This window comes from Bombyx mori, chromosome 5 (genome assembly GCF_030269925.1).
Source record: "Bombyx mori chromosome 5, ASM3026992v2".
Classification (NCBI taxonomy): Eukaryota; Metazoa; Arthropoda; class Insecta; order Lepidoptera; family Bombycidae; genus Bombyx; species Bombyx mori.
The window spans coordinates 4115673-4245032 of NC_085111.1; the positions used below are offsets into that span (position 1 = coordinate 4115673).

The following is a 129360-nucleotide window of genomic DNA, read 5'->3' on the forward strand; positions in this document are numbered from 1 at the left end:
TAGGTACCTCAAGCACCGGTCACAGTTCTCGTCGAATCCGTTACTTGCGACGAAGGGCTCGGCGAGTAAATTAACCCAAAGCTCCGTAAGCTCACCTACTAGTTAAGGTTACGCTGAAGTGGTCTTTCAAGACCATGAGCTTAGGTAGGAAAAAAATCACAATTGCGTAAGACAGGCCTTCATAAGGTCAATAGTACTGTTAAAATCTTGGAGTGATGACCATCTACAGCACTCCTAAGTTGGTATTTGGCAAGCGTATATTATATTCATACATATATGATTACATATAAATTAGATTAAATATAAATGGTGTTTAGTTGTAAGATTAGAATTTATATAGTTTAAGTTCACTGTTTGTCTTCCTAATAAAATAAAATAAAAAAATAAAAATAAAATAGTTTACTGGTCAAAGATCGGTTGGATTACGCATTGAATGATGAAAGTATGCACAAAGAGTATGAATTGTTTTTTTTCCGTAATTAATCGTTGGTAGCCTATAGGTCTATTTCAACTACGCGTGGACGGGTAGATGAGCTCACGGGCTCAAGCTGCGAGAATTGCTAACATCAGCCTTAGCAAGAGCAGTAGTCCACCGGATCGGAATCGCGACCCACTTAGAAGACCGGCAAGAAATTCGTTGGGTTGTGTCAATGGCCTAGGCTGAACTCCTAACTCTTCGTCTCAATTGACGAGTTGATGATTGAGAAAGCCAAATGAGACTTCAATCTATTGTATAAATGAAAGTGAGATCTTCACGTTACCTAAATACACGTTACTTAAATAAATTCCGCATTCGCATTTAATCAACGAAAATCGATGCAAATCTGATACAAATTGAACGAAAACAAAAGTCCACCAACGCGCCGTGGTGACAATAATACCGCAACTGCAATAAAGGAAAACCTAAAAACAAATCTCAAAATCCCGCCGACAACCAACCGGACACGCCCCGGAAATTATTTAGCCTTCAAACATTCCTTTTAGACCATTAACGACCTTGCTGCTTCAGAATAAGCCGCAATTTAATATCGTGAAAACTCCAGTTGTAGTTCTCTTACTTTTAAAAATCTCTTTATACGATGTCATGGAATTTTACGAAGCGTAATAGCTAGTGTATTGTCCCGTTCATTGATATAGCTGCGTCTCTTTCAACGGTCAGCTCATTCAATCCGACTTTCCTATAATCCAATGCTAGACTGGTCAGGATTTGTCTGAAGCTTTGCTGTCTGAAATATTGTGGAAAATATCATACGTTCGCTTCTTAAGGATTATGTCAAATTGCCAAGTTCAACGTAGAATGGCGATTAAGTTTTTGTTCTGATTTTGAGGCTTTGTTGTAGAGCCTTCGAAGAAAATTAGATACGTTTTTCTAATGCTATTAGCGGTTCAACCAATCGACTTCGAATTGATACATTAAAGACATAAATGAATAATGTAAGACGTCTCGTGTATTGATTTAGAACTATGAAACTATATCGGGATATTTTATACGTACTTTTATTGCAAACGGATGAACGAACTCATGGGCCATCTGGTGTTAATATCGGAGTCCATAGACTGCAACGCGAATGTGGCCAGCCATATTGTAACAAGAGGTCGAGGTTTCAACTTTATTGAAGCGGCTTCAAAAAGGGATGCATGATTGTTTCGCGGCTGAAGTAGACAGGTTTGCGGTAATTATCCGTGCATACTTACAATACAGTACACTAGCATATTCAGAGAACGCCACTGCCTATTCTCCGAGAATATCCTATGAAATTTTCTGGACATCCTCAGGAAGAAATGTGTTGGTGAGATTCTAGGCCGATACTACATACCCAAGACCTAGGTTTTCCTTTCATATTCAACTCCGAAGTCTTATATAAGTAAATAATTGAATGGGATATTTCACATTTTCATATTCATACCAAGCCTTTAGGTATTAATTTATTAATGGAAATCCCAGAATTACTGCATCTTAAACTTTTATATTCAATCTTTTTAAGCGAAACTTAAGCGAGCTAAGAGAATTTTAATAAACTTGCTATTTATTCCAAACCACAAGAAAGATAATAAGGAATGATCAAACTGATTTTGATTTATTCTCAAGAATACATTGTAGACACACAAACATCTTCATTCTGCACAGCTTTCAAAATCCTTACCCGAGAAATTTTTACTTATGATTTTTTGAAAAATAATTGGTAAAAAAACTGAAAGACATTGCACGGACCAATGAGGGTTTCATAGATATATACATATTACATACATATACATTTCATACATGTTAAGATAATAATGAAATACGACATAGTTTAGACATCAAGTCTTAAGATGATAGTATTGCCAAGATGACTTGGGCTCCGGTACCCATTTCCTATTTATTTCAATAAATGTTACTGGGAATCTGTTTCTTGTTATAAACTAAAACCTTTACCTCGAAAATATTCGCTAAAAAAATAGATTTGTAAAAATTCCCAATTATGATTTATTTGAGTACGTCAACTACTCTACTGGCAAAATGTTCAATTCATCTCACAAGCAACGTTAAGTTCTAAGAAAACTAGAAACGTTTGAACAAATCATTTTCAATGTCTCAGTAGACATTCTGTATGAATTGTGTTATTTCTTGGAACGTAGACGTTATTATGCAAACAATCCAAAGATAACAAGAACATTAAGAAAACAGTATTTGTGTTTTTATTCGTCTTTATTTTTCGTTCATGATATTAGATTGTGCGCGATCCTTAAGTATAATTTACCGAGCGTGATATTAGGCGTTACTTGGAATCCTAGTGCAGTCGACGTCTGTTAGCCAGTCCTATTGGACCTCTGCTCTTTCTGAAGTTTACTTCGGCACGTGGTTCAGAAATTAATTGCCATACCAACTATAGTTATCGCGACAATCGTACATTCTGGTTTAAATGACATAACTATGGCTACAAAAACAACTCCGCCTCCATGTCCCTGGATGAATGGCGTCATTCACATGTAGGTTTTTCAACTGAACTCCAGCTGGGTTGTAGTATAATTTTGGGCTCGCGGTCTACTCTCAACATCTGCAGATCGTCAAGGCCCAGATACCTTGTGTGCCCTCTAAGCCCGGACACCTTGTATGAAGTTCGGTCTCCTGGCCGGAAAAAAAAACTATCGTAGCTTAAATAATAAGACGTCCGGTGTATTTGGATCAAGCGATGCGACTGTGCAGATATTTTTTTAGCCTAAGAAAATATCATGTGCTAATTCAGAGATGCTCTTGTACAATTTCTTACTTCTCTTCTAATGCAGTTATGCGTTCTGATTTAGTGTATGAAGCAGTTGTATACAACTTAAAGCTTTCACCTCATAGTGGACGACCGCATTTACTTTTCGATTTCTTTTTTAGAAAATAATTCAAAATAATGACATCATATTTTGGAATCAAGATATCGCTATACCGCCGAATTAGAGTGTATTTAAATCACCGAGAAGAATCAGTCAGATACATCAAAGTTAATGTCCAATATACCGACTTTAACATGAAAATCATTAGGCTGTCATAAAGTCGGGCTTCTAAAAAAACTACGTCAATTCTTTTGTTAAATTAGTTCTAAAAAGTATATTCTCGGGAATGTGAATAATTTCTTGACTTCGGATCTTACGGGAGTGGGTCACGTACAAGTTTTATTAAGTTCTCGGCTCTGTTGCATGTGGAAACTTAAAAATCATCGCTGAACTTCCTTTTCTTTTATAAGGTAAGGCTTTGGATGTAGGCCTTAGATAAATGACATACTGAAATTACATATTCCAATGACAAAAGTAAGTCATCGAATACTTAATGACCAATTTTAAGAGAAGAAAAAAAAACCTGAATTTTTCTAATGATTTTTTATTATTTAAATTTTATTATAGATAAGTTTATAATTTTCAAATTTAATTTGGTGTTCCAAGGGCTTATTGAGAAATATAGAATTTTAACGTAACATAACAATTTACTATGTATCTCACATGAATTTGTCGTCTTGTGAATTTCTATCATTAATCAGAGGTTTTGAATTTCACATGATTAAAAATTATTATTTTTGTCTCGGGCTGGGCATATCATTGTATTTGCATTACACTGTAAGCTCTTCTGTTCCTGGAATATATCTATTTAAAAAAATAATAATAAACATTTGCAATTCATACGCAGTAGTAAAATGGAGAAGTATTCCACTAATTTACGCAGGCTGTGTTTGCCTCTTTTTAGCGTAATATATTTTTTTTAATCACACTGGTGCTAAAGAGGTTTTCATTTCAAAAATTAAGGCATGTCTTTTATGTCAATTAATATGTACGTAAATTTTATAATGCCAATGGATTAGTTTATTTTAAATATAAAAAATAAAGTCAGTAAAAAAGGTAGGAATTTTTAAATATTTATTTATTATCCAAATCTTCGTGTTTGCCAATTCCACTCATCCCACTGCTTGAGTAATCATTATCACCCTCGCCCCTCCATAGATTATAGGGCCCGAAAGTGTTGCAGCCTTAATTTTTAAATAGGTCGGTTTTTTTATTAATATAATCTAAATTCATATTTAATTTACCTCGACCGGTACTCAACTTTTCAAGAAAATTACATAGGTGTGTATGGTTCATTAAAACAAACATATTAATAGTTTTCTTAGGCAAAAAATTCATAAAAAAAAGAAGATAACATTTTTTTTTGTTGCTATCCATATTTTTTTATCGAACTTTGACAGCTCAAGGTTATTGACGTGTGCATTCTTATTTGAAACGCACTATATCGTTGTTAAGTTTCTCTGTTATCAGTTCTAAACTGTCTGGGCATTTAAGCTGACACGCGCTTTGCAAAGAAGCCAGGTCCATAGCTACGACATATTTTCTTCGCATTAATTTCGTCGATTACTTAGGTTCCCTGTAGATCACCTATCCCTCATAGCTTAAAGTCTTTTCGCGCTGGAGTTTTTGCTACAGTCAATTTGGTGGAATCAGGTGGCTGGAAATGCCCCTAAATAAATATATCTATGTATAAGTATATAAAAATGAATTGCTGTTCGTTAGTCTCGCTAAAACTCGAGAACGGCTGGACCGATTTCGCTAATTTTGGTCTTGAATTATTTGTGGAAGTCCAGAGAAGGTTTAAAAGTTAAACAAATATGAAAATGCTCGGAATTAAATAAAAATAACAATTTTGGTTTTCCTTTGATGTGTCCCCCGTCGGACGGATTCCTTTTGTTTGTTTTAAGTTTATTTTATATAAAAGTTTAGGTCTTTTATTTATCGATTGAGGCACTACGACGTCTGCCAGGTCAGCTAGTACATAATAATATTATTTTTAACTAATAACATCTAGGCTTTAGTACTACACACCGGTTTTAGTTTGTTTTTAATTGCTGTTTAACTACAATCAAAAGTTATACAAACTGTAAAGTAAACGATCCGATACTATTAATAAAACAGACTTGGAACCGAAACGTAAACGTGTTAATAATCATGGGTGATCGTTCCATTGTTCTAACATGCAATTCTCACGCCCCTAATTAGTTATAAAACATAGGTACTCACGAAATAATAGCTGTTGTTGTTAAACACGGTCATGCGAGGATTAATTTATTACCGGGCTCAAGTTACGGGACCCTATAAATAATAAGCACCCTTGTCAAAAAGGATTAGAACAGAGTAAAGACGGAGCGTTCTTAACGTTTGCTTATTTCATGACTACGCTAGAATATAATTAGCCAAAAAAAGGAATAACAGTGAGTACTTGTTACTTCGCTTAATTTCTATTATGAGCACCAATGCTGAGTTTTGTTATTCGACTTCTGCCACAAAGCTATCGAACAACTCTTCTGTTTAAAAGGTCAAAAGGATTACAGTTGATTAAAAACAGCTAAGACTTAAAAAACAAATCTCCTCTGATGATAACAGTACAGATAGGCAGTGCGTCTATATATTTAAGCTATTGAAAATGAGTCTCTGTAATAGCAATTGTCTACTATTGTATACGGTTGTATATTTTGTCTGTATCTAAAGGCAGAAGATTTCAAAGTCCCTGGTACTAATCGGTTACTAGACTATAAATACAAGTATAAATGTAACTGGTGGTGAGTCACCATATAAATTGTAGTGTTACGACAACGTTTTTTTCTATTTATAACTAAAATGGTGGATTTTACAGTGTTTTTTGTTTATTTTTTCTTGTTGTCCAGACGAAAATATGGCCTGATGGCGAATGGTTATCATCGCTCATTGATAATCGTCAATAATTCCGGAGGTATAGACAAGCCTCTGACTAATGCTGAGTACTCTTCGTACATGTCGTTTGAGGAAAGACATGTCATAGGGCTCAGAAAACACCGAAAAGGAATTGGAATTTCATTCCAAATTCGGATGGTACGAAGCAGAAAATATCATTTTTTTTTATTGCTTAGATGGATGGACGATATCACAGCCCACCTGATGTTAAGTGGTTACTGGAGCCCATAGACATCTACAACGTAAATGCGCCACCCACCTCGAGATATAAGTTCTAAGGTCTCAGTATAGTTACAACGGCTACCCCACCCTTCGAACCGAAACACATTACTGCTTCACGGCGGAAATAGGCGGGGTGGTGGTACCTACCCGCGCGGACTCCCAAGAGGTCCTACCACCAGTGAATATCTCTGGAAACGGTCTGTGAAGTGGGCAAACTTTGCTCCAGTTGTGGGCAGTGCAATGTAAAAACGAGATGATGGCATAGCCTCAAGCAATTCCTCATAGCACTATGATATGTATGTTGCAATCAAGACGTGATTGCTGCAGCTGATACGTGATAAGGGACGCAAGCGCCGTCTGCCGGCGTGGGTCAACTATTCACCGGCCGAGCGGAGCACACGACCAACACTTATCGTGGGGCAGCTAGAGTGGTCGATATTGAACGATCGCGTGTTCCTTATACGTACCCACCTAAAAGTTGTATAGGGTATCTTGTGGAATCATTAAACCTATAATGTAACCGAGTAAACTACTACTGTATTTCGTTTCTCTGACATTACCCAATAACGCCCACAGAAAGAAGATTAAGCATCATGGAAACAACCCTGCCGACGCTATGTATATGTATGGAATATGGAATTGATCTGCAATTAAAATAGTTGAATCCACCTTAAAAATAAAATAAAATGTAAACATTAAAACAATTTGCTACAATAAAATCTATTCACTTATCTTTGAGAGCAACGGGTATTTTTTTGATGCGTATAATTGCAGGGGTCGGGTTAAGAGTTAATTTGGATACAAGCCAAATTCTCTTTTATACGGCCAATAAAAGTGGAAATAAAAATCTGAATCTCCGTACTAAGCCTGACTGGGAATAGAGTTGTTTTTGTACGAAAACACTTTTAAATTGAAGATAGAATAGGGTGCCTTCTTTGTGAAATCCATTGTGTATTTATGTTATTTTTGTAAGTGAAACGAAGTGTGAATAAATGAAAAAAATAATAACTGTTATAATAAATGAGTTATGTCGTATTTTCTCAGAATCGTGTCTATATTGGGAACAAGCAGTTGTTTCAGTATTATTAGTTTTTTTTTTTCATCTTTTGAAATGGGAATGGAATTACATTTTTTTATTGCTTAGATGGGTGGAAGGGCTCACAGCCCACCTGGTGTTAATTGGTTACTGGAGCCCATAGACATCTACAACGTAAATGCGCCACTCATATTGAGATATAAGTTCTAAGGTCTCAAGTATAGTTACCTATCATCGATTACTTCCAAATTCATAGATTCTACCGGGTTCTATTCCCGATTCTATTGGGTGTGTATTTACTTGAGGAAAAAAAAAACTCCCATTGTTTTAGTTCCGGTAGATCACTCATTATGAATGCTCAGACAACGATCTTCTATAAGTAATCATAACTCGCCGATACGGGTGATTTGCTGAAATTACTAAAACATTGTTCATCACACTGTTGTACAAACAGTCAGTTATAAATCAATCAAACTTGTACTACGCTCTGTCAATATATCAATATTTATGTTACACGAGGAGAGCGGGAAAGATCATAATTTAAACAAAATTAGATTGGAAATTTCTAGAAAACTGTTTTAAGATACGATAGCTATTGATTTTGTTATTTCATACAGTCCAGTAAATTGTAACCACACTACAAGCTCGCAGAGATTGGTATTTTTTAACGCATACCAATTTCTTCTATAAATTGGGAGGAATCATCAGTATTCGAATCGATATGTTTTTTGGTTTAGTCTTAAGATGTCTCGCGAAATTGGTGTTATGATTATCTGGCCCAATTGACAGCAAGAGAAACGTCAGTTTGACAGTAATAAAACAAAACATGTGTGATGCACGCGCAATAGAAGTACTTAATAACTTAAAAATTATTCCATATCGTTTCCTTGGAGATCATGTCTTTTTCTATGGTTGTCTCTGTTTAGTGTCACTTTTTCGTTTCATCGAGTTTCAAATCACGACAGCGCTAACCGGTTTTCACTTCAAAGTGTGTTTGTTACTGGTTTAGTGCAGGGGTTCACAAACTTATTTTGTCTACTGCCTTCTTTGAGAATACATTATTTTTTAGCGCCCCCACTCTTTCACCTACTTATAACCACTATAGCGAGAGCTCAGTCGGTCAATGTAATTTAATCTAGGAGGAAATCGCCTCCCGAGCCTCTACACAACGCCTCTATTATTTCTTGGTCTTTCACCGCCCCCTTTTTCGCCTGAAGCGCCCACAAGGGGGCGTTATCGCCCACTTTGGGAAAGGCTGGTCTAGTGTTTAATAGCTGTAGTCAATATCTTTATCAAGGCGCTCAGTATCTGGGTCTATCTGTTATATATGGAGTGCTTTGGTCTCGTATATATATTTCCAGCGTCAATAGGGAAAAGTCTTTGCCAGCGGCTTGTATGTGCAACGTTTGTCATGCTATTCGGCGAAATCAGATATGCACTATCAAAAATGTCATTGTTTTTACAACAATCAATAAAATCGCTTTAGCGTGTAACTTGTGCCACAAAATGTAGCGTCACGCGTCCAGTAATCCTAGCATGGTGCGACAGCCATCGAAGGGATTAGTACCATCCTATGGTATCTCATAACACTAAATGCAGATCAACCATCTCTATAGTTAGTAATGTGAACAATCAAATATTCCTAATATTGTTATTTATCATGTTAAACTTTTACACAAAAGAAACAAACGCAATCATTGTATTTTACGAGTATTTTTGGAACGAAGTTCCTTACGGCAGGCTTGGAGGGAATAGGGATTTTGCTGCGCGACCGAACTGAAAAAAATGTGATAGTAAAACCGTAAGAAAAAATCCGTGGAAAAAAGTGCGTGGAATAAAACCGTTAAATGAGACGTGCGCAGGCGCGACAGTCGCATACACAAGCGAGTAGTGTATAATACCTTTCTCTTTCTCCTTCTTTCTTTTCGTTCTCTAATCCCTTCTCTCTCTATTTTTTAGTAATTATTTCTATTTCTATGTAATTTTATGTTGTCAACCAAAAATAAAAAGATATATTTTGTTATTTTAATTGATAATTTGAATTACTATTTTTTTTATTTTACGTAATTTACTATTTCCTAAAGTACTGAATTTCCTAAATACTTTCCCGTACTTAAATAAAAACTAATCAGCAAAATTTAAGAGAAAAACCAAGAAAACCTACATAAAATTGAGCACCAATTTTTTTTTTTGCAATTTGTGTCGATTCTACATTAGCCGAAGGAACTTCGTTCCTACCTGGTGTCCCACGACACCACATTTTATTTTGTCTCTATTGATAGTGATAATAATCTATTAGCTTTTTTACAATACATATTGTAGTATAAGTATGTGATATGGGCAGACCGGTCTCAGAGGATATTCAGTTTCTAAGCGTGTGGACACACCATTGGAACAGTATAGTCCATGTAACATGACACCGAAGTCTTAACTGGATTTTATACATAATTATCCCTACGGGCACTACTGAAGGAAAACGGAAGTTAGGAAAGAAGTTAAATTAAGAATGATATCACTAAAATTGATGACAAGGAAATTGAAGTGTCTCTTCATTACTGAGTATTAGAATATCGTAGACTAAAGATATTTGTAGCCGTGAACAATAACACAGAGTGTAGTCGTAGCCTCGTAGCAGCACTGCTACGAAAACGTAGCTGATACGTAAAAACATATTATTTGAAGTGATTTTTTTATTACCCTTGTAAGCAGACGTACATACGGCCCACCTGATGGTGAGTGGTTACCGTCGCTCATGAATTTCAGCAGGGGCAGAGCCAAGCTGCTGCCTACCTTTAAGTAATTTCCACAAGCCTCGTTTGAAGAAGGACATGTCATAGCGCTCGGAAAACACCGTGGAGGGGAGTTCATTCCAAAGCCGGTTGATACGTGGCAAAAATATTTCTGGAAACGCACTGTGGATGAACGCAGTGGCTCCAGGTAGCATGGATGAACTCTACTCCGGTGGCGGGCGGTGCGATGGTAAAAACGAGATGATGGAATCATTTCAAACAAATAAATTGAATTCTAATATCAAAAGCGAATAGTCTTGTATTTGAAACTTCAGTAAAATTCCATGAACAGTTTTTAAAAGACAAAAGATAATAATTGTTCGAAACTCAAACGAATTTTAAATTTCAAGCATTCTAAACTAAAAGTCGTAGCGCCGAGTGTATAATGTATGGTAATGTAGTTTTTGTCTCTGGCACGTTGATTTAAACTCCATTTTTATGAGTTTAGCTGCTGCACTACTTTACGGTGCACTAATGAGATTCTTCGCCGACATTAAAATTAGTTTTGCTCTTCTATATATTATTATAACGGGTACTAATCGTGTTATTATGCTATTTACGACAGTTTTTTGTTGTTGCAAATAGCATAGTATAACTATAACGCTAAATTTAATTACATTCACTGCTGGACCTCTTGGGAGTCCGCATGGGTAGGTATCATCACCCTGCCTATTTCTGCCGTGAAGCAGTAATGTGTTTCGGTTTGAAGGGTGGGGCAGCCGTTGTAACTATACTGAGACCTTAGAACTTATATCTCAAGGTGGGTGGCGCATTTGCGTTGTATATGTCTATGGGCTCCAGTAACCACTTAACACTAGGTGGGCTGTGAGCTCGTCCACCCATCTAAGCAATAAAAAAAAACATTATTTTAAAAGGTAAGCGGCCCATCTATTGCAAGCTGATCGCTCTTAAACAAAAAGAAAAGCCTAGTTATTTTATTTTTAATTCGATAGATGCGTGACCTCACACATGGCGCGTCTGGTGGTCATGTGATAACGGACGCTCACATCACCGCGTGAAGCTTAGAGTTGGAGCCATGAACTTCAACTTTAAGTTTCGAAGCGACTCGCGTGTTCTTTATTGATTAATTCAAATTAAAAAAATACAATCACAGTCAAGACAGATTTGGGTGATTTTTTCATGGGACTGGGAGTTGATGAGTCAGTGAGTGAGTCAATGTTATGCTTATGTTGTGCCTATACTCAGTGAAGGTGCTAATAACGTGTTGTTAGCATTGATTTTACTTCTCAATCATTCGTATATTTTATTTATTTTAGTCGGATAGGTAATCTGTTTTCCTGACGTTAAATATTTACTGGGGCCTATAGATATTACATTCTATATACCGGCATTTATCTAAGAATACGTCAAGTCTCAATTTCCAACTCTTACAATTGAAAAGCAGTTACACTTAGTAACAGATGTCTTATTCTTCAAATTGAATCACAGTACTGCCTCTTGATATAAACTTATATGGTGATTGATTGGTGATGGTCGCACGTCTTACGACCAGCAATTACGCATTGACACAATATCGATTGTTTCAAAAATGTGACCAAGAAAACTATAAAGGATTCGAAATTTTGTAAGTAATAGAACTATATTGAGATTAAAGCGTATAAGTTGTTTTAAATGTATTTAATTTTTTTTTGTGACTTATTCATTACAAGCTCCTAAAATACAGGATTTTTAAATGAAAAGCCATTTTTCGATTTCAGAAAACACTAAAGTATTATTTTCTGGAACGTTCGCAACTTAAATGACGCTTATGAACATAAAGCATTTTAATTTATGCCACTAATGAAGACGTTCCCGTCTAGGCATTGAGGGAAGACAACGCGAAGCAATTTCCGGTTTTTAGTTTCAAAAGAGCGGCAGTCGCTTGGCTTCCTTTGCCACAGCGGGTGGATACCATTGGTCACTAGGCGATTTAAGTTTCATAAATTTCAGTTCATAAATTTCTTTAATTCGCGCATTTTATTTATTACTATACAGCTAATTTAAAAATTAGTTAGTAACAAGTTTTTTTTTTTATTGCTTAGATGGGTGGACGAGCTCACAGCCCACGTGGTGTTAAGTGGTTACTGGAGCCCATAGATATCCACAACGTAAATGCGCCACCCACCTTGAGATATTATAAGTTCTAAGGTCTCAAGTATAGTTACAACGGCTGCCCCACCCTTCAAACCGAAACGCATTACTGCTTCACGGCAGAAATAGGCAGGGCGGTGATACCCACCCGCGCGGACTCACAAGAGGTCCTACCGCCAGTAAGGTTAAAAGTAAAGTTCAAGAAGACGAAAACTTATGGCCCATTCATTACTATGTAGCTACTGCCATAGATGTCATCACGTGAATGTCACCGCGTGTCTAGATATTCAGAGATTAAGTTTTAAATGTAAATTATAATGACCGTCCCACTCTTCGAACTAGAGCACATTCCTGCTCTGCAGCAGAAACCGGCATAGACGATAGTACCAGTATTTATACTGTTACACCGGTAAGAGTAACGTCATCTATCGCCAAATAGTCGAACTAATATCGAAGGATCAAGTAGCGCCTAGAACGCTCGAGAAGTACAACGCCATCTATTGACAGATAGCAGAAACCACTACTAGAGATGTGTGGAATATTCTCGATAATTCTAGGGATGAGGTATAGGCTATAAAAGCGTTGTAGGGATGGCACGCAATCAGTCAGTAATCGGAGCTACTCGAAGCGAAACAGCGAACGGATCACCTGAAGCGAAGCGGAACAAGCGAATTGAAAGTTTAAATGTGTTTGTTCGGTGTTTTAAAGTATTTGTGAAGTGCTTAAGTATTCTAAGCGTTAAATACAGTTTTAAGTTGTACTCCGGTAGAATTTTTATTTATCCCGAGCCCCAGCGCGTAACAATACAAATTATATTTTGCGTGTTTAATTCGACTTAAATTTTTTAATTCTTTCTTCTTATTTCTTCTTAATGTGTTGTGAGCTCGAATTCCTATAGACTGGTATTTCCGTTTTAGAATTGGGAATTCGATCTCATCTCTAGTCGATTTCTCCGATCTCATGTCAAATCTTCGACCTTTAAAGATCGAGTAAAAAAAAACCTTAGTCGAAATATATAATTAATAATATGTATCGAGAAAACTCGTGGTATCCCCCTTGAAGCAGTTTGACAAACTCGGATGAGCGCGGGATTGGTTCCGCTGTTTAGTTCCAGGATTTCACCTCATCCCGGCCCTCGTTTCCGTAGATTATGTAATTGCCTTGCAGAAGTTGTCGATTCAAAACTTACTAGCGCCCGGTATCTTGTTTCCAGTGAACTGTCATTAGTACTAGTACGTGCTACGTTATGTTCGATACCGCAGATCAAGTTAACTGGTAACCGCTGGCGTAGAGACAAGACTATATGGATGCTCGTTTAAATTCTACCAGTCATAAACACTCGGATATATTGTGTAGCTTTTTTTATTACTTAGATTGGTAGACGAGCTCACAGCCCACCTGGTGTTAAGTGGTTACTGGAGCCCATAGACGTCGACCACGTAAATTCGCCACCCACCTTGAGATATAAGTTCTAAGATCTCAGTATAGTGACAACGGCTGCCTTACCCTTCAGACCGAAACTTGCTGTTCGTTAGTCTCGCTAAAACTCGAGAACGGCTGGACCGATTTAGCTAATTTTGGTCTTGAATTATTTGTGGAAGTCCAGAGAAAGTTTAAAAGATAGATAATTAAGAAAATGCTCGGAATTAAAAAAAAATAACAATTTTGTTTTTGATGCACTTTGATGTGGCTCCCGTCGGATGGGTTTCTTTTGTTTGTTTTAAGTTTATTTTATACAAAAGTTTAGGTCTTTTATTTATCGATTGAGGCACTACGAAGTCTGCCGGGTCAGCTAGTATTAAATAAAAATAGCAATTCGAATAAAATCAATGTCAACTGAATCCCTTTACAATACGTATGCCTTGAAGCGTTTCGGATTTATTAAAATCCGAGAGACTCCGTCTAGCACCCTTGTATCGACAATGCCCTAGGGCCATCGATTTCCTTTCACAAATTGAAAATGGAAACAAAGACACCGGTAATGTTCTGATTATTAGGATAATCTTTTTTTTGAGCACTAAGGAATGTAGGAACTTTTTTTGTGTTAATAATAAAATATTTATTTGCAGTTTTGTGTACTGTGAGCGTTCTTCTGATCTGATGCGAATGTCGATTGAAAACACTTTGTTTACACGATTGTTTGAGGTAATTAAACTATATATTTTATGTATGTTAGGGAACCGACTAAAATTCCCTTTTTCCTAATCCACGCCATCTAACGGCTTTATGAAGAATTGTAACGCGCCTCCTAGCGGGCGAAGAAAAAAAAAGGAGTCGACGTTTTCGCGACGCGCGCGCAACATTAAAAAAGGCTATTTAATTCAAAAGTACGGTTTTTCGCAAATTTTACTATTCAACTTGTGCGTGTGTCCGTGTGTCTTAAACTTCAGCATCCAGAATAGTGCCCCGGGGACAGAAGACCACAAACAATATCAAGCAAGCATTTGTGAATACCTTCCCCCTTTTTAGTCGGTTTAGTTTTCTGGGGAATTCAAATTTAAGTCAACAAACCTTGTTTATACAACAATGTAGTTAAAATGCTTTCAAAATCCTAAATCTTAACATGAAACTAGATTAGTTGCGTTCAATATGCAATTCAAAAGTAAACTTACATTAAAGTAATGTGCCAATCTAGCGCAAATATAGTACGTCACTTCACGGTACTTAAATTATCTTATGGGAAAATTCATACCGACCCGTTGCTTTGTTCCTATGCCAAAGTATCTTAGTATCAAAGTATATAAGTATCGTTTTTCAATAAACACACTCTTGCCGTAATAATATTGTAACAATGGTGAGATAATATAAATATTATGTACTTGACACACAAAAAAAAAAATCGATAGTTAGAGACTCAATTTTATTTCACCCTAATTTAATATACCATTGACAATAATCGGAGACAAAATAATGTTTATTTTCGTATCAACAATGGCCTAACAAAAAAGAAATTGGGCTGCAATTCCACGTACTTTTAAATTATTAATTAAAACTTTTTTGCGACATCGCATAAAGCAATTTCATTAAGGATAATTATTTGTTCGTTTCCATTAAATATTATAATTAGAACCAATTACGAAGTCGAAAAAAAAAAAATCAATTGCCAAAAACGTTTTCTAAAAAGAGCTGACCGAAATTTGATTCGCCGAATAAAATTACCATTATTAAATATATTATAATATACATTTTTTTTAATATAAACGCGTCGCGGTATTCGCAGCGAATTGTATCTAAAATTTCATTAAATCGAAAGTAAATGAAATGAAAGCGAATTTTACAGTTGAAAAAATTTCAAAAGAACCCGCCTCCGAATACTCGATATTGCGTTAAAAGAGACCGCATAATAAAATTGAATTTTTGTGTAAACGTAAACAGTGGACTTTGTCATTTATACGTCTGACTAAATCAGTCTTCTATTGTACTACAGTCACGTTTTAATTTTAGTGTCTTTAGAAGACGAATGCTATCCGCCTGATGGTGATTAGTCATATACAATATAATATAAAATATTAAGTGGTAAGCAGCGACTTGGCTCTGCCCCTGGCATTGCTGAAGTCCATGGGCGACGGTAACCACTCACCATCAGGTGGGCCGTATGCTTGTCTACAAGGGAATAAAAAAAAATTGTGGTCATTTTAAAGCCACATGCTAAGTGGCAATAAAGATCACTGTGACTACGCGTACTGGTTCACTCTTCGATATGATCATATCATTTTTAGATTACACTCATTTGCCAAACCAGCACGGCACTAGAATTAGAAAGAAAAACTTTCATTATGTGCCAACAACTATGTTGAGTGCAGAATTGTTAATAATAGTCATAATCCAAACCGAAAAGTTCTAAAACATCTATCTATAATATTCTATAATATTCTATCTGGAATTAAGAATATAACATTTTATTGGTGAAAACTTGAAAACGTTATTAGAAAAATAACATGTTGAAATATGTTTAAACTTTGAAGTTTAATCAATAAAATTGATAAGTATCCTAAGTTGAAAGTTTACGTGGCGTCGCCGCTTTAAGAGTGTATTTGGTCGTTGTAAAATCTTTCTAGTTTCGACTGGAATCACTTCGGGCGCAATAAAATCATTCAAGCGCTTCGGCCAAGATGAGAATTTTCATCATAAACCGTTTTTATTCTTGTTCCGTAAATGAAAATTAATATACTTTTATAGTATTTTTTACACTAGCGTAAATTGATGATACATTTTTACTTTATCGCCGTAGCTTAGAAGGCTAGACAAAGCGTTGAGTAGGTGTTGAAACTGGCACACACAACAATGTACCTTCAAAACAAAATGATGTTTTAAATTCTAAAGCTTGCGATAGTAAGACTGCTTCCCGGTAGGACGAGATAAGGTGGAGACAAATCAATGCCATTATACTCGTATATAATGGCGAATATCTAACCTTCCAGGTCTGTTTTTATCAACGCATAATCACTTAAGTTAATTTAAGTCACCAGGCCTCAACCATGCAGCATCAAACTATAGAAGATGATTATAAATCTCGGGATAGAATCGCTTCCACGACATAGGCATCATAGAGGCGTTCGCATGTGGGTCCCTCCCGAGTCGATATGGACATCACTGGGATGATTTAAGGGTCCACTAAAAGATTCACAGTCTCGACTAGAGCGTTTGGCGTGAGTTGTCACCCGGGACAGCACCCGGAAAAGCTAAGAAAGGCGGCAGCGATCATCACCCCAAAGATTTTTTTTTATCATTGCAGTATTACTGGTGTCCCGAAGGCCTTTCCAGTTTCATCAGGACAGGTGGGCGAGCAAAGGCTCAGCCAGGAGGGGTGGGATTTGCTAACAACTGCCCGAGCGCCTCCGAAGGAGACCTAACAACTCAAGAGCAACTGCTTCGCGAATGAATCTACTACCGGATCGGAACCGCGACCCGCTGAGAAGATCCGGCGAGGAACTCAGCGGGCTGATGCATGGGTTAGGTTGCACGTCGACCTCTTTGTCGAGCCCCAAAGATGCCATACTAATTGAGTCCAAGGGAACATGGAGACGTTAGCTATCTGACAGCCCGTTCGGTCACACAGATGATGTCGCTTGTATTCCGGTAGACACGGCTCGACAAGAACCAGCCTGTCATATTGGAATGCAATTCACCACAAGATGATGGCTTTGATACCAAATTCAAGCTAAAATACTCTATATAGCTGAAAAGGCCTCTGTCTGTAATATTTATCTTAAGAAAAAAAATATGTTAATATTTTATTTCAAAAGGTTCAACACTTATCTCGTTATACTCTCGTTACATTCTCCTTCCCTCTCGAGATATAAGTAGAAAAAAAAAAGTTTGAAAACAAACTTCTGTCCGACGTCAGCAAAGGCTTATCCCTACATTAGCATACGAAAAGTCTACGGAAAAATACTTTGTAAAATACATCACGTGTTGTGGTTTTTAACATATTTCTTGGCAGATTTTTTTTTTGTTGAGCGATCACTAGTGTTCATAGAGATGAGTATGAAACTATTTTTATTAATTTGGTTCGAAATGCTGACCATGATCGCAAGAATAAACTTAATTTAAATTTTCTTTACTGATTACTTCCGTTATCACGTTATCAACGGCTATCACTGATTGTGATACCGTGACTGTATATTGTCTGGAGATTTTTTTTTTTTTTTTTTTTTTTTTTTATTGCCTTTGTAGGCAGACGAGCATACGGCCCACCTGATGGTAAGTGGTCACCGTCGCTCATGGACGTCAGCAATGCCAGGGGCAGAGCCAAGCCGCTGCCTACCATAAAGTACTCTCCGCAAGCCTCGTTTGAAGAAGGTTCCAGTGCTACCATAAGCCCCCATGGTAAAACCAACTAAGATGAGGGTAGTCAAATTTTTCGACGCCCAATATTCTTTTAGTCTATTTTCGTATGATCGGGTAACTTACACTAACGCTGACTTAATGGAAAAGTCTAAAAAAATAGTAAATAAAATTTCCCTTGCGGGATTTCTCCATTATGATCGTGTTACGAATCACCAACGGATTTGAAAACACGTCTTAATTGGGTTTTCGTTTTAACAGCACCCTGTATATCATATTATTATATCTTCTTCCTGTCCATCTGAATGATATCGATTCTTATATAGAAGATTACTTCTATATCAAAATGTAAAATATGTATAAATAAATAATATTTCTGAATTAAAATTATTAATAGTAAATTTTTGTGTATGTATCCTCTTCTCCCATTCATATGTCGTGTTCTCGCATTAAAACTGTATTATCTCAAAACTTAATAATTTCACAGGAGAGTGTTTTAAAGGTTTAACATATAATATTTTTAATACTAATCATATTAATCGTTTGCAACATTTATTTTTTATTGTTTACCAGTTACATTATCTGTCTTTTAAAGTAAGATAAAATTATGTATTAATTTTGTTAATAGTAGTCAAAAAATAGGCAAACTAAAAAACTAAAACTAAACTACGCTCTTTTGACAGTATTTATGAGAAAAATACTGGTGATACCAAATGATTCTGCATATTAATTAAATTTCGAATATTTTTGGATTTTTTTTTATTGCCCTTGTAGGCAGACGAGCATACGGCCCACCTGATGGTGAGTGGTTACCGTCGCCCATGGACTTCAGCAATGCCAGGGGCAGAGCCAAGCCGCTGCCTACCAGTACACTTTTAATGCGAAAAGACGATGTAATTTTCATAAGTTGTTTTTGGTAATAGGATGAACATTCTGTGGTTTCTTTTGGTTTTGTTTAAGGGCTCAGCGAGTCTCATGGATTTAGGTAACGCTAAGGAGCACCATTGAAGTACGAACTATTCGATAAATGGCGTGTCAATCTCTTCATTACATAGAGATAGTGCGAACAGGACACAGTCAAGTATGACTGAGACTTTCTAGTTTGAGCTTTTATTTGTCTCATAGTGTCATTCCTTTTGGTAGGCCACCATTTCCACTATAAGTGAACACTGCGCGGAAAAAGGAGGGTGCTAAGTCAGGATATTATAGGGCTGTTAGGACTATTTTTGTTCTGGATCTTACCTGGCAAACAAAATAACCTACAGCAGTTAATATTCGATTTCGCGCTTTATATTCCCAATTTTTTGCTTGTAACATTTTCTCGGTATGAATGTAGAATGTCAATGTGAATAAGACTTGTTTATGCTTGAATAATTTTATCACAACTTAAATGATTATTTTAAGTGCAGCTTCGAATTATAATTTTAAACAAAATAAATAAATGTCGATTGAAGAATTAAAGCAGAAACTTCCGTTTTAAGACTCGGCTCGTTATTTGTAAATTATTATTTCAATGAATGTTATAAAATGGAAATGCTTCCAAATTGTTTGCTCCGGAATTACGGAAATGAATAATTAAAATTCTGAAGTTTAATTTCAAACAACTTACTTAACTTTGAGAGTTCTATATTTAGGATGCTGTCGGCATTCATTTATTAAAATGATTAATTAGATTGCCGTTTTTATTGCGACTGTGTGTCATGTGTTTGCGCCTTTAACAGATTTAATCGTTCTTCGTTCGAGGCTGATAATTTGATTCGTTGATTTAAAATTCGGAACAGATTTATTGAATATTAAATATGAATCATAAAAGGTCAAACGATTGAATAGCGTAAAAAAAACAGAAATCAATGAGCACGAAAATTGTAAAGAATTCAAAAAGTCCTATATTAAAAAATGAAAAAAATGAAAGTCGTAATTGAATCGTAACAGTAGCCTATTTACATATATGTGCAACTCGCGATTATTTTTTTTTTGTTTTAAGTGGTTACTGGAGCCCGTAGACATCTACAATGTAAATGCGCCACCCACCTTGAGATATAAGTTCTAAGGCCTCAGTATAGTTACAACGGCTACCGCACCCTTCAAACCGAAACACATTACTGCTTCACGGCAGAAATAGGCGGGGTGGTGGTACCTACCCGTGCGGACTCACAAGAGGTCCTACCACCAGTGATTACGCAAATTATAATTTTGCGGGTTTGATTTTTATTACACGATGTTATTCCTTCACCGTGGAAGTCAATTGTGAAGTACGTATTTCATTAGAAAAATTGGTACCCGCCTGCGGGATTCGAACACGGGATTCGATCATAGAAAATACTTCCAGGAATCTGTTAAAACCAAACTCATTGTTCGACGTAATTTGGTTACACAACAAAATATATTTTTTCAAACATTTCCTCAATAAAGAACTAGAAAAAATAAGGTATTTACCGACAAACGGGAACACAGTGTCATTTTGCCGTCTCCGGAAGTAGTTACGGACGTCACGGCTGCCGGTTCCGGTGACGTAAATATACAGCCTTCAAGGCTGTTGGTTTTAATAAATTACGACGTCGGCTGGGGGAATAATTTTTTGAGTTCCTAGGGCCGTGGTTGACGTGTTAAAAGTATTGCAATTTAGTTTTAAAATGTTGTTGACAATTATCATGTATATTAAGTTGGAGTGGATTGCCTTTTGACTTGCATTGGTTTTGTTAACTAAACGCAAAATTTTCTTTTTTGAGGTGAATTCATGTTTTTTTTAACCTTTTTTACAATACTAGATTGCTTTTTTACTAGTCAGTTTTTATTTGCGTGAAATCGAAATTAAAGTTTTGAAAAATAAGGCATAAAATTTTAAGCAAATCTTTACACTTTTGAACTGTAAGAACGCGATTTGAAATATTATTCTAGTCATATGCAAAACTTTGGGGGTTCATTGTTTTTTCACTTTTTCAATCTAAGGTTTTAATTTATAAATGCAGCTGTTAAATTAATGTTAATCAATTAGTTAATAATGCTGACAATATTAGAAGCAGTCCAAGGTGTTACATTTTTATTTACTTCGAAAAACAAACTTGCGTCGTTGGAATGAATTTCAAACAAGGAAATCGTAGAGTTCTTACTTGAAGAAATTTCAAAGTACCAATCGAGTGTTGAGATTACCGTGGAAGTGCAACATAGACAGGCGAATACCGTCCCTAACTGTCCTGATTGTAGTCTGCTTTTCGCTTAAAAAGTTGAATGCAGTTTGGTCCTTAAGATTCTGACGTTCAGTTTCTTGGTAAATATCATTATCAAGGGTCCACAACATTGGAATCCGCTCGCGGTATAAGATGGCTTGTCGGCTAATATTGCATTTTACTGAAGCACAACAGTACTAAGTGTAATAAGACAGATTAGCGGACAGCTTTAATTTTAGAATTTGAAAGATGGGTCGAAAGTGCTTCCTTTGAGCTATCTTACTTAATTACATTCGGAGTAAAATAAGTTCAATTCTTAGATTAATATTAAATATAGAAACTACCCTATTGCTTTTACTGGTAGCCTTTTTGGAATTTAGTGTATTTTATCTAGTGTAGAGTCGACTTAGAATAACACCACCCCTCACCACCTAAGCGATGTTAAAAGCAACTATAAAAGCCTTTATAAAGCGTTTCTAGGAGACTTCAGAGCGTTCTCTGATTATTTAATTATACCAGCGTATTGCTATCTCCGAGCGCATATATTGGTGGTAGGATAGGACGCATGGTTAAGTATCACTACCATCCTGCCCATCTCTGCGAAACAGTAATGGATTCGAATGAGTCATCGATCTTAATGTGGGTTTCACGTTATGATGTCTACGGACTCCACGGTTAGTCACTTTAAATAATTCTAACATAATTCTATCGTCCATTTTTGGAGAAAATATTTACGTCTTATTTGCTACAACAATTGTCCCAATGAAACTAGATAGTGTGGAGTGTGGAAATTAGATAACGTGTAAGAGAGCGGTGGTATATTGTATCTGCTTACAATATTCTTAGGAATCAAGGAGCTTAGTTGGAAAATGTATGAGGATACTACCCCCATGGGATACTATCCCTAGTAGCCACAAATTGAGATAGAAAAGGTGTATATTAAAGATGTAATGACTGTTGGATTTTCAATGTTTAAGGCTTACTGGCCAAATTGTTGTTCCTGTTTTTAATTCCACTTCGATCCCAGTATTTAAATGTGCAGCCAATGTAACGTCTTCAATGTAAACAGATCCCTAGTGCGATATTTGAAACGAAGAAATCGACTGTGATTTGGAATCAAAACCGGATCCCGTGATGAAAGTAGGTCATCATTAGACACGGCGATCTATTTTGGCAAATTGGGTTTTATAACTGACCCTTTGTTTCCGAGCCAAGTCTATGAATGCAATGGGCTGTATGTAAAATGAGATATGAATAAGAAAAGATAAAGCGAATTTCTTATATCGCGCTAGTCTTTTTGTTCGACCTACGCGATGGTCCTAATGTACACGGAACATGCATATGCAAGATTATCTTGTTGAATTGTTATCTCCGAAAATGAGGTTTTTGACGGATTACTTTTTTCTGATATAGCTATGTATTCGGTGGTAATGGATACGTTTGATTTTGAAAATGATCAAAAGCAAAATAATAAGAAATATCAAAACTTTTCCCTCTTACTTTTCATTGGATTTGACGCTTACGTTTGATTCGAAGACAAAGCCCGTTCTGCAGTGTATATATTGTTAGTGGAATAGAATTAAAAATTACGAATCAAGGGCTTCTCGCAGTATTTCTTTCAATGTGGCTTCAAGTCTGCTCTTAAATTGACGAAAAACTCTAATAGGTAAGAAAGAAGGACTTCTTCGAAACAAGTTTGAAAAATATCCTAGATCAGCCCCTTACAGTGATTATGATCATCACTAACTGTTACCAACTACGAAGTGAACAATATGCTCGTCTGATTTCATGAGTAAAAATAATGAAATAAATTTACAAAATAAACAGGCGCAGTGGAATTAAACTTTGATATATTAACTTCTGACCGCAAAAACTAAATAAGAATCTGCCAAACAATGCGCCCACTGAAAATCGATCCACACAATGCTATCAAGTACAAGGGGGCAAAATCAAACAGTGCACATTACTGCATTAAGTTGTCAATGTATAGAATGACAGTACAAACAAGGTACCCTCAGGAGAGAATATTAAGGGGAATGCACGTGATTCATCAAACCATCCTTGATGTGACGTCACCGATGGCATTTAGGGGAGAGACAAGCAAGATGTTATAACATATCATCGATTTACTATCGTTTACTTGGATAGTGTCTTACGTTTTATTTAAATAACATTTTCAAATGAGATTCAAGAAGAATTGAAGTTAATAGTAAAAGATGCAATGTGCATTGTCAATGCATCGATAAAAAGAATTTTGGAGGAAACGACAAAATATAGATCTTCCATTTTGCGAGTAAGATTGCACGGACTAACAGTCCGAGTGACAGCCAACAAGAAATATGTTTTTTTTTTTTTTTTTTCCGTTTGAATCTAAAATCGAAAACATCATAAACATTTAAGTAACACTGGAATCTTTGGTCGGGTGCGTGTTTTCAGCAAACAATTTTGTTTCAACTTTGAGCTCAATCTGCAAAAGTATAAATACATCATTTACTTATAATAGAAGAAGAATTCATTGTTTTTCAAACAGGAATGCTTTAAAATGCAAGTCACCACAGTGGAATGCTTTCACGCGATATTTTCAAAGAAACACAGTTTTAAAAGCATTTACTTGAAAGGTTTCCGCACCGCATTCAATGGCTGCTCAAACGATTAATAGCTTTAAAGATATTTTGTTATAAAATGAAAAGTTATAAATCTCTTCCACGATCCTAATTTACTGTGAACAATGAACAACTGAAAAAGAGGAAAGGGATTTGCTAAATACTATATAATTTGTATGTATATACAGATAGCCAGCTCATTGCTTACTATACTTACTATTAAGTATATACTTGAGTATACTAAGAGACGTCCACTGCTGCATATACAATAAAAAGTTTTCAAGCTTTGCCACAAATGTGACCTTCAAATTTAAGCAAGTGTTAACATAGTTAAACACTGAAATTCTATTTGGTTTTTTAAAGTAAATACTACAAGAATTGCCTCGTAAAATTAAAATTTAATATTTATCAAATGCTTGATTTTTATTTCGTAGTAAGAAAAAATTGTCAATAGGTAGTGCTCAATTTTTGATGCATTTTCAATACATCACCAACCAGTTACATAAAGTAGATAAAGACAAAACATATGTATCGTTTTGGCCTATTTATTCATTTCTATGTTTAATGTCAATGAAAAAGCTTTTGTATTATCAAAATAAAAAAATAATAAGAATTTTATTAGTACTCTTTCTAAAAAAACTTTAGGGGAAGTGTCAACGATTACTGGCACAGAATAAAAAAAATCGTTTTCCGATTTAAGAGAACTTTCCATTTTGAGAACCTTGTGTTAACTAACGTTAACGGCAGGCAGACGCTTGGATCTGCCCCTGGCATTGCTGACGTCCATGGGCGACGGTAAACTATCACCACCAGGTAAGCCGTACGCTCGTCTGCCTACAAGGCCAATAAAAAAAAACGATAATCATTATTAAAATTTACAGCCTTTTTTTTATAACTTCATAGACAAAAGCTATTAAAAATATCGTTAGTGATATAGATAAATTAATAAATTCACATCGCAGCAGACATCGCAACTAGTGATAGATTAAAAAATTCACATCAGAACAGACCGATTAGAAGAAATTAAAAGTTTCAAATTAGATCTAATATCTTCAACGCTGCCTGCTCACCAAATGTACTAGCTGAAATTTAAGGGAAATGGGACAATCTAAGGCAAGCACTCCGTGTTCATCTAAAGCATTAAATTGTCATTAAGTAAATGCTCGAGACCCCGAACCGAAGGAATTGCTTAATTAGATCCCACCGTAACTGCGACCATGGTGTAATTGAGATGTATTGTGTTTACCGAACACACTCTTTAAATCTCTAACGCGGTAATTAAAAGAGGAACTTAGACTATGACTAAACACACTTTTACGGTTGTTTATTTATTCATTGTTTAGATGCGTAAACGCGCTTACAACGCACCTGGTACCAAGTACCTTGAAACATTAGGCTTAAGTCTCAATTGTATTGGACAAGGGCTTCAGTCTTCAAGCTGATCCATGTGGGGTCAGAATACGCCCTACTACACATATTACTAGTACACATTAGTATTAGTATTATGGATTCGCGAAATCTCTTCATACGCGTCTTTCTGGATCAGTCCATAACTTAACTTAGTCCAGTAACTTAAGTTAGTGACACAAAAAGGCTGCAAAGTAATCAATTTTTATTCTCTTCAAATCGATTCTAGCATAAACGTATTAAAGGCAGTGAGTTCGTCAATTTTCCCGAAATAATCTTTGTAACTCTCAGTGGATTGCCATTTGGGATTTCTGTGTAATCGTTAAAATTAAGTCAGCCCCCGTGGCACCGTTGAGACGTGAAAAGCCGTGAACCCGAAAACATCAAAGCTTTGATCTCGAAGCGACAAATCAAGCAATGAGTTAATTAAACATAAATTTGACAACGCTCCCATTCAAACTTGTTTACTATTGGAACTATTTGGAACAAGGCCACGTTTCATTACCACTTCCTTGTAATTTTAAATGAAATACATAAATTCGTTGAAATAGCTTCTGCGATTCTCTGTAGTGCGAATGACAATTGTAAAATTATCAACTTATGGAGCGGCGTCGGTATTCCCCGTCGAGGCGATTCGCCCGGTTTCCCGTCGAGGCGATTCGCCCGGTCCTTGTGGATTGGGTGAATCGTGACAGAGGACGCCTCACTTTCCGGCTTACGCAGGTGCTCACTGGGCATGGTTGTTTCGGTGAGTTCCTGCACCGGATCACAGCCGAGCCGACGGCAGAGTGCCACCATTGTGGTTGCGACTTGGACACGGCAGAGCATACGCTCGTCGCCTGCCCCGCATGGGAGGGGTGGCGCCGTGTCCTCGTCGCAAAAATAGGAACCGACTTGTCGTTGCCGAGTGTTGTGGCATCGATGCTCGGCGACGACGAGTCGTGGAAGGCGATGCTCGACTTCTGCGAGTGCACCATCTCGCAGAAGGAGGCGGCGGGGCGCGTGAGAGACGCACAATCCCGCCGCCGTCGAGCGGGGGCCAGGGAGGCGGATCTCGCCCAAGCCCTGGCCCTCTAAGTGTTTCGGGTCCCCCTCACATGTCGGTCTGGGGACCGGCGAGGGGGGCCTAAGAAGACGACGTGCAAGCTGCTCTGCACGCGTTTTACGCAAGAGCATCCGGGTGATGGAAGGCCGGCTATCCTCGACCCACGCTGGTTCTGGCCCAGCGGGGTATTCCGTAGGGTAACCCACTCTAACCGGCGCCATCTAGGCGGGCTTCGGACAGTCTGCCGACCGAGAGGGCTGGTGGTCGTGGCGCCGACGACCGCCAGTCCGGCGTCCCGAGGGGGAGGGTGATGGGAGAGATGTGCTCCGCACTAAACGCTTCACTTTCCCCCCTTTGCCTTGTCATGAGTTCTGTCTCATGCGAGGTTTGGACGTTGGTTGTTGAGCGACAGGAGGTTTTAGTCAGTTCGACTCTGACATACCCCGCCCAGTATCCCCAGAAAAGGGCGGAAGTCCGGCGATTTCCTCCTGACAAAAAAAAAAAAAAAAAAAAAAATGGAGCGGCAGCGACCACGAGCATACAATTAAGCAATACAGATAAGCAACGGCTTTGAGCAGGTGAGTTAGTCGGGTTTTCGATTCCCGAATTTTTTAGACTAGACCACGAAATAAACTAAACAAAAGCATTTAAAGATCACCGTGGTTGTTGTTTTTCACATCTTTTAAGACAAAAATAAGAACTAAAAAATTGTTTGTTAACGAAGCACTGTATTTTTGCGTGTGCTCCCGTTTTTGTTCATTAACTTATTCAACTAAAGCTTAAAGCATTGCGTGCAAGCGAACTAGCGTCCTTAATTAAGCATTGTTTTCAAAGTACGAAAGATTGCGGTGTCACGTTATATGAACATCATCGGTTGTAGAAATTATCACGTAAAATTCTAGCTATTTTAATTCTAAGGTATAGTAGTCGCTGGTGGCTTGGATGCTTTATGAGTTTCACTGGCTGGATGTACGAACTTAAGGGCTAAGCCGGGAAAGGCACCTAGTTGTTCAGAACATGTGGTACGATGCATTGTAAGGCTACCCGAGGAAATGTCACTGTCCTACCTATTCCTGCAATCATTCTCTCTGGTTTGAAAAACACTTAGGTCACGACAAAAAAACAGTTTTGTCAATAAAGATTCACTATTAATTTTATTTATTAGGAGGCTTCCATTCAAAACATGTAATGTTTTTTTTTACATTTTGACGATTTTAACAAAGTAAAGATTTATGTATATTGTAATCGGGTCCACGGTGTTATAGGATTGGTATTGTTCTGTATCAAAATATAGATATTCGTTGCCGTCTAGTATTTTAGTATTTTACACACTACTTTACTGTCTATAATTTTTTAGCTAATTATGATTATTATTATAATTATAATCACCCATTATCGAACACTGTGGAGGAAAGTCAAATGTGCTCGCGATCTTCAGCAGTGAGGGAACGATGAAGAAGAGAATATTTACATTTTTATTTAAACAAAAAATTCAAATAAAATATATATTATTTTTTGGTAGGCAGCAACTTGGCTGTGCCTCTGAAATTGCCAACGTCCATGACCGACGGTAACCATTTGCCTTCAGGTGGCCGGTATGCTCGTCTGCTTACAAAGGCAATTAAAAAAACAAAGCCAGTCTGTCTTATGTCTGGTACTACCATTATTAATACAAATAACTCTTAATTGAAATACTAATTCCAAGTGCTACCATTGCGGTCTTATAGCTACATAGATCCCTTCAAGGCCAAAAACATCCTTGAGTATAATGTTTTTGTGGTCACCTCATGATGTGTATAGTTTTTCATACAATTATTTACCTGCTACTACTACTACGTGTTAATATAAACAGCTAACACACTCTAAATGAAATAAGAAGGTTCTAAGCGGTCTATTCTCGAGGTGCAGATATAATCAAAGGGGCGTTTTAGCATTGTATCGAAGGGTACGGAAGAGAATGGGCTCGATCAGTGCGTTCGAGAGATAAATAGTTTCATTACGGCCGGCTTTTGGTCTTCCACGAGACTTAGTGTAGTATACGTGAAGTTCTCAGATACTTCTCACGAGTAAGACCGATTTAATGAGTCAATTGTAGTCGTAATTTTGGGTAATTATGTAAAGAATTGAGCCGTGCTTCGCAGAATCTACCACCGGATCAGAAACGCGACTCACTGAGAAGATCCGGCGAGAAACTCAGTGGGCTGTGTCTGAGGGTTAATTTACTCGTCGAGCCCTTCGTCGCAAGCGACGGGTTCGACGAGAACGGTGACCGGTGCTTGAAGTACCTAAAAGCACCGTTAGTGGATCGGGAGGATCCGAAATGACGTGTTTTGGGCGACGTCGACTGCTTTCCATTCTTTCCGCAGGATCGGGAATGTAGTTACCGGCGGCCACGATGAGAGGGTTTTCGTGTCGTGCCGCTTTATCGAAGTGGCGCATCGACGCCGACTTTACATACTTACTGATGGACTCTAAGTCCAGCTCGTCATGGAGGTCGATCTTCCTGACGAACCACGGGGCTCCGACGGCTATCCTGCAAAAACAGGATTGAATGATTTGGAATGATTTTAAGTGAGTGCGGGCCGCGTGAGCGAACACTACATTTGCATAGGTCATGACGGGGCGTATGCAAGTTCTGTAGAGTGTCACCTTATTTCTAAGGGAACTTTTTCCTTCGCCTGCATATCATCGGGTACAATCTAGGAACGATACCTACTCAGTACTCGTAGTAAAATACAAAATCGCTTGCGCTCGGTCGCAGCGACTAGTCGAGCCACGATCTGACGGCGAACGCACGCGCAATTCCATTCAACTCGGCCGCCACGTCTCAATATCATGCGATCTTATTTTTTAGTTTTATTTCTGTGCAACCCAAAATTTCTGTTTTTATTGGTCTTAACATTTAAATAAACTATTGTGAAGTGAAAATACTTTAATTCGAACTATAAAGAACTTGTGAACTTCAGTAACTTAAGATTTTCCCTTAAAAATATATTATTATGTAGATTTTTTTCATATACTTCTACCGCCTAAGGTCGGAACATACCAGACGGAGTCATTATTTTCCCAACAGATGGCAGCACAATCGATTACAACCCGCGTCCTGGAGAGCGGTGCAATTTGCGATTCATTCGGCCGTAAAATCTATTGAAATGAATAAAACTATCTTAGGATCGAACACTTGAATGGCTACGTTTCCCGTTTCGCGTGGAGCATTGGCCGTTTTCGTGTTTACACTTCGCAAAACAGGAACTTTGATTCGATCAAATAAATATCTTTAGAAAAAAATATTATAATAGAGAGAGAGAGAGAGAGAATACACTTTATTGCACACCAAAACACAATTTACATTCAAAAAACAGTCAGAAAGCAGATACATTTTTTCAATAGGCGGTCTTATCGCTAAAAGCGATATCTTCCAGACAACCGTTTAATTTACAGAAATTCTGGAAGATATAAAAATAAAGCAGGTATGTTGCGGTGTACCACAGACAATACATTATTATAGAAAATATATACATACAATAAACAAATATATACTGTTTACATTTTATAATAAGTGAAGTCGTCGTGGCCTAACGGATAAGACGTCTGTCCGGTGCATTCGTGTTAAAGCGATGCACCGGTGTTCGAATTCGAGGCGGGTACCAATTTTTCTAATGAAATACGTACTCAACAAATGTTCACGATTGGCTTCCACGGTAAAGGAATAACATCGTGTAATAAAAATCAAACCCGCAAAATTATAATTTGCGTAATTACTGGTGGTAGGACCTCTTGTGAGTCCGCGCGGGTAGGTACCACCACCCTGGCTATTTCTGCCGTGAAGCAGTAATGCGTTTCGCGTAGGGCAGCCGTTGTAACTATACTTGAGACCTTAGAACTTATATCTCAAGATGGGTGGCGCATTTACGTTGTAGATGTCTATGGGCTCCAGTAACCACTTAACACCAGGTGGGCTGTGAGCTCGTCCACCCATCTAAGCAATAAAAAAAAAATCTACTAATATACATACTTACATACAATACATACTAATGTACTTACATACAAATAATAAATCAACAGTATGGAAACCTCCCGATCCACTAACGGTGCTTTTAGGTACTTCAAGCACCGGTCACCGTTCTCGTCGAACCCGTCGCTTGCGACGAAGGGCTCGACGAGTAAATTAACTTTCAGACACAGCCCACTGAGTTTCTCGCCGGATCTTCTCAGTGGGTCGCGTTTCCGATCCGGTGGTAGATTCTGCGAAGCACGGCTCTTGCAAGGGTTCGTGTTAGCAACATCGTCAGGTTTGAGCCCCGTGAGCTCACCTACTAAAGTTAGGGTTACGCTGACATAGCCGCTAGGGCTATCAGCTTAGGTAGGAAAAAAAAAAAGTATGGAAATGATAAATGTTAATGATGCAAACAAACAGCACTAAGCAGATAAGTAGTGTTCCTTCACCATTCTTTTAAAACAGAATCATATAACATTTAGATATAAGAAAAATGCAAGACGTATGTTAAGCTTTGAGGTTTACGAATGCTCTGTCTGATATATTTACAAAACAAAAACGTGACTGTACTCATGTTATTGTCCTTGGGCATCAGTTACTATCCGTATTAGTTTATCTTCTCCACAAGGCCATAATATAAATTATGCGAATCCAGATTTCTTTGGTGCCACATGCCATGTCGATTTAGAAAGCACTCATAACCTTGACTGATAGTGGTTTGACTGTCCTCTTGAACTTCGATGACTGTTTTATAAGAACTATTTGTATAGGGCAATATGCTACCCTGATATCAAACACAAAAAAGTGGAAGTTTTTTATTTGATTTCCCAAGCTTGTGATGTCTGGCTCCGCTAACCGCATTAACTTCAGCGGTCTAAAAGCTCGTCTTCTGATCTAAAGCAATAAAAAGCTCTTCTCAGGAACGCTAGACCAGATAAGCCTATAAACATTTCTGTGTGCATATTTTTGTGTAAGCTGACTAACCCTTAACGGCCTTCTAAGGGGATCTAGTGCAATAAAAAACTTATTTTAATAAACGTAGTTTAATCTATAATAAATAAATATTAGTTTAAAAAAACTATAAAAATACGTTTTTATAGAAAATCCAACTAAACAATATAAAATAAATTTGAATTAAAAATAGTGTAAGAAAAAATTATTTTATTGTAAAAAAGCGTGGGGTGCAGTAGTTATAAATATTTTATGAACAGATATGAGTAGAAGGGTTATTTTGATTATATTCTGAAAAGCACCCCACGCTTTTTTTACAATATAATAATTTTTCCTTACACTATTTTTATTTTTATTATGAATATAATTAAAAATTTAATTTTATTAAATTATAAAAATTATACAAATTTATTAAAATTTATTTTCTATTTTTTAGTTGGATTTTCCATAAAAACGCATTTTTATAGTTTTTTTAAACTATTATTTACTTTTCATTTTTTTGTTGAGTTTCAATTTCTTCAAAAAAAAATTCAATTTTTTTAGAATTTGAATTGTCATCGGTCTTTAATAAGTATACCAAATTTCGAGTTAATCCGAAGTTTTGAAAGGGGTCAAAATCATGTTCAAAGATTCCGTTACATACATACGTCTGAAGCTAATAAAAGCGTTGGTATTAAAATAGTAACATGAGCGAAAGAGACAAATCACATTCCTAGCGATTGAGCTGATCCAAAGCAAACCAGAGTGCTTATAGTATTGCTACCTTACAAAATAGTTCTTTTATTGACTACCTATGTGCCGGTAGCGTCGTGTGGCTATTCTGGCTTCACCCTGATCGGTAGGCATGCACACGGAGGTCTGCCTGAAAAAGTTTCCAAGCACCTGCCCTAACAAAAGCAGTGCTCCGCTGTATCTACCACCGGATCAGAATCGCGAGCCACTGAGGTGATGTATGTATATGATAAACCATGATCGCAATTGTAACTGCATTGCATTCCCAACCCGTTCATTATCAAATTAAAAACCAATCACAGACACCTTTCAAAAAGCCAGCCACTAATACGGTGAGCTGTTACCGTGATCAGATCCCATTAGAGGCGTGGTTACACCGTTTGCGATTTCAAAAATATATGATTTATATGGTACGAGTAGTTCAGAATTTTGAGTTTTGTTTCTATTGTCAAATCGTCAATTTATTTGAAGCGAAGACCAAATCTTCATTCAGAAATATGTGGAAGGATTGAATCGAATGCAAGCTAAAATTTAAAATGCCTTGACGTCTTATACCTCAAAGTGACATTATGAGGCGTCAGGATAAGTATTTCTGAGAGGTTTTTAGAGGTCACTAATTTTTTTACCATCGACGATGTTAGTTTTAGGTTACCTATACATAAACGAAAAAGCTGTTCAATATTATACTTAATAGTAAGCCTGAATTTTTTTTTTGTGTTGATTATCTTTTTGTGTTGGTAATGCTTATTTACTAACCAGTTCTTAAGCGGTTTCTAAAAATGACATGGTATTTATGTGTTTACACATATTTAAGTACTGTTGATACTAAAACGAAAATTGCTCTAATCCAAGAAATCATTTTATTGACCCGAATAAAATTTGGTAATTAAACGCTTTCACTGTCACCCCACCTTTAATCCTAATTGGATAGAACGGACCCGGGAGGCGAGAGGTAGTCTACACACGTAATTGAAACGTCGACATTGCCTATGTATTGTATACGCAACATTGTCCACTAAATACACTGTGTCGTGTCCATACGTTCAATCCAAGTTGATATTCTAATTAAATCAGTTTCCGAAATGCTAGACGTACTCTCTGCTCTGTTTGTATTCAATACTGTGTTTATTTGGTCAAATAATACCACCAATAAGATACGGTACTTTCACTTAACACGTTCACTGCGCCATTATTATCAAAGAACTTTCAGCTGGTGCTTTGGAGACCTAAAAGATCTCGAAACTTACCCACCCTTTGGTGCGTTTGAGACCTAATCAGTCTCCTAAAGATACAGTTTTGAAAATAATTTATATCTTCCAAAAAAACAATGACATATACTTTGAAGTTTTTGTGGATGAAAGATAGCCTATTGATTTATATTTTGCTAGGTTCGCACGCAGTTATGACATTTGAATAATCTATAAATACCAAAAAAAAATTTGATATCGATTGTATCTCGTACCGCAACCGAAGATAGTTCAATATGTGTAGTAAGTAGTGATGGGAATAAAATAATATCTCAGTTGTCGATTGAAATAGTTTTATTAATTATGCAAAGTGTTTTTCATTAAAACATGTAAGCACATTGATTGCTTGCATTGCGCGCATATGGTAAGAATTCGTTTAGTTTTTTTTAGAAGCGTCAGTGCTGTTTAATGTGCATCGTAATTTTTCGTAACAACCCACACAACGTCTTTTTTTGTCACCACGTTGGAAAATATGATCAGTACATCTTCCTTCGGGGAATCCTGTAAATTTGAACATTTTCCAAAATTTTTATTTTACTGGACGATGCAGCAGTATAATCCGGCTTTGATTTTTTGTTAGAAATCTCACCAAAATAAATAGAATTTTTTACACTTTTTTCTTTTAAAAGAACTCATTGTTTATCAAAAATAATCAACACGTAGGTATATACGCGAGTGTTATTTCCAAAACGTGCGCGCAAGCTCCCACGTCGATGCTAGGACAACACTAAAACGAGTCACGCAGCGTCCGCGCCGCCCACCCTCCCTCTCTTGCGTCTACGAGGCGTACGATTCCACGAGTACCGACATATCTCCTAACGCAAGGAATGAATATAATTACAGTACTGTGCGTTAGGGACCTAATCCATCTCTAATTTCTTTTTTAATGCCCTTGAATTCAGCTTTAAGTAGGAAGCAAATATGTATATTTGTCATACTCATACTTAAAGAACTTTACACGTTAGATCCTCCCGCAAGGAGTGAAACAACACGATTATATTCAACGCACAACACAAAAGTCCTGCAAGAGATCTGATAGATCTCGTAATGCAGCGAACGTGTTAAAAATTAAAAGGCTGTTTTGAATTTCGACCTTGTGTTAATCATTCCAAATCCTTCAAGACCAGACTAAGCTATAATACCAGGAAACATAAATAGACAACCATTGGTGATTATAAATTGGTAGGTATTATAAAGTAAATAAAACAATATGACTATAGTTGCAATCTATCAATACAACAATTTAAAATCACCTTTTTAAATACTTAAAGTTATTTATTTATTTATTGCCTTTGTAGACAGATAGAGGTAGAGGCCCGACACGTTGGACTGACCAGATCCGCACTACTGTCGAAACCACAGTTTACGATGCTCTACACTCGACGGCAGATAGGAGCAAATGGCGCTTAAAAATTTACAGGTGACCTCTTGTGAGTCCACACGGACTACCACCTTACCTATTTCTGCCGTGAAGCAGTAATGCGTTTCGGCTTGAAGGGTGGGGTCGCAGCTGTAACTATACTGAGAACATAGGACTTATATCTCAAGGTGGGTGGCGCATTTACGTTGTAGATGTCTATGGGCTCCAGTAACCACTTAACACCAGGAGGGCTGTGAGCTCGTCCACCCATCTAAGCAATAAAAAAAGGAAAAATCCAGAATAAACTCTTGTTGCGACTAGGTAGTCACGACCCTCAGTATTGAGGAATCCGAATCGAGAAGCAAAATTAGAAAGGTAATCATTCAATCTATCTAATGGTGAGTGGTTACCGTTGCTGATAGAATTCGACAATGCTAACGACACGCCAAATCTCTACCGGCCACTCGCTTCGAACTGCTTTTGTTTTGTCATCTTGCTGATGTAGCCCCATATATTAAGGATACAGCTTTTGCTTTCATCCATCGTACGTATCTTATGTCATGTGTAATTATTCAGTCTTTCAAACTTTGATGAATCTGTCATTCCTCGTCGCATCACTTAATTTAGTTTCGGTTGTTTCCTGTTTCCCATTAACTCTAGAGACCGCTTAATCGCTCAGTGACACAACTCTGTAAGTACACTAAAGTTCGCTCATGACATCGGAACATGATTAAGAAAGTTATTTAGATAGACTGTAGATATATAATAACTATAGTAACTTTCTGAATGGCCTTTGAATTTTGATCTCTAAATGGACTGTCTTGTTTGAAAAAATGGGGTTTAGAAGCAAACAGATACCCCAGTTCTGCACTTTCTTTGATGTTTTAGAATCATGCTCTGATTGAACTATATGCAAAAAGCCTGGTCTTAATAAATTTTATAGGTAGATACGTCGTTATAATATTAAGCGGTTTCTAAAGGCTATGGGTGCCGTAACATGAATGCCTTCGTTCAACTTGAGTTAAGTTTTAAGTGCTAATTACATGGGAATAATAGTGATCCGTCAAACCTAAATGCTTAATTGCATCAAGGTTAAAATAGATTTGACGTAGGATGTTAATCAGTACCTAGTGATATTGATGTAGGTACTCAAGATACGAAATATAGAGAAAATTTTGACTGTTCTAATATCATATATATGTATATGTATATGTTCTAATATCATAATTATGAAATAGGTTGAAAAATAAGGTAAGGATGTTGGTGTACTAGTAGTGTAAGAACCATATTTCGGGAAATAGTGGTCTGTAAGCAATGATAGGGTTCTCTCTTTTTTTCCCTGCCTAAGCTGATAGAGCCTTGAGAGGCTATTTCAGCGTAACTTTAACTAGTAGGTGACATGGGGCTCAAACCTGACGACATTGCTAACCCTAGCGAGAGCCGTGAATTCGCAGAATCTACCACCGGATCGGAAACGAGACCCTCTGAGAATATCTGGCGAGAAACTCAGTGGGCAGTGTCTGTGGGTTAATTTACTCGTCGAGCCCTTCGTCGCAAGCGACGTGTTCGACGAGAACGGTGACCGGTGCTTGAGGTACCTAAAAGCACCTTTAGTGGATCGGGAGGATCCGAAATGACGTGTAGGGTTCTCGAGGAATAGCCGAAAATTCTATTTTTATTCAAAGTTTCCTTTGTCTTATAACTTATATTTGTAATTAACGGTACCTATAATTAAAGCATAAACATAGCTAACCATTTGAAATTCATGAAATTTCACTTCACCATAATAATTATGCTGTATCTTAATAAACACTATTCTCAGAAAAATATGTAATGTATGAAAAACTACCAATAAAGCCATTCATTTGACATTAAAATCGTTTGTCAAACGAAATTCCCATTGGATTTAATTTGTCGCGTATTTACATAATAAATGAACGCCTCCGCCTCGGAGCCGGTGTAATCTGGTTTAATGCGGCTTAAACCGGTTTTATCCATCATTGAGAGAGACTTGATTCTCGATCGGGACACAATTTGCATGTTATTTCGTGTTAATACCTTAGTGGTTGTCTTTAGTAATTTGTTAATAGCATCCTTTGCATAATTTCAGTGCGTTACCTTTAGATATTTCAAAGATTACAGCACAACTTAATTTACAATGTCATTATGGATTCAGCAACGTATCAATAGTTGTCGTAAAATACAGACGAATACTTGATTTAATTATTTTTAAATTATTGAAATATCCCACTCTTATGTTTATTTTTATATTGGCAACGGGACATAGCGACTGAACATTTCGAAATAAAAATTTTCGTTGATTTTTCAGTATTTATGATAATGTCAATCATTTGCGTATCCTGATATCCTAAATTTCCCTATCTTTTCTAATTGTTGTTTTAAGGTGGGACATAGATTATAGAAACAATAATTTATTTTTATGTTGTTATTAAAATGTGATGATAGCTTAATAATAGGACCGGTCTTTGTGGTAAGGCTTGGGGGAGGCCTATGTCCAGCAGTGGACGTCCATGGGCTGACAAGCAGAAGAAGAAGAAGATAGCTTAACAGTAACTGTAGAAGTCATAACGATTTCATCTTTGGTCTTGTCTACATTTAATAAAAAAAAAAAAACTCAAATCTAAACTCACGAAGAAAACTAAATACATTTTCTAGGCAAAGTTTTGAATACCGGCTCTTTCAGCCGGCAAAGACTTAGCACTTGGTTTTCTACAATTTACACAGAAACTTCATTACGACTTAATAATCTGTGGACTTAATATTCTTTTTGTAACTCTTTTACAAAGCGACTAGGGTCACTTTAAGGAGTAAAATGCTTTAGTGAATTTCATAATTTTATTATTATTTTTCATCTACTGCGAATTGCGTTTCTTTTCTGTATATTGTCGTGAAAATATTTGATGAGCTTTGCTGATGGTAAGATTTTTTTTTTTTATTGCTAGATGAGTGGACGAGCTCACAGCCCACCTGGTGTTAAGTGGTTACTGGAGCCCATAGACATTTACGACTTAAATGCGCCACCCACCTTGAGATATAAGTTCTAAGGTCTCAAGTATAGTTACAACGGCTGCCCCACCCTTCAAACAGAAACGCATTACTGCTTCACGGCAGAAATAGGCAGGGTGGTGGTACCCACCCGCGCGGACTCACAAGAGGTCCTACCACCAGTAATATTTGTAACATAAATGCATTAAAATAGAGCTATGGAAAGTAGGATGTCTATTTTTATCTTAAACCAAATTTCTCTATCCTTAAATATTTCAAATAACAAAATAACACTGAACAATCGTTCTTGCCTATTGATATATTACACATTTCTCATCATCATAGTAACAGTTCCCCATTAGAGTCTTATAGGGAAAACCATTATCAATTTCTAAATCCCGAAATATTTATGCCATAAATAATTTGTATGCAATGATAAATATATTTATTTTTCACACTTTCTAAATATAAAGCTTTAAATGTAACCTATTTATAAAAATAAATTTCACCATAAATCAAATATTTATGCCACAAATAATTTGTATGCAATGATAAATATATTTATTTTGCACACTTTCTAAATATAAAGCTTTAAATGTAACCTATTTATAAAAATAAATTTCACCATAAATCAAATATTTATGCCACAAATAATTTGTATGCAATGATAAATATATTTATTTTGCACACTTTCTAAATACATATAAAGCTTTAAATGTAACCTATTTATAAAAATAAATTTCACCATAAATATCCAAGTATTTCCACTGCTTAGTTCCATAGAATAGGCAATTATCGTCATTGAATGTGATGACCCTTTATTTATTTAAAAACAATACTTATGTTTCATTATTCTTAGAGAAAACAACATCACGTATTGTTATGACTGATAGAAGTAATCCAATTAAAACATGTATATACTACTTACTTTACAGTGAGAAAAGGGAATGAAGATATTTCCAAAATGTTTATTTGCTAGTAGATGCTGATGTTACAATAACAGACTAAAGCAAAACCACAACTCTTCTAGTACATCAAACAATGGAATCATTCTGATAATAGGCTTCATGGGCCGCTTCAAGGCAATATTAGCCTTAGCTAGTAGAACATAGAGCTCATTTTCGAATGATTACTCAATAATTGTGTTGTTTACGAGAAACTTGGTTAAAGTTTAATTGAATCGGGGTTACGGGGAGAGGGACTCGATTGCGAATTAACGATTAAGTTATGGGGACACTCCTTGTTTACATGTCAGAGTTTAATTATCAGATTTTACAACTCGAGACTTTTGTATAAAGTCTGCAACTATGTTCTCGCTGTTTGTCAATAGATGGCTGTAATAATAAGTACATATCGGTTTTGATAGATCTAAAGCAGTGCGAACCAAGCTTAACTGCATGGTAAACAAAACGATACCTTAGTGTTTTTGTTATTGCGTGATGGTTTTTTTGCTTGCGTGAAAAAGTCTGATTCTGTATTAATTAAGTTTCGTTTACACGGAAGTGTTGCTTCTCTTCTTTCATTCGAAGAAAATTACGGCTAAAGTCTCTCGAGACATTTAAAAATTTTACTTACTTTAAGCCAAATTTAACCTTCGAATTTTAGTTTGATTTATATTTTTGTTAACTGCAATATCAATTGCAATGCTAGAAACGTACTGAATCGAAGTTTCTAGACTCAGAATTGATATTCACTGGCAATTATCAATTATTTTTGTAGAATACTTGATAATATAGAAGTTATTGTTAAAAATGAAATCCCGAAAAAATATGTTGGCTGAGAGAAGATTAGTATTTAGAGGATGTAAGTCTTAGGTGTGGTTCACCGCTTTTCGAAATTTTGGAGGCTATGTACGATATCTACATGATTATGACTAAACACTTCTTGAATTTTAACCTGTGGCTAGTCAAATATAGTTCTTAACACTTATATCCCAAATTTTAAACTAATTCTTTTCGGTAGGTTTAGGTTATAATACGAAAATAAGAAAGCCCCCTTCCTTCAGAAAAATAAAACAATAAAATTCATCTTGACGATGTTCAAGCACCCGATAAATTACCATTTGGGGTACATCGGGTAAGTCGAGAACGTTGGGTATCAAATATCAATTCCGAAACGGTTGTAGACATAGCAACGTTTGATCTTACATTGTAGGGAGTTCGCAAGACGGGGGCCAGGAAATGGTATATTTTAACAAATCAAAACTGTACCATTTAATGTCATGTCGTTCCAATAATTATGTATTAATCGGTACTCCCTAAGAATAGCCCTCAAATCCAAATGCATGACTGCTTTGCGGCAGAAAGAAGCAGGATGGGGCAATTCCCCCGCATGGGCTTTCAGTTCCCTCCTTTTTTTTCCCCTACCTAAGCTGGTAGCCTTGAGAGGCTATTTCAGCGTAACCTTAACTAGTAGATGAGCTCACGGGGCTCAAACCTGAAGACGTTGCTAACACGAACCCTAGTAAGAGCCGTGCTTCGCAGAATCTACCACTGGATCACAAACGCGACCCACTGAGTTGATCCGGCGAGAAACCCACTGAGTTGATCCGGCGAGAAACCCACTGAGTTGATCCGGCGAGAAACTCAGTGGGTTGCGTCTGTGGGTTAATTTACTCGTCGAGCCCTTCGTCGCAAGCGATGGGTTCGACGAGAACGATGACCGGTGCTTGGAGTACCTAAAACCACCGTTAGTGGATCGGGAGAATCCGAAATGAGTTCCCTCCACTACCAGTAATAAGTACGGAAATTGATAAACCTAACTTGTTCCGGGAACAGAATTTGGTGCTATCAGAGATCACACAGACGTTGATTTATAAAATGTTATTACAATACAATTCTGTTTTAATACATTATATGAATTTAAAATATCAATTTGATTTTATGGCCACACATTTAAAGCTATGGTTGTTCCTTGTTTTCGTCTTTCTTCTTGGTAACGCATCGATTACTCGAGCCTTGAATGTTATGTAAGGTGTGTTCTATCGTTTGTCGTTTGCTTTAAAGAGTTGACGCTATTGAGTTCCTCGCCCTTAGTAGGTCGCGATTCCAATTCGGGAGTAGATTTTGTGAAACACTGCTTGTAATGAGTTGCCAACAAACAGTGTTTAACTGTCTCTAATGTTAAAGAATAAAATATGATTTTTATGCTGTTGCAAAAATCTAAAAGCAGTCACTTTTTGAAGTGAAAACTGCGTTAGCCGCGTTAAGCATGTTTTGGTAGGTGGTTGTTTTAGTAAAAGTGGTTGTATATTAATTGTTATTTCGATTGAATTTTATTTATATTTTGTCATGATTTTTTACAGCACGTAATGTATTTGGTTAATAAATAAGCCATATAAACTTGTATATAACTGTTGCTCGGAGTGTCAATAGATATGAATGCCAAATTAATGTTGACCACTTAAATTTAAAAATTACGTAATTTCATATTTGAATACTGAAATTCTAAGTTGTAAGTTTTCACTTCTATCAGCAGTCCCTATCGCTGGTAATTTTTGAAGTGTTTAGTCGCGTTGAGCACTTTTTGGTAGAGAATCTTATGGGTTCGCGTCACCGACATGCGTAATAGCAGTATACTGTAGCTATACAGGTGACCTACAGTACAACATTAGCACTATGTATATATTTACATGTAAAATTGAAATGATTTAGTAAAAAGTGATTGTATATTAATGTTATTTTTGCTGTATCTATTTGTTAAATATATCCCCAAGTAAATTAGAAACTTGCTACTAATAGGATGTAAGGTAAGAGGATGTAACAAAACACATTCTTAAATTGACGACATTCATCAAATATATTGAATAAATATGACAACTTATCAATGTCAGAATTCGATGACTACTTCGCAGAAAACTAAATTTTACAACGTCACTAAGATTCTATGCCCTATAAATTAATTTCACACATTCGTTATCCGAAATCCATACAAAAATTCTCACAAACACACAACAGAAATACAGTCACACAGCACATTAATATTCATTAGTCGTTTCTTTATCATGTTTATGTATGTATTTATTATTTGTAGGTTTCCTTTTTTGTATAGGTTTAAATGTATTTATTTATTTATTTAATGGATCACCAACAAATGAAACCCTGGCTTAAACATAGGGTACAAAAATATCAAAACATGACATGTGCTCACTTAATTATAGGTAATCACAGCTAACATCTAGTTCTAGTACCATATGATTATAAAATGAATTAAATCTTAATAGTGTAAAAGGATGAACGAGCTCATTGTCCATCTGATTTAAAATGTGAATGCTCTTTACCCCCTCCCACATCTAAACACACACATACAATTGCAAAACAATAAACGAAAACATAATGCACTCACTGCACTATTAAAAGCTGAAAAAACAGTCCCAATACCCCGGACCACGGAGCCACCAGTTACAAATTAAGTTTATTGAGCGAAAAAGCTGCATTTTACATTTGCGTATTTTTTTTTTGTACTCGGACTTCGTAGCGTATCATAAATTCGAGTATCGAGTGTATAAACCGACGCGGCCGCTGTCGTAAAATGCACATTGCACGTTTTTTTTACGCTCAAATTGTGTTTTACGCTCAAGTGTGGCAGGACGAGGTACGCGTTGGACATCGGTCGGTGGGACTAGTTGAATTAACAAGTTTTTATTTTTATGGTTGAAGGATTACTAGTGGCCCGGAGGCCTTTCCAGTTTCACCAGGACAGGTGGCAAAGGCTCAGCCAGAAGGGGTGGGATTTGCTAACAGCTACCCGAGCGCCTCCGAAGGAGACCTAACAGCTCAAGAGCAGCTGCTTCGCAAATGAATCTACTACCGGATCAGAATCGCGACTCGCTGAGAAGATTCGGCGAGAAACTCAGCTGATGTATGGGTTAGGTTGCACGTCGACCTCTTTGTCGTGTTCGACGAGTACGGTTACCAAATTAAACAAACGAATTAACAAGTGTCACACGACTGTATGTTTCGGTTCATACAAATCCTGCAACATCGATGGCTTAGTGTGATTTCTCTACATTCTTTCTTTTTATTAAATAACATGAAGTTTTCGTGGAAAGACATTAAGCTCTTTGTCAGCGTATCATTGTTTTTTAAACGCATATTTATTAAAATATCGCAGCTATCCAAATAATATTGAGATGAATAACATTCGGAATTAAAACATATAGTATTTTGTATGTACTATGGGTTTTAGACAAAGTTATGGTTCACGTAATGAATTTGAATTGTTCTTCTTATTCAATTAACAAATATATATTAACAAAAACATTTTAAATAAACCTAAGTTTAGTGAAAAAAAGAATCAATGCAAACGGAAATTTGAAAAATAAATACGTGTTATATATAGATTTTCGGAATTTCTTTAAATAAAATGAAACAGAATCTTTTCCCTGATAAATAACTGTTATATGAAAGTTAACAAGAACTAAGAACGAACGTTGAAGTGATAAATGTTCGACGTAGCAGCTATTAGATGGTAACCAGAATTGATGTGTCGGCCAACGCTCTTGAAGTCATAAATTTCACCACCCTGTACCTTCACTCGGAACGAATCTTGGACGTGATGGTTCGGTTTTCAAAGAATTGTTTGTGTGGCTGCTTGTGTGTTCTGTGTTATAATTTTTGTTTATAATGCGATTAATGAATGGCCGTTAGAGAATCGATGTAGACATAATTACAACATTATTTACGAAATTAATCTACAGTGTGTTCATTTCTGATTCTTAAAATAATTTACAGATTTGGTTAATTGAATCATATCGACGCTTGAAACGCAAACGTGACTAAGCGACAATGCGCGAACTTTACAGTAGACTAATTTAATGTTGAAATACCTGAAAACAAAATTTATTTTAACGAATCTAGCTGTAATAGAATTTAGCTAGTAGCTGTAGGATTGAAATAATTTATATAGACCTAGAAATATATATTTTTTGCGCATCGAATATAGTTATTGCCTATCATTTATGTGAAAGTGAAATGTGAAGTATTCCAAATAGTTAAAGATTATAAAATAATACAATAAAAGTACAGTAACAGCAAAAGTAATTTAAACAAAATATTGCAACGGATCTTTGCCAAGTGGCATGAATAAATTTTATTAGTTGTTTATGTAAACATTTTCTTTAAATACAATTTTTTTTTGTAAATGTTGATATTCCATTTTCTACAAAGCAAGTTGTTTCCACTCAGCTCTACTAAAGCTACTCTGGCTTTCACAATGGGCTAAACTAGGGCAAACAGAACAAAAAATTGAAACTGTGGGTAAAGTACAATTCAAAATTTAAAAGCACAAAGAAACTAAAAGCTCCACGTGTTGCCTTTGAGAGGCACTATCCGACTGCGAGTAGGCCGGAACCTACACTTTAAAGCTCTGCTCTCTTTTATATCCGGTGGGCTTTCAGCCCAAAATAATGGCTAGTGAATTTTTTATTACAATTTTTCTCAAATTTTCAGTTTAAATAAAAACAGTGCAAAGTTCTGTTATCGCGAATTTTCTTCTATCGATTCCCCAATGGCAACGTAGCTTGTGATATCACTAGTACAGTGTCAATGACCCATAAAAAGTAGATGAGTTGGCAAAAACCAAACCAACCCTACAAGCTTTGTTAGAGGTTCTTTTATCTAATCCTCTGTCTTTGCTAACGTAAATTCAACCTTAAAACCATCACGTCACAGTTAAAATTTTAGTTCGGTAGACATTTGCGATACACCTTTTTGGTGTTTAAGTGACGATGTTGTTAAATACACGTGCTGCCAGGTGAGACCGGTATCTATATATATTTTTATAAGAATTACGTTTTATTACGATATCTCGAATGTAATGAAGAGCAATAAATCCGAAACTTGGTTATGTGATGTATGGGACGCAATCAAGCGACCCGAGTTTGTCAGAATTCTAGGCCACTTGCCAAAGTTTTCGTTCTCATCTTTTTCATTTTTGCTTTTTTCATTTCGTGTGTGCCAAATATTTATTGGTATACAATTTGTTTGTTTTTGTTTTTGGGTTAATCGACGCTGATGTTAGTACAGTATGATAATATTAGTTTATTTCACAATACCTTCCAATATTCTATAAATTTTTGGCGTCACTTTTCATAGAAATCACGTCCACAAAAAAAAGATAAACTGTAGATCCGATTATAAGATATTGATACATAGAAATAACAAGTAAAACAAAAGTAAATAAAAATGTAAGTGAAACAATAAAATATTTAACCAAAAAAAAAAACTGACCATATTAAAAAGTAAACTAGAATGCGAAATAATATTTTCTTTTTAATTATACGTAATTCATTTGATCATTTGATTTCAAAAAATTTTGTTGTCTCATTATTTTCGTTTTATTTTGTGGCGGAAATTTCAAATTCCTATTATCATTACGTATCACAATTAACATTACAATTATGACGCATCTAACGCCATTTAATATGCTGATCCTTATTTGGCACTGAAAATAACTAATATTTACTAAATAAAACTCAAATTATTAAATTACAACATTTAAAAGACAATGTAAATGCAGCCGAGGGATGTGAATACGAAGTTTTGAAATTATTCAAGTTCCTAAGCTAAGAATCTAATAAAATCTATAATGTCTTGATATGTCCCACAAATATATAATATAAGTTTAAAAGTCTGATGATAAAACGGCATTTTATCGACTGACCTCATAAAAGTTACGGCTTGTGGACGCATAAACACAGTTCATAACGTGAACTTATGGGTTTTAGTTTCCCACGAATTACCGAGTTTGTCCATTTTACGATATCTTTACGATTAGAGCTTGGGAATTGTTTTCTGTTAGCACAATGTCCGGTGTTACTAATTTCGTTACTGTTGTGGTCGTGCGATAATTCTTCAATACCTATATGATTGCTTAGCGCTATTTTTACATGTGTAGTTTAATAGTCAGACAATAGGTGCCAGTTCTTATTCAGGCAAGTGCCGATATTTATTAACAATAATGCGCCCACCTAAGAATAATCTTACATATTATTGTGAAGGAAAAGAATCTGGAAACTGACATTTTTCAGACGCTTTCACCGCTTCATACGTTTTTTTTTTTATTGCCCTTGTAGGCAGACGAGCATACGGCCCACCTGATGGTGAGTGGTTACCGTCGCCCATGGAATTCAGCAATGCCAGGGGCAGAGCCAAGCCGCTGCCTACCGTTTAATACTCTCCACAAGCCTCGTTTGAAGAAGGACATGTCATAGCGCTCGGGAAACACCGTGGAGGGGAGCTCATTCCATAGCCGGATGGTACGTGGTTTGCTAGGTTTTGTTGCTATAATGTTTGCAATTGGGCCTTTTTTTTTATTGCTTAGATGTGTGGACGAGCTCACAGCCCACCTGGTGTTAAGTGGTTACTGGAGCCCATAGACATCTACAACGTAAATGCGCCACACACCTTGAGATATAGTTCTATGGTCTCAGTATAGTCACAACGGCTGGCCCACCCTTCAAACCGAAACGCATTACTGCTTCACGGCAGAAATAGGCGGGGCGGAGGTACCTACCCGTGCGGACTCACAAGAGGTCCTACCACCAGTAATAATTATATATAATTGTTTAATATTATGCCTTATAATTGTTTAACTAATCAAGTGACTACACTAACCATTTTTATCACAGGTTCTCCGGAACTGATAGTTGTTTGCGATCACGTTTTGTATCTAGCGATTATTCGTTTTTTGTTTTGAGTCTATAAACAGTAAATAAATAGATTATATTAAAGCGATGACACGAAAAAAAAAAAAGCAACTCAATTATTCGGAAACTCTACAGTGAGCCAATCAAAATAATCGCATTAACGATTCAGTCGTCGATATCACAAACGAAAAATGGTTTTGTCTGCATTAATTCAATTAACATCAATCCAAATTGGAAACGCAAGGGCGTTTGGTTGTGTTGTGTTAAAATTTTACATCCTTTTGTCTCCCGCTCGAATCCGTTTTTACGGGTGACATGCTTTTAATTATAGCATTCACGTTGTAGTGTTTGCTTGATTTTGCATTGTGTCAAAAGACTATTACAGTTATTTTATTTAAGGTTATATTTTTGAAAGCTATGTCACTTTTTCACGCACTTTTTTCGCTTAATAGAAGAATTTTAAATAGTTGACCGTTGATGGGCAGACGAATCCTTCATGATTAAGCAGGTCGGTAGTATCGGTAGACCGTGAGTTTGTCAAACAAACTAAGCTTTATAGCCTTATAGTTTGTCAAACAAACTAAGCCATAAAACTGAATAGCTTATGAAATAAGCTTAATAAATAAATAATAAAACTTTATAGCTTATGATACGAACATTATGGGCTTATGAGTCACTCAGCTGATCAGTAACTGAAATAAAATTAAAGTTTTTTGTAAACTTACCATTGATACTTTTATCTGTATCGCTTGTATCTGTCTATCTATATATGTTACGATTCATTTTAAAATTATATTAAAAACGTATTTTCGCACATATCAAGGACATGAAATTTCACTTCTTTAACCTCTCCAGTGTTTGTCTTTATCAAGATCACCAAGATAAAAAATGTTAGGTCGGTTTGTCATCCAAATGAGTTTTAGTTGCTTTTAAACTACACTAGTGACTTATCTTCCTGTGTAATTAAATAAATCTGAGAATTCTATAACTTGATTATACGTACACGATTATATTCCTTCAGCATGGAAAGTTACGAGAACGTGGAAGCCGTGCTTGATGTAGCAAGCATGTTCTTCTGAGTCAATCGCCTAAGCGTCAATAAAAGGGTATCTAAAAATCTTCACAAAACTCCATTTTCCTCGAGTCACTTTTAAGGGTCGACCCTTGAAGCGTTGAGGTGAAAATAATAGCTGTATCAAAGCGGAATTTGTCAAAAACACGACTCTGCGTGCACTTCCGTCAATTCTCTCCAATTAATAACTTGAAACCATCCTTGTCGCTCTTGGTTTTATGTTAATTAAACTGTCCCTCTCGTGTCCCCTTGTTTGAGGAGCCCCGTCGAGATAGAATATTGCCACTTTGTGGCGCCGCCTCCCGCGGGCTGTTTATATGAAGAGGCGAAATTGCAATATTTTCTAAAGTCAACGCAAGAAAATATTGGAAAAATTTTAAAGTTTTATGAAGAACCTGAAACATTGTTCAAACAAAACGGCTAGAAGGTAACAAGTTTTATAATTAAAAATCCTGGCCAAAGAATGTTTAACGTTTATCGAGTTTCTTTATAATGTCGTTTGAGGAATGTAGAAGTGAAGATTCAGCGCTGATACTTAATAGTTACTGTGTATAAAACAAACCCATTCTCATTAAACTGGCTGATATTTTTTTTTATTGCCCTTGTAGGCAGACGAACACACGGCCCACCTGATGGTGAGTGGTTACCGTCGCCCATGGACCTCAGTAATGCCAGGGACAGAGCCAAGCCGCTGCCTACTGAATTTTGGGCCTGAGAGTTCGTTCATAGCTGGATCTACTTCTAAGTTTTAATCGATTCAAATCCGGAAAAGTGGGAAAACAAAGAAAGAATATTATGTATTGGCGACAAACTATGGTTTAAAAGGAATTGTTTTTTTAACATACTGTAAGTTTATTAATTATTATTTTGCGATTTTTATCATATATCCCCGCTATCATTAAACCTAGTTAGTATCTGTATCGGTCAGTTCCCAAAGGCGTGACAATTGTATGTAGTTTAGGGTTTTTAGGTGATCAGGTTTTTTTTGTGACACCTACGCGCGAGTACTCATAAGACGTCCTACCACCATTTTTAATTGTGTATGATTGTGTATAATGTCCTCGATTATTATTGTAAGTAATGTGACTTTATCATCAAGTCTAATGAAATATAATCGTAAGAGCTAAATCAATTTAGGCGTATCTCGAGTATTCATATGTCAATCAAAGAACAATATACTCTTAAATGGATACCTAAAAAGTTTAGTATAAACGAGGGTAAGTTATTGAGTGATAAATATTCGGTCACAAAGGTATTGTGGGAGGACATTAAGTGTACTAATTTATATCCCGTGACCCACATCCTGAAAGTTTTCGGATGTGTTTATGGTTTAAGCTTACTTTCTATTTAATTTGATTGTGTTTGGGAGGTTTTTATTGTTTCGCACCGTATTCACACGTGCAAGTTGGTTACTATTTTGATACGAAACGAACTTAATGAATAAACAGCTTTACTACGAAGAGGGACCAATACGTCATCCAGTGATTGCAGCCCGGCATTGATAAATTTATCATTATGCCGCATCATAACAACAATTTTTTTATGTTGCAAGCCAGATTTTCTATTTTATTTACTTGTTGTTATTTATTGTGTAGAATTGTAGCTTATGATGTGTATTGTGTGCCTAATAAATAAATAAAATAAAAATTATCATCAGATTTACCAAAAACTAAATTCACTTTTATAAAATTTTTACTTCTAAATACTTTAGAAGTTTACTTACTTATCATTAGCATATCACGGCTAGACAAAGAGTGATGTTTCAAAAGGCAGAGATAAGGTCTCGTGTACAATATTACCTATGAATATGTATGTAGACTTATTTTTCACCGTTGTATCACCTGTCATAGGAGCAAAGTTAGCCCTTAGAAGCAGCTAAGGTAAATAAATTATATTTCCCTTTTTTTTCAACACATGCCCGAGTCTACTCTGGATTAAGCTCGGTTGTTAATCAATAGACTAACACAGAATACGAAAAAAAACATACTTTTTCTTATCATAGGCAATACATAAAATATGTAGCTTATTCCCTTCGATTCTAATAGATTCGAATCGATATTAGGGTTAACAGCGTCGGAATTTCTACACTAATCAGACTTATTAAAATTTTACCTGGGTTCTGACTATTATTAATATTCATTACACTTTCCATATGAATTCATTGAGATTCCTATCAAGCCACTGGAATAAAAACGTTGTCTTGCTAAACTGTCATTTTGTCGTTTCGTTGCTTCTGCTTTTTTTTTTTCATTAATATATACTTTATGTTTAGTTAGATGAAAACGTGTTTGTGAGAGGTAAATAAAATGAAAAACCTTTGTAAAATAATTTTATAGTATTTTTTTTTTCTTAAAATGTTATTGAAGCAATATCATTTACATACATCCATTTAAAAATAAAACAATTACTTACGTACATTTACCAAAATGTTTTACACACGTCTAAACATTAAATATACAATCACATTCGTCTGGCACTCAACGTCACAATAACATTGTAACTTACTACAAAATTCCGTACCTTATATTAAACAAAACATAGACAATTTTCGCGAAATCTTATAATATATTGAAGTGCATTTATAAGTACTTAATTCAAAGTTAATTAGTATACCAGTATTATCATTTTATATACGACTTAATCTCTACCTCATAATTAATTGGGTGAATAGACATAAAATTCTAAATTTTCTTTGAACGAATGGATCTTGTCGATGAGAATTAAATGTATTCAGTTTAAAAACAAAAAGAACTACAAAAATTCAATTAACACTTTAAGCTGATTCGAAAAGGTGCAAAGTATTGAATCAAAATTCTTTCGAATTATGCATTATAATGCCTAGCTAGAAACACCCTGTTTGATCCATTACGCTTTACAAATTACATAGCATGTAATATTTTTTTTTATTAAAACAAATAACTACTACTTGAAGGATCTAGAAACAGGGTAAGTAAGCGCACATTCTAGAAATTAGGGTTTCAATTAATTCAGCATAACCTAATAAAATATTATCTATCTCATCACTAAAGATATACCATATTGGCCAAATTTCCTACTTAGTGTTACATTTTTAACGAAAAAATAAAACATGTACTAATCACACTGGGATCTAACTACTAAACTAATGAATAATTGTTATTTAATAGACATTTAATTTTTCGCATATACCTATTTGCTTTTAAATTAGGACTTTAAGGAATTTGTATAGGGAGTCAACATTCTTACGTCTAGTTTTGGTATAAATTCAAATGTAAAAATAAATATCATACCAATAAGGTCGTAAATATCTTGTGAGTAAGCAAATAATTGAATAACAGATTAAAGTATTGCACGGAATTAATCACAGAATCATTAAAATGTTCATAAATTATTATTGATAATAATTAGTAAACGGAAAACAAAAACTCAACGTCTAACTTCCATCAAGCTTATATACAAATTCTTCAAAGCCTATTTGATATAGATCATGACTAAACTACTGTTTTGGTGTTAATCCTTCAGCCGGCCTGGACGGACTTTATGTCCTCAGGAAATATATTCTAAACTTAGAGCTATAATTTAATATTTAAGTAAATTCATAGGCATACCTAGACGATATAATTTTATTTAAAGGTAACTTTGACACGCATATTTTATTTTAAAATTAAACGAAAAGCTTATTTGATTAAATTTAATAAATATTTATTTAGTTATAATTAATAAGTACAATACATTACAAAATATATATGAATAAGTTTTAATAACTGTGAGTCTTCGTTAAATACTCTTAATTCGAAATAAACATTGAATATTATCCACTGCAAAACAGTGTGCTTCAAAATTATCTACATTTAATAATAATATGTATGTATTTATTCATATACTTACCATTTCTATTTGAATCTCAAATTCCTTTCGCATCGGCCTTATTTCTGTATTTACAGGTAAAATATTTTATTCGTAAAAATACAATTCATCTGTAACCTAAATCTCTTATTAGGCTCTAATTGTTCAGTCCAAACAAATAACTAATTTTTTTAAATAAAATTTATTTATTCAAGATATTATTCACGATTTTGGACACAAATGCACGGAAATGGAAATATTCATCAATAAATCTTATTTGGAATAATAATCATTCTTTTGAAATTTAACATTTTGTATGTACATTGCGTTCGGATTATCTCTTTTATTTCTGAAATTAAATTGATACATAATGAGTAAGTTATAAATTATTCAATGTTTATAACAGCCATAACATAAATACAATGCTTCGTAGTAGTATAATTTTAGTCATTACTATGAAATGACCAATTATATTGATATCAATGATAATCATCGAAAATGTAAACCTAATCACGACAATAAATTATTAAAATACTACAAGAATAATATCTACCTATTCATTTTATTTTACCTTATCAACTGTAAATGTTATCATAATTAATTTAATTTTAATAGTCACTTTTATTACTCTATACAAAACTAAATTCATATTAAATTAAAAATCTAAAAACAAACTTTTGACTTTGGTGTCTTGTCGTTGACCAGGAGGCACAATGGCTTAATCAGAAATAAGAAAGAAATAAACAATAAGGAAGTTAGGAAAGAAGTGATTTTAGATTCAGATTACTCAATTTAATTGTAAATTTAAGAAAAGTGACGAGATCTTATCATAGCTTAAATATTGTTCATAATGAACATTTTACCGTTAATATTTATATTATTGAAATGTAATATAGAATGAAGAGACATATTAAGAAGATTACAATTTTATATATAAGTGCTTAACGCTTGCCTGAAGTCGTGAAGTGCAGCTAGCAGTTGAGGAGCAGTTGGTCGTGTTGAAGGCGGAGTCGTCCAACACCAAGACATAAGTCCATACCTGAAAGAATATTGTAATCAACAGAGGAAATTGGAAATTAATTATTCAAGTCTGCTTGTAGGACCTCTAGTGAGTCCGCACAGGTAGGTACCACCACGGAATAGATAAATAAGGTTGGAATGGTAATGTAGGCGGGGCAAGCGTGCCACAGTTATGATCGTACAAACATAACTCGACCGATTCTTTCATTCACCGCGTTTAGTGCGCTTCGGACTACTTGGCGAACAGATCTCCGCTTTATAGTGCCGTGTTGTGCAATTATAACTTGTAAAACAAAAAATCAGACCTCAAGTATAGAGCGAGGAGGTATATCTTTTGATCGGTAAGTCGAAATTACCATTTAATTACAATATTATTTGTCTAAAACATAAAAATATACTGAGCATTATGAAATTCCAAACATTAACAATATTATTGCAGCAAGTTATAAATAGCATACATTGCGCCATGTGTACTCGCCCAATGAACGCAATGACCAAGTCAGCTTCCAATGTACTACATGCATTGCGTTCTCTACACTTCAATCTTTGAAATTTCGGCCTTTGCCCTGATTGGCCGTGCAGTTTGTCGATAGTGAGGTGACCATGTGGTGAAATAAAATCATCGACAGAATTCTCGACTATATTTACATTTGACATGGATAATTTTTGCATTATTTTATATTTAATTAATGATACCTAGTATATTCTTAGTGAGACATATTTTGAGTAAAATAAATATGTATTATTATTATTGAATTATTATCATTGAATTAAAGTGAAGGTATAATATAAAGGGACATGTAGACCTCTAATTTACGGGTATTTACTTTATTGTCTAAGACGTATTAAAATCTAAGTAAAATGCTATTTGACTTATGCAGTAAATTAAAAATTTTAGGTTTCCTAAAGAACCTAACGCCGGGGAACAATGGATTGACGTGACAGGTAGAGGAAACTGGAGACAAAGACGAGTACTATTTGCTCTAAACATTTTACTGAAAATGATTTTATCATAAAAAAAATCAGAATACACTTAGTTTTGAAAAATTCATTCGCAATTAATAGCAAGCGCCAACTGCTTAACAAATACGTTTTATTCCAGCGACAGTGACTATTTGTAATTAATAAAAGTAAAATAGTTTTTTTTTTCAATATTTATTTCATGTTTCATTTTCTCCATTCATTCATCAGATAATTTATCGATAAAGAATATCGATTTTATCAAGCACTAGCGTGTACGAACATTTTTATTGCCTTTTTGCGTGTGTGAGTGTGTATGCCTACGGGTGTTTTGTGCTAGTTTGCGAACGAATATCTGTCCTGAGATTTATGTGTGGGTGTTTTTGTTGTGTGCGAAATACTTGTAATCACAGTGTGTGTATGTGTAGAAATTAAAATAGTGGGGATGAAGCGGCGACACTGGTTCTAATACAAAATTAGAGCAAAGGCCTTTCCAACCTTATTTATCTATTCCGTGGGTACCACCACCCCGCCTATTTCTGGTGTAAAGCAGAAATGCGTTTCGGTTTGAAGGGTGAGGCAGCCGTTGTAACTATACTGAGACCTTAGAACTTATATCTCAAGGTGGGTGGCGCATTTACGTTGTAGATATCTATGGGCTCCAGTAACCACTTAACACCAGGTGGGCTGTGAGCTCCTCCACCCATCTAATCAATAAAAAAAAGTCGTTTGCGTGAGTAAATCGCACGCTAGCGATTAGCTTGTAGTCTTTTTACGAAAACTTAAAATTTTATCTTTTCTTTGAAACTGGGAATTCGATTAACTGCATTAAAAATTATTTTAGTTTAACCTAAAGATCAGCTTTAGCATTATGATACCTATGATCTTTTGTACCATGTCGTTTGCAAAATCCTTTTATCTCTAAGAGGTATACAGGTAGATATCTTAAACACCAAAAATAAATAAAAAATGAGCTGCGAATCTTAAAACACCAGTTAAGATCTCTCGTTTGTCACTTGAGTGATTTCTCATTGCAACTCTATTCGAAGAGGAACTTTTATGTACAATAATTATGGAGGTTTTCAATACAAAAAACAGTCAATAGTGGTTACAAAGTAAATGTGGAGAAAAAAAAGAACGGAAAAATAATAAATAACAATAAAAAACAAAACATAATACAATTTTTTATCGAGTATCTATGTAGTTTTGCTCACATATACTCTAATAGTAATATATTTAGTTTAGATTCTAAAGTATAACTAATTCTAACGGGAAAACATTCCAAATGTGAACGATTTTGATAGTAAAAGAGAGTTAAAAACGTAACAGTGATTTTTCCAAAGGAATTTGGCAATTCGATTTTTCATAACGTCGATTTTTCTTCTTTCACAGTGATTCATTTGAAATCATCGTGATCTTTTAGTGATTAACTTACAATTCATCCGGACAGTTGTGAGGTTGTGATGGTCTATAGCCTCCGTTTAAAAATGCTCCAACGTCAGCAGCATCAAGTTCAGCCAATGGAGAGGAACCCAGAGTTGCCAGTTCCCATAAGGTTATTCCTAACGACCACTACAAAAAAAATAATAATTGCAGTTCAATATCTTTCCAAGAATTGTACTTACTCTCATATAACTACTTACTCTCATATTACTGTCATATAATTTATCTCTTATTGAAATAAATTAAATGAAAAAATATTTTACATTTCCAAGTGAACGAATATTATCAAATACCTTTTACTTCTTCAGAATTTTGAAACATCCCAATTTTAATAAAAAGGTGTTCAAGAAGAGGATTAAAAATGTAACTCACTACATCCGAAGCAGTAGAATATTGATTTTGAAGTAACGTTTCCGGAGCCATCCATTTAACAGGCCTATTCTCGTTATCTCCAAGACAATGGTAATCATCAGGAAATAGGTCTCTAGCTAAACCATTATCCGTTACTTTCAGTCTTAATTTTTCGTCCACCCTAAAATATTTAAAAATATTTAAATCCTTAACTTTTTTATTTAATAATTTAAAGTACATAAAATTTGAATACTTATAAAATAAAATATGAGAATAGCTGAAAATTGAGCCAAATGATAGTAGAAATCAGTGATCATTTGTGTATTAAATTTTACTTAAGCTATTATGACAATGCCAGAAAGCAGTACTAATTGATGAACTAATCTACTTACACACAATTTCTGGCAGCGACATCAGCGTGAACAAATCGTTGAACATGTAGATAAGATAATCCACAAGCAACCTGTGCTCCTAAATCTACCAGTTCTCTAGTTGCTGGAGCTGACTGCTGACCCAAACGGCATGATGACAAAAACCTGTTCATCACAAATACCTCAATTGTAGGTTTCGTTCAGATCTAACTAAAAGTTATACATACATAAATATAAAAATATTATATCAATGAAGTAGAAAATACATAGAATTAATTTGCCGTTACCTTTTTAGATTAGAAGAATGCGAAGGACAGCAATAAATCAAAAGTGGTTTCCTCGCTTCTTCAGCACATGCAGCCATTGGTGTTAGGACGTTTGCATGAACAAGTCCGTATAACCTTAATCCCTCTGCCACAAGTAGAGCAGCTTGCATAGCTGACGCTGCATCTATTTCGATTTAAATGAGTTTTTATGTACGTTTATTAATTAATGGAACCAAGTAAAAAAGAAATGGGTATAGAAAACAAATTCAAAGTTTTTCCTAACCTGAAACAGTCTTCACCATAACTTCTTCGTAAACATCGCCTTTTTTGAATACCCCTTTATAGATTCTTCCGAAAGTACCTTCGTGGATGAGAATCTCCAAGCGTATGTTCGAACGAGAAGTAGTAAGAACACGAAGTTGTTCTGCTGGATCAGTGACGCGGTCTTTTGTAACGGTTTGCTGTTAAAAATATTGAGACTTCGTTTTTAATAGAATAAATTAAGTTTGATCAAATTTGTTTGTTTTTTGTGACAAAAATTATAAAAAAATATTATTACAGAATCAAATTATTGCTGAAGTCAATGAATGAATTGCAAATTAGTGCTGATTAAAAAACCTTAGAGATAATATCATAGAAGAATATCTAATGGTAAACATCATCACAAAATGTGTCCTAAAATTGTATTCTGAATTTTACTAAAACTAAAGTTAAAATTCCAGCTACCTGTCACTATTTAAACAAAGAATCCGTAAGTGGAAAATCAAGTCGACACGAGAAACTCGGTTAAAACTTCAATATCGCGCTACACCTATCTCTATTTAGTCCTTAATTAACAGGTGCTGAACCTAATTGCATTAAGCTGCAGCGACATCCAACGATAAAGCTTATCGAGTTTGTTTCATACCAGGAACGTTCTATTTCGCTTTGTGATAGTGCTGCAAAAAGCGACACTATGGGATTAAACACAAAAGATTTCTAATTCAATTGGTTATATTACCTTATCATTATTCTCCAGTTTTTGGCTTTATCTTTTTGTAGCTATGTAAAAACATTTCTTTTCCTGTGATTTCCATACGTATAGTTCACTACATCAAGAAGATATACTGCAATGCTTACTCTTCTTACTAGTGAATAAAGGGCCCTCGCGGGAGTTGGAAATTTCTAAAATTTCCTAAATCAGCTTGTTCCACGCAATGGCGGTTTTTTTGGGAAAATATAAGATCCATACCAGTAGGCAATGAAATGCATTCTGCCAAATTTAAGCCTAGGATTTTTTTTAAATCCCGTTTGTGGCATAACACTATATCATTTTTGTTTCTTATATCTGAGCTCTAATTAGCAATATTTCTCCTCCTTGTTTTCTTATTTACCCCTGAAGCGTTCATTAGCACTCCCTCAATAAGGATACTAATTCATATTTCCTTCCAAAGACTAACAGCAGCGCGATAAATTCACGAACAAAAGAGGTTCGCAAATTAAAAACTCTGTTCTTTGCCAAGCCCAATAATGAGCAGATATAGCGAACTAGATTTGGCAGCGAAATCATAAAATAAGTATTTTCTGGCAAAATTTTCTCTGTCTTGATAGCAAATCATAAAAATTTAAGAAATAATAATACAGCACAACATAATTTCTAAGCAAAACCTATTTATATTGTCAATTCATTGCGATAAAAATATCATATCACGAAAGACTTTTAGAAAGTTTGAAATTAGTAAGGCAGTCTTTGAATTCGTTCCTGGAAAAGCTGTTACTTTAAGCGTATACTTTTTAATTAAATTATGTTAAGAACTTAAAAGTCATTCGGATCAAATTATTTGTAGACTTTTCCCGCTTTTCCCTTGCAGCCGAGCTTTTCAAGAACAAGAAGAACGTTAACTGCATTATGTTCGTATCACCTGCAGGGGGACGGGGTAACTCGTCTCGAATTGGATTCTTAATGACGTAAAGGTCCCATTTTATGCAGAACCCAGCCACCCTTCAAGTTCAAAGACTTTTAATAAAAAACGCAATCTTTCTTTTAGCTCAAGTTCTGTCAAGCGGACGCTGAGGTTTTTTTTTTTTTTTTTCCTTTATTCTATTAGATTTTTAAAATCAAAATATCTAAATTGATGTCCAAAGTTTATATTTAGCCCAGAACACTAAACAAAAACTTAATGCTATTTTCGCAAGGATAAATTTATTGCTCTTTGAACTGTTCGTTTACTGCTGACAAAAAAAAATCTTAAAGAAATACGCTATACAACTTCAAATCAAAAATAGTTAATATGTAAAACAAATTGGTGTTATATGATGAACAGTTTTCAATTTGCAGATGACATTTTGTTAACCGTCATAAGAAATTAGCAGGTAGGTAACGAAAATAATGTCGTATTTCATAAATTTACGTAGTCACAACTAGGGTTGAATCGATTTACAATTACGAATTACAATCCAAATTAAAATAATAAAACAAGTAAAACCAAAGTATAATAAAGTACGTAACGATGCGCTTGAAACAGGACTAACAAGAATCACATGAGATAGGGCCACACGATGCCATTAAAATGTAGCTTTGTGGGATTGTTCAACCAAAGATCAACGGGAACTGTGTAATGTGAGCTAATTTATTTGTGGCCCTCCCTCAATACGTTCGGTTTAAGTTAGGAGATGCAGTCTTAAATTGTCTACTGCTGTTGTCGTATACAGCATTACCAAATTTATGTTATATACATATTTATGTTTACTTAAGTCCTATATCGTTGAAACAATATAACTTGGAACATTAAATTTCAGTAATTTGGATTCTGTTAGTATATTTTGCATCATTTAATTATAGGTAGGTCTTTAGCTTTAGAAAAAATATGAAACGTCCTTTTTATGTAGCATATAAATTTAGCCCCTATGAAATATTCATACCAAAGAGGCGATCTAAGTTGTGGGTACAAGAATCTGAAGAAATGCTGTTCGAAAATAAAAACATTGGTCAGGGAAATTAAAATAGCACTCAGAACCATATCACCTACTTTAAAGGATTACTTAGGACTGGCAGCCTATAAGAGATCACTATCAGTTAACGCATAATTTAAAAATAGAGCGGAAAATGAAAACAAATTCATAGACGCCACAAAAAACTGGTGGTAAGACTTCTTGTGAGTCCGCACGGGTAGGTACCACCGCCCCGCCTATTTCTGCCGTGAAGCAGTAATGCGTTTCGGTTTGAAGGGTGGGGCAGCCGTTGTGACTATACTGAGACCTTAGAACTATATCTCAAGGTGTGTGGCGCATTTACGTTGTAGATGTCTATGGGCTCCAGTAACCACTTAACACCAGGTGGGCTGTGAGCTCGTCCACACATCTAAGCAATAAAAAAAAAATGCAGCAATATTTTAATAAATAGAATGAACAAACCCGTGCTCTAAACAAGGTTCTCAATTACTCAAAAGAATAAAATGTGGACGTTATCCTGTTTCATTGAAGATTGACGAACTATGAATTAGGGACCGAGGCATATTTTTGTGAAATAAGGAAAATAAATCGTATTATCGTATTTCATAACCAAAAAAACTATATTCTATAGTGTCAGTGAAGTTGACCGGAAGGCACGTATCTGAGTTAATAATTTCGAAAACAATCTGACATCTAGGAGTCCTAATCTTAAAACTGTTGGATTACTTGATTAACTTCATGACCTTGTGTACAAGAATGGTGTAAGCGCCATGATTATTAAAAATACTACAATACTCCATAATATGTTTGCAGTGACGATTTTTCCAACGAAAAGTGCGTCCCATAATAAAGAAGTGGTCACAGCATTTTAAGGCTTATATTAAAATCAATAGAGATTATTTTGAACGAGCTTCATACTTTCACAGAATGCTTTTATCAGTTTATACCAATTAATAAATTGATGCATACGGCAGGAGTAATGGTTTTATGTGCAAAAATCAAGACATGTTTGTGTATATCAATTTTTATAGCAAAACTAAGCTTAATAGTGAAAGTGCTGATAGTTTCCATCTAGATATTTCTATAGGTACGCTCGTAGTTTTGAAAAAGTATTGGTAAAGAAATTGGTAAAAGAAAAAGTAGAATCGGATGTAGAATATTATAGTGAAATGAAAAATTCGCTTTTGTTTATACCACAAGAGAGAGCAATCTAGCGAGCAGTAAACTAAAATCTACTCGAACACCCAACTAATTTATTATTCGACAAATTTCGAAGAACAAACCCACGTACGGTTGCCAAATGCTTTTATTGGGTAGTGTGCCAAAACGATGTATGCGCTCAGTAGAATAGCCATTGGGTAAATATATTTTTTAAATGTTTTACAACTTAATTATGTACACAAGCAAACGCTTTATTTAACACATTGACTGCAATGCAGGTCACCGGTGCCCTACGCGGCGCACTGGTGTAATTATATTGATTTCTAAGTTCTACTAAGTTCTTTTTTTTGTTAATGTATATTTTAAGTATCTTAGAAATAGATGCGTTTTCAGTATCTTCGGATTCGTCTTTCCCAGAGTCTACTAGATACCTGTTCCGCGTCTTAGTAAGATGATCGAAGAGAGAAATCGATATAATTACTTCAGTGCGCCACGTACATAGCAGTCAGCGTGTTAATGGGCTTAAAATAATTTTCCAACTCAAATTCAAATTCAAAATCATTTATTTCAACTTAGATGTCAGTATGACACACTTGTTGAATGTCTAAATACAAATAACAATGTTAACTCTACCACCGGTTCCAAAAAAAGCCACAGTCCTGAGAAGAACCGGCGAAACAAACTCAGCGGGCTTTTTTTTTTGTTTTTTCTCAAACATTTTCCAAAACGTATCCTTAGCTTTTACTTTTGATGTTTGATTTCACGTTTATTATCCATATTTTAAATTCTGCTCGTCTGACTACAAAGTCAGACGAGCATACGGCCCACCAGATGAGTAATTACCGTCACTCAAGGACGTCAGCAATGCTAGGGACAGAGCCAAGCCGCTGACTACTGTAAAATTTACCTGAGATACGTGAGTTAGATTGGACGCAGCGTAGTACGAAACGCGAGAATCCGGCTTCGCATACACATGTTCACCTATCTGCGTTGTTGCGTACGGCGATGGTGATCTTCTACTCCCTGAATAAAAGTAACTCAAGTTTAAAAAAACACGTATGTAACTTGTACTCATTATATCTAAGAAACTCAAAATTTTATGAAGTTACTACATTTTCGATTAGCTCAAGATCTGCTAAATGCTCGTGACTAGCATAGATATAATACTGTTAAGCATCTGTGAGCATGAGGTCGAGGTCTCAATCGATTGAATAGCCGCTGTGCTATTCTTCAAACCAGAACATACAGAGCGATAGAAATGAACGGAATGTTGATATCTATTACAGTTTCGGCTTGGCAACGAATTATGTTTTGCTGCTTGATTGTTATTGGTGGTAGGACCTCTTGAGAGTCAGTACAGGTAGGTACCACCACCCTACCTATTTCTGCCATGAAACAGTAATTCGTTTCGGTTTGAAGGGTGGGGCAACCGTTGTAACTATACTTGAGACCTCAGAACTTATATCTCAAGGTGGGTGACCACTCAACGCCAGTTGGACTGTGAGCTCATCCACCCATCTAAGCAATAAAAAAAATAAAAAAAAATATTCGAAAGTATTCTTTCAATTTGATTAAGTTCAAATAAAAAACAGCCCACAGCAAAGGCACCAAAGAATTAAAATCGCTTACCAAACGGAAATTTGTGTAAACTAGCTATCGTGGCGTAGGATCCAGTCGAACTTGGCGGGCGACCAAGCGTATCCAATCTAAGGAGAACGTTTTGATGACTCCCGTAGGCCGCTGTGGTGTACGACGTACTGCTTGAAGAAAATTTCGCCATAAGTACAAGCTGATACACGATATCGAATAGAATGACACGGAATGATTTGTCTGTAAATTGTGTGAACAAAAAAAAGTGTGTGTGTGTGTGTGTACTGTGTGCAAGTCACACACGGTAGAAGTGAAACTTATAAAAAATAAAAATAATCGCAAGGGTCAACCACTCCGCAGTGCAATGAAGCAGCCTTACCCTGGGGGAGCCGACTGCACGATAACGATATCCCTATCCTAGGTAAGTATGACTTAGCAAGACAAATACGAGAACGTCTATCAACTGTGTAACATCTCGTCACCGCGATTCAGGAATTGTTGAATTTACGTGCAACGACATCTGTTCATAACAAACTAAATAGAAATAATTGTAAATCATTTTTTATAGTATGAGGTAACGCCCTCTGTGAATTGATATTTTAACTTCACGTATAATGTGTTCTATCTCATTCTCTCGCCGGCCGAATCCTATACATTTATGTGTTTGTGTCTCTATGGACTTATTTTTTCGTTTCGTTTCATTTCGTTTCATCGAGTTTGAAATCACAACGATTCTAAAGAAGTTTCACTTCAATAAATTCTCTGTCTGGCTCTGTCTGTTTGCCTACGGTCGAAATTTTTAGCAGTTATAGAATCAATTTCATTTCAAGGCCTCCATCCGCCAATTCAGCAGTCTGTGTTTGAATTTTCGAGTATCTTGATTATAAAAATCAATATGTTTTTTGTACATTTGTATAGAGGAAAAAATTTACATTCTGTCACAAGTCCTTAAAGGTTATTTTTTAAATCCAAACATACGCGACCTATTTTATCACAAAACAGCCCGATATCAAGTGGCTGAAATATTTTCCGAGTCCATCGCTAAACCGGTGCCGCATCATCCATCAAACGCGTCAGACAAGGGTTCGCCGCCCTTTGTGTTTATTCACATTTTGGTACAAATCATAAGCGTAACGTTCGCTGAGCGATTTAAGTTTAAAATTATTTACGTAACTTGGTAATGCTGGAGATTCTAAATCGTTCAGAGAGACAGAGAGAGAGAGAGAGAGAGAGATAGAGAACACACTTTATTGCACACCAAAACACAATTAACTATAAAAAAAACAGTCAGCAACCATATACATTTGTAAAATACGCGGTCTTATCGCTAAAAGCGATCTCTTCTAGACATCCGTTTAATTTATAGAAATTCTGGAAAAGATCAAGATATAGCATATATATTGCGCTGTATAATTTGTTTTATGGATCTTATTTTCATCTTAGAAGAATAAGAATAAATCTTTTCTTGCATTATGTATGGATTGTGACTCCTATGTCTGTATACGATGGCAGCCACTATTCCCAAGATGTGGCTCTGGATTACCATAGTCCGTCATCGTAGAAAATAAATAAACTTATTGCTTGTTATGCTATGACTACCTACCTAGTTAGTAGTAGTAGTTAGTAGTAGTACCTACACGTTACTAAATTACTGAAGAATATTAATTTATGTTAAAGGGAAAATATATGATATTTACTGGGGGTAGGACTTCGTGAGAGTTCACGCGGGTAGGTACCACCACCCTGCTTATTTCTGCCGTGAAGCAGTAATGCGTTTCGGTTTGAAGGGTGGGGCAGCCGTTGTAACTATACTTGAGACCTTCGAACTTATATCTCAAGGTGGATGGCATATTTACGTTGTAGATGTCTATGGGCTCCAGTAACCACTTAACATCAGGTGGGCTGTGAGGTCGTCCACCCATCTAAACAATAAAAAAAAAAATATGAATTACGCCCATTCATTGAAACGATGCACACTCCAACTTGCATAAGTGTTCAAAACAGCTGTGCAAAGTTTCAATCGTAATAAAAACGTATGAACGACTCGGAAAACGTACAAATTACGAAGGGAAAAAAAAACAACATTAAGATTTATTCCATCAGGTTAACTTGAACTAATTGACCGAATTTCAATTTGAAGAGATACATAGTTACATATAATTTATAAGTCTCATTTTTATTGGATTTGATTTAAAAACAAAATAATAAAAATTTGTTTCATAATAATTAAATATCTCAAGACTTTCACATTAAATGAAATAAATAAAAAAAACATTTGGACCACACAGCCGTTTAAGGTCAACACCAAATTGATATTGAGCTGAAATTGGTACAGTATTGGAAATTTATGAGGGGCGCAAAGGCCAATCTAAGGTAAAATTTTTAGCTTAGTATTCTTAACGTTAATTCTTAGTGAACATTGGAAAAATATTTTTTCTTTTATAATCAAAATTTGAAATTTTAGTGAACTAATCGAAATTCTACTAGATTAAACAACTATTTAAACCTATATTTTTTTACTAGCTGACTCGGCAGACTTTGTAGTTCCTCAATCGATAAATAAAAGACTTAAACTTTTGTATAAAATAAACTTAAAACAAACAAAAGGAATCGGTCCGACGGGAGACACATCAAAGGGAAAACAAAATTGTTATTTTTATTTAATTCCGAGCATTTTAATATTTATCTACCTTTTAAACCTTCTCTGGACTTCCACAAATAATTCAAGACTAAAGTTAGCCAAATCGGTCCAGCCGCTCTCGAGTTTTGCCGTTTTAGCGAGACTAACGTACAGCAATTCATTTTTATATACTTATATATAATAGAATAGATAATAGATTATTTATCATAATTATCATTACCGCAGAAGGCACGTTTAAAAAATAACCTACCACTACCCTATATTTTAATAATTTACGTAATAGATGATTGGTAGTAACAAATTACTGCCATATAGCGGGGTTACGTTATAAGACCTAAGACCAGAGTCAAGCTATTGGCTATATAGGTACATTATTATGCAGAACAGTGTGTGTGTACCCACCCAGAACCAAGTGGAGTGGATCGCAGCATGGTTGGATGAATGTCAGATCATGTTATAGACGTTTTGGATGGGCAAAGAAGCTCAATTGGGTACCTAATCGAGGCCGTATTTGTTTACGTTACGTTTTCCTTAACCCATCAATCACGTAGGCCGCGATAAGTATGGAAAGACGACATCTAGTTTAAGTGACGCGAAATCACTGAGGCTCCATGTAAATCATATTACATCACATAGATGGAGGCTATAATCTATACTAATATATTAAAGAGGAAAGATTTGTTTGTTTGTTTGTATTGAAGAGAACTTCGAAACTACTGAACCAATTTGAAAAATTCTCTCACTGTTTGGAAGCTATACTTTTCCCGAGTGACAGGCTATAATCTTTTTTGAAAAAAATTAGGGATCCTTACTAAAACTCCAATAATGTAACCCAAGGTGTAAAAATATTACCTAAAATATTCTTTGCATCGCGTGCCTTACTATTGACGATAGAATAAAATAATGTACTACGACTTTGTAGAACACATTATTATTTACAAAAAGTCTCACGACTGCATATGTCTAACTATTATAGTTATGCCGCAATAAGTGTTCTTTTATTTAAAAAAATAAAACAACGTCAAATATCGTTGAAAAATTTTTTAAAGAATCGAGTGGAGCCGGAGTGGGCCTCTTGTTTATTATAAAAGATTATGTAACCCTTTGAGATTTCATTTTATAACAATAATAAAATGTAAATACTTCGGTAAATAAACAACATTAGCGAACGAATGCTTTGAAGATAGAAAGTAATAGCATTACCAATTATATTGTAACAACAATTACTTTAACAAGAATAGACATCATAATATAGTTCTCAAAGCTGTGAAAGTTCATTGTACACTTTCCGAATAGAAAAAGTGACAAATCAAAATTGAAATAAATTGAAATAGACACACACATATTACATCAGAACAAAATTGCTATGTACTGGAAAATTTATTTCTCTATCATTTTTATGTAACAAATTAACGCAAGTTGAAGAATCTATGAACAAAGCGTATTAACGTTGCAACAGTTAATAATACTGTCAGTTTTCGTTCAAGAATTTTCCTGTAACTTTTATCTCAATTAACCGGGAAGTGGAAAAGTTTGAAAATTTAGAGAGGAAATTCTCATTTCACACTTTATCATAAACGCAAAAGTAAATAACGACTTAGTTAAGGGGTTTGTTCTCAAAATATAACTTGTTTCTAGTTTGTTCTAGCTTTAACGAATTCTAATGTGTTAATCAAACCGGAAGAAGGTGCTTTCTCTTTATGGGAAAATGAAAGGTCTTACACATTCCATAGATTTTTTACTGTCGAATAAAATCTTTTATTTTAAACGGACAAATTCAATTTGCCAATATTTTTTTTGTTAATGAGCATTCGTATAATTCATATATAGGTATACAGGGAACTGATACAGTCAAGCTGGCGCGGTGCCGACCCTCGTATGTGTGTGATCAAATTTCGTGCCGAGCTAATCAATCAATAATTATAATAAAACAATAAAAAAAGAGGAGGAATAAAATATAAACAAGCTAAATTAATAATTATTTTTTGTATGTGTGCTGTGTGCTTAAAGATCTCCAGAAGGAGTGAATACAATTTGTAGTTTTCCCAGGTTTTCCCTAGCAGACAGTGATTAATTTGGAACAGAAAATTGGAGAACGAAGATTAATTAGGAGTAAAATATATTACAATGTTTCCTGAAAATTGAATTTTGGAAAACAAAATCGCTATTTAAAATAATATATCGGCTTTACTTTTATAGTTTAATAATTTTTATACGACGACGATATTTCACGCCCAATCTTTAAAGCGATTTCAATGAAATTCAGCGTGAAAACAATTAGAACCCTGGTAAAGAATAAAGTCTGTCTTTCATCCCACTACTGAGCACAAATCTTCTCACCCACTAACTACATCGCCCGCGGAATTGTAGTCCACAAAGGCGAGTGTGCGGGCAGCAAACATTGAATAAAATTGAAAAGAAACCATTTAATTCTCATTTTCACAGTTTAAGCATTCATTGCCGCTTTATTTAAATAAAGCCTGTTGCAGAAAATCTAAGCCCGGCCCAGACGTCTGTTCTACTTTCGAAAATATCTCTTTCGCTCTAGATAGTGGAGCTATCGTATTGATTGTTCCAAGCGTAGCAGACAGTTCGTAAAAACAGGAATCATTGAACAAGCCTCTATATGTGAACTGATTTCTGATGATCAAATAAAATTTTCTGTTGATTTACAGTTCCAATATATTTAAATTTCAACGTAGTGTTCTATCTATAAAAGTGACTTATTTGAATTCTATTATGTAAAGTTTAATATTATGTTTTTTACTCCTTCTTTTTTTCTCAGCAGACGCTGGTACGTATTTATTATTTACGGGCCTTAGCCAAGTAAATAATAAGGAATAAATGTTTTTAATGTTCGTCAGTTGAGTTTTCTTCTATTTCTAAAAACTTACGAACAGTTCTACATGTATTTAATATAGCAGCTTTTTGTAGTTGCATGTAAGTGTTGGGTTTCAGAGCAATTAACTTCAGGCTGTGGTGGAAGTGCTTAGGGACAACGCCTGTGGTGGAAATGACTATTGGGACTATGTAAACTTTATCCTGGTTCCATATTCTAGTAACTTCTTCTTTCAGGTCTATATATTTGTTAATTTTGTCTGTTATTATTATGATTATTATTATTAAGACATGAATTAAAGAAGCTTATAATTTTGGGTCGCGCGCTGTGGGCAGAACGCCAGCCAGATGGTCAGATCTGGTTAAAAAAGCGGTTGGTGATGGTCTATATCATGCGGTCCATGCCATCCATGACCAAACGCTATGGAGAAAAGTCACACGTGATCACGATCCTCAGCGGTGAGGGAACGATAAAGAAGAATGTAAAGCTTTACATCATATCACTTTGATAAAGCTCCAAGTTAACTAAGCCTTATTTTAGGCTATAGGGCTATGAGGCTGTTGCCAATAAATACCAACAGAAGCCCGATATTAAATAAGAAGTTAATGATTCACTTCAATACCGCCTTGGTGAAACATAGTCAAATAAAACATTCTTTCGTCCAATAACTCTAAGGCTCCCCGTGCATTAGGCAGCCAGGCTGCGGCAACCGAGATATTTGAGCAGCCAGTTATAGCAGCCAATCGACACCACTTTATAATCTTTTCGTCGACCGATTTGGACTTTATCTCGTAAAAACTGCAAAGCAAAGAAAATACACTGGATTCATCCTCTTTTTCTAGAATAGCATTCAAAAGGCTTATTCTATAACTATTTTAAAGATGTTCATACATACCCAGACCGGTTTTTTTAAATACAAGAGATTGTACAAGCATGCTGTGTCATACGAGGGCTGCACTAAAAGTATCGGGAATGGAATATTTCCACTGTTCCTGTCATATTAAAATCTTTTTAATTGAAAACTCCTTGGTTTTTTAAAATCGAATACAATTTATTTATTTAAAAAAAGATTCTCGGTCTTGTCACGAGGTTTTGTCAAACTTGTTTAGTCGTTGAGAAGATGGAATTGACTCGAGAAAATTTAAGAGCGATGATTTATTATGACTTTCGAAGTGGTTTAACACAAAAACAGTGTGTTGACCGGATGATTTCTGCATTTGGTGATGAAGCCCCATCCAAAACTATAATTTATCGCTGGTTTGCTGAGTTTCAACGTGGACGTGTCAAGCTCAGTGATGATCCCCGTCAAGGTCGTCCAAAAACTGCAGTCACCCAAGAAAATGTTGATGCTGTGCGTAAGCTGATTGAGTAAGATCGACATGTGACATACCGCGAAATTCAGGCAACTTTAGACATTGGCATGAGTCAAATACAAATAATCTTGCATGAACAATTAGGTGTAAAAAAGTTGTTTTCCCGATGGATACCGCATTCGCTCTGTGAAGAGCAAAAAGCGGCTCGCGTTACTTGGTGCGTCAGAACTCTCGAAAGATTCCACGCAGGATCCTCAAATGCTGTATACAATATTGTATCAGGTGACGAATCCTGGATATACGCGTACGAACCCGAAACAAAAAACCAGTCACGAGTTTGGGTGTTCGAAAATGAGTTAAAACGAACAAAAATTGTTCGTACACGGAGTGTTGCAAAAAAAATGGTGGCCACGTTTGTCTCCAAAACCGGCCATGTTACGACTATTCCTCTTGAGGGACAAAGAACGGTTCATGCAGAATGGTATGCTAGCATTTGTTTGCCACAGGTCGTTTCTGAACTCCGTAAAGAGAACTGCAACCGCTGCATCATCCTCCATCACCACAATGCGAGTTCTCACACCGCGCACAGAACAAAAGAGTTTTTAGAGCAAGAAAACATAGAATTATTAGACCATCCGCCGGACAGCCCCGACCTAAGCCCTAATGATTTCTATACTTTCCCTAAAATAAATAATAAATTGCGTGGACAGAGATTTTCATCACCTGAAGAAGCTGTGGACGCCTACAAAACGGCCATTTTGGAGACCCCAACTTCCGAATGGAATGGTTGCTTTAATGATTGGTTCCATCATATGGAAAAATGTGTCAAATTTCGCGGAGAATACTTCGAAAAGCAATAAATACATTTTTAAATAGTAATGTTGTGTCACTTCGTTAATTCCCGAAATTTTGAGTGCCGCCTACGTATAATTAACATTTGACAAAACGAATATGCGTTGACTGCTACAGCAAGTGCGCGGGGACTGACAGCAGCCACGTACACTCGCCAACACTCGCTCTGGCTGCCGTGCAACAGTCGCGTTATATTGGCTGCCGCTGCCAAGAGTTCCGGGCTGCCTAGTGTGCGGAGAGTCTTATACATTAAAGCTACAACGTGCCTTGTCATGCACAGTTCGCAACTTACTGTATCGAGTCGTGGTGCCTTTGCTTGCTGCCCCGCTTGTACAGGGTTCCGGCTGCGGCGGCGGCAGCGAGCAGCGCTAATGCTGCGGCCGCACAGCCCCCCGCCGCGAATAGAACTCCGCTCGGACCACGGGAAGCGTCACCGGCTAAACGTGCCGACTCATTGTGGGTCACTATTGTCGCCAAGCCTGTGAAAGTGGTTATTAGAAATTAGCGTGATTAGACATTGTAGATATTAAACGTGTTCTTCATTCAAAATAGTTACATGGAGTTTTTTGTAATGGGCATATGAGAACGAAAAAAAAACAAACAAAAACGCTTTCTGAGCCACACTCTGTAATAGTCCACGCTCAGCTCTGAAGACACCGGTGCATAAAGTAGCAGGTGCTTAAGTTTTATAAAGTGAAAGTGAAGTTAGATTATTTTAATAAATGAAATAGAGTAAGAACTGCTACGCTGGTAAGAGTAACGCCATCTATCGCTGAATAGCAGAATCGAATATGAAAAGAACTAGTAAAGTCAAGAAAGCACGAGAAGTACAACGCCATCTATTGTCAAGTGGCGGAAACGCATATCGAAAATACTCGACTTGTGAGGAATGTTCTCGATAATTATAGGCATGTCGCATCGACTATAAGAGCGTTGCAGGGATGTCATGAAGTCGAAATAGCGAACGGATCACCTGGAGCGAAGCGAATTGAGAATTTTAAGGTGTTCGTTAAGTGTTTTAAGTATTCTAAGTGTTAATAGAGTTGTAATGTATATTTCGGTAGAACTTCTATTTATCCTGAACCCCAGCGTGTAACAGTACTGAACCGTTTTGTCATTAATGCCAAACTAAAGCTTGCAAATAATTTATTTACAGAGCGCTCCGATAGCATTCCTATTCTTTATTTATACTATCGCATCACACGTCATCAGAGCCGGGTTCGTACTTAGCACTCATGTACAGAGCAACAACTACATAGATATTTTTAACGTTGCTACAATTTGACATGACTCTCTTGAAACGAGGCTTAAGAAGAGTCATAATTAAAACTGCTTTTACGGTTTAATCTCTCGTTTTTTTATAGTCATCATAACATTTCCGACGTTTTGATACTCCACAAATTTCGTGGTGAGGGACGGACGACCTACACCGAAAACTGACTGTGAACACTAAACTGGTCCGCAAAAAGTGAAAAAACAAGAAAAGAAAGGAAAATTGAAGAAAAAAAGATACTTTAAGAAGAATCCTTCTAGGCAAGCAGTGGTGTCTAGCAGTACCCCTGGTATTGAGATCACCAATTGGTCAAAAGAAGCACATACCAATAGATACGCTGCTAAGATGTCATCGACAGTAATATAAAAAAAACAATTTCGCATCAATCCTGTGAAAACATCACTCAAATTTTCCCACAAATGACATAGAATATGCACAATCAACTCGAATTCAACGATAAACCCGACGAACGACGTATTTGAATTACAATAAAAATCTGTCCATTTCACGAAAATTGTTGACACTCTAAAAAAACACTTCCCCGAAAGAAAAAAAAGCGAAACAGTGCTAAAAAATAATAACAACGAACACAACTCACTGAAAAGAAACGAGAAAATTTCCAAGTCAAATAAAAGTATACAATGGAACAATCGATACTCCCTTGTAAACACATTAAAATAGGGGTGAGTGCCGCCTCGGGCACCCTGATACGTCTTTATCCCTCTAAGAATATCCTGTTGCGTCTACAGAATCGTCTACATGCTAATAAAGAGTGTAGGGGAGTGATTTGTAGGGGATGTTTATATATTGATACGGTGAAGCGATTTCAATGACTGTTTACTGTCGTGGAAAACTGAAGTTTCAAAATAGGTTTTTGCAAAAGTAAATTATAATGTTCAGTTCTTAAAGATTATTGTATAGTAAATATAAACCTAGTTTGATTATTTAATTAAATTAAATTTTGCTGATCTACTAAAATACCACCTGCAGCATAACCAGCATAGTTAAGCTTACAATGTTTACTAAAAGTTAATTTAGTCCAAAAACTTCTTTGAACAAAAACAAACCGAGCAAATTCATAAAACTTTTAGTGCTTGTTCACAGAATTTGTTGAAACTAATGTATAAACCAAAGCTTAAGGTGAAATATTGTGAAAATTTATTAAACGGTTGAATACAAATTATACTTCCTAACTATGACTAAAATGGTAAGTTCAGACACTTCAGACTGACTCATAATATTCTCTTAGTCACTAAATTATTATTCATGCGCCATAAGTTACATTAATATTGTTCTGAATAATCAGAACAATATTAATGTAACTTTTACTGGTGGTAGGACTAGGACCTCTTGTGAGTCCGCACGGGTAGGTACCACCACCCCGTCTATTTCTGCCGTGAAGCAGTAATGCGTTTTGGTTTGAAGGGTGGGGTAGCCGTTGAAACTATACTGAGACCTTAGAACTTAAATCTCAAGGTGGGTGTCGCATTTACGTTGTAGATGTCTATGGGCTCCAGTAACCACTTAAAACCACGTGGGCTGTGAGCTCGTCCACCCATCTAAGCAATAAAAATAAAAAATAAAAATTGAAGTGAACAAATTTTATTTTAATGACATTGTATAATCTATAGCACCCCTCGAAATTATTTTCAGTACACCATTTATGATGCTCGTAAAACGATTATGCTGTGGAGGATACAGTTTTTCAATAGTTCATGAGTTTGTAAGTGGATTGTTCGGGGTTCCGGTAAAGTTATTATTACAGTTTACGTAACAGTAATTGTCTTGAAAATTGTTGTATCAATGTTTTGTTATTCAAGTGACGCGGTTCAAAACTTTTGTTATTAAACTTTATTATAAGTTTGATTGATGGTAGGTAGATGCCTTATAAATTCGTTTTTGTTTTTCGAAGGATAAATTTGTACAGAAATGCTATAATTGATCGATGGTACAAATGTGACATTTTCATCGAAGCACCTACCATTTTGTATATTCAGCGTAAACTTGTGTTGCTTAAGAATTCAAACAATTTGTATAAGTTGATCTTTTTTGGATTCAAATTCAATGCCGCCAAGGGGTTTCTCAAGCGATATGAGAAGCTTCAAATGAGGTTTCAAGAGTTATTGATGCATGATCTAGGCTTGAATATGCCCTCGGTATGGCTGACTTCGATAACCCCACCCCACCCACCGTCATATGCACCGTTTTGACACCAGTAAAAAAATTCCTTCTCGCGACTTTATATTTGTTAATATCCATTTTGGTAATTTCTTTTCAACAAGCGATGCTGATCCAGCAATCTCATGGGTACGTCTGAATGGTGAAGCTGTCGCTTTCACATTTATCAGATTGCCACTATATTTTCAGTTTTCATAACACGAAATGTTAAATACTTTGAGATGATTAGTAATTTATAAATAATTGACGATACCTAATAAGCTATGTATTTACTACCAATATGACTACCAATGTAGCAGGAAAATGAGAGTTGTGGACTGATTTTTGAGCCTGAATTTTCAATAAAACATCGGAGCACTTTTAGACGCGTGTATTACTTTTTGACTATTCAAGGGGAAGAGAAGGAGACGGAACAATTGTGATGCCAACTTAAAACAATAACATTTTTTTACAAATGTTGGATATAAATACCTACAGCTATTATATATTAAAATACGGCTTGTCTACGTTGACATTTTGTTCTTTGTACTCTCAGCTAGTTACACAAATCGGATAGACAATAGAATGCACATTCATGCAAGGGCTATTCGATAAAAAAAAAAAATTGCGTAGATGAGTGAACGAGCTCACAGCCCACCTGGTGTTAAGTAGTTACCCGAGCTCCTATACATTTACAACGTAAATGCAGCCGCCACCCATCTTGAGACATGAATTTTAAGGTCTCAGTTTTAATAATACAACGACTGCGCCACTCTTCAAATCAAAACGCATTACTACTTCACGGCAGAAATAGGCAGGGCGGTGGTACCTACCCGTGCGGACTTACAAGAGCTCCTTCCACCAGTAATCACCAGCTTCCCACGATTATTTCGATCATAAAACACCTATTCATGAACCTAACGTCTGTATTAGAGAAAGATAATACAGATACAATATTCGGCGCGTGGTACAGGTTGATTGATTAAAAATAGGCCGTCGGGTGATTTACGACGATCGCGCCTCAGTTAATTTCGCGTGAGAAAAACTGAATAAATTGATATGAAAAAATATGATGTACTGCCTCATCTAGATAGCCGTTTTTAACGTCGAAATTAGAAATATTTACTATAATCATATACTTTTCATGGCTTAGCTAGTTATAGGACGAATTTAAGTAAATAAAAAAATAAAAAAATATTATTCGTGTATAATATGATTGCTCTGGGTGATCTCTGAAGCAGCTGCACCAAGTTTGACGGAGTTTTCACTAACACGTAGCTCAGATAATAATAAAAGAAATATATTAAGCTTTTAGCTTAATAGCTTAGAATAATATTTCGATTTCCTCACGAAATTAAAAATGCATAAAATTGTGAACATTATAAATAGGCATGTAGTTTTAATATCAGACCAAGCCATCACATAGCGTAGCCAGATTTAGCTTATTGCCAGAAAGACAATTTTTATTAGCAGGTTTTTACTAGCTTGGTGTGTATGTATGTTTGTAAATAACGGAATCTTTGAACGTTATTTTCAACGACACAAAGACAACACCTCTGATTAACATTGAAATTTGTACACGCGTCAAGGACCGTTGACAGTACAATAACTTCATAGCTTCGCTGTAATATTCTGACCAGTATAAACAGGCTAAAAAATATGAAATTAATTGCTAATTCGGTTTGCTGTTTAAGAGTGTTTTTTTTTAAAGTTTGAAAACGACAATTACTTACTGTAATTTTTTGAAAATGTACCATCACTCACACTGAGATATCAAATCGAAGTCTCAATTTTCTTGTGTAACAACTGTCTTTTGAATCAGACGCATATGACGGCAGTCGGCACGGTTTGCGTTTGAATTCGGAATAGTGTTACTTACTTAGGCTGGATCATCATATCCTTATTTCGTGTACTCACCTTTTAAGCAGATCTTGTTCCTTTTGAAGGTCAATCGGATGTCGTTGTGGGCGCGGTCGGGAACCGATATGTTCAGTTGAATTGTGACTAGGTTTTCTGCACTTCTCGTCCCGGTACACGGCAAACGAATCCTTTGAACAAAGAAATGATCATGAAGGCTTAGTGTGGTTAGGTTTCTGGCTATAATGCAATTAGATACTGGGACTTCATGCCTCAATGTGCCAAGGTAGCAGCATCAACGTTATGAACGATATTCTCCGGTACACACTTTTTTTTTATTGCTTAGATGGGTGGGCGAGCTCACAGCCCATCTGGTGTTAAGTGGTTACTGGAGCCCATAGACATCTACAACGTAAATGCGAAATCCACCTTGAGATATAATCTAAGGTCTGAAGTATAGTTACAACGGCTGCCCCACCCTTCAAACCGAAACGCATGACTGCTTCACGGCAGAAATAGTCAGAGTGGTGGTACCTACCCGTGCGGACTTACAAGAGGTCCTACCACCACTTCACACTAAGTGAGCCGAGAGCGAATAAAGCAAAGCAAATACAATTTTACTTTTAAAAAAACTATGAGAGCTATTTATAGCTAATAATATTTTCATATAAATTCTATTGGTAGTCAACCGTGAAATTAAATAATATCTATATTGCCTTCTAAATTAAAGCTCGTAGTGCTTTTACGATTTACTGTAGTATTATTATCAAATACACTATCTCTTAGTTCGGTGTTTTATTTAGATTACATCCGAGCAGTGCTTAAATACAATAATGTGTTTCAATAATTATTTTCGTTCAACTAACAGAATTAGGCCGATGCCCTGCGGCTGACATCGATGCATTAGAGTATAAAACAACAAAAAAATAATCTACTGTCTAATTTTGTCTTTTCTAAAGCATTTTTAATGGACTTTTGTCGCCAATAAACGTTTTTCACAATAAAAAGCATAGCTTAGTTGAAAATCTTACCGAAAAGTCTGTAGAGTTGTGGGCACATATCCCCGTTCAGAGATATTGACCTGTGGCGGCAACATGGCGCCTCTAGCCTCATACTCTATAGCCATCACGTACGGAAGCTGAACAATACACATGCTATGCATAAATACTTGTAAATTGTTCAAACAGCGGGCGTTCGTAGCGGGCGACAATCTTGAGAATTTATGGGGTGTTTAAAATGAGTTTGTGATCCTTGTTGGAAAAGACCTAACTTGTCTCAAGACGTTTAATGATGCCGGAGTGTCGGAAAACTATTTTCCCGGCTTCTACTATCCAAGATAAGGTAAAATCTAAGCTCATGTGCATTTATGGCATTATCTCCTGTTTCCATGAGTCGTAGACGACTTTAAAAATACTTATACGTTTTAATTTCGCGTTTTCTATTGTTATTAATATATTGTTTCCGACGTTTTGGATGCTTTATAGTTTTTATGTCACGGACGACTGTCGTTAAAGTATTCTTAGCTATGCTGTTGTGTGTGAAATTTTTAATTATTTTTTTTGTTGCTCTTGTAGGCAGACGAGCACATAGCCCACCTGATGGTGAGTGGTTACCGCCGCCCATGGACTTCAGCAATGCCAGGGGCAGAGCCAAGCCGCTGCCTACAAAATAATTGAACGTCCACTCAATTGTATTTGTAAGTCTATGGTTACGTATTTAAGTCTACATTTCATCGACTCAGTGGCTGTATGACAAAATAAAAAAACACCGATCGCTTTTAGATCAATCAATCGTGAGACTATGCAGCGATGATAAGCTGATTTATTAATACGTACCCATAGTCGATAAAATAGTCGGTACTAGATTTTTTAATTTTATTTTATTGCTTAGATGGCTGGATGAGCTCACAGCCCACCTGATGTTAAGTGGTTACTGGAGCCCATAGACATCTACAACGTAAATGCGCTACCCACCTTGAGATATAAGTTCTAAGGTCTCAGTATAGTTACAACGGCTGCCCCGCCCTTCAAACCGAAACTCATTACTGCGTCACGGCAGAAATAGGCAGGGTGGTGCTACCCACCCGTGCGGACTCACAAGATGTTCTACCACCAGTAAAAAGTAGTAACCAGTAGACTATTTAGAACACATACATTTGTAAAGATAATAAATGATAACTGGATCCGTTGCATGCGTGGCGACTAAGCTATTTAGTCTTGATAAAATCGTGGATAACAAAAAGTCTGCTAAAGTACATATTAGGTCAATGTGACAATTATCTATGAATGAGCTTCACTCGAGCGTTCTAATTACGGGGTTGTGTAGGAAATGGAACATAATGAGTACATAATAGGTTGTAATCGAATATGTCAACACGTGGTACCGCAGTGTATCGCGATTTGAGCGACTTAATTTTTTTATATAAATACTTTTGTATAATATAATAGCGACCCGCTCTCGCTTCGCTTCGGAAACTGCAATTTATTATTGATTTCTGCACTATTTAATGGATGTTATTATATATAAACCTTCCTCTTTAATCACTCTATCTATTAAAAAAAACCGCATCCAATTTCGTTGCGTAGTTTTAAAGATTTAAGCATACATAGGGACAGACAGATATAGGGACAGAGAAAGCAACTTTGTTTTATACTATTTAGTGATATGAATAATATACGAATTTAAATTAAAAGTATATAAAAATGAAATAACGCTTATATAAAGCTCACAAAGAAATCACAAGAACACGAGATTGTAGTTTCGAATACTACTGGAATACTTATTATTGCCATTTTGTTTGTACCGGCTTCTTCATTGTTCGATGGTTAATTTTTATTCCGGATCAATTATGAGTCTAGTTTCATATCAAACATTAACAACATTGGGACGTGGGACTCGTAACTATCAAGTCAGATGTGAATTAATTTTTCCTAAGTGAAGGGGAACTTTAAACATAAAAAAAAACCTTTTCACATAATTCATCTAAACTGGAAATTCTCAACAAAAACCCAGTCCTTAATCCAGTCTTTTGTTTATCATAATTAAATCGCGTTCAGAACGAATTGAAACTGCCGGTCGTCATTCGTTTGAATCGAAATCAAACGACCGCCAAATGAATAGAACATAATTTGATATAACGAATTTAGAATATTCCAGAAAACTTATTTTTCGGAAACATAGTTGAATTTCCGGATATTTTGTTTGACATTGATGTTATAGATTTTAATCGTTTTTAGAGTACCTACATGAATGAGTAAAATATGGAAGATGAAAATATACTCAAAAGTTTGGTTTAAGAATCTAATTGTTCATTAAAAAATGAAATAAAAATTATATATAGAATAATAAAGATAACATATATAGGAAGATATTGGAAATTCCAAAAAGTTTTTAGGAAGAGCTACCTCCAAGGATTTTTGCATATTAATTAATCTCGTTTGCGGGCCTCTGAAAGACCAACACTATAGCTTATAGCCGTTATCTAAATTCATACAGAGTAATAGGTAACTATTCCCGAAGGTGAGAAATAGTACCCGCCTTACAGAGAAAAAAGCGTCGAATGCCTGCTTCTGGTGATTATTTTATTGCAATCGCATCCTGCCATTGAATGCAGTTAATGTCATATTTAACTATCAGTGATAAACGTATTTTTTGTTTGATTCAAATCTTATTGCCTTCAACCATCCTACCTATTTTTGTAGCAAAGTAATAATGTAATGTAATAGTTGAAGGATGGAAATAATAGAATCGAGACTGTAAGCTACATAAGTGTCAGAAAGCGGTACCAACAGTAATCATCTATTATTAGGAAATCCGTAATATCGCCTATTTGCATCATAAGATTTACAGATAAGAAATTAAAAATGAAAATGGACTAAAAATATCGTTCGCATTCGTATGTCATGATTTAAAAAATAAATTCCACATGAAAACATTTTCACAGTCAAATGAAATGAATTATATGTGCAAATATATTATGTATTGTGATAAGCCTATACAGTATTTTTCCAATAGAACGCTTCCGTCTATCTCATATCCCGATCGCATTATCGGCGCGTGATTTGGCAATGGAATTTTCATTTCAACACAATACGAACCGCTTTGAATATTTTTTAAGCGGTTTTATTGGTATTAGGGTTTCCGACGGTAATACGAGGAAGATGATTTTACTTTTAGAATTATATTTTTTATTTTACAAAATAATTTATTAGCTGTAGTTTCGTAATTTCAAAATTATGATGGTTTCAGCACTATGAATTCAGTTATTTTTTATAACTCAGAATTCAGTTATTAGTTATTTTTTTGTAATTCAATGAGTTTTATCATATTTATCTATAATAATAATATACTGATATTAATCCTACTGTTGGATTGATTATGAAAATGTTAATTATTTATGTGGTTTGTTATTTACTATTAGCGGGCAATTGAAACTCAGAAATAAATAAGCCAATCACACTATTTTATAAACCCTTATAATGCTCTGGTAATATACAGTTTATTATAATAATATTAACAAATTCAACTTCGTGATTTCCGACGACTTAGATATTATTCAACGCCATTTAATATGTTAACTATCGTATAATATTTACAGTGTATTTTACGGAAGTAATTATATTATATTCCGAAGATATTATTTTAAAGTTAAATGTTAAATCGGCGTGGTTGTCGACTAACATCTAGTGACGCCTGCGTATTCGGGAATTCCGATTGCGCCCGATGACGCCCGAATGCGACTTAGATATGCTATTTTTTGCACGCTACATTTACTTCGTGATCTCCGACGACTGCGAACGACGAAGCGGCGGATGAGGCGACCATTCGCGCGGCACCGTTTGCAGACCAACGGGTCGCCGCGACTAGTAAGGAAGTCCGACAGCGAAATTTCTATATCGAAATTATCTCGATATTGCATAGAAACTAATAGTTTTTTTGGTTCAAGACCTATTATTTGGAAGAGATTGTGGACTACATGATTTGAATAAGAATCGAAGTATAGGTGCAGAATTCCACAAGAAGCACGAGATATACAGAATGTATCCAGAAAATTTTTGGCTGGCTTTGGGTGGCTAGACTTCCAAATAGCTGGTCTAGCTAGTATTTCAGCAATAAAAATTTCGGTGTTCATTTTTCGCGGCGAAAACAACTAAACTCATTTAATCACTGCACCATTCGCCGCGACTACCGCTCGACTCCGTGGCTCGCGCCGTCTTGATTCATGCTTTTGTTTTGCTCGCCCGCCGCGTCGCAAGTCACCCGCGCGATTCTCTCGGTACATTTCGCCGGTCGCCGTTGCGCATGGCTTGATAAGTACATGCGTTTATTTTAGTCGCTAGACGCTTCGCCGTTCGCACCGCGCGAATATTCGTACCGGTGAATGTCCCGTGGCCAGGCTGTTAGATATTATCCATCGCCATTTAATATCGTATAATATTTATAGTGTCTTTTACGGAAACTGATGGAAATTATAATTTTAAAAATAGTGAACGCGAAATTAAATTTCAATTTTTTTTTTATGATGTCTTCGACTCTAACTGGAAACCGGAGAAGATTATAACTTAATTAGACTTAGTTCGAATGAACCTTAACATTACCGGTGTTCGTCCAAGGGCTTGCCACATAAATTCCAAGTCGGCGATATGTGCCGGAACGGGCACAATGAAACTCGTAGCGTAAGTGTTCACGACTCCTTCTCGAACGTAGTACAACTCAGCGTCTAAGCCTGAGAACAAAAACAAAACGTTCTTATTTACAAAAGTTAAAATAAAATCAGTAAGTAATGTAAGGTTCATTTTAACGATAATTTGACATTTGTTGTTGTTGCAGTCCTACGATACTCCATTGTCATCTCACCCTGTCGTGCAACATCATTTGACACTTAGTGTGAGCGTTACAATGATTTTACAATTTGTTTTGTTTTTAAACACATTTGAAATACTTAATTAATAGAAAAAAATGTGTGCTTAAGTCGAAGTTTTTTTATTTATTGCTTAGATGGGTGAACGAGCTCACAGCCCACCTGGTGTTAAGTGGTTACTGGAGCCCATAGACATCCAGAACGTAAATGCACCACCCACCTTGAGATATAAGTTCAAAGGTCTCAAGTATAGTTACAACGGCTGCCCCGCCCTTCAAACCGAAACGCATTACTGCTTCACGGCAGAAATAGCCACGGTGGTGGTACCCACCCGTGCGGACTCACAAGACTTCTACCACCAGTGGTTAGTTATGTAAATATTGTAAACCTCCCATTTTTCCGATAATTTGACACCAATTAATGACACCGATAATTTGAGCCATTTTAAATCTAAAATTCGTTTTTTTTAAACACATTTGAAATGCATAATTAATACAAAAAATATTTTTATGTTTAAGTCGAAGTCTTGTTTCATTGTATAACCCTTTAACTCGCATGCAGGGTCAGGTCCCTAAGGCGCCGGAATATCTCATAGACACTGGGAAAGACGAATCCGAAGATGCTGTGAATGAATTTATTTCTAAGAGACCTAAAATACTAAAGCATGCACATTAACAAATAAAAGAAGGCAAAGTAAGGTAATCCAGGTGCCTTAGGAACAGAAATTGACATACCCACTTTAGTGCGCCGCGCAAGGTCATCGGTGCGTCCTTACGGATCCATCAGATCCAATAACCTTTGCATTAGACACTTTCAACTCTAACACTAGAAGCAACTTAGGGACTCCGATAACCGTACTCGTCGTTGCCTGGTTGCATGTCGACAAAGAGGTCGACATGCAACCTAACCCATGAATCAGCTCGCTGAGTTTCTCGCCGGATCTTCTTAGCGGGTCACGATCCGATCCGGTAGTAGATTCATTCGTGAAGCAGTTGCTGTTGAGTTGTTAGGTCTCCTTCGGAGGCGCTAGGGCAGCTGTTAGCAAATTCTAGCTGAGCCTTTGCCCACCTATCCTAGTGAAAATAGAAAGGCCTCGGGCCACCAGTATTTCTTCAATCATAAAAAAAGGCAGCCAAAGGGATAACCATTTTCGAGATAGTGGTACCTACTCGTATGGTCTTACAGTGCGCCTCAACACTACTATCGCCCAAGCAGAATGTTTATTTTCTCTAAACTATGTAATTTCATATTTGTTATATGCATACAGTAAAATAATGGTGTTATTACTCAGAGCTGTGCTTGTCTATTCGTGATATTAATGACATAATTATTAATTTATACAAAATCATCTTACATCAGTGAAATCATATTTTAAACCACTATAAAAAATATCCATTGGAGTGACTAGAACACTCTTTTTTTTTGTTGCAAATTGAATTATTTAAAAATGCAAAACACGCAACGACGGTACTGTACCCTAAAATGCTCTCATCTTCAATACGAACGATTTCCACTACAGTACTGCAAGTTTTATTCCCTTGGGGTGTGACACGTCAAATTATCCAACTAAATCTATTTGCTTAGACGAAAGGACAGTTTTTTGTGTACTACGATTTTCATTCTTGATACATTAGTTGAAAGTTTCGCTGATGTGCAAATACATTTTTAATAACACTTGGTTTCCTGTTTATTAATTAATTTAAAACATTTGTAAATTGGTATTTATTAAGTAAATGGGCGTTACGATACCAAAGTCGCCGCTCACTTTAAAATATTTGTTGATTGAACGTCTCAATTTAGAAAATTCAATGAATATCGTACCGTATTCAATGAATGAAATAGACAGGCTATCAGCCAAGTTTCTCGCCGAATCAAGAATGAGAAGTCAGTGGGTCGTGATTCTGATCAGGTAGTAGATTCTGGGCAGCACTGCTCTTGTGTGTTAACAAATTCACTTAGGTTGAGCCCGTGAGCTCACATATCCGGCCGAGAGAAGCTGGAATAATGCTTTAGGCTACCAGCGAATAGGCACCTTTTTTTTTTTTTTTTTTTTTTGTCAGGAGGAAATCGCCGGACTTCCGCCCTTCACTGGGGATGAAGGGCGGGGCATGTCGGAGTCGAACCGACTAAAACCTCCTGTCTCTCAACAACCAACGTCCAAACCTCGCATGAGACAAAACTCATGAAAAGGCAAAGGGGGGAAAGTGAAGCGTTTAGTGCGGAGCACATCTCTCCCATCACCCTCCCCCTCGGGACGCCGGACTGGCGGTCGTCGGCGCCACGACCACCAGCCCTCTCGGTCGGCAGGCTATCCGAAGCCCGCCTAGATGGCGCCGGTTAGAATGGTCTATCCTACGGAATACCCCGCTGGTTCAGAACCAGCGTGGGTTGAGGATAGCCGGCCTTCCATCACCCGGATGCTCATGCATAAAACGCGTGCAGAGCAGCTTGCACGTCGTCTTCTTAGGCCCCCTTCGCCGGTCCCCAGGCCGACATGTGAGGGGACCCGAAACACTTAGAGGGCCAGGGCTTGGGCGATATCCGCCTCCCTGGCCCCCGCTCGACGGCGGCGGGCCTGTGCGTCTCTCACGCGCCCCGCCGCCTCCTTCTGCGAGATGGTGCACTCGCAGAAGTCGAGCATCGCCTTCCACGACTCGTCGTCACCGAGCATCGATGCCACAACACTCGGCAACGACAAGTCGTTTCCTATTTTTGCGACGAGGACACGGCGCCACCCCTCCCATGCGGGGCAGGCGACGAGCGTGTGCTCCGCCGTGTCCAAGTCGCAACCACAATGGTGGCACTCTGCCGTCGGCTCGGCTCGGATCCGGTGCAGGAACTCACCGAAGCAACCATGCCCAGTGAGCACCTGCGTGAGCCGGAAAGTGAGGCGTCCTCTGTCACGATTCACCCAGTTCACAAGAACCGGGCGAATCGCCTCGACGGTCCTACGACCAGCCGAAGGATCGGCCAGCCGTCTAGACCATGACTCCAGTACGAACCGCCGAGATTGGGCCCTCCGCGCTCTGACCACACTGGGGCTGGGACGCGCCACGCCCCGTACACGAAGGTCAGCCCGCCACTGATAGTCAGCAGCGAGCGCCTCCGCCTCCAGGACCCAAGGCGGCGTCCCAGCCAGTACACACGCCGCCTCGAAAGAGATGGTGCGATAACCACGGATGACCCTGACCGCGATGGTGCGTTGCGGCCGTTGCAGCAGCTTCGCTACCCCCACGGCCAGGGACTGGCCCCACACGGGCGCCCCGTATAGGGCCATTGATCGCACCACCCCTGTATAGAGACGGCGCGTCACCTGGTCAGGCCCCCCAACATTGGGAAGGAGCCGGCTTAACGCGCCGGCCACCCCCAACAAACGAGGGACCAGATTCTGAAAGTGAGCACGGAAGGTCCAACGACTGTCTAGAATGAGGCCGAGGTACTTCAACTGCACCCCGACCCCGATACGGACGCCTCCAACCACGATATGGGCATCGACAGGTGGCACTCTCCGGGGCCTGTGGAACCACATGGCCTCGGATTTACTGAGCGCCACGTCGAGGCCCAATCTCCTGATTTTGCCGACGACATGCGCCACCCCAGCCGTAGCAAGACGGGCAGACTCAGCAAAACTCCCCCCCCGGGCCACGACCAACGTGTCGTCTGCGTAACAGATTACGCTCAGGCCCGGGAGGAGGGCACCCCTCAGCACCCAGTCATACCCGATATTCCACAAAAGAGGGCCGAGCACCGACCCCTGTGGAACACCGCGCACGACCGGGAACCGGTGCACGATCCCACCGTGTCCGGTACACGTGACCGATCTGTCTTCCAAGTAGGAACCCACCAGCCGGCGAAGGTAGGGGGGCACTCCGTGTCGTTCCAGCGCCCCCCCTATCACGGACCAGGGCAGGGTGTTGAACGCATTGGCGATATCGAGTGACACCGCCAAAGCCACCCCACCCCCGGAAACGGCCTCATCCGAGAGGGCCCGCACGCGAAGGATCGCGTCTACCGTTGAACGGCCCTCTCGGAAGCCATATTGCTCCGCCGACAGATCGGGTCCCACCCTGACCAGATGCTGGATGATGCGGGCTGCCAGAATGCGTTCCAGCAGCTTGCCCACCTCATCCAGCAACACGATGGGACGGTACCCGGCAGCAGTATCCGCCGGGCGCCCCTCCTTTCTCAATAGCACGAGTCTGCCCGTCCTCCACGATGAAGGAAACCGTCCCGACTCGAGGCAGGAGTTGTAAAGCCTCAAGAGTCGGTCCCCCAGGGCACCAAGAGCCAAGGCCCAAACCCGGCCATGGACGCCATCCGGGCCGGGTGCAGTGTCCTTCGCGCACATTTTGCGCACGGCCACACGGAGCTCCGCCCCCGTTATATGGGGCACCTCGGCAGGGACTTCGCCGTCGTATTCCGGCGGCGAGTCCATAGCGGGAGCGACAAATCCCTCCCGCTCCTGCGGGAACAGCGCCGAGACGATGTCCCGCAGCTGCTGAGGCTGGAGACGCTCCGTGATCGGGGGGGCCCATGGGCGTATTTTATTGCGCACCATATGATAGGGCCGCCCCCACGGATCCTCATCCAGCGTCTCCAGGAGACCCTCCATGTGGAATAGGTACCTAGGGAAAAAAGCAGGTTACTCTAGATTTAAGTACGAGATTTAGTATTAAGAGTAGATAAGACTAGATTTACTATTAAGCGTTAGGTAGCGGCTTGGCTCTGCCCCTGGCATTGCTGACGTCCATCAGCGACGGTAACCACTTATCATCAGGTGGGCCGTATGCTCGTCTGTCTGATTGGGCAATAAAAAAAAATCTTGCGTGTAACTCAAACGCAGTGGAAGCGAAACCTGCCGACGTATTAGAGAGAGAGAATACACTTTATTGCACACCAAAACACAATTTACATTCAAAAAAATAGTCAAAAAGCAGATACATTTGTACAATAGGAGGTTTTATCGCTAAAAGCGATCTCTTCTAGACAACCGTTTAGTTTACAGAAATTCTGGAAAATATAAAAATATAGCAGGTATGTTGCGGTGTGCTAAAGACAATACATTATTATAGAAAATATATACATACAATAAACAAATATATACCGTTTATATATAATATGAAATATATAGATAACTTATTTATATACCAATATACTTACTTACATACAATAAATACTAATATACTTACATACACATAACAAATCAACAGTATGGACATGATAAATGTTAATGATGCAAACAAACAGCACTAAGCAGATAAGTAGTGTTCCTTCACCATTCTTTTAAAACAGTTTAAAGTTGGAGCACTTCTCACTGCATCCGACAGAGCATTCCAAAATCGAACCGCCTGGACGGTGAATGAATTATCAAAGAGCGATGATGAATTATGATGATATTATAAATCTTTTTAATCTTCCTTTCAGTATCGCTTCTCCGTTGCATGGAGTTTCAAATCATAACAATGCTAAAAATCCCACGACATAAATTCAAATTTAGTCTAGACGATATATTTTAAAGTATCAAAATCGTTCGATCGGAACACGGCACGGGGACAGTAAAGCGGACGAGACAGTGAAACGAACTGGATATGAAGTGGCACTTTGCGCAATTGATGAATTACTACCCCTGCATATAACAAGCCCAGCCCTCCTCTATATACCTGATAACCCATTCTGAATTCGTATTTTATATCAAAGAAACCAATAAATTAGTTTATGTAAATTTTGATATTTGATGTACTATGGACAATTGAATTATAAAAGTATGTATTAAAAATAAAAAAAAATAGTTTAAATAAACTAACAAAATACGCTTTTATAGAAAATCCAATTAAAAATAGAAAATAAATTTTAATCAAATTTGAATTAAAAATAGTATAAGAAAAAAATATTTCATTGTAAAAAAGCGTGGGGTGATGAATCTGAATTGTCATCGATCCTTATTAAGTATACCAAAATTTCGAGTTAATCCGAAGTTTTGAAGGGGGTCAAATTCATGTTCAAAGATTCCGTTACATACTAACATACAACATACATACTTCTGAAGCTAATAAATACAAGCTGTCTGAAGCTACTAAAAGCGTATTAAAAAACATGTAACGGTTATTGTGTTTCTCTAAACCAATTTTTATTTTCTTGACAAATCAAATCAAAGCAAATCAAAAAAAAATTATTCAACATAAATGAAAGTACATACTTGTTGAACGTCAAAAGAACTACCGCCAATTCACAAGAACTTGAGAAGAATTGGCAAGAAACTCAGCGGGCATGTTTTTTATTTTTATTTTTAAATATTAGATAATTTTTTTAATATTAGATTTTTTTAAATATTCATTTTTACATGAGTATAATAACATAACAATTATTACAATATTGAAATGCCCGGAGCGAGCAACTCATTCCCACTTTGTGCAATCTTCTAGATAATCAGTGGACTTCGAGTTTCATATTTAGCGTTTACCGTAATCCAATTAAAGCTCGCTTACACATAATATAACTAATTTAAATGAAATAAATATTATACTCGTTATCCTAATTTTCTTGCGTGGAAACTACGTTGATATAAGTCTAACTATTTTGGAGATAAGGCATGCATTACGAAAAAACGAATACAGTAATTATTTCCTGTTATTTTATTTACTTAGGACAATTAATGATTCGGATGATAAGAGAAACAACAATATGCCCCAGTTTACATTAATAAAAAACAACAAAATTATAACAAAAACCAATAATAGTAATAATCAGACTAGGCCTAAAACATTTTCATTTAAGCTACCACTTAAATTAATTTGTCTGGGTATCTCCAAAGAGAGTCGTCAAGTATTATATTTGTTTTACGTATTCATGTAAACTAGAGGTCCCGCAGTAGTCGAAATTCGACTATAATTAATTGGAATTGTAAGTTTGTACACTATTATGATTGTATTTTATACTTCTATAATCACAAATTTCGCAAACTACACTATAAAAAATATTAACAAAGACAAACAATATTAAAATTTAATCTATTCTCAATTTGACAACAGATGTCGAGAAAAAAAAAAATAGTATGCATGCGTGTGTGCGTCAAATATATGGTATGTAGTGTGTGTAATGTTTTCTTTATTGATTTAATGCATATTTTATGTATTATTTTAAAAAAATATTAGCATTGTGCACTTCTTCTCTATATTCTTTATAAGTGTGAAAATTTCATACTCCTCCGTCCGCGCAATTTTCGTAAAAAGGGATACAAAGTTTTTGCTTCACGTATTAATATATAGATGTTCCAATAAAACCGATGGATTAATAATAACAAGATAAAATTGAAATATAAACCATAACAATTGTTATTTAAATTCACACTTCAATAAAGTACCACCCGAGGTCTGAGTGCTTATAATTATTCCCCGGTAATGACAGACAATACGTGCGGTACCCCGGGGCTGTCCTTTGTATTAATTACTCAAAGGCGCTAATGCGGATTCCTAGTTAACACGTAATGAGGTGCAATATTACATAAAGGAGGATGTTTTCCGCGCTTAAGACCGAGTGGGGGAGAAAATACTCGTAAGTAATAATACTTGCAAGATATTGTCGAAGATAAGGAATAAATTATATTCTTCTGATATTGCTATCGTATTTTGCAGTTTTTAACGTTTTTACGACTAGTGCTCCATAATTTAAAATGAAATGTGTTTGTGAGACGCTGTACATTTTTTTTAGAACACGAAATGCCCATTCCAGAATATCATTTAGGAACAACAAAAAAATATGATTATAATTATTTCTACTCTGCAGAGCTTCTCATTGAAAAAACTTATGCTTTTTTATCCTTGAAAAACACGGAAGGGTACTAAAACGAAACTTTTAATTTCCAGTTGTTAATTGTATCTATATCTATATACATGTAGGCTTGAGGGTAGACATTATTTTGTTGAACACCAAGTTAAACGAAGTCACCTTTGATTTCTGATTTAATCAACAATATGTTATCTTAACAATTCACTTTAACACTTTCACTGAATCACACAACGTAACAAGGATATAGTAAGTGCACCAGGCAAACGCAGTCCAACGAATGTTCATTTCAAGGCACGTTCCGCCTTTTTATACTAGCCGGCGCAGCTGGCTTATGAGTCACTTCTGTTGCAGCTGTTGTTTACGAGTGGAACGACACGGCCGGCGCGCCTGGCTTGTGTGAGTCACTCCTATTGCACGTGCTATATAACATAAATATCGTTAACGCCGTCACGGCCATACTGACGTGCGCTCGTCCTCGTGCGCGCATTCTTATGGTATGTCTGTGAACAACAAACGTGTTCGTTCATCCTGACATTAACGGATGCAACTTAAAACGTGGTCTATGATATTAACAATCTAGTACGGTTCGGTTCGCATAATTCTTCAGAAAATTATATACTGGCTATAAATAACCTTCAGACTGCTTACATACCTGGGCCAGTTCATTTAAAACTCTTCAGGTATGTAAGTATGTCCCTTTTAACTTAGACCGGAATTGTTATCCCTTCAGTTTTTCGAACTGGACCGGATAATGCTAGACCGAATCGCAATCCCTGTAGCTAATTGTTGTGGCTAATCTGGATGAAAATCCCTATAGCCAAGCCATTGGACCGGACAGACCCTTCAATGACTTCACACTTTCTTTTTTTTTTCTCTTTTTTTTTTTTGCTAGTCCGGATTAACATCTCTCTAGCCACATACAATTCTCTTTTTTTTTCTTTTTTTTTTTTTAATCTGCATGTACGGTAGCGTTTGTTAAAACATTTCTTAAACCAGAACATTTATACGGAATTTCTTCAGAAATAGTGCGAGACCGACCATCGTTTTCTACATTTCCAACACCTGCACCTGAGGTGCCTGAGCTTACAGACATTGTATCACTACCCACAGACTATGTTTGCTGTATCGCTATTTGCGGACAAAAATGTCGCTTTTATTGTCAGTGATAGAGTCGTCATCATTAAGATCAGTTTCATGAACAAGATTACTTAACCCATCTGTGTACGCCGTCACGTCATCGTCACTATAATTTTCAGAAATTTCTACTCGGCCTGACGGGCCTCGAGGTACTTCGCGTAAGTTTTCATGGAGAACTTTGTACACTAGAACCATTTACACGTCTCAACTTATACCTATCGTTTTCCAAAACTGCAGATGATTGAAAGATTACTGGTGGCCCGGAGGCCTTTCCCGCTTCACCAGGACGGGTGGGCGAGCAAAGGCTCAGCCAAGAGGGGTGGGATTTGCTAACAACTGCCCGAGCGCCTCCGCAGGAGACCTAACAATTCAAGAGCAATCGCTTCGCGAATGAATCTACCGGATCGGAATCGCAACCCACTGAGAAGATCCGGCGAGAAACTCAGTGGGCTGATGCATGGGTTAGGTTGCACGTCGACCTCTTTGTCGAGTTCGACGAGTACGATTACTGGGGTTCCTCAGCCTGCTCCTAGTGTTAGAGCTGAAGGTATCTAATGCAAGAGTTATTGGATCTGATGGATCCGTAAGGACGTGTCTAGGGTGACTACGGTGACTTGTTCATGAAACCGCTTACCATTGAATAAATTACTATGGCTTTGTTTTATAAGACTACATTCTGACCCTGAATGGAACATAAAGGGGGAGCCAAAACCACTTATCTGTAACACACTGAAGCTCTGGAACACACGTTGACGTCTCTGGTTGGACCTGCCACAGCACCTGGAGCAGTGTCGTTTTTCTTCTTGTAGCGCATGGAACACCCAGAAGCTACATGGCTCGCATCACCGCACACGTAACAGCCGATTTGCAGGCGAGAGCCGGGCGCCCACGGATGAGGAGGTTGTTCAGGTTTTGCAGGCTGTATTTTTGTGAGGCAAGTAGCAGCTCGAGCCTTAAGCGAATGTGTGAGAGTCAAAATTAAATCGACACCATCCAATACTTCAACTACTTTAAACGGCCCTTTAAACTTCGTATCTAATTTCGTTTGATTATGCTCTTCGTATTAATGTGCGGACGAGCTCACAGCCCACCTTGTGTTAAGTGGTTACTGGAACCCATAGACATCCACAGCGTAAACGCACCACACACCTTGAGATAGAAGTTCTAAGGTCTCAGTATAGTTACAACCGCTGCCCCACCCTTCAAACCGAAATACACCACTGCTTCACGGCAGAAATAGGCAGGGTGATGGTACCCGTGCGGTCGATGGCACTATACGGAGCACCCGTCTGGTGCCACGTCCTTACCCACGAGAACGTCGCCGCGCTGCGACGCCGGCAGCGCGCGATCGCAGTTATTCAATGATACCTCACAGTCTCCTACGAGGCGGCGCGCCCTAGCGCAAGTGCAGCCGGAGCGCAGGGGCTCCAATATCGGCAGTCCATGCTGGAGGCGTGGTCTCGTCGTTTGGCGGACCCGTCAGCCGGCCTCCGTACCGTCGAGGCGATCTGCCCGGTTCTCGCGGACTGGGTGGGCCGCGACCGCGGAAGTCTCACCTCCGGCTACCTGTGCAGACTCACAAGACATTTTACCACCATGCAAACTTCTTACCGCAACAAATCTTACCAGCCACCACGCAAACTACAATTTTACGGGTTCCACCTCTCTTACACGATGTTACTCCCACACTGAGGAAGCCAACCGCGAACACTTGTCAAGCACGCACAAGCACGCACTTCACCGGAAAAACCTGCATCCGCCAGCGGAACCCGAACACCGCCGCATCGCCAGACACGAACGCACCGGACGTCTTATCTTACAGGTCACGACGACTTCAGATGTGTCAATTTTTCTTCCCCACGGAAACTTGCTTGCTTTCTTGTTTGCTTGCTTGCTGGAGCCCGAAGTCATCGAACGTGTAGTGTTATTGGTATTGAATCGAGTAGATTCTAAAATTTCAGCGACAATTCACAGTCTCATGTCCTGGTTTACTGTACTAGTGCCATGTAACTCTAGCAGTAGTCATTGGCTTAAAAACGATTCGTGTCGGAACTACCCACTCGTCATGACAGATCCATTATTGCGATCGAAGTTTCACTTGAGATTTGCACTTGCCTTAATTTCTTGCAATAGCTTGTTACGTGTTGTATTTCCGTTAGTAAATGCCATGTGATGAAGTCGACAGTCAAACTGGGCAACATGAGCCAGAACGTAAGATGTGACGATTTCTTCGTGGCTCAGATTTTCCATCGAGGTAACAGAGACGTTATTACACGACTTACGTATGCTGCATTCACGCTCTTGTGGCGTACCACTACTAGTATTCTGATCTGCATCATGTTTTTTTTTGCTGTACTTCGAACATGTTCAAACACGTCACGCCAGTGAGAGTAGAGTCCTGATCCCACTTCTGATGTAGGCTTGAGGGTAGACATTATTTTGTTGAACACCAAGTTAAACGAAGTCACCTTTGATTTCTGATTTAATCAACAATATGTTATCTTAACAATTCACTTTAACACTTGTCCAACTTTAACCAGTACGTACAACAGTCACTGAATCACACAACGTAACAAGGATATAGTAAGTGCACCAGGCAAACGCAGTCCAACGAATGTTCATTTCAAGGCACGTTCCGCCTTTTTATACTAGCCGGCGCAGCTGGCTTATGAGTCACTTCTGTTGCAGCTGTTGTTTACGAGTGGAACGACACGGCCGGCGCGCCTGGCTTGTGTGAGTCACTCCTATTGCACGTGCTATATAACATAAATATCGTTAACGCCGTCATACATATATCTATAAATAAATAAATAATAAATATTTACTAACAATCACGCCACGTTAACTGGTCCCGTGATAAGTTCGTAAAGAACTTGTGTTACAGGTACCAGATAACGGATATAAATGTTAGATTTTTATTATACACATACATATATTTAATATACATCCATAACCCTGGAAAAGACATTTATATTTATCATACAAATATCTTCCCTTGGCGGGATTCGAACCCGCGACCCCCTTGTGTAGTGACCATGTCACTTACCACTACACCAGACGGCCGTTTGAATTGCTGTTCGTTAGTCTCGCTAAAACTCGAGAACGGCTGGACCGATTTGGCTAATTTTAGTCTTGAATTATTTGTGGAAGTCCAGAGAAGGTTTAAAAGGTAGATAAATATGAAAATTCTCGGATTTAAATAAAATAAACAACAATTTTGTTTTTCCTTTGATGTGTCTCCCGTCAGACCGATTCCTTTTGTTTGTTTTAAGTTTATTTTATACAAAAGTTTAGGTCTTTTATTTATCGATTGATTCACTACGAATTCTGTCGGATCAGCTAGTATAGAACATATATAGAAATGTATATAGAATCAGAATAAGTCGACAACTTCAGCTCGAACGAGCGCGAGACACATAAAGGCCAAATTACGGACTCGGCGGTGTCATGTCATTACTTTGCTTGGCCTCAAATGGTTCATTATACTGAAACCTGAGTGGTTACCGTCGTAAACCGCCAGGATTTACCTACAATTACCATTATTTAGAGTTCTGTATGGTGCAATTAACATTGATTTTGCCTTTAAAAAGCTCATACAGTTTTCACGATATATACAAATTTGATGCAAATTCATATTTAATTCATCTGCGACTTTATGTTATTGATTTCTGTTTTAGTTTATAAAATAGTTAATACACAAAATATTATTCGGTAGAGGACAAGATCAAGGAACCTGGCCTCATTTGATTAAAACCATTTTGCTATATCAACAACTATTAGTATTAGGAACAATTGTGGTCTATTATCTGTGGTCTATGGTATCTACCTTATTCCTAACACCACTTCTTTATCTTTCCCTGCTCCTCACGCTACTTCACATTTTAAAGTGACCAGTGGCAAGATGTATTAAATGAATAGCAGAACAACTGTTGTTCCAATACAACCCAAACTATGCCTTAATGTTTCAGTGGGAAGCGGAATTTACGTTGTGGTTCTTATAGGCTCAAGTAACCGCTGGACATAAAGTGGAGTGAGATATTAATGGCTCATAGTTTTGGTAAGCATATAGGTGAGTATGGCTTAATCTCTGTTTTATTGACGATATTATTGTGTTCACCTAACCACGAATTGGGGTAAATCGGTAATGAGCAAATGCTCAGTGACAGAGTGGAATCTAAAAGTACTATGAAAAAAATGAGCAGTAAACCTTAAAACAGCATTTAAATACGGCTTAAATATAACTAGCGCCCTTATTATTCAGAGTGATTTCTTCTACCGTGTCCGGAGAGGGACAATAGCAAACAAAAAGGACAGCAGTTTTAACAACAAGCAATATTAATAATGGCTAAAAAACCTTAAAAAATATTCTTAAGAAAAACAAAGATCTTTATTTAAACAGTATTTGCATATTTAAACAGTATAACAGTATTTACACATGGACACAATATATAAATAAATGATGTATTTAAATATTTAAATTCAAAGCCTATGAAAAACCCAGGCCCTTAAGAATATTCTTCTCTCAGGGTGAACAAAAACTTACAGTTTGTTAACTAAGTATGGAAAATAGTATGCTAGGATAAGACTTTCCTACAAAATTAAGTGATAATTACTGTTAGTAGATTCAGATTGTATTTACAAAAAAAAAAAACTGTACTTTTTAAACATAATGTTAGAAATAATTTCAATCACTAATTATGTAAGGGTTTTTTTTTGTATTACATTATACACGCAACATAACCGGACTTTTTAGAGGAAATAAGCGAGATAATTAAAAAGAAGTAAATCTAACGAGGTCGGTCGGTCATGAGATGGGTCGCGGTGTCAGGAAGGGCCCGTTTCAACTGAAAAGTCAGCCGAAATATTATTTTTCATATTAAATTCACTGGGTATTTCCGCTGCGTAAATGAATTTTGATCTGAGATCCAATTATAATTTTTTTTGTGTTGTTGGTTGACTGACGCGCGAGTTCTGTTTAAAAAAAGGTTGAACCATATTTTTTTCAGGTGTATTCCAAATTCCAAACTTGGAGCGGTGGCAGTGATCAATAGAAATATTGATGATTGATGATTTTTGCATTATTTATTTTCGTACGCTAATCTCATTGGAAGTAGAACATGTTTATTCTTCGCCTTAGCCTTGGGGCTAACTTGGGATAAAATTACTTAGATTTCGTATACTGTTAATTAACTTGTATGATAAGTATCCGTCTTCGATCTACTTAAAATGGGTAGAAGATTTTCTAATTCATTCATTACATTCCCTAGTCTCGAAATTCTCATTAGCTACTGTATCATAATTACCTCACAGAAGTGAAACGGAAAAATTCCTCTCCTGAATAAATTATCCAATCAAATGATGGAGATAAGAAATTCATACTTAGTGATTATTTCAAATTGTACCGTTTTTATGAGTATAGCTATACGCTCCCGTGTCGCCTATATTGGCGAGAAAAGCTGCTGCGTCGTCCGCCGTGACCATCGTTTCAGCTGAGCGATCATCCGCGGCCTCCGTCGCGCCCTCTAAAACACCTACACTTGCTCGTAGGTCGCCTGCACCCGCCTCCTCGTGCTCCGACTCTGACTCGGACATGGAGGTCGACCTCGCCCCCGCCTCATCGACGGATGGATTCACCTTGGTACAGAAGGGTAAGAAGCGTGCCGCGGAGTCTCGAGCTCCCGCGGCCGCTAAAATTAGCAAAGCCGTGAACGCGTCGCGCCCCCGCCCTCAGACTCCCGTTGCGCCCCCAGCCCGTGCCACTCCGTCGCCGCGTCCGGTGGCACAAAATAAAACCCAGACCCCTCCCCCGGTTATCCTTCAGGAGAAGGCAGCTTGGGATCGAGTTTGCCTGGCCCTTAAGGCCAAAAATATAAATTTCACGAATGCCCGTAACCTCGCGAACGGCATTCAAATTAAGGTTCAAACACCCGACGACCATAGGGCCCTCTCTTCTTACCTCCGTAAGGAGCGTATAAGTTTCCATACGTATACGCTCCAGGAGGAGCGCGAACTCCGCGTTGTAATACGCGGAATCCCTAAAGAGTTAGATGTAGAGCTCGTAAAAGCCGACCTGTTAGAACAAGGCCTACCAGTGAATTCTGTGCACCGTATGCACACCGGTCGCGGTAGGGAGCCATATAATATGGTTCTAGTCGCTCTCCAGCCTACCCCCGAGGGTAAGAAAATCTTTAACACACAGACCGTCTGTAGGCTCTCTGGTATCGCTGTCGAAGCCCCCCATAAAAAAGGCACTCCTAGCCAGTGCCATAACTGTCAATTGTACGGGCACTCTTCCCGTAACTGTCACGCGCGCCCCCGATGTGTTAAGTGTTTGGGCGATCACGCCACGGCCCTCTGCGCTCGCGACCAAAAAACCGCGACGGAACCGCCTAGCTGCGTCCTGTGTCGAACACAGGGTCACCCCGCGAATTACCGTGGTTGCCCCCGAGCCCCTAAAATAAATCGCCGCGTCGCCCGCCAAAACCGCCTCCGAGCTTCCGGCCCAGACATCAAAGCCTCGGCACCCTCTGCGTCGCAGGCTAAGCCAGCGTTCGTTCCGGCGGCGGTGCCCAGTGTCTCGGCCTGGGCAAAACCGCTGCCGTACACGAACACGGCTACAACTCCCTCCTCCGCGATTCGTCCCGCCCCCGCGACTCGTCCCTCTCCCGCGACTTGCCCTCCGACCGCGTCCGACAATCTCGCTTTAGCGATCGACTTCTTTCAGTCGATCAACTTTGAGCGCGTTAACGCTTTGGGCGACGCCATTCGCGCTGCCTCCACTGCACAACACTTTATCGCCGTTGTGCAGGAATACGCCGACGTATACGCGTCATTAAATACGTACGTCCTCCCCTCACTCCGCCGGTAATCAATGGCGTATATAAGTAGAATAAAGCCCCTATCCGTAACGATAGGATTTTTTAACGCTTACGGTCTCGCAAATCAACGTGATCAGGTTTCTGACTTTTTGCGTGACCACCAAATTGATATCTTTTTAGTGCAGGAGACCCTACTTAAGCCCGCGCGCCGTGACCCTAAAATCGCGAACTATAACATGGTCAGGAACGACAGGCTCTCTGCTCGTGGTGGTGGTACCGTCATTTACTATAGAAGAGCCCTGCATTGCGTCCCGCTCGATCCTCCCGCGCTCGCTAATATCGAAGCATCAGTGTGCCGAATCTCACTGACGGGACACGCGCCGATCGTTATCGCGTCCGTTTATCTTCCACCGGATAAGATCGTTCTAAGCAGTGATATCGAGGCGCTGCTCGGTATGGGGAGCTCTGTCATTCTGGCGGGCGACCTAAATTGTAAACACATCAGGTGGAACTCGCACACCACAACCCCGAATGGCAGGCGGCTTGACGCGTTAGTCGATGATCTCGCCTTCGACATCGTCGCTCCGCTAACCCCGACTCACTACCCGCTAAATATCGCGCATCGCCCGGATATACTCGACATAGCGTTATTAAAAAACGTAACTCTGCGCTTACACTCGATCGAAGTAGTTTCAGAGTTAGATTCAGACCACCGTCCCGTCGTTATGAAGCTCGGTCGCGCTCCCGATTCCGTTCCCGTCACGAGGACTGTGGTGGATTGGCACACGCTGGGCATCAGCCTGGCTGAATCTGATCCACCATCGCTTCCGTTTAGTCCGGACTCTATCCCGTCTCCTCAGGATACCGCTGAAGCCATAGACATCGTAACGTCACACATCACCTCGACATTAGATAGGTCATCGAAGCAAGTTGTAGCGGAGGACTTCCTTCACCGCTTCAAATTGCCCGACGATATTAGGGAACTCCTTAGAGCTAAGAACGCCTCGATCCGTGCGTACGATAGGTATCCTACCGCGGAAAATCGTATTCGAATGCGTGCCCTACAACGCGACGTAAAGTCTCGCATCACCGAAGTCCGAGATGCCAGATGGTCTGATTTCTTAGAAGGACTCGCGCCCTCTCAAAGGTCTTACTACCGCTTAGCTCGTACTCTCAAATCGGATACGGTAGTAACTATGCCCCCCCTCGTAGGCCCCTCAGGCCGACTCGCGGCGTTCGATGATGACGAAAAAGCAGAGCTGCTGGCCGATACATTGCAAACCCAGTGCACGCCCAGCACTCAATCCGTGGACCCTGTTCATGTAGAATTAGTAGACAGTGAGGTAGAACGCAGAGCCTCCTTGCCACCCTCTGATGCGTTACCACCCGTCACCCCGATGGAAGTTAAAGACTTGATCAAAGACCTACGTCCTCGCAAGGCTCCCGGTTCCGACGGTATATCCAACCGCGTTATTAAACTTCTACCCGTCCAACTCATCGTGATGTTGGCATCTATTTTCAATGCCGCTATGGCGAACTGTATCTTTCCCGCGGTGTGGAAAGAAGCGGACGTTATCGGCATACATAAACCCGGTAAACCAAAAAATCATCCGACGAGCTACCGCCCGATTAGCCTCCTCATGTCTCTAGGCAAACTGTATGAGCGTCTGCTCTACAAACGCCTCAGAGACTTCGTCTCATCCAAGGGCATTCTCATCGATGAACAATTCGGATTCCGTACAAATCACTCATGCGTTCAACAGGTGCACCGCCTCACGGAGCACATTCTTGTGGGGCTTAATCGACCAAAACCGTTATACACGGGAGCTCTCTTCTTCGACGTCGCAAAAGCCTTCGACAAAGTCTGGCACAATGGTTTGATTTTCAAACTATTCAACATGGGCGTGCCGGATAGTCTCGTGCTCATCATACGGGACTTCTTGTGGAACCGCTCTTTTCGATATCGAGTCGAGGGAACCCGCTCCTCCCCACGACCTCTCACAGCTGGAGTCCCGCAAGGCTCTGTCCTCTCACCCCTCCTATTTAGCTTATTCGTCAACGATATTCCCCGGTCGCCGCCGACCCATTTAGCTTTATTCGCCGACGACACGACTGTTTACTATTCTAGTAGAAATAAGTCCCTAATCGCGAAGAAGCTTCAGAGCGCAGCCCTAGCCCTAGGACAGTGGTTCCGAAAATGGCGCATAGACATCAACCCAGCGAAAAGTACTGCGGTGCTATTTCAGAGGGGAAGCTCCACACGGATTTCCTCCCGGATTAGGAGGAGGAATCTCACACCCCCGATTACTCTCTTTAGACAACCCATACCCTGGGCCAGGAAGGTCAAGTACCTGGGCGTTACCCTGGATGCATCGATGACATTCCGCCCGCATATAAAATCAGTCCGTGACCGTGCCGCGTTTATTCTCGGTAGACTCTACCCCATGATCTGTAAGCGGAGTAAAATGTCCCTTCGGAACAAGGTGACACTTTACAAAACTTGCATAAGGCCCGTCATGACTTACGCGAGTGTGGTGTTCGCTCACGCGGCCCGCACACACATAGACACCCTCCAATCCCTACAATCCCGCTTTTGCAGGTTAGCTGTCGGGGCTCCGTGGTTCGTGAGGAACGTTGACCTACACGACGACCTGGGCCTCGAATCAATTCGGAAATACATGAAGTCAGCGTCGGAACGATACTTCGATAAGGCTATGCGTCATGATAATCGCCTTATCGTTGCCGCCGCTGACTACTCCCCGAATCCTGATCATGCAGGAGCCAGTCACCGTCGACGCCCTAGACACGTCCTTACGGATCCATCAGATCCAATAACCTTTGCATTAGATGCCTTCAGCTCTAATACTAGGGGCAGGCTTAGGGACCCCGGTAACCGTACTCGTCGAACTCGACAAAGAGGTCGACGTGCAACCTAACCCATGCATCAGCCCGCTGAGTTTCTCGCCGGATCTTCTCAGCGGGTCGCGATTCCGATCCGGTAGTAGATTCATTCGCGAAACAATTGCTCTTGAGTTGTTAGGTCTCCTTCGGAGGCGCTCGGGCAGTTGTTAGCAAATCCCACCCCTCTTGGCTGAGCCTTTGCTCGCCCACCTGTCCTGGTGAAACTGGAAAGGCCTTCGGGCCACCAGTAAACTTTCAATCACAAAAAAAAAAAAAAAAAAAAAGTATAGCTATACATGTAAGGATACTATTGAATCTAAATAGAATACCAAGAACAGTAAACAAATCATTAGTCATTATCGTCCAAGGATGCCAACAGAAAATTATGGTTCCATAATTTTAAGATAATAAACCCTTAGAGAAAGCCACGTTCATTTTCAATTACGAACATCGAGCATGAAATTAAGCAAAATAAGAAGAAATTGTCCGCGAATTCCGCTCTTCGGAATACCGACGCTTCGCGAGCCGAACCGCGAGCGAACAAACTTAAATTTATTACGGCGATAACGAAACTTCGAGAAGGCGGCATAAATTCTGGAAGCGAATGTACTTTTCTTGCTTTCAACGAACGTTTTTTCTCGATGTTTATCATGGGACGCCGCCGTTGCGATAATGAACACGTCAAACACGAGCTTGTTAATATTATGAAAAATGAGATTGTCGGAAGCGGATTTTTGTGAAGTTGATGGAATTCTTGTTTTATGTTATTACGGTACGGTAGGAAGCCGTAAACCGCATTTCTGACGTCCATGAGCGACGGTAACCACTCACCATCATATGGGACATAGGCTCGTCTGCCTACAAGAGCAATAAAAAAAAATTCTATTAGTAATTCTCAAGTTTATTCGTAATATTATTATGAGGAAAAAAATCGCAAATAAAGTACTATTTAGAAAATACAGTGATCAGTTTATCTACTACGGAGAGAAGGCGCGCAGCCACTCTTCAAATGTATAAGTAGGTGAGTAAATTATTCCTTCGCTAGAGAGAATATTTTTCTAATAGCCGGAAGAGGCATGAGAATACCGACTATCCAAAATAATTTAATTCACTATTTATTTTACGAATCTCATATTTTATGAGGTCAGAATTAAGGTCAGCGGATCCTAACACAGTTAATTGTCTACCCGGCTGTTCATCGGGGAAAACGGAAATGCGACTTAATGACTATTCCTTTAACTCAGTCGTGGTAACAGTTACTACTCTCTCTTCCTAAATTTATTGTTCCTTTCCGAATTTAACCAAGCCTTGGCCTTCAAAATGAATTGGCACGTATTTTTACCGCAAATCTTTTACGTGTATCGTATATTGGATTAGACAGCCAATTTATAATATTTTTATGATGTCTATAGATTTGGGCTGAGAACTTTTCAGCATATCTACTGCTTTATAACAAAAGCGTTTGCGTATTTTTCTGCTCAATCAACAAAATTAAGTCTCTCGAAAATACAAACCCGCTTCTTCGTTCATTATTTAAACAAAACTCAGTATGTCGTGTCTCGAGACAGCGCAACCGAAATTCAAAGAAAACAATCCCAACTCACGACCGCCTCGCATAGTTCTAACTTTTATCGCGTCTTGCCTTGACTTACCGTTTATTTGCGTGCTCACGAAGAACCTAATAAATATACCTTTATCACCATTTTAATAAATGTGTGCGAAGCCGACGCAGAATAAATAAACGCCTCACTCCGCTATCTTGTAAGGAAAATTACCAAAGGAAACTCCATGATTGGAGTTATGAATACGCATAAACTTGATGCATATTCATGTGTGCTGTAAATTTTCATTCGTTTAATGGTGGTTTTTTTTTGTTTGGCAGTCAATTTATGGGAATTTCTTTGTATTTTCTACTTATAACCTACTAGCGGCCCGCTCTGGCGCCGCTCGCGATTTAACAAAATTTCAACGATATTTGACGTTTTATTTTTTAAATACAATAGTTAGACATATGCTGTCGCGACACTTTTTGTAATTAATAATGTGTTCTATAAAGTCGTAGCACATTATTTTATTCTATCATCAATAGTTTTCGCAGGGCACGCGATGTAAAGAATATTTTAGGTAATTTTTTTAAACCTTGGGTTACATTATTGAAGTTTTAGTAAAGATCCCTAATCTTTTTCAAAAGAGATTATAGCCCATGTCACTCAGGAATAGTATAGCTTCCAAACAGTGAAAGAATTTTTCAAATCGGTTCAGTAGTTTCGGAGCCTATTCAATACAAACAAACAAACAAATCTTTCTTCTTTATAATATTAGTAGGTATACCTATAGACGTAGTGCGTCCTTTTAATATACTTTCAAGAGAATATATACGTTTTCAATACCTATTGCTTTTGAGGTATATTATAAAATATCACCCATAACAAACATTTTAATCGCTAGATTCCAACACAAACATTAAATTTGATGTAGACGAAATATTAGTGTAGTGGAAAAAATTATATTATTGAATTCCTGAAGTTATATATTCCTAGTACAAAACCTGAGTAATATTATTGTAGCTACCTACATTAAGTTGCATAGACTGTCGCTTTCCTAAGACGCTGGGAGAATGCGAATGTTCCTGACAGCCGGACCATTAGTCAAATCTTATGAACGGACAAAAACATTGGAAGACTCAAGCTGTAACCTCCATGCTTTGTACACTATTCAATAACAGTGACCCCGAATTGTTTTCGACTAATATTTCAGATTTTGTAGATTTAGAATTACAAATGCTAGTGATCGAGTATTATAAAGGCATCGAGAAGCTCCATCTTTATTTGTATATTTTCATTCGGCTTACGATCAACATTCAACAGGCAGATCTAAAAAGACGGGAAATGGAAAACCATTTATTTATATTACTCACTCTGCCTTCACTCTAAATGAATTATCGATCGGCTTGGAGAATGACTCTACTATCAAAAGGATACATAGGTAATATACACAGTCACTTTATTTCACATCAATTTTTTTTTACTACCTAAGCTCATGAGCTTTGAGAGGCCATTTCAGCATAATCTTAACAAGTAGGTGAGCTCATGGGGCTCAAACCTGAAGACGTTGCTTACACTAACCCTAGCAAGAGCAGTGCTTTGCAAAATCTACCGCCGGATCGGAAACGCGACCCACTGAGAAGATCCGGCGAGAAACTCATTGGGCTGTGTCTGTGGGTTCATTTTTTCTCCGAGCCCTTCATCGCAAGCGACGGGTTCGACGAAAACAATGACCGGTGCTTGAGGTATCTAAAAGCACCATTAGTGGATCGGGAGGATTCGAAATGACGTGTTTTGGGCGACTTCGACTGTTTACTATTCGGGCCGCAGGATCGGGAATGTAGCTACCGGCGGCCACGATGAGATGGTTCTCGCGTCGCGCCGCTTTTTCGAAATGGCGCACTGATGCCGTTTGTAGATACTTATTGAAGGACTCTAGGTCCATGTCATCGTGGAGGTCCACGTTTCTGATTTACCACGAGGCTCTGACGGCTATCCTGCAAAAATGGGATTGTATGTTTGGAGGGGGTTTCAAGTTAGTGCTGGCTGCGTGTGCGAACACTACACTTGCATGACCGTACATATGTATCTTTTGTAGAGTGTCGCTTTATTACGAAGGGACAATTTACTTCGCTTACAAATCGTCGGATAGCTTGCACATCAATAAAGTACATCTGGATTCTTAAATTTTACGAAAATGGACATTTAAAACTACTTTTATGTAGTTAAAGTGGAAACCCTATTATTACACTGGATTTAATAATTTAATTACTATCGTAAGGTTATTTTGGACGAACATATCAAATCCCCCTGTATTCGAACTTAAATGTAACTAAAGTACAAAGTTGAGAGCGTTTATCAAAAACAGTATCTCGACTCCAACGGATTACACGGTACGAAACCCAAATCCATTATTATTTTCGGTACATTAATAAACTAACTTATAGTTGAATAGTCAAGTCTCCGACTATAGTTAGGGGCAGTTAGTAAGACTATCACGAACGTCATAATATTAACCAATATCGTAACTGTATCGGATTTCCGGTTAATTTGCTGACAAAGGTCGCAGAGCGGACGGCCTTTAGGGACAACAATGACATTATTTCAGAGTTCTTCAAAGGGACGTATTTGGGAAAGAATTAGATTAAATATAAAAAGTGTTTCTCTGGTATATTGTAATTTTATACGAAACAAGAACTAGTGCTGGACTCGAAGATCTTTAACAAGGACATTGACCCCGACGGTGAGACGAGTCTGGCTTGCTAAGAACTATATACCAATGCATCGTCGTAAAATGGACTATCTTAATGTGAAGTACAGATAGAAATCAGCCTTGATTTATGACAAAATAGCTAAACTGCTGTTTATGGAGAATGAAAATTTGATAGTTTAAAATTAAATAAAATATTAAATTTACTTTCCCTGATTATTTTTGTCTTAGGCTCATTGACATCTTCAAAGACAGTCATAGTACTACTAGTTTGTTTTATTTATTTATTTAAGGATTAGCGATAGGGTTTACAGTAAGACATAAAATAACATTGGCATGTATAGAGCAATTGATAACTGCAACTCTAATTAGAGGCAATCACAGCATGCATTACATTAATATATCAATAGAGATTTAACAATACTATTAATAATAATTAAAAATTAAAAACAAAAGAAAGACAACAAGGACAGTTATACCCGAGTACTCAGACCAAGCTTGAGGCGGAGGTTCCACAACAACTTTTTTATAATTTTGTTCCTGAATATTGGAAAGGAATCGCCATAATTTAATTCACGACATAATTTTCTGGGCTATAAGACCCAGCCTTCATCCTAATAATCCTTGAAACATTTTTACTCCTAAGCTCCTGTGCTTAAGTGTAGCAAATAGATGGTGCTATCGTCGAGCCTGTATCTACTGTTGATGTGTCTATTTCTGTTGTGAAGAAAGAAAGCGTTGCAGTTTAACGGAACCTTTGATCTCATTTTTCAAGACGGTGCCTCCCGTCTGGCTAAAGAAAAATGTGTAGGAGATTCTTGAGAACATTTATTATATACTTACTTACCATATTAGATGTATTGTTATTGCCCTTGTAGCCAGACGAGCATACGGCCTACCTAGTGGTGGGTGGTTACCGTCGCCAATGGACGTAAGCAATACCAAGGGTAGACCAAAGTTGCTGCCTACCGTTAAGTCCTCTCCAGAAGCCTCGTTTGAAGAAGGCCATGTTCTTGTTGTTAGTTCTTGCGAACAAAGCCGCACTAAGGTAAATTTGACAGCATATAAAAATATCTCCAATAACTTAGAATGCGACCCTGTCCTAAGATTCCGCACGTACGCACAGCCGTCGCCGCAACAAGTGGCCGAAAATAATGTTTTCTCGAATACGAAATATTGTTTCATTGACAGACCGAGCGGAAAAATTGTGTATTTGTTCCGTTTTTGTTCGTATTAGTTTCGGTATCACGTCAATACTTATGACATTCCTGATGTTTTGCCTCATCTATTTTCTTTAACTGGTGGTAGGACCTCTTGTGAGTCCGCGCGGGTAGGTACCACCGCCCTGCCTATTTCTGCCGTGAAGCAGTAATGCGTTTCGGTTTGAAGGCTGGGGCAGCCGTTGTAACTATACTGAGATATTAGAACTTATATCTCAAAGTGGGTGGCGCATTTACGTTGTAGATGTCTATGGGCTCCAGTAACCACTTAACACCAGGTGGGCTGTGACCTCGTATACCTATCAGAGTAATAAAAAAAAAAAACGATGTCCTATAATCACCACCACACACACACGCATAACAACAATACTAGGTACCACATAGGGGAGCAGGCTTTTGACTTTTTTATTCTTAAGTTTGGTGGACGATTATAGGGCCAACCTGATGTTAAGTGGTCACAGGAACACATAGACAGCAATCACTTCAATGCCGCTGCCCATCTTGAGACATACAAACATAATTTCTAAGTATCCGTTTTTACAGAACAACCCTTCAAACTGAAACGCATTACACGGCACAAATAGGCAGGATGTGTTTAGTATCTTACCCGAGCGGGCTCTCAAGACGCCGCGCCGTACCACCAGTAACTTCGTAAATTATTATTTTTGTGTTTTGATTTTTATTACACACGTTAGTTTATTAGAAAAATTGGTACCTTCATGCGGGATTCAAACACCGGTACAGTCGCATGACTCGATACGAATGCATCTTGGACCACGATGATTTCAAGTAGACCAATGCATAATGCAAGCTTTAACTTCGACTAACTATAGTTGAAAATATATTTAAATAGAAACGGTCAGCTGTTTTTATTTGAAGAATAATAAAAATTGTCTCCGGTACCGACCAGTCTACTTTATGTTTTACGTAGTTTAATGGCGCAGATGCGCTTAAACAGCTTACGTGTCTACAAGCGTCGGCCATAAACTTAATGGGAGTCTGCAACGTCATTGAACGCCAGCTTCTATCGAAAGAAACGTACATAAAGGCAACGTACATAATAAAAACTTCATTTGGAATAATTTGACATTCCCGATCCTGCGGAAAGAATGGAAAGCAGTCGACGTCGCCCAAAACACGTCATTTCGGATCCTCCCGATCCACTAACGGTGCTTTTAGGCACTTCAAGCACCAGTCACCGTTCTCGTGGAACCCGTCGCTTGCGACGAAGGGCTCGACGAGTAAATTAACCCATAGACACAGCCCGCTGAGTTTCTCGCCGGATCTTCTCAGTGGGTCGCGTTTCCGATCCAGTGGTAGATTCTGCGAAGCACGGCTCTTGCTAGGGTTCGTGTTAGCAACGTCGTTGGTTTGAGCCCCGTGAGCACACCTACTAGTTAAGGTTACGCTGGAATAGCCTCTCAAGGCTACCAGCTTAGGTAGGATAAAAAGAAAAAGAATAATTTGATGACCGCCGAGTTCGTAATACGCAGAGCAAATTCAGAAGAGATCCAGCTTTTGAACTTGCACTGCAATTTCAAATCGCTGATAAAATTTCCTACTGAATTATTCTATACATAATATGCAACTACCGCCTCTTAGAGATTACCAGATACTTCTAGAGGAGTATATGTTTAAGTAAATACCCCGATAATATTAATAATAGGACTAGGAGTTATTCTAGATTTTAAGTTAAACAAAGATATTTAGAAGTCTTGGGTAATCCCAATAGATCCATATAGATATTTTTTTTATTGCTTAGATGGTTAGATTAGCTCATGGCCCACCTGGTGTTAAGTGGTTGCTGGAGCCCATAGACATCAACAACGTAAATGCGCCATCCACCTAAAGATATAAAAGTGCTAAGGTCTCAAGTATAGTTACAACGAGTTACCCATGCAAGAGATCCTACCACCAGTAATTACGCAAATTATAATAATATTATTCACGTATAATATATAAAAATAATAATAATATTATACAGTTAACAAATGCGAACCGTCTTTCATAAAAACTTCTCCTTTGAAGAATATCTTAAGATGAAGTTCAGGATATCTTGCTTATACATTTCTAATCAAAAAAACTTTAGCGTTTATTTCGACTAAGAACAGTTTGCCATGTTGTTATTATAATGAACATAAATCGAATCGAAACAAAGCTACGTTTATACTTAGTCTTAACACATTGTAAACTATAATTACACATAATGAAAATAGCAGCGTATCGTGGACTATGTATCATTTACAGGCTTGCAGGAAAGCCGAAGACAATATTGGTTAGACATGTAATTTTCAGTGTTCAGTCTGTAAAATAGTAATTGGCTAGGACGCGCTGACAAATGGCCTGTCCTGCTGCATGCCACGCGATTCCCATCATTTATATTGTATACGGAATCGACAATAGCTGTTTACGAAGAATACATTGTTTTGCTATTTTAAACTGTAGTATATAATATATGTAGGATTATTATTATTATATTATTGTTTAGATAGGTGGACGAGCTTACAGCCCATCTGGTGTTAAGTGGTTACTGGAGCCCATAGACATCTACAACGCAAGTGCACCACCCACCTTGAGATATAAGTTCTAAGGTCTCAAGTATACTTACAACGGTGCCCCACCCTTCAAGCCGAAACGCATTACTGCTTCACGGCAGAAATAGGCGGGGTGGTGGTACCTACCCGTGCGGACTCACAAGAGGAGTGAAAGGTCTTGACTTGAATTATATAAAATTTTTTGATCTAGCTTCCTGATTTGAAGTTTTGATTTTTTATGTTACGATCTGACACTGGTTAGTAGATCATTATCTCCATGTTATTGTCTCCACAGTGTTATTATCTCCACAGTTAAGATGTTACTGGTAACTAACTACACATGCGGACTACAATACACCTACACATTATATTATCAGAAGGCACACACATTTATACTTTTTCCCATTCTCATATCCGTATCTCATGAGAATTTGCTATAAAATCACCGAATTATACGCGTAGAATTAAATTTCGAAACTCTCCGTAGACACAAGTACCTACTGGGCGCAAGATAAATTCCATTTATAATTTACGATTACATATAATTTGAACGATACGTTATTCATTCCCACTAAAGTCTACTTACTCGCTTATTTTATCCACATACGAACAAAGCCACAATAAAATGATATCGTTAAGTACAACGCTATATTTCAGCGTTTATCATTTTTGGCCGAGCACCTCCCACATGGAAAATACGACTGGATGTGCGTGTTATTATTACCATTTTGTGTTTTCACTAAATTTACGATTGCTCTCGGGTTTTATTTTGTTTTACAACAACGCTAAGCGATACGATCTCTGTAAATGTGACAATTGGAATGAAGCGTGGTTTTGTTTTTGAAATAAGAAAGTGACATGCGAGATGTTGGCAAGGTTTTTAGAAAAAAAAAATTTAAAAAAAAAGTTTTACATTTATCAAACGAGTTTTAATGCTTTAGGTTGCATAGACATGTTAACTGTTTTTTTTTCTAGTTTTATCTAGTATTTTGATAATATTATTTGTGGCATACTATTGCCCTTTTTGGAATACATAATTTTACCTCTCTATCCTGCTGTATGCTTCATTAACAATTAATATTTTAATTACATACTCGTAGAAATTCATAATTGTCCATTATTGACTACTGATTGTTTTCGTATATTTAAATTACCCTTTCTTTATTATTAGCTTCTCAACAAGTTGAATATAGCGTGAATACCATTTTTTTTAAATCCATAATAAACGTTTTCGAGGTCTATCTGGTGTTGAGCGGATCTCAGAGCTATCATAATCTGAATGCCACCAACCCTCTTGAGACTATGGAGCAACTAACAGTTTCTCCAAATAATTTTATCATGTATTCAAGGTGATGTGTTAACGGACGACTCGATAGACAAAGGAGCGTCGTGTGAAAAAAATCAAACATGCAAAATTTGTAATATGTCAATATCATACAATGTGTGATAAAAAAAAAAAAAACAAAAATATGTGTAAAGAAAAACCCCTTTAGTTTTAAAAATATTTTTCTTAGACAATTTAACACACCTGTAATTCAATGAATACAGTAGTTCAATCTTATATAGTATAATAATATTGTTTAAAATATTAATTTACATACAAATATTAAGGGATTTAAATCGTGTTTTCCTATTTTTATAACATAAAACGTAGTTAAGTCTTTTATTGTCTGGAATATTTGAAATAATGGTGGTAGCACCTTTTGTGAGTTCGCGCGGTTAGGTACCACCACCCTGCCTATTTCTGCGGTGAAGCAGTAAAGCGTTTCGGTTTGAAGGGTGGGGCAGCCGTTGTAACTATACTGAGACCTTAGAACTTATATCTCAAGATGGGTGGCGTATTTACGTTGTAGATATCTATGGGCTCCATTAACCACTTAACACCAGGTGGCCTGTGAGGTGGTCGACCCATATAAGCAATAAAAAAATAAGTTTGGTATCGGCTAAACATATTAAGAAAGTATTTGTACAATCCTTGCAGAGATATCATAATATATTTTTGACAGAATAAACTTATACATTAAAACCGAATCTCTTGCACTCCGCTTAATTGATAAACACCATAATCTCTTATCAAATTGAATAGTCAATAGAAACGAAACACCGAAAAATCGACTCTACAAACTACATCAGTTAAAAGATCGGGTAACACGATCCATGCCATAACTAACATTGACTTGAGCTAATTTGTATGTTTTACGCACCCACTTCATCATACGTCGTGGTGATGTACTGCCGAAGCGTACCGGAACCGGCGGTGAGAAATGACAGGCGAAAACCGGTCCAATTAAAAAGTAATACGACTCGAAACAAATTACCGGCAACGGTTATTAGTTAGTTCGTATCTGAATACACAGTGCGAATATGCTTCTATAATATCTATAGTAACTTTTCTGGGATTTTGCCTTATGCTGTTATGACTCAAAATTGTTTCACAGTTTAATCTCGTCATTTATTTATTTAACCTAATCGTCATTTCTGATATTTAGACTTTACTAACTTTATAAATTTATAGAAGAAGTATTGTATACATTCTTTCGTTTTCCCGTCTTAAGTATTCAAACAATCATGAAATTTTTTATATACGTTAGAGAAACAGAAAAAAATATATACATATTATATGAGGATCGATTTAGAATAATTAACTGATTTACAAATTAACAACATTTTTGGGATGACACCAAATTTATTGAAAATTTAATAAATTTTAACAAAACCTCTACCAGGAAAGATGGCTGTATGACAAGGTGCTTTAAAAAAAATTGAGGACTTCGTTTTCATCAAGAATGATTTCAAAATTGGAACGAACAATTACTATTGCAAATTATTTTTTTCCTCTGCTGACATTCGAGTGCAAAGCTTACAATTCAATCAACCCATTTTAAGCTTTAAACAAGGCTCAATTACAATTCATAATATAATAATTACGTTTGACCGAGAATAATTTCTAATTCACGGTTAGTTTCCTCAGCTACGTCCGTCAACAAGTGGGCTGTTTCCTAATGTCGGAGGGTGAACTTCTTTAATATGAAACGCATGTCATAATTTCCCGTCCACTTTGGAAGTTTTAATATGTAGCAGTAACAGTCGTATTTTACTGCTAGGCAATTTAGTTTCAGCTAAAATTTTAGGCTGAACATAATGTTGTGTCTAATAAAAAAATAATTATTTAGATATTTTTTGTTCGAATGAGCTCATAAACAACTCAATGTCGTATCTCAACCTTAAGATATGCGACCGAAGTCTCATAATGCATTTTACAAGCACTGTCCCATCTTTCAAAACAGAACGCATGACTGATTCGCAGCAAAAATTAGCCGAAATGGCTAAGCTATTTATTATCCCTACGTAATCCCAATATATCTGTAATAAACATTTTTTAGCGATCCGTAGCATCTGATCGCTATCGACAATGATATGGCATGGCATTTGGCTATTTTCGCATTCAACACAGTAGGTAAAGTAACAGTTTCGTTGACAGCGGCTTGGCTGTGCCTCTGGCATTGTCGACTTCGATGAGCGTTGGTGAACACTCACCATCAAATGGATCGTATGCTTATTTATTAACTTACAGTACAATCAAAAAAAATCTAATTTTAGAATTAGTCGTCAATCTATAGATACAAAAGTCAATGAACGTTTGTATTATATGTTATGTGAAAACTCCGAAACGCCTGGATCAATTTCGATGAAATTCTCAGGAAATCGTCAAATTGGTATAGTAAAGTGATTCTATGAAGTATTTGGTAGCGATCGAATTGAAGTCAAATCAAACAAGAGCCAACAAGGGTTTGATTAATCTAGAAAATAACTTTATTAAGCTCATACTGGTGGAAGGACCCTCTCGAGAGTCCGCGCGGGCAGGTACCCCCACCCTGCCTATTTCTGCCGTGAAGCAGTAATGCGTTTCGGCTTGAAGGGTGGGGCACCGTTGTAAGTATACTTGAGACCTTAGAACTTATATCTCAAGGTGGGTGGTGCACTTGCGTTGTAGATGTTTCTGGGCTCCAGTAACCACTTAAGACCAGGTGGGCTGTGAGCTCGTCCATCCATCTAAGAAAAAGAAAAAAAAAATATAACCACCCATTAGAATTTTCTTTTATTTAATTCCTTCATACCATAATTTGGTTTTTCTTATTTCTTTAATAATATCTCAAATAAAAACTAACCACTAAGCCAAAAATGTGTCCACAGTTAAGTCGCCATATTGTAAGTAGTGGGCACCCCTATACTGCCACGATGCGATAAGACACCGCCTAAATTGATGTTTGAACTATCATTAATTCCCCCGTTCACAGATGTCGTTGCACTCTATTATTTTTGACACATGCCACTGTCATTTGTCATTTGAATGATTTATCGGAGTTTTTAAATGAAGGTTTTATTTTTGTAACTAATTTTTTGTATCGAATGAGTTCAAAAAGGAGTTGCAACTTTTAAATTGTAACGTGCATTTGAGATGTACTTTTTCATGTAATTATTTATTTCATTTCCTTTTATCTATATTTCTTAGCAAGCAACTAAATATGTAATCTTTATTTAAATGAATTTTCTGATTTTTTACAAGGCAGACATTTTTAATTTAAAAAAATATGTCTAAAAACTTCTACAATTTTATTTCCAAGCCTTGATTATAGTTCCAAGCATTAATAAGATCCCAGATAGAGGGATCGCATAATAACCTATTGACGAATCTCAAAAAATGAAGGTTTTATCAATACGGGCCTTGCCTGTTAAATAAAGTTGTACGGCCGAAAACCGGAACTTTTGGGCAAATGGCCTAATATGTCGCAATTCATCCTTCTTTTTGACAAACCTTGGAGCAGTTCATACTGAACTGGTTTTTTTTATTGAACCAAACGCGTAAACAACCTTGCAGTAGATCTGGTGAGCTACCAGCGTAAAATTTCTAAATTTATAGTGGCAAAGTAAAAATCTTCATGAGGAGTCCCAAAACAAAACTTACCTCTAAAGTCATGATGACCGTTTCGTGGTCTAGTGCCGGTATTATTCGTTACAACTTCTTACCAAATAGCACCGCATTGCTGCGGATATTCACTGTGAAGAGCTGGACACAATGATGGTGAAGCTCGGACCACCCATTGTTAATCGCTCGCTACGCTGTTCCTAGGCGACAACGCTCGACTATATATGACAGAACAGAGTGTCTTTAAGCCACAAGAGCTAGGGGGTTGGAAGTTTTGCGTCATTCACCGTACTTACCAAGTCCCGAGCCGGAAAACTTCTTTTTTTTTTAAAAAAAGTAGAAGTTTCAAGTCAAAGTTAGGACGACTTCTTGGCTGGGAAAAAATTCAATATCCGAGGGGCACTAACAAAATGCCTTTGAAGAATTAGTTGGCACACCTATCTTCATCAGAAAGGACATTGAAAAATAGCTACTCGATGCACCGCTAACATGGGTGCATATATTGATTGATAGAAATAAATAATTTATAATACAATTACTTTAATTTGCTGTATACTAAACGACAACTTCATAGGGACCTAATATTTTTATTGATATGTTTTTTTTATTGCCCTTGCAGGCATACGAGCATACGGCCCACCTGATGGTGAGTGGTTACTGTCGCCCATGGACTTCAGCAATGCCAGGGGTTGAGCCAAGCCGCTGCCTACCCTTCAGTACTCTCTACAAGCCTCGTTTGAAGAAGGACATGTCATAGCGCTCGACAAACATCTAAGATGGTACTTGGCAAAAAAAAACAGTAAAATCACCTATGATTGAAACCTACACAAATCTATTTAGACTTAGGACTTAGGTTTAGGACTAACCGACGGCATCTTAACGCATTTCCCGGTCAGTTCATACAAGTCGTGACAAGCTCTTTGACATTAGGCAAATTTACATAGGAAAATCACAAGGTAGACTTATGTGCCTGACTCAACTCTTGCAAACTTCTGGTATTCCAATTTTTTTAAATGCCTTACACTAAACAGGGAAAGAATCTCTAGAGATGCACTAAAGAAAAACGCAGTAGTTTTAGGTAATATTATTTATTACCAGATATCACGAGTGTTCGTTACATAAACTTACTCCCTCTTTCTTTCTTGTCTCTACTATTTTCATTTAAATTCCAACAAAAAATTTCCACCCTTTGACTTTCAACGACACTTCAGGCTTTTAATGGTTAACACCATATTTAATGTAAAGAGCACAATAAAGTGTATTTCAAAATATTACTACGATTGTCGTATATTAGGCATTATCTTTATTTACATTTATCTTGTGACATGTTGCTTTATGACTCAATCGTGTGTCATTGGAATGCATTGCAGAGCGACAAGTTTCTTTTATCTCTAATAAGATTCGTATTTGGATGGTCTGACGTCGCTAGCTCCCTGAAGTAATAAACTATTTGGTGTGTGTGATGGCTCGTAGCTAGTTTCCATTGTTGTACCGTAGACGATAATTATAAAGAACATATTTTTTTTATTGCTTAAATGTGTGGACGAGCTCACAGCCCACCTGGTGTTAAGTGTTTACTGGAGCCCATGGACATCTAGAACGTAAATGCGCCCCCAACTTGAGATATAAGTTCTAAAGTCTCAGTATATTTACAACGGCTACCCCACCCTTCAAATCGCAAAACGCATTACTGCTTCACGGCAGAAATAGGCGGGGTGGTGGTACCTACCCGTGCGGACTCACAAGAGGTCCTACCACCAGTAAATATATTTATCAATAATAAAAGCTGGTATTATTTAGTAGTACGTCAAAAATCACGTATACGAAGATCGTCTCATACAATGGACCCTTCCCGATTGCGTATGAAACACGTCGAATTTGTAGAACAAATATAAATGGTTGAGGGTAGATCGGGGGTAGATAATTACATTTTTTGATCTCGGGCAGCTGAGGGTCGCTGCAGATTCAGCCCACGGAAAATCGAACATGTTTTGATAGTGTCAAAGATATGACTTGCCAGTAAACAGAAGTGCGTAGTTTCCTGACTTGTTATATCAAATTGAATGAGAAACCAAAATATCAACATTTTGCTGTTTCTTAACGTTTGTACCAAAACACATTAAAGTTATATAGAAACAATAGAGTCGTTCGAGGATCTTGGAATAGCCTCAACCGATATTTTCTAAGCTTGCTAGATACAAATTTCAAACGGAAAGTTGTGACTATATTTATATATTTTAATGATTCTACATAGCATCAAAGGACGGGGCTGGACGTAAAAAACAATGCAGACATGTTTAAATACTAACAAAATATCCAAAAAGTACGTAACTAGAGGTAGGAAGCAAATAGAAACCGTAATAAAGTTCATTTCAACATTAAGTAGTTAATAGTTTCTTATTACTCCAGAGGTTCGTTAATATTTGGTGTCAGCAACTGAAATAATTTAATACAAACTATATAATATATAGAAAAAACTACATATACCATAATAACTACTTAATAATAATTTAATATAAGCTATAACATAGCTACATAAGCTAAACACAAGATATGCTGAATTTAATAATCAGAATCATGATGAGGCAGTTGAAGACCGAAAAGAAGAAACCTCTATAGATGAACAGACCAGCTCACAGCTCTTGTGTTAAAGTGGTTACTTGAGCCCGTATCAACAGCAGCGCCAAGACGGTCACCCATTTAGAAGCGTAAGTTCGAAGTCTCATAACGTGCTACGGCTGCCCCATCCGTCATGTCCAAATGCCTAAGCGATTCTTGGTCGAACTAGGCATGCCATTTCCTTACCGCACAATACGCTCTACCATAGGTAATTTCTATTATCGATAGTAACTATATGCGGGAATATAGGGTTGATTAAGAACATTATAGAAAATCAAGTATGATTAGTTATGTCATATTGATTACGACAAGAAGCAAAAATATTGGCCTTTATTCTAACTTCTTTTACGGTTTAATCTCACGTTTATTATTTTAGTTTTATAATTTACGACCTTTCGAAAAATTTACATTTTTTGCGTCTTCGAATGTGCTAACTACCGTCAAATTTGCTATAAAAATTCTTGAGATAAACGCAAATGTCAATTGTAATTTACTGACGAAAACCGAAGAGAGTATGTACTAAATGTAAGTTCTAATTAAACAACTACTCTAATTAATAATAACTATGTACAAGCAAGCAGGAACACAATAATTATTATATTTAACCGCCTCACATGCATACCAAAGTCGCTATAGTTAACGAGTGCTCACGAACTAGCTAATGAAATAGTTTGTAATTAAATTGAATCTTACCTAAGAGCTTCATTACTTCGGCTTGACTGATGAGAACGTTGAGATGGCCCGTTGCCAACGGCAACGCCAGCACGGCCCAAACGATGATTAGCGATGCCATCTCAACACATCAAGTGTTGCAGTACTTATGCGAGAGTTTCATTCGAACTTTTAAAGTTTATGTAATATTCACTTTTTAAAAAAAATATTTGACAGATTTTAAAACGTCGCGCAAGCAATTTGTAACTAAATATATCTTTAGGATGAACAGCTTCATTTTTAAAAGAAAATAATTTTTTACACAATAATAAACAATAAAATAAATTATGAATCCGCTATGAAAGTATCCAACGAAATACTACAATACAAAAAAGAAGCGAACGATGGTTCTCAAACTTTAAAAAAAGAAAAGAACGCGGAAAATTCGGTTATCGTCGAAACTCGTCCGTGCGGAAATGTTTCAAAGAGTGAGGAGCACGCGTTCGCTCGCGCCACCGCGCCGCACTGCCGCTTCAAAACGTTCCGCGAGCCAACAAGTTAGCAGCTGACATGCGCACACACCCCTAACTCTCAAAACTAATATCCATCGACGATTCAACGTTAAAATCCGCGTCGGAACTCATTACCGACCGGTAATGTATCGCGAAGTTTACTTCAGACGAAATGTGTTTAAAATTTTAAAGGCTTTTATTGGGAACGAGTCGTGTTTAAAGGGAATTAATTGAGTTTGTCTCAAGGGAGGAGCGTTTCCGTTTTGCATTAGGCCCTTTCATAGAGTACTAATAAAATTACGAGCCTTTTATATTATAGTGAGCGCGCGTTCGACGGGTAATCATTTTATCTCGGAACGTAGTAAATAAGGCTCTTGTTCAGAAACGGTATACTTTTGTATTTGAAATTCAGAAATAAAATCTTAATACGATTACTTGATGCTTTACATTGTGCTTGCTTTGATTTCGTTCAAGATTACGAACGCAAAATTATGTGAAATTAAATAAACAGTTTAAGGTTCACTGGCGAAACGGTTGGCCGACCCTTTGAATTTGTTGTGTCAGTGATAAGCATCGAAATGCCTTTAAATTATTAACCGACTAGCGACCCGCCCTCGCTTCGCTTCGGAAACATTAAAACACACATGAAACCAAAAAAAAAAAAAAAGTAGCCTATGTTCATCAGGGACAATGTCGGCTTCTAATGGAAAAATAATTTTTCAAATCGGTCCAGTAGTTTCGGAGCCTATTCGAAACAAACAAACAAACAAATCTTTCTTCTTTATAATATTAGTATAGATATAACTACTGTCACATATCTATACAAATAAATAAAATTGGAGTGTCTGTTTGTAATATTGAAATGACCGCTTTTTACTACATGCATATGAATATATATACGGTACGTACACCAAAATAACATTTTTTACAATTTTTATCTGTCTGTCTGACTGTTTGTTTCGACTAATCTCTGGAACGGCTGGACCGATTTTGACGAGACTTTCACTGATAGGTAGCTAATGATATAACGAGTAACGAAGGCTACTTTTTTAGACTAACTTCGCCCCGCGGCGTCTCCCGCGGTACGACAATAGTCGCGGGTAACATCGCGGGGCTCAGCTGTCAATAATAAAATGTAATGTTTCCGAAACGAAGCGAGGTTGGGTCGCTAGTATTAAATATAAGCATTATAATATTTAACTATTTAACAATTTTATGGGTAGTTATATGTTCTAATCACGTATTCGTTTACAGTTTCCCGTAAGCTAATAAAACTGAAAAGTTTCTGAGAACAAAAGTATTAAATCGAAACAAATATCAAAATGCTTACCATTTCAGCTACAATGAGCATCAATTTGGAATCTCGGGTTATGTTCTTTGATTTATAACAATATAAAAAAATACAATACATTAAAAATATCTGTATGGAAAACTTGAAAAGTTCAGAGAAAAACAAAAGAAAAACTAAATATGAGAGTACCGAAAGTTATGCGCCACGTTGCGTCGGATTAGTTCCGGGAATGTATAAGTAATAAGTCGTGCTGGCACTGATGGATAACCGACTTAGATAAGTTTCATAAACAAAGGGATATTATGTCAAATTAGAATATCACGTCACGGAATTACTTGGTAGTAATTAGATGAAAAACAACAGTATTTTTAATGCGCCATTAACACTAATATACAAAACACAATAAATAACTTTGTTAAGGCATCTTATGAAGCAGAAATGTTTGGCAGCCGTTGTATTTTAAAAACGGCATTTACGGCATTTACTTTGTTGATGCCTATGGGCTCCGCTGATCACTTAACCCGAGATGAGCCGTAAGCTGTCTCTATTTAAGCAATAAAAAATATAAATAAAGTTTCAAGTCTTCTCCTGCTTAATAGATTTCGCTAAATACTTTATGGCCAATCCAAATCCAAAATGATAAGACGAAGTGAGAGGGCAAAGATCGGTGCTTTTGAAATGTGGTGTTGTAGGTGGATGTTGCGAATTCTATGGACAGCACTCCGGATTGATCCATTATGACGGAGCTCTGTATTGCCACAAGTCTGTCCAGTATCTGTATTCTCACGTACTTCAGTCACATCGCTCGTAGAGGCCCCGATAATTTAGAGAAGCTGATGGTAGTCGGTCAGTTTGACGGGAGAAAATCACGCAGACGGTTGGCACTCAGGCATTGGCCGAGACATTGGCAATAACCGAGGCTATAAAAATCGCCAAGGACAGGAAGACGTGAGAAAGCATTGTGCATCGAGTGGTCAATATTTCAAATTAGATACAACCTTCAGCAATGAAGAGACCGACTCAGAAGAAGAAGAAGAAGAAGAAATACTTTACACAGAATACAAATTATGTTTCAGAAAGATTTCAATATCTTAGAAGGCAGATAATCGACCCGCCTAAGTCAGTGGCCCCGATTCGCGGGTATCACAGATGATACCAGAAGCAAAAGTAATTCATTGCCACTGAGGACTCAGTTCAGACCTCTCGTTTAGAAAACACGGTAGAGAGAGCCGGATGATATCTGAAAAAATAAATACGTAAAATAGATATGGACTCCGACCGGAAATCGAACCGGTACCGGATAGGTATATGGAATTTGCCAACAAATAACAGATTCTGAACTGACAGATTGAAGTATTTTGAAGGTATAGTGCTTTTTTACTTGGTTTTAACTAGCTCACGATCCACTTTGTGTAAAGTGATTATCGGACCCACCTTAAGGCATGAGGTCGAACTCAAAATAACTTTACCTAAATTATTTTAATCTATTCTCGTGAGTCTTAGACACGGTTTAATCTCGCTGTTTTTATTGTCATTACATAACACATAATATCATTACATATATTCATAATTATATTATTAAAACTGTAGAGTAATCGAAATTTCGAAAGTAATATTATTACCTACCCTTCATTTTCAAATGCATGATAATTTGATCGTAGGATTGAGCGATCGCTTTCATTTTTTTGGAAATAATTAAAATAAAATTAGTCTTCGATAAATATGTACACGTTTTGAACTACGAGTATTAATTACAATTATAAACATTACATTCGTATTATTTTAATATTTCGTTGCCAATATCCAAACTATGCTCCACTTGCGCTGTCTGAACTATAAAAACCAGTGACTGTCAGTCCAACAACAGCAGATACGACTACTGCATGACAGTGACACTTGACTTCAGGCTAGGAACTTCTATTTGTTCCAAGATTATACCTATACCTAGTCAGGTCATAAATTCTGTCACATGTTTAATGTAAAATAATTGAAACAAGTTTATTTATTATGTAACCATTCATATACCAAAATGAACTTAACAAAACATAGATTCTTATGATACTAAAGTTTATTCAAAATGACCTCCGTGATTTTGAATACAGGCCTTCAATCTGCGCGGCCAGTCGTCTATCGCAGCACGAACGAGGTCCATGTCAATATCGGCGGCTGCCTTAATCAAGGATGTCTTGAGTGACTCCAAATTGGAATGAGGCTTTGAGCATGCCTTTTCCTCCAAGTGTTGCCATATCTTGTAATCTAACGATTCAAATCTGGACTGGAGGAGGGCCAGTCTTCGTGCCGGATGAAGTCGATTTCACGCGCCGCCAGCCAGTCTTGTGTGCTCTTCGCTCTATGAATTGGCGCCGAATCTTGTTTGAATACCCAGTGCCTGTTATTGAACATGGTATGAGAAACAGGTTCCACAAGGTTCGTCAGGACTGTATTTTGATACACAACTGCATTCGTTTTTACACCTTTCTCACAAAAATGTACCTCTGTTAAGTCCCAATAAGAAACTCCCATCCATACTATGAGCGAGGATGGAAAATGACCTCGTTGGACACGCGGAATACGGTTGCTCGCTTTTTCACTACTGTGTGCGTACACCTTATCATTTTGTTTGTTGTAGCTCTCTTCTACGGTAAAAATTTTTTCATCCGAAAAAAGAATTTCCCTATATTTTTTTCCCGCGTACCGCTTCAACAAAGCGCGGCATCTCTTCAGTCTCAGGTCCATTAGACGAGCATCCAAACGATGTCCTGTTTTTCTTCGATATGCCCGAAGTCCTAAGTCTTCATTTAACACCCTTTTCACCGTGGTTCTGCTTAACCCCATCTGAAGGGCCAACAGTTTTTGCTTACGTTTGGGATTTCTTTGAATTCGCGCCTTCACAGCTTTTATCACTGCTGGAGTCCTAACAGACCGAGGGCGACCACTTCTTGACCTGTCATCTACACTAGAGTCTTCATTGTATCGTTTGATGGTACGATAAACGAATCTTTTGGTTATATTCCAAATTTTCAGTATGTTAAAAATTTGAATTGGCGCGTAACCGCAACGATGCAACGCAATAACTGCAACACGGTCTTCTTTAAGCGTCCACTCCATATTTAAAAATTAGTAAAATTCTAAAAGTATACATTTTTATTTTCATGAACAATTCGAAATTCGAATTCAATAAACTTTTTTGTGGCCAGCATTCTAAAAGAAAAGTTTTTACTGTGTGACAATACTTATGACCTGACTAGTTATATGTGCATACATTTATGTCTGATCTTTAGATCTTTGAGTTTTTATAAGGAACTTAATACCAGCGCGGGCTATTAACACTCCTATCGCCACCATAAAATGAATTTTTCAGTTTCTCTTGTTCAATACGAGTTTAATTAAAGTAAAAACTAATTTTCGTCTCGGCTAGCGACGGTATGAAATAGTAAAATTTTAAACTTTCACGCGAATTCGAAATACAAAATCCCGATTCGAAATACGCCAATGAGCGCTACAGAATAAATAGGCAACAGTAATTTCAATCAAAAAGGAGTTGTGTGTGTTGTTGTAATTAATTGATAATACAACACTACAATTATTTGAATCAGCACATATTGGTAGTGCTCATTTTAAATGATTATGTCATATAAATATTTTATGTATTTATTCTGGGAGATAAAACAGCCCTTATCTTCTGGAACTAATCTATTCTTTTTTTATTGCATAGACGGGTGGACGAGCTCACAGCACAACTGATGTTAAGTGCTTACCGAAGCCCATATACAACGTAAATGCCGCCACCCACCTTGAGATGAGTTCTAAGGGCTCAGTATAGTTACAACGGCTGCCCTCCTTTCAAACCAAAACGCATTTTTTTATTGCTTAGATGGGTGGACGAGCTCACAGCCCACCTGGTGTTAAGTGGTTACTGGAGCCCATAGACCTCCACAACGTAAATGCGCCACCCACCTTGAGATATAAGTTCTAAGATCTCAAGTATAGTTACGCATTACTGCTTCACGGCAGAAATAGGCCGGGTGGTGGTTACCTGCCCGTGCAGACTCACAAGAGGTCCTACCACCGGTATAACATAACATATCATACACGTTCAGCTTATTAATATTTTGTACCATATTGGTACTATCACTAACGTTAGCCAAAGAGCCCCTATGTCATTACGTAAATTTTATAACACATAGTATAATGATAAACAAGTTTCCGTTCACTTTATTTATGAAATGCGCTTGTATTCCTCCGTATAAGAATATGTCTCGCGACAGCAGGCAAAAGCAGGGAAATCATTTACCAATCGGTTTTAATTTGTTTGTTTTTTAGGCAAATACGTTTAATCTTATGCGCTTACTCACACAAACACATATTACAATTTGATATGCACTCATAATAATTAATACTTATTTATTCTGTTACCATTGTCTCTTCGTGAAATCATGTGTAGCTATTGTGGTCTCTGACGTCTATCGATTAGATTGATTTAGAAATAATCTATACTATTAATATTATAAAGAGGAAAGATTTGTTTGTTTGTTTGTTTCGAATAGGCTCCGAAACTACTGGACCGATTTGAAAATTTCTTTTTCCATTAGAAGCCGACATTGTCCCTGATGAACATAGGGTACTTTTTTTAAATATTTTTTAATTTTTTTTTTGGTTTCATGTGTGTTTTAATGTTTCCGAAGCGAAGCGAGGGCGGGTCGCTAGTTAAGTCATATTTTCATAAAATCTTCATTCTACAAACCGAATCCATGTCGATTTATCAAACGCTATCACAGAAAGTGTAACATAAAAAACGCTACGCAATACCGCATTGTATGTTCGAAAAATCTATATAAACGTAAATTGAGTTTTATGTAAACGGCTCTAAAATTTATTTTACGAGCTCCACATTCTTATGGACCACACATGCCAAATGTAAAAGTTATACTCTCGTATACTTTAATATCCGTGAGCATTCAGATATAAAAGGTAAATAAAAAGATAATTAACTGTAAAGGTTTAATGGATTTATGACCTCCCAGAGATTTCTACGAAGGTTTATTGGATTTATTTCTTATTCAGAATGGCTTTTTTATACACACAATCTTGGTTTACTCTTCTTTATTTATAAAGCAAAAAAAAACAACATAGAGGTATATAATACGAATATAGACAATCCTTTCCAGTCAGTCTTTTCCTAAGAGAAAAGTTTGTTTACAAAATTTAGTTAACCGACTGAAGTTTTTCTGAACTGTGTAACAATTTCCTCTACGAGTATCTAGATGTTATTCTACATACGTACGTACATTCTGTATGACGAGACAGCGAGTGCACCTACAATCGTTGCGAGCGCACTCTTGCGGAAAATTCTCGAAACTCACACCGGGATGAAATATTCGCTCGGCGGAAACTTTTAGTATTTTTTTTTAATTCCTTACTTTGAAATTTTCAAAAACTTTGCGTGTTTTAACGCTTCAATTGAACATTCTTTATTTGAGATGCAATTTTCAATTATTAAAATCTGTATCGACTAAATGTAACGAGTTAAGTAATTTATTCCGGATGCTAAGTTTACTGTTTTATCTACACTTCTATACTAATATTATAAAGAGGAAAGATTTGTTTGTTTGTTTGTATTGAATAGGCTCCGAAAATACTGAATCGATTTGAAAAATTATTTCACTGTTTGGAAGCTACACTATTCCCGAGTGACATAGGCTATAATCTTTTTTGAAAAAAAAAAAATAGGTTTTACTAAAACTCCATTAATGTAACCCAAGGTGTAAAAAAAATACCTAAAATATTCTTTACATCGCGTGCCCTGCGAAAACTATTATATTGATGGAATAAAATAATGTACTACGATTTTGTAGAACGCATTATTATTTACAAAGAGTGTCGCGACAGTATATGTCTAACCATTATAGTTACGCCGCAATAAAAAAAGTGTTCTTTTATTTAAAAAAATAAAACAACGTCAAATATCGTTGAAATTTTTGTTAAAGACCCGAGCGGAGCCGGATCGGCCCGCTAGTTATTAAATAAAAACGTGATATGAGCTAGTTGTGTATTGATATTCTATATGCAAAACAATTTCATCATTAAATTTTTGCCATTTTTATTATTCATTTGTCTCAACATCGCAGAGGAATTTAGAACTTTTTTTGCGTTTTTATATAGCCGGAAGTATGATAACTAGATTGAGCAAATTACGTCCTATATCTTCTCATTGGGCTTTTAGCAAATCCAAATAGGAGGTCTTAACGAGATTATTTTTTTTTACTAGCGTCAGTACGTTAGATCACTAATCGATTTTACAATCAACTCAACAAATAAAATACGCTTACTTTCAATTAAATTTATTCTATGTACTTCAAAGCTACACAAAACGCAGAGCCTCTATATTGAAACGGAGGCACGAATTGCGCGGGAAAAAAACAAATACATATAACACCAACAACACGTTTGTGACAGACATTTCAGACACTTGCATATTGTGCACATTTTGGTTCAATTTATTTTTAAAACGACTTCTACATTTATCTTCCTCAAGCTAGGAGCTTCCTTTGTATTATGGATACCGTAAAATACATACGAGACAAGAACGGACATACCCAGACTACAAATACCAAATATATTGTAGTATTAATAACAGAAACCAAAAGTTGGAATTACTTTTGGCCTTGCGATTTTGTTTATTTCGTCTATAATCGAATTTTGTTGGTTTACAAATATTTTATATCAGGCGCGTTGTAATTTAAGTTAATTAGGATTTTTTTTTATTGCTTAGATGGGTGGACGGAGCTCACATCCTACCTGGTGTTAAGTGGTTACTGCAGCCCATAGATATCCACAACGTAAATGCGCCACCCACCTTGAGATATAAGTTCTAAGGTCTCAAGTATAGTTACAACGGCTGCCCCACCCTTCAATCTGAAACGCATTACTGCTTCACGGCAGAAATAGGCAAGTTGGTGGTACCCACTGGCGCGGACTCACAAGAGGTCCTACCACCAGTAATTACGCAAATTATAATTTTGCGGGTTTGATTTTTATTACACGATGTTATTCCTTCACCGTGGAAGTCAACCGTGAACATTTGTTGAGTACGTATTTCATTAGAAAAATTGGTACCCGCCTGCGGGATTCGAGCACTGGTGCATCACTCAATACGAATGCACTGGATATCTTATCCGTTAGGCCACGACTTCAAAATTTTCCATTCGCCAAATCTTCGAATATTGATCACATTCACTGACACCCCAAGATTTAAATTCACTATAATAATTTATGTTTACACTGCACATTCTCTTTTTTTGTTTTGTTATATTATTATATTATTATTGTTTATGTTAAAAAAATTAATGTATTCAAGTTTATTGATAACAGTAAGTATAGTCAATAAGTAACAAAAACAAGATTGATAAACATAAAAGAATAGGTATTGAAGTTTTGGTTTTTGAGTATTTATGTAGAGAAAAACAGCTGACACGTGAAATACATTTTTTTTTTATTGCTTAGATGTGTGGACGGGCTCACAGCCCACCTGGTGTTAAGTGGTTACTGGAGCCCATAGACATATACAACGTAAATGCTCCACACACCTTGAGATGTAAGTTCTAAGATCTCAGTATAGTTATAACGGCTGCCCCACCCTTCAAACCGAAACGCATTACTGCTTCACGGCAGAAATAGACGGGGCGGTGGTACCTACCCGTGCGGACTCAGAAGAGGTCCTACCACCAGTAATTACGCAAATTATAATTTTCCGGGTTTGATTTTTATTACACGATGTTATTCCTTCACCGTGGAAGTCAATCGTGAACATTTGCTAAGTACATATTTCATTAGAAAAATTGGTATCCGCCTGCGAGATTCGAACACCGGTGCATCGCTAGATACGAATGCACCGGATGTCTTATCCTTTAGGCCACGACGACTTGGAATACATGCTCTCGTTAAGCGCCAGCGAGCTTCCAATAGCTTAGTTCGTTTTGCATTACGTTTTCACGAATCTGAACTTCGATTTGCTAGCTGAGAGTAACTTATTCAGATGCAATTTAAACTTACGAGAAAAATTCACCACCTTAAGACCACATTTGGCGCGAAAGCTCCTCTGTCAATGTTTGTTGTTAAAAATGGTCTCTATATTGTTATATTCTTCATATTCGAATTTTGAGAACACGCAAACTGTCCAAATCGAGATTTTATATAAATATTACAGCGAAATTATGAACGAAAATATGGGTTTGTTGGTTCTTTCCAAGAGCATTTCCCTAAAGGACATAGAATTTTACCCCGGAGACATGTCACGTGCCATACCATTTTAGGGTAAAAACTTAACGTGCGAAACGGCGGGGCCGACTTAGTACTATTATGTCGACTCCTAAACATAGACTATTTATTGAAAGAAATATAACAATATTGACGCAGTGAAAAGTAACAAATAGCTAAAGAAATTCCTTTTCAACTATTCTCAATATTTGGTAGCAGATTATTCATGACGGTTTGTCGTGAAATTCAAATCAAAATTAAACGATCCGAAGGCCCGTTCGAGCAAATATCAAGTAAATTTTGTTGAAATCTCAAACCAAACACATTATATCATATTTCATGCGCCCTCTTAATATTGAAGCCTTAAATCTCGGTTAGCCGGGTACTTTACCCGAATCGAGTGGTCCGGGTCAGAGCAAACAATTATTCGTGACGAATAAAACGAAAACGTTATGGAGTTTTCGACAATTAGGTTAAATTACCCAATTTCATATATTTTCGGGGAGTTTTATTTTACGAGTTTCTCTGAGGATTCTTAAGGGGATCTCGATGAAGCGGCTCTTTCGACACGAAGTAATATTAAATTTAAGCGGGAATTCCTTAAATTCAAGTATACGTTTTGTTTTCAAATTCAGTTGTAATATAATTTGATCGTTATTATATCAAATCGAAATTGTCTACTGACAATTTGTATGTTCCATGGGGAGTGCTCTGAGGAATCTTTTGAGATGACACCATCTCTCGTTTTTACCATCGCACCGCCCACCACCGGAGTAGAGTTCATCCATACTACCTGGAGCCGCTGCGGTCATCCACAGTGCGTTTCCAGAGATCATTTTTGCCACGTACCATCCGGCTTTGGAATGAGCTTGCCTCCACGGTGTTTCCCGAGCGCTATGACATGTCCTTCTTCAAACGAGGCTTGTGGAGAGTATTAAGCGGTAGGCAGCGGCTTGGCTCTGCCCCTGGCATTGCTGACGCCCATGAGCGACGGTGACCACTTACCATCAGGTGGGCCGTATGATCGTCTGCGTGCTCGCGCAATAAAAAAATACATATATATATATATATATACAGAACCGTGAATACAAATACTAGATTTTATATTCTAAGCATTCTGTAGTTTTTGTATAAATTTCTACTATTTCAGCTATCGGAGTTCTACAGAATGTTTTTCATAAAAGGTCATTTCTTTGCTCTCTTATCTTTCCGGCTGATACTAAACTGTGGTATGAATGGCCAGAGGGACTTAGTTAAGCATTAAAGCTTATATCTGATACAAATCAAACAGTAATCAAATTCTAATCTAACTAATCTTGTAATTATTAGGATGGGTGTGAGTGATTCCGTAAACATTTGAAATCTTAACTGACTGATTAAAGTATCAACACAAATGTCATGCTATTACTACGAGGATAGGGATGTTCTTACAATTGCGACTGACTTAATGTCTCAAAGTGACCGATTATCATTGTAGTATCTGTCCAACCGCTTAACAAAAAATATATTCCAAATAAATATCAATATCGAAAATCTACTTTCACAAAACCTATTACATTTACCTATTTATATTATACATTATACAAAGATAATGACAAAGTAGAATAGTACATTGATAAATTATGCAATCAACTCTAACAATGAAATAAAATCTTACAAAATATCAATAATAATAATTTAATAACTAAAATATATTATTAAAAGGAGTCCCTTTAGGCAAGGTTCCGAAGATACTGACAGCGTTCCCCTTTTGAATAGCTAGGCTAATTCTTTGTCCAAGGTACTGCCAGCTCTTCGGTCTCCTGTGATGTCGACTAGCCTTATTGCTAATTCCTTAACAAGCCTTATAGCGCTAGGACCCCACGGACCAAGGGTCTCGACGCCGAATGGGACAAAAACATATTCGGTGCCTAGATCTCTAATACAATTAATATGTACACGTTTAGTATTGAAAATTAATGACAATACTTGTAGAAGCAAACCTAGATTGCAAAATATTATCCAGTAATCACACGGGGACGGCTGATTAAAGCAATAACATTCGGTATTCTGCTTCGTAGGTGCTGCGTAACCGCAAAATGTAATCTGGATAGGGCTGTTGAAATTTCTACATTAATTTACACGCTACAGAACATACCTTTGGAAATAATTACGAAATGACGTAGCAATAATATTTCAGTTATTTGGCTATAGGTTTTCAACATAGTCATAAAATATGGGGTCTGCTACGTGAGTCTTGGTTCAGGCAATATGGGGCTTAGGTCCGTTACCGGGATGACTATGTCCAATTTTACACACACAGCGATTTATTAAACAAAAACGATTAGAAGGAGAAAAGCAACAAGCACAAGCACAGTTGGATAGTTCACAGCAAACGGTAAGAAAAAGTCCAGGCAAAGAAGGAGACATAAACTGTATACGTCCGACCTGTATACGTAACGACCGTCTGGTGTAGTGGTAAGTGACATGGTCACTACATAAGGGGGTCGCGGGTTTGAATCCCGCCAAGGAAAGATATTTGTATGATAAATATAAATGTATTTTCCAGGGTTATGGATGTATATTAAATATATGTATGTGTATAATAAAAATCTAACATTTATTTCCGTTATCTGATACCTGTAACACAAGTTCTTTACGAACTTATCACGGAACTAGTTAACGTGGCGTGATTGTTAGTAAATATTTATTTATTTATATTTATTTATTTATATTTATACACTAAACATTCAATATAAACTTAGTTGATCGAGACAGGCATATGCGAGTAAATGTGACGTGAGCTTCGGGGTCAGAGATCTGCGGACGACTAGCGCAGGAAGCTGCGACGGCGCACCTCTCGCCGTTCACATAAAGACTTGCGAACTACGCAATCACGTGTAAGTCACCACAGTCGCATCGCTTGATAGGTGAGAATATAATTGTTGGCGTCTTCGTTTTGTTATATTTCGGTTTTGTTAATAAATATTTAGTAAACATTGAATCCACATCCCTGTGACGTTCCTGTTTTTGACTGTTTTGAAACCGCACGCACCCTTTGCGGTAAATCGTCAGCAGACGCTTATGATTTTTTGATTTTATTTTTGTCTGTTTCTTTTCGTGTATGAGAAAGTATTTTCAAAAATGAATGATGAACAAAAGTCCTAAAAAAAAACCCTAAAAAGTCCTAAAAAGCCCTAATTTATGTAGTACATTATTTTGAATAATAGTTTCAAAATTAGAATTATCAAAATTTTGTCAAATTTAGTGTTCGGGGAATAAAGGATATGACGCCTAGTGTACTCTTATCGAACTTATCCGACTTTGCAAGGGTTCAAATCCCGTGGGAAGATAATGGTTCTACTAATAAAATATGTACTTAACAGTGGACAACGGCTTAGCTTGCTGATCTCCATGGACGACGATGACTATTTACCATTAGTTAGGATAACTTTTTTTTTATCGCTTAGATGGGTGGACGAGCTCACAGCCCACCTGGTTGTTAAGTGGTTACCGGAGCCCATAGACATATACATCGTAAATGCGCCACACACCTTGAGATGTAAGTTCTAAGATCTCAGTATAGTATAACGGCTGCCCCACCCTTCAAACCGAAACGCATTACTGCTTCACGGCAGAAATAGACGGGGCGGTGGTACCTACCCGTGCGGACTCAGAAGAGGTCCTACCACCAGTAATTACGCAAATTATAATTTTGCGGGTTTGATTTTTATTACACGATGTTATTCCTTCACCGTGGAAGTCAATCGTGAACATTTACTAAGTACATATTTCATTAGAAAAATTGGTATCCGCCTGCGGGATTCGAACACCGGTGCATCGCTAGATACGAATGCACCGGATGTCTTATCCTTTAGGCCACGACGACTTGGAATACATGCTCTCGTTAAGCGCCAGCGAGCTTCCAATAGCTTAGTTCGTTTTGCATTACGTTTTCACGAATCTGAACTTCGATTTGCTAGCTGAGAGTAACTTATTCAGATGCAATTTAAACTTACGAGAAAAATTCACCACCTTAAGACCACATCGGACGCGAAAGCTCATCTGTCAATGTTTGTTATTAAAAATGGTCTCTATATTATTATATTCTTCATATTCGAATGTTATATTCTTCATATTTGAGAACACGCAAATTGTCCAAATCGAGATTTTATATAAATATTACAGCGAAATTATGAACGAAAATATAGGTTTGTTGATTTTTTCCAAGAGAATTTCCCTGAGTGACATAGAATTTTACCCCGGAGATATGACACGTGCCATAGCATTTTAGGGTAATAAACTTAACGTGCAAAACCGCGGGGCAGACTTAGTACTATTATGTGTTTCAATCGACTCCTAAACATAGACTATTTATTGCAAAGAAA

General features: G+C 37.3%; 1 protein-coding gene and 3 long non-coding RNA genes across 5 annotated transcripts; all 4 read right to left on the reverse strand.

Moving 5' to 3' along the window:
* Positions 1 to 44781: 44781 nt before the first annotated feature.
* Positions 44782 to 49606, reverse strand: LOC134198883 (uncharacterized). The gene is made up of 4 exons (XR_009973147.1): positions 49491 to 49606; positions 47310 to 47773; positions 46275 to 46358; positions 44782 to 45102 (listed from the first exon to the last, which is right to left on the reverse strand). It is a non-coding gene; the product is annotated as an uncharacterized LOC134198883 (long non-coding RNA).
* An 88-nt stretch (positions 49607 to 49694) lies between these two features.
* LOC101740697 (tyrosine-protein kinase Dnt) lies at positions 49695 to 115461 on the reverse strand. Of its 2 annotated transcripts, none has more exons than XM_004932394.4 (13): positions 114977 to 115461; positions 79826 to 79953; positions 75260 to 75366; positions 74289 to 74419; positions 69234 to 69420; positions 61336 to 61463; positions 60614 to 60729; positions 55898 to 56075; positions 55636 to 55798; positions 55370 to 55513; positions 54999 to 55158; positions 54619 to 54755; positions 49695 to 52242 (listed from the first exon to the last, which is right to left on the reverse strand). In XM_004932394.4, the coding sequence occupies exons 1-13, from the start codon at positions 115074 to 115076 to the stop codon at positions 52131 to 52133; spliced, it is 1791 nt and encodes a 596-aa protein (XP_004932451.1). In that variant the 5' UTR covers positions 115077 to 115461; the 3' UTR covers positions 49695 to 52130. The 2 variants fall into 2 exon arrangements, with proteins under 2 accessions (XP_004932451.1, XP_021207735.1); XM_021352060.2 differs by having other exon boundaries at positions 61336 to 61466.
* LOC134198886 (uncharacterized) lies at positions 88732 to 92468 on the reverse strand. The gene is made up of 2 exons (XR_009973151.1): positions 90379 to 92468; positions 88732 to 89790 (listed from the first exon to the last, which is right to left on the reverse strand). It is a non-coding gene; the product is annotated as an uncharacterized LOC134198886 (long non-coding RNA).
* Positions 106134 to 107539, reverse strand: LOC134198978 (uncharacterized). The gene is made up of 2 exons (XR_009973287.1): positions 107324 to 107539; positions 106134 to 107237 (listed from the first exon to the last, which is right to left on the reverse strand). It is a non-coding gene; the product is annotated as an uncharacterized LOC134198978 (long non-coding RNA).
* Positions 115462 to 129360: the final 13899 nt, after the last annotated feature.

Coding starts and splice junctions, on each gene's coding strand:
- LOC101740697 (XM_021352060.2), bottom strand. CDS start 115,076: ATGGCATCGCTAATCATCGTTTGGGCCGTGCTGGCGTTGCCGTTGGCA. Junction 55,514..55,635: donor CATTCTTCTAATCTAAAAAG/GTAACGGCAAAT, acceptor TGTGATGAACAG/GTTTTTGTCATCATGCCGTT. Junction 55,159..55,369: donor GTCGCTGCCAGAAATTGTGT/GTAAGTAGATTA, acceptor TAAATATTTTAG/GGTGGACGAAAAATTAAGAC.